Raw genomic sequence first — 144,179 nt, 5'->3', positions numbered from 1 at the left:
TCCTGCACCTGCCAAGTGGCTGTGGATGGGCAGGTCTCCTACTTGGGGCTCTGCTACTTCAGGCACTCTGGTGCTAGGTGGGAATGCAAAGCTTCCTGCAGTTCTGCCAATCCCCCCCCCCCACAACCTCTTCTCCCTTGTAGCATCAGGGCTCTACTGCCACATGGGATTGAGTAGGTTCCTGCAGTTCTGGTTCCCTTCTCTGTTCCCTTATAGCCTCAGGGTTCTGCTGCCACATGAGAGTTTTTGGTTTTCTGCCTTCTCTACCTTCTATATCTATGTAGAGTGACTCAGCCTTGACCCATTCCCATTCTGCAACTTTGTTACCTCTGATAAACTTGCAGCAGTTGAGTTTATCTTGGCAAATGGTATAAGATATTGGTCTATCAAATATCAAACTACCAAAAGATATTTTAGAGAATTAGAAAAAAATAAGAAGATTCATCTGGAAGAACACAAGATCATGAATATCAAGGGAGGAGGGCAATTTGGCACTTTGCCCAAAGAGCTTTAAAAGACTATCTGCCTTTTGATCCAGCCATAGCACTGTTGGGTTTGTACCCCAAAGAGATCATAGATAAACAGACTTGTATGAAAATATTTATAGCTGTGCTTTTCGTGGTGGCAAAAAATTGGAAAACAAGGGAATGTCCTTCGATTGAGAATGGCTGAACAAAGTGTGGTATATGCTGGTGATGGAATACTATTGTGCTCAAAGGAATAAACTGGAGGAATTCCATGTGAACTGGAAAGACCTCCAGGAATTGATGCAGAGTGAAAGGAGCAGAGCCAAAAGAACATTGTACAAAGAGACTGATATACTGTGGTAAAATCGAAGGTAATGGACTTCTGTACCAGCAGCAATGCAATGACCCAGGACAATCCAGAGGAATTTAGGAGAAAGAACGCTAACCACATCCAGAGAAAGAACCTTGGGAGCATAAACACATTAGAAAAATATATGCTCAATCATGTAGTGCTATAGGGATGTGATTAGGGTTTTAATGTTAAAGAATCGCTCTACTCCAAATATGAATAACATAGAAATATATTTTGAACAATGAAAATGTATAACCCAGTGGAACTGCTTATCAGCTTTGGGAGGGGGAGGAGAAAGTGGGGGAGGATGATTATGAATCATGTAACCATGGAAAAGTATTCTAAATAAATATATTTAATTAAAAAAAGAATATCCAGGGAACTCATGAAAAACAAGTGAAAGATGGAGACCTAGGAGTACCAGATCTTAAACTGTACTATAAAGCAGTGATCATTGAAACAATCTGGTACTGGCTAAGAGCTAGAAGGGTGGATCAATGGAATAGACTAGGGATAAATAACCTCAGCAATCTTGTCTTCAATAAGCCCAAAGATCCCAGCTTTTAGGACAAGAACCCACTATTTGACAAAAACTGCTGGGAAAATGTGAAAACAACATAGCAAAAATTAGGTTTATATCAGTATCTCACACTCTATACCAAGATCAGTTCAAAGTGGTATTATGATTTAAACATGAAGAGTGATATTACAAGTAAATTAGGTGAACATGGAATAGTATACCTGTCAACTCTACGGGGAAGGAAAGAATTTAAGACCAAGCAAGAAATAGAGAACATTACAAGATATAAAATGAATAATTTTGATTATATTAAATTAAAAAGGTTTTGTACAAACAAAACCAATGCAACCAAAATTAGAAGGGAAGCAACAAACTGGGTAAAAAAATTTTATAATAAAATTCTCTGACAAAGTTCTAATTTCTCAAATATACAAAGAACTAAGTCAAATTTATAAGAAATCAAATCATTTCCTAATTGATAAATTGTCAAGGATATGAATAGGCAGTTTTCAGATGAAGAATAAAAACTATTAATAATCATATAAAAAGGTTCTAAATATCTCCTGTTTAGAGAAATGAAAATCAAAACAACTCTGAGGTACTACCTTACACCTAGCAGAGTGGTCAATAAATAGTAAAGGAAAAATAATAAATGTTAGAGAGGATGTGGAGAAATTGGGACATTAATGTATTGCTGGAGGAGTTGTGGATTGATCCAATCATTCTGGAAAGCAATTTGGAATTAAGCCCAAAGGGCTTCAAAAGAATGCATGCCCTTTTATCCAAAATATATCACTTCTAAGTTTGTATCCCAAAGAGATTTTAAAAATGGGAAAAGTTCTTGTTGAACAAAAATATATATAGTTGTGCTTTTTGTGGTGGCAAAAAAAAATGGAAAATGAGGGGATATCCCTTAATTGGGGAACTGCTGAACAGATTAAAGTATAAGATGGTGATGGAATACTATTGTGCTATAAGGAATGACGAACTGCTTGATTTCTATAAGAACTAGAAAAATGTATATGAACTGATGCATAGTGAAATGAGCTGAACCAGAAAAACATTATACACAGTAACTGAAACATTGTGGGACAATCAAATGTGATTGACTCTGCTACTAAAAACAATGTAACAATCCAGGACAAAGCTGAGGAACTTATGATAAAGAATGCTATCCATTGCTAGAGAAAGAACTGTGGGAGTAAAAATCCATAAGAAAATATATGATTTATCACTTGTTTGTATGGATATATGATTTGGGGTTTCGATTTTAAAAGATACCCAGTAAATTGCTTGCCAACCCTGGGGTTTGGGGGTGGGTGGGAAAGGGAAGAGGGAATGGAGACAACAAGAATTATATAACCATGGAAAATTTTTAAAAATAAAAATAAAATTTTAAAAAGAAAGAAAGAATATAAAAAATATTTAGACTGTTGAAAAATTACCAAAAAAACCCCCCATATTTGTCTATACCTAGTTTTTGCCAAATACGTTCTAGTTTTCCAACAATTTTTAACAAATAGTGAATTCTTATTACAAAAACTTGGAACTTTACCTTTGTCAAACACAAGGCTACTATAATATTTTATGGTTGCTTGTGGTATGTCTATTCTGTTCCACTGATCTATTTTTCCATTTCTTAGCCAGTACCATATAGTTGTGATAATTACTGCTTCATAATATAGTCTGAAATCTGGTAATGTTAGACTGCCTTCCTAAACATTTTTTCATTATGTCCTTTGATATTCTTGACCTTTTATTTTTCCAAATGAATTTTGTTATTATTTTTTCTAGTTCAACAAATACTTTTTTGGTAATTTAATTGGAATGGCATTGAATAAATAGATTAGTTTAGGTAGTATTGTCATTTTAATTATATTAACTATACCTATCCATATCTCTATTTTTACTTTATGTGTGTCCCTCATTTTTAAATGTGTTTCTTATAAACATATTGTTGAATTTTGGATTTAATCCATTCTGCTAACCATTTCCATTTATGGGAGAATTCATCCCATTCACATTGGAATTTATAATTATTAGTTGTATATTTCCCTCCATTCTATTTTTCTTCATTATCTTTGATCCTTGAGGTGACAGGGAACCACTGGAGTTTATTAAGTTGGGGAGTAATATGGTTAGGTCTACACTTCAGGAAAGCCATTTTGGTGGCTAATTAAAGAATTGAGTAGAGTGGAGAAACTTGGGGCAAGCAAACCAACCACTGAGCTATTGAAATAGTTCAGGAATGAAGAGGTGAGGGCATGCATCAAAATGGTGACAATATGAAGGAGAGAAAAAGATATATTCAAGATATATTATGAAAGTGAAATAGATAAGCTTTAGATTTAATATGGTATGTGAGAGAGAACAAGGAGTCTAAGATAACACCTTGGATGTGAGCCTGAATTGGCCAACAGCCTTCAACAAATTCTCCAAAATTTCCAGTACTCTGAGTAATTATTCAATCATCAATAAATTAATAAAATTAATTGATGTCCTGGTGAGTGTTACATATGCCAACTAAATATTACTTAGCATACCAAGGTCTTTGAAATTTATTCATTTGTAGAAAAAAATGGCTAAACCTGAAGGAAACTCATAGTTAGTAGGCATGACCTGGAAGAAGATTTGGCAAAAGAGACTGAGAAGGAGCAATCAGTAAGAAAACCAGAAGAGTAATGTCACAAAACTAATGAAGTGAGACTATCAGGGAGAAGAGTATTAATTACAAGCTGTAGAAAGGTCAAGAAGGAGAAAGAATGAAAAAAGATCATTGATTTGGTATTTTAGAGAACATTGCTAATGTTAGACAGAGTTGGTTTGGTTCAATGATTAGACCAGAAGCCAGATTATACAATAAGAGGAGAGGAAATGGGAACATTTATTGTAAAAAGTCCTCTTGGGGAGTTTTGAGAAATATGGGATAACGACTGGAAGAATATGGAACAAGTGAGGTTTTTTTCCTGGGCAGGAGCAGCATGGGTATATTGGTAGGCAATAAAGAAGTAGTCAATGAATAGGGAGAGATTCGAGATGAGTGAGAGGAGGATCACATGGAGGCATTCTCCTGGAGGAGACAGGATGGAAGATAATCACTTGTGTTAGCAAAAAGGGTCACCTCTTTGTGTGAGATAGGGATGAAGATGTCTGTAGAAGACATCTGAATGATGTGAGATAAGGAGAAAGGAAGAAAATTCTTGTCAAACAGTTGAAATTTTTTTTCAGTAAAATATAAAGAAGGTTCTCAGCTGAGAAACTAGGGGGCTGGGAGGTCATGGAAGGTTTGAAACAGGATGAAAAGGTTTGGAAGAGCCACTGTAGTGAATGGGATAATGAGTTAATTGAGGAGGTGTAGGAGGATTGCCTAGCAGTAGTAAGGGTCCAGTTGAGCTTCTTAAGAATTTTTTTTTTGGTCCAAACTAATAATTTCATCAGTTCAGGGAATTTCCAATGTAGAAACTCCCTCTACCATAATCTTAGAGAGTTTCCTGGAGTACTGAGAGGTCAAGTGATTTCCACATGTTCATATTCATATATGTCAAAAGTGGTACCTGAAATCATGTCTTCTTAATTCCAAGACCCTCTAGTCATTACCACAAGCTACTTCTCCTTATGAAATACAATAGACCATTGATTATTCTGGAGATTAATATCATATTCTGGTTATTAGTCATAACCTAATCACATGATTGTACTTGTACAACACACTCATTAAGAAGACTTCCTCTTGGGTTATGAGTTTCCCCTTTTACTTTTCATAAGGCTAGCAGGAGTAATTCTACTTGAAAACATAGAGCTGCTTTTGTGGGGGCAAAAAATTGGAAAGTGAGGGGATACCCATGAACTGATTGTAATGGAACACTATTGTGCTATAAGAAATAATGAGCAGGAGGATCTCAGAAAAACCTGGAAAGACTTACATGAACTAAAGTAAAGTGAAATAAGTAAAACCAGGAGAACATTGTACACAGTGACAGGAATACACAGCAAAACAACTGTGAATAACTTATCTATTCTCAGTGATATAATGATCCAAAACAATCCCAAAGGACTCATGATTTTTAAAAATTCCATTTGCTTCCAGAGAAAGGATTGATGTAGTCTGAATCCAGATCAAAGCAAACTTCATTTTCTTTCTTATTTTTTTGTTCTAGTTTCCTCCTACAAATGGATTAATATTGAAAAATTTTTTACATTATTGCACATTTAAAAATATGAGATTTCTTACCCTTAGCAGGAAAGACAGGGGGAGGGAGAGAATTTGAGGCTCAAAATTCTTTTGATAATGTTGGAAACTGTATTTATATGTAATTGGGGGGGGCAGAAAAACAAAAGAAAAAATGTTTTAAAGAAAACACAGGAAAATTACAAAATGTAAAATAAATGACTTTGATTATATCAAACTAAAAAGCTTTTGTACAAACAAAAACAATGCAGCCAAAATCAGAAGGGAAACAACAAATTGGGGAAAAACCTTTATAACAAAAAACTCTGACAGGGGTCAAATTACTCAAATATACAAGGAGTTAAATCAATTGTATAAAAAATCAAGTCATTCCCCAGTCAATAAATGGGCAAGGGACATGAATAAGCAATTTTCAGATAAAGAAATCAAAACTATCAATAAGCACATGAGAAAGTGTTCTAAATCTCTAATAATTAGAGAAATGCAAATCAAAACAACTCTGAGATATCACCTCACACCTAGAAGATTGGCTAAAATGATAGAAGGGAAGAGTAATGAATGCTGGAGGGAATGTGGCAAAATTGGGACATTAATGCATTGCTGTTGGAGTTGTGAACTGATCCAACCATTCTGGAAGGCAATTTGGAACTATGCTCAAAGGGCTATAAAAGAATGCCTGCCCTTTGATCCAGCCATACCATTGTTGGGTTTGTACCCCAAAGAGATCATAGATAAATAGACTTGTATGAAAATATTTATAGCTGTGCTTTTTGTGGTGGCAAAAAAAACTGGAAAAGGAGGGTATGCCCTTCAATTTGGGAATGGCTGAACAAATTGTGGTATATGCTGGTGATGGAATACTATTGTGATCAAAGGAATAATAAACTGGAGGAATTCCATGTGAACTGGAAAGACCTCCAGGAATTGATGCAGAGTGAAAGGAGCAGAGCCAGAAGAACATTGTACACAGAGACTGATACACTGTGGTAAAATAAAAGATAATGGACGTCTGTACTAGCAGCAATGCAATGACACAGGACAGTTCTGAGGGATTTATGGTAAAGAATGCTGCCCACATTCAGAGGAAGAACTGCAGGAGTGGAAACACAGAAGAAAAGCAACTGCTTGAACACATGGGTTGAGGTGGACATGATTGGGGATGTAGGCTCAAAACCACCACACCAATGCAGCTATCAACAATTTGGAAACAGGCCTTGATTGATGACACATATTAAAACCAGTAGAACTGTGCATCGGCTATGGGAGGGGAGGTCGGGGGGTGAAGGGGAAAGTAAGAGCATGAATCATGTAACCATGTTAACTTTTCTAAAAAATAAATATTATTAAATGTTAAAAAAAGAAAAGAAAACACAGAGTTGCTTTTAGATTTTGGACCCTATGATTAGTTGCATAAAATTTACCCTAACCCTTACAAAGTAGTAGAATGGCATTTTGATTTTGTGGTTGGCTAAAATCTCTATGCAGAGTGGATAAAAAAAATACAGAAAGAAGTTTCACAAAGATGGGTCCTTGATCCAGTTTTCCATACTTTTAAAAAATGACAGTTTGCTACCCATGCTTGTTAAATTTAAGGATAGATTGTGTGGAGCCCACTAGTCAACTATCATCTTGGGAAAGAGTGGAAACTAACTTCAAGTTAGACATGAGGATAGATTAAATAGAATAAAGGGAGATGTATAGGATGAATCCACCTAGTGGGGTGGAACCCTAAAAAGTATTAGCCCAAGAGGGGTCAAGAATGGTTTTATTTAAGCATGTCACAATCTTCCAAATGACAAACTTCAGTCAGTGAAATAGGACTATAACTTTATCAAATAAATATCTTAATCACAAATTTTCTAATTGAAAGGAACCTTAAAGGTTATCTAGTCTAATGCTAATCTTTTCCTTTATTGGAGGAGGAAATTGAAATTGAGGTTTAGTGGTTAGGTACCATGTCAAAAATGAAACAGGTCATAAGAGGCAGAGCCAAGATTCAAACTCAGATCCTCTGATTCCAAACTTGTCATAAAAGTTCATAAAAACTAAAGCAGAAATTCTTTCTCTTCTCCAAACTTTACATTCTATCATGATGCCTTAATAGTTTGTTCCCCCAAATTGGTAATGGACTCCCTCCTTACCTCTCTCTGTCTCTCTAAATCCCTGGCTTCCTTTAAGGCTTAGCTCATGTGTTATTGCCTGATCCCACTAATTGTTGGTGTTCTCTCTCTTCTTCAAATGGTATTTACTCAGATTCTAATACTCTAGCAGCATATAAACTCTTTAAGGCAAGGAATGTTTTCCTACTCCTTCCTAACCCCATCACCTAGATAAGTGCCTTTTGGGGGAGGGGAGCAGAGATCAGCTCTGTGATTTGATAGGTATAGGGAATTTCAGAGGAGGAGCTCCCTCCACCAGGAGAGATCAACACCTTTACACAATGCCTAGCCTTAGAGATTTTCTGGGACATTGAGAAGTCAAATGACTTATTCCAGGATCACAAGATTAGCATGTTAGAGGTCAGACTTGAACTCATCTTCCAAATGCCAAGGTCTACTGTCATTCCAACATATAAAAATGACTCTCTTAGCAGTTTTACATTCAGCACATATTTAATCAATGATTTGGGGATGTTTGGGTATTCAAATATTCTGCCATGAGGGCTTGCTGAACTTTTTTCAGGGTTGCTCATCCACCCATCTGCAGTTCACCCAGCTCTCACCTGTGGCTCCAAGAAGCTGTAGCATGGAGACAGTTTGGTAGCAAAAAAGAAGACCACCAGTTCTGGAGCTAGGAGGACCTGGGTTCAAATCTGGCCTCGGACACTTCCTAGCTGTATGACTCTGGACAAGTCACTTAACTCCAGTTGCCTAGTCCTTACTGCCCTTTTACCTTGGAATCAATACTTAATATTGATTCTAGGATAGAAAGAAGGTAAGGACTGAAAAAAAAAATCTGTAGCATGTTCAACAGCCAATGTTCAGTTCAATTGTTTTCAGTCATATCCAACTCTTCATGACCCTATTTAGGGTTTTCTTGGCAAAGATACTGCAATGGTTTGCCATTTCCTTCTCCAGCTCATTTTACAAACGTGGAAACCAAGGCAAACAAGGTTAAGTAACTTGCCCTCAGTGATACAACTAGTGTCTGATTTGAACTCAGAACTTCCTGGCTCTAGACTAGCTGCTATTGTACTACATTACTGCCCTTAATTTTTTTAATTGTTTAAAGGAGCAGTATGAGTTAATGTGGAGCAGATGTTCCATTTCTCCTTAGACCAGGAAAAAAGGCTATGGCCTTAAAAGACAACAAAAGGAATTAAGGTAAGGCTTTATGGAGTTTCTTGATTATAAAAGATTTAAGAAATCTTTAAGAATGGTTATGAGTTCTTTGCTGCATATTTTCAAGAAAAGAGTTCTACTGTTATCTTTTTTATAGTTCTAACTAATTTTGGATGTGGTAGCATGGTATCTTAGAGTGTTGGACTTGAAGTCCAAAAGACCGGGTTTGAATCCCCCCTCTGACACTATTCAATTGACCCTGGGTTGTATACAACCAGTCTTAGTTTCCTCATCCATAAAATATAAAGATACTTGTAGTACTTAACTTTAAGCCACACTACAAAGGGGGAAAAATTGTATAAACACTGTCATCAAAGAAATATATGGGCTAGATATGTGAGCAGAAACAATGGCTAGCCTTCACTCTATTGGTATATTTTCAATGTCAAGAGAATTAAAAAACCATCCTCCCCCATTCCAGCATGTTAAGTGATGCCCTGTGATAAGTTTATGGCCATACATAAGCAAGAGTGGCAGAGGTAGTGTACTGTGATCTGAATCATCAGAAAGAATCCTCACATCAAGAAGACTTCACATCTGTTAGAAAGAGTTGATGTTGGTGCTGGAATTGGAATTGGAGCACTTTTTTTCCCAAGGTTGGTGCAAGAATCAAATGAGATAATGTATGTAAAGTACTTTGTCCACTATAAAGTTTTCCATAAATGTCAACTATTATGATATAGGGTGATTTGAAAAGAAAATAGCCAAGTAGATAATAAGTTAATTAACTTCCAACTTACACAGAAAATTATACTTGCAAAGTACTCTACCATCCATTACTTCATTTCATCCTCACAAAAACCCTACCAGAAAGGTAGTGCAAATAGTAGTGTCCCTATTTGGGGTATGAGTAAACAAGGTCAAAGAGATCAAGTGACTTCTCTAAGGTCACATAGCTAGTGGAGTGATAGAAACAAAACTCACTCCCGGGTCCATTAGGTCTCTAAGTTCAGTCTTTTTCTACTAAATCATGCTGCTTTTCTTTAAAAAATAAAATGTTACTATTAATCCTGGGGCGATTATTAGGGGTTTTTTTTAATACCACTTTCATTTCCCAAAATTTCCTTCTCCTCCCCCCAAGAGCAGATTTTCTTGTTAACAAAGAATAAAAAAAAAAAAAGAGGAAAAAAAGTCAGCTCAGCAAAAACAGTTAACATACTGGGAGCAAATATAGTGTTTCCATGTCCAATCTCCCATATCTGCAAAGAAGGGAGGATAGTATGTTTTTTCATCTCTATTCTAGCATCAAATCTGGTCATTATAATTACATAGACCATGTTGCCTTTCATGAAAAATGTATAATATAAAAATATGAAATACATTTGAAGAAAGTATTTATAGAATTCAGAATTCCAGGATAATTTATGCATCACTATTGCTATATCAAAAATAATAATTTATATTCAAATTGAAAAATAATGTTAGGGCCATATTGAATCATTATTGTTTCTCATCCTGAACAATTGCATACTAGGGGGTCTGTCATCTGGGGATATTTAAGTGTTTTACAAACACTCTCCAGTGGCAAGTCAACCAAGTTTATTTGCCAATCCAGTTGCCTTTTTAGATAACACAACATAAAGTGTAACTTGATCATTTGTCTTCCAATTATCTTTGTAAATCCTCATACACACATATCATCCAGCTGCTCCAACTATTATAATGCTAGCAGGTTCCCATTCTAGTCACTGTTCTTCCATGTTCTGTACCCTTTCTTTGGCCCCTAGCCTGTTGTAAAAAGTCTAAATTCTTCTCTCCCAATTTATGTTAGTGGGAGCCTAGCAAAACTATCATGGCTAGCGCTGCTGGGTTTCAGAATCCTAGAGATTTAATACAGTTCCTGGGTCTAGTGAGTGGGGAAATCCAAAGGGCATGTGTACGCGTGTGTGTGTGCAGAGGCACACACAGATTTTATGAGCAGTGGCATTCAGCAAAGAACAATATTTATGGTTCTGGGTAATTTATAGCTTTTAAATGTAATGTTATAATGCAGACAACTTTTTTTTTTTGCTTCTTCTTCTCCTCCCAGTGATGAGCTCATGAATAAACCTGAAAAGGATGTGAGGCTGGAGACAGAGATTGGAAGGAAGAGGAGACAGAGAATGAATCAGTGTGCCCCTGCTTTCTCGCAGCCCCTTGTTTCCCCCAGAAAATGTCACTGGCTGACCATGGGATCAGTTCACAGCTCAGCATGAGGACTCAGTGCACAGCTATGTGGGACATGGCAGGGAACAATTCCCATCCGAGGCAACAAGACAGGAACGCTGCTCAGCCTACCGTGCAACAAAAATGTATGAAATCGCATTAGCGGAAAAACAAGATTTCTGGGTCTTATCACAGAAAGGCTTTTTTCCCCTTCTAGATGAATGTTCACCTCTAATTGAACAACTGCTACCCTCTTTATTTCTACCTGAAAGTGGCTTTTACAATTCATAATTAAGTGCGAGATCTTTATAATCTCATCATGATGGAACCTCTTTTCAGTCCCTGAATACAGTTCATTAGCAAGATATTTAGGGCTGTTTATTCAGGGTTTAATTGGACTACAATTCATTTGCATGACCTGAGCATGCATCTTAAGTTTGCACCAGGAGAGCCCCACATAGTAGGCCCCTTGAACATGCTCCCTGGGTCCAGAGTCCACCACCCATGGAAAACAACTGCTTTATTCTATTTTTTAAAGGTTTAAAATGACATCAAATGGCAGGTAAAAGAATGATCTAACTAAATTCCAATTAGAAGAAGATTCCTATTCTGGTATCAAAAGATTCTAACAGCTTCACTGGTACCACCAAATTATAAACAGAAATAAGATGGATTTTTTTACACAGAAAATTGTCTAATATAGTGATATAATTAGATGCCTGTTGTACTTCATAAAGACTATAGAATATAAAGTAAAAGTTCCCCCTGAGCTGGTTGTGGGGAAACAATTTTTAAAAGCCTTGTACTCTGTGAGATTATTATTATTATTAATAGTATTAATAAAGGTTCAAATTTATAATTTCCTCTGTGCATTACCTCAGTGGATTCTTCATTTCACAGAATTTATTTCATAGAACATAGAAAACATCATTCAGCATTCACAATGCATATTTGATGATGATGAATTTACAGAGTTCATTTTTTTAAAGTATTCTCTGAAAGTTCATGTAAAGAAGGTAAATCCTAATCTCCCAGACTGTTAGATAACTTTTGAAATATGGCAGGAGTGGGGGGATATGGGAAAATTAATAATTTGGATCGAAACCCTAAATCTTAAGTATACCAAAACATCTCTTAAGAGATGTATAATGATTTTACAAAGAATTCCAAACACTTTTATGCAGTTTAAAGCTTAAAATTTAAATGAATTTATAAATTTACAGTCTTACCTTTAAATATCAATATCAATACCAATCAAATATCAATACCAATAAACATCAATAAACATTGAGAGTCCTGGTACATTTGTTTCCTTACAGAATATTTCATTCAATAAAAAGAATTAATAAAAATAAGCATGAATGTAGTCTACAAAATATAATTCAGCAAACTAATGAATATTTTAAAATGCTTAAAACTGCACTTCTGTTTGGAACACCCATATTTGAAGCACTATAAGTTGAAGAGAGAGTTGAACATTAAGTAGAAACCAAGAGGCTATCCATATATGGCAGACCACACTAAGCACGTGTTAGTCCATAGTGATATTGAGAGATCCATGATGATCTTGAATCTTAGCATGTAATTCAAAGGAAACCTAAAGAGACTATGGAAATCTAGTTTCCTCACACATAAATTCTATGTACGCCAAATCCCAAATCAACTGGAGTCTTTAGCCAATTCTAGTGATCCTAACATCCTTCAAATAGCAGATAGTCTGGGTTTGGACTGAACCTCCCGTTTCAGCTAGTAGGTCCTTCAGGTCCCAGCTTGGTGTAGATCTAAAGACTGAGAGCTGAGGACATACATTTTACTGGGAAAATTGTCCATTTGCCTCAATAACAGTACACGAATGTCATACGATGGGATTTTAAAAATTTTTATCACTTATTTGCTCTGCTCTTATAGCCTTCCTTTTAATAGCAAAAAGGAAAGTGCACACACAAAATTTAAATTCTCAAATAGACACTCCAACAAAAATATTGCCTTGAGAAAACCTTTTTAAAATTATTTACCATTTCATCAACGATAAATAAAAGTGCTTCTGAAGCATGGTAAATGTGATGAGGTGGTTGTGCTCATTATTCTATATTGGGGCAGAAAGTAAATGATAAGTAATTATAATTAAAGATATGCATCTCTCTATCTTAGAACCCCTACAAAGGAAGGAAAGGTAAACTGAGGCAACTGGGTAGCTCTGTGAATTGAGAGACTGGCCTAGAGATGAAAGGTCCTTTGTTCAAATCTGGCTTTAGATATTTCCTAGCTTTGTGACCCAAGGCAAGTGACATAACCTCTATTGTAGAGTCTTGACTACTTTTTTGCCTTGGAACCTATTAGTTCTAAGACAGAAGATAAGAGAGTTGTTTTTTTTTAAAAAGGAAGAAAGAAAGAAAGAAAGAAAGAAAGAAAGAAAGAAAGAAAGAAAGAAAGGAATCTAGTAATATGACAGTACACTTCTAATTGAACAAAAGGCACTATTCTTTAATTTATAGAAACAATAAATTTTACAGGATCTTAAATAAACTATTCCAATGCTTTCATTTTATGGGCCAACTTAGACACAGTACATTTAAATTGGCTTGCCTAAATAACTACAGCTAGAAAATTGCAGAGCCAAGACTAGAAACCATGCCTTCTGACACCTAGTCCAATTCTCTTTTCTTTAATAATAAAATAAGGTTTATTGTAAGTAAACTGTTATGTCAAATTTACTAGAAAAGAGATACTTTTCAATAATTCCTTAGCAACTTCAACTACTAAAAAACATGGATGGCATTAATTCACTGGAAAAGCAGATAATAAAGGTTACTTATCTGAGAACTATAAAATAAAATTGCTCTATTACTGTACACAAATTTAAAATGTGCACAACCCACATCAGTAGTGTTAAAACTCATAACTCCCCAGAGAAAGAACATAAGGAGACACCTTCCTTTGAGCTTCGAAAATACATAAAGTGCCTGGGTTTTTTCTCCCCTTTTTACCCTTTTCAGTATAAATAGCTACTCAGGCATTATAGCTAACTTATGAATCTCAAAACTGAAAAACTATCTTGTAGTGGCATGAATTTACATCAATGGTCTCGCCTTTAAATGCCATTAAGAGTTCTTGTGTAGTTTTGCCCCTTATGGAGTATTTTACTCAATGAAAAGAGGAATTAATAAAGAATGAGAGTGGACTTAGCCTATAAAATAAAATCGAGCAAATTAACAAATACTTAAAAATTCAAAATGTATCTAATCTAATAAAAATTGATTTAATATATTTAGATACCTGCACTATAGTTATTATCCAAAATTTTAAAAATCTTAAATTAGTAATGAATAAAAACTTTCTTTTTATTGTCAATCTAATTTACCATTAGAAGGGGTTGGCGAAGAATAAACGAACTAAAGAGCATTCCCATTTTTGCCCTTCTATATTCTTAATACCAACTTGTGTTCCTGTGAATATTCAGTTTGACCCTCCAACTTGAATTCAAATTAGAAGCCAAATCATAACTGTCTTCATGCATACAAGTATACAAATGGCCCAGTTTTGTCTACAGAGAACAAAAGTCAAATTGTTATCTGATTCCTGTTAGATCAGCAATTATACTGCTAGAATATCTATCTGAATAATATATAGTTTGATCCAAAAGTCAGGAAATACCTTCATCTACTTATGAGCAAAGTAGGAAAATATTCTCTGCATAGAACACATAAGCACAGAAACCTTTCCATTTATGACTATAATTAAATTACAATAAATTCTAGTACCACTTTAAGTTTGGGGAAAAGACTTTATAGAATTTAGTATGCAAATCAGCCTACTTCCAAAGTTTAAAAATTGGAAAAATATTATCTCCAAAATTTTTTAAGGAATTAGTTATCTATTTAGAAGGCACATAGAACCCTTAATTCTGGAATAGTGTGGCAATTCATTTATGCTCATAGGGATTGAGCATTGAATCTAAAATCATCATTGTTCATATTAGTTATCTGTCTCGTGACGGATTCCTTATAAAGTTGTGAAAACAAATTATAAACATATGCAACATACTCTAGAAAAAGTATCTTTAAGTATATAGGTGGGGATAGATCTCAGCAACCTGAGGTTTATTAGCAAATAAGTTTCAGTTTTCAGGATATATTGTGACATTTAAAGAAAAATATTTTGTGCAATAACACAAATTCCATTCCTTCTAGAAATATGATCTTTAAAAAAAGCAAATGGACCTGGGGAATAGATTAACATACACATCTACATTAAATTTTTAAATGCTAATTTATGATACTAATTCACCTGACTATACATTGATTCTAACCTCTAATTTGTCAGCAAGGAATTTTTTAAAAACTTTATATCATTAATCATAACAATTAAAAACTATTTCACAGATTAGTTAAACTACTTTCATTAAAATACTTATAGCTCATAATGCATTAATAAAGACTGCTGTAAACAAAATCAAATTTATTTTTTCACTTTTCACATTAATAGCATTCTTAGACTATTTAGTGATACTCTGCTGGGGTTTTATTTTTCCTGTTAGGATTTTGATTTGTCATAAAGAAGTTCCTCTATTTTTTAAAAAATGTGTCAGGAAAGATATTTATGATGTTTGGCCAACACAAGACTGGGCCAGTGAGGAAAAGCAACAATATGACTTATAATTTGTCACTATACTGGCATTCTTTTAATAACTTCCTGAGTTTTTGATATTGTGGTATTGGGAAACTTGGAATGAGGATTTACACTTCTGGAATTCCACGTTGCTTATGTTATACATTCTGCTAAAATGGTGTTAAAGGGAAAGAAAAGAACTAGAAAAGGAATATAGAATCACTTTAGAGGTCCTTCAACATGTATTTACATATAGTGGGCAAAAGAAGTAAATATTCTATTTCTAAATATGCACACTAACATAAACCTCATTCTGATAACAGTTCATGATTATTTCTATGGACAGAGATGAAAACATGTGCAACTCTGCACAGTAAAAACAATGAGCTAAAAAAGTACTCTTATTTTTAAATGTGGTTAACAGTGAATTCAACAGGATTCAAATAGCAATCACTGTGATATGTTTACAATAATTTTTTGTTACAAAGCAACCTGGCAACTGACTGTCAAATGAATGGTCATTATTTTCTCACTTGTATTAAATTAATTTCCATAAAGCCTATCATTAATGTAATGGTGCATTCTCTATGGACTCCTCTGTTCATTTTACTGTCCATTTTACATAGAACTTTTTACTCTTCCCCTACAAAAAAGTGGCTAATCCTGTTTCTGGATTTTGTTCTGATTTGAATTTTAAAAGAATATGAGGACAATTCATCAACATGAGCATATGTATGGACTAAGCTGTCGATCGACTGTTCTCATGGATGGCTCTTTCAATGAGAGAACAATTCACTCTTAGAGCCCACCACTATCACCCTTCAGTTCAGTCATTGGCCCAGGGTCTGTTTTATACTGTTTTTCTTCTGGCTAAGTTCTTTAACCATATTAGTAAATATGAGCATTCAAGAGGATTTAAAGCTACTTCTATGTCACTGCCAAAATAAGAAATGCTCTGAAGAAATCACCCAAGCATGGAGACTCCATCATTTCCATGACCCAAAAACTAACCGAAGGACTCGCAGAAGAGTACCTCTTGTCTAAAAAAAATGATTCAGAGACCCATTTAGAGGATATATGTTTAAAACAAAGCAAAGACTACTAAAAACTTTCAGAGAACTCCTATAGCACTCCCAAAAATTATCCTTCCCAAGAGGAGAGTATTACATACACACTAAATAAAGTATGTGTGCTCTCTGACCACATTGTCATTTTTTAAATGAGTTGAGTTTTTCACATTGATATGTAAACAACATATACAAAATATTTATATGCTTTGCATTTTTTTGGCATAATTTCTTGGCAAACTGGTTTCCTGGTAATCATGTGTAGGTCATGATTTTTAAAAAGAAAATATTTTAAATACCCTTTAGGTAGGAATGAGGTTGCTTGCTTTCACTGTCTGAAGAATAGATTGCACAACACTTTATTCTTTGCAACAAACAGCCTTGCTTAGGAATATCACATACTATTAAACGGTCTGTAAGAGTTCTTCCCAACCTAAACTTCTGCTCATAAATGGAAGTGAGCTGAATTAAGACTTTAAACTAGAAGATTCAACGTATGTTGGTGGAATTTAAAAACCACTGAGGTAATTATCTGAACAATTTAAAATCCTAAACACATTAACAGTAAGCCATCAGATAATTAATGCTTAAAATAATTATGATAACTGGAGTTCTGTATTTCTACCCAGGAATGTTGACCTACCTTATTAGCAATGCAATTTCAGGTCAATTTCTAAATTCCTGGGAATATGTGTGTGTTGGTGTTGTTTTTTAAATTTCTTTTCATTCAGCATCATCTAGTACCTACCCTAGTTAATCTATTTGCATTATTAAAAAAAGTCACAGATTAAAAGTATACATGTTTGCAGTTAAAATTCATTTTGAACACATTATAAAGGAAAAGTTTACTGAATTGATGAAAAATAAAGTAGATTTTTAACTCAATCTCTTGTTAGATATATAGATGTAGAAACAAGTTGTTCAATTCCTTACCCCACCAATACTATATGCCAACAGTTCTCTAAATTATGAAATTTAATTATTTACCACCTATTCTTCAGGAAAAGGACATGAGAACAGTCATTTTTATCTAATGATTTACTAATGATAATAATGATTTTATACTATGCTGAAAATTAATTTTCTTCTGATATTATCAAGAAGCACTAGAATTTCACATTTAAAGTACAATCAAACAAACTCAATGTCTGTAGTTTTAAAAAAATGAAAAAAAAATAAGCAAAGCAAAAATCCTCTCCAGCCCTCAATTATTTGATGATTCTGGTGGCTATGTGAGATTTTATCTAGTTGTAAAAATATATACATATCTTATATGTATCTCCTGACTAACTCAAAATTCAAAATATGAGTGGAAAAGAGAATATTTTTAGATATTTATGTAGTTTGTGCCATTTAGTACCAGATAAGAAGCAATTTGAATGATTTCAAATGTTCATTTTATAAGATAATCTCTGAAACTATAAAAGGATGCAACACAAAAAAAAATTTCTGTCCCGGTCTATTATTCTTTGAGCCTTTAACAAAACTTTATTTCTGAAAATGTTTATTTTGTAATGGATTAATGTATTTAACCAACAAAAGAGGAAATAAGCAAATTAATGTCACACTTGCAGAGAATAATCACAAAATGTTCAAGTCCAAGATCCCAGTGTATAAAGGGGTTGCTATGTTACACTGACACCTAGTGTATCCAGGTTGATATTGATCTCCAAATATTAGAAGAAATAGTAAAGAAAACAGGAACCAAGGTAGGTAACAGATAGAATAAAAAGAAATACTGAGATGTTTTTGTTGTTTTCATTACAAAGAATTATACTAAACAGTAGGTCTAGAAAGGGAAGAAAGGGCAGAAAACTGGTGTTCTTCCCTCAAGATCAGAGACCAATTTTTATTATCAGAGTATAGTGCAAACCACAATGGGAAATAATTATGTTTGGCAAAGTCCTGAGAGTACACTTCTTAACAGAGGAAATAACTTTGAATCAAGGTCAGTTTTTGGAATGTCTGACAATTAGCTTTTTTTTTAAATAGCTTCCTTCCTTTTTTTAAAACAAGACTCTGTTTTTATAATGGACAAAGTTTTCTTCCTTTTTTTTTTTTAACAATAGGTTGTAAGCCTGAAAATCTGTCACAGCGGAAGTTTTAATATGAAAATAAAAAGAAAAACACATTTACATATCATTTCATATTCATGATGAAGCTTTGCTGCCCATGCCCAGATCACCTAACCTGGAGGCATCCATGGGAGAGCTGTCAAAGACATGCCAGAAAACATTCTATGTTCCTTTAACCACCTGAACAGCAAAGGTCCTGTCCATTGGTTGTATAGCCAGAACAGGTTGTTTCTTTTAGAGTACCAGCCTGGGTCAGTCTGTCTGAGATGGGGAATGGAAAAGTCTTATTCATCCACTGCATGGGTACCATAAATTAAACTGGGTGACTATTCCTCCCCTGAACCTCCACTTAGACCTCTATGACCTGAGAAACAGGCTTGGGGTTTTAGTTTGTGCTTTTTGGTTCTAAGTTTGGGCAGTAGAGTCCCTGAAATTGAAGGCAACAAAGGAATTCATCTCATGCCATTGCTGACCAAGGTCACCTCCTGGATTTCACAGACTCCCCAAACTCATATTCTACAAGATGAAATCAAATCTGAAACTCACACACAATGCCTCCTCAGATTATTTCCCACCCTGACAGCAGAGCTTGGCACATAGTAGGTGCTAAAAAAAATATTTTGTTTCCATCCTTCTGCAGTCTCTCCCCACCTTCTCTCTGCTACAATCTCTATTTATCTTTGTGTTTCTCACAATTAGCTCCATAATTATTGATTTTGTTAGTCTTTAACACCAAGGAATCTCCCTCCCTCCCTTTCTCCATACACACTTTTCAGCCTCTTTTGTGTTATCTGCCTCCCTTACCTCCAACCCATTAGATCATAAGCTCCTTGAGGGTAAACACCATCTTTTGCATCTATTTTTATCCCTATACCTGGCATAGAATAGTCACTTAATAAGTACTGATTGACTATTGAGTATGACTAGGGCAAGGACATCCTTGAAGGCAGGATTCCAGGGTTGACATTGTAAGGAATCCCTGAGAAGCTACTTGAGACTAAGGAGGGCCTTTGGACTAGAAACTTTGTGGAACTAAGCTATATAGGAATTGAATTAAATAGTGAGTCTGATCTCTTCCACTTCTCTAGAGATTGAAGCAGCATTTGACCAGGGGGTAGAAAATGGGGGAGGAATGTTTACAATTTTATTCTTATTATTCCTTTTAAATAAATATTATTCCTTTTAAATAAAAACCATTCCTTTCTAAAAGTGAATTTGATTGTTAAGGGATTACATGGAACTGCCCTACAGGAGCTTCCTTCTATTGAGCAGGGTCTACAATTGGTGAGGGCTAGAACTGATGGCAGAAACAGGATGCACCAGAGGTCACTTAAGCTTATCAGATAACCTGGGGGAAGAAGAAAATTCAATATTTAGCTTTCCTGGCTGTGGGGCCAGGATAGGTGCTATTATATATCATATGATACCTTTTGTCACAAGGCTGACTCTGGGGTCCCTCACCCCATTCCTCATTTCCAGGAATTTTATAGTTTTACCAACACCAGCCCTCTCCGGTACTCTAGAGGGACTGGAGAGTCTCTCTTTGATGCAATTGGCTCAAGCTTCCCAGCTCTCCCTCCCCTCCATCATCTTACAGGTCTAGAGACTAGCACGTAGGTCTTTTTCACCACGTGACACTGGATGATCTTTTCTGAAGATATAACAAGAACAAACACAAAACATTTCCTTGAAAAAAATCTGGGGGCATAATCTTCAACTATACCATTTTAGCTTCTTGTTGAAGGTAGGTATGGAGGGTATCAATTAAGCTCACAATTTAGCTCAGTTCCTACCTCAAATTAAATTCTAAAGCCCAAGCGTGCTGCCTTCTGCTGATACCAATTCTTGGACAATCCACTTGAAAGCCTGTTGTGACTAAGTAACCTTGCTTTCCTGGAATCCTTGTGACCTGAATTCATTTCTGACCTCACTTAATGACTATATGGCTCTAAGCAAGTCCCTTACCTTCAAGGTGCCCTAATGTCCTCAAGTAAAATATAGGATAATAGGTATTACATCTCAGAGATATTGTGAGAATTAAATGAGATTACTTTGCTTCCATCCATCTGTAATTTATCCCCACCCTCTCTGCTGCAACCTCTATTTATCTTTGTGCTTCTCTCAATTAACTCCACAATTATTGATTTTGTTAGTTTTTAAAAGAATCAGTTTTGGGGGACAGCTGGCTAGCTCAATGGATTGAGAGCTAGGCCTAGAAATGAGAGGTCCTGGGTTCAAATCAGACCTCAGACATTTCCTAGCTGTGTGACCCTGAGCAAGTCACTTAGCCCCCAATGCCTAGCCCTTACCAGTCTTCCGCTTCAGAACCAATACATAGTATTGATTCTAAGGCAGAAAGTAAGGGTTTTATAAATAAATCAATTAATTAAAAATTAAAATTAAAAAATAAAAAACAGTTTTTTGTTTTGTTTTCCATGTCTATAATCTTTATTAAAATGTTATCTATTTTCTCACTAATTTTAAAGTTTCTTACTTTTGTGTTTATTTTGTCTCTGAATTTGTTAATTCTAGGGGGTTTTTAGTTGCTTACTCACTTCATCAATTCTTCCTTTTTCCAGTTTAATATATGCTTTTAGAGATATAGTATTTCCTCTGAGCAAGCATTTGCTCTATCCCTCAAATGTTTCCTTGTCAACAGCTAATAAATTTTTATTAATAACCTACTAAGTGCCAGGCACTATGCCTGATCAGTACTGAGACTGCAAAAAATAGTCCCTGATCTCAAGGAGTAAGACAACATGCAAACAACTGCGTATAAATAAGCTAGATACAAGATAAATTTGAAATACTCCACAGAGGAAAAGCACTAGAATTAAAGGGAATAAAGAAAGGTTTCCTGTAGAAAAGGATATTAGCTGACACTTGAAGTAAACCAGAAGGTAGAGAGAAGAAGGAGAATATTCCAGACATAGAAAGCAGCCAGTGAAAATGCCTGGAGTAGAGAGAGAGTTGTATTCAAGGAACCAAGTAATGAGGCCATGTCACTGGATCATAGAGTATGCTGTGGAGTTTTAGATATAAGAAGCCTGGAAAGGTGGGAAAAGTAGGTTATGGAATGCTTCAAAAACCAAACAGAGAATGTTATATTTGATCTTGACGGTGTTAAGGAGACACTGGAGTTTACTGGGTGAGAGGTAGGGGAAAGCAATAATAGGGTCAGAACTGCACCTTGAGAAGATAATGCTGAAAGCCGATTAGGTGATGCTCTGGAATGGAGAAAGATGTAGTAAAAAGGAGACACCCCCCCCCAAAAAAAGATGACTGAAATAGTCCAGATGTGAGATGATAAGAGCCAGCCACAGGATGGTGGCAATGTCAGAGGAGAGAATGGGGAAGTATGCAAGATGTGCTGGACTAGAAGTCAGCAGAGGAGGTAGGGCAGGATCAGAAGATTTGAGAATCATCATCATAGTTCTTTCCTTTTAAAACAAAATTCTCTTATTAAAATGAATAAAAAACATTGTTGCTTGTTCACAGCGTTCTCTAAACCTCAAAATCTCTGACAATGGAAATAAAGGAATTTTAATAAGAAGATTTAAAATAAACCACATATTCACATAGTATTTAATATTTGTGATGAGGCTTTCCTATCCACGACCAAATTACCTAATATGTAGGCACTATAGAAATAATCAGTGAATCCATGGGAGCTGATGAGGCCAAGTGAAATAGCATAAAAGAAGAGAGGAAGACTCAGAAGAAAACGCTAAGGGACACCCACAATTAGCAGATGAAATTCCAGCAAAGGAGACTGAGTAGTGATTAAACAAATAGGATTTCTCCTAGTGTAGTGTCATGTAGTGTCATGAAAACCTTGAGAGAAGAGAGTTTCAAGGAGAAGAGGGTGCTTGGCAATGTTAAAGGTTCTAGAAAGGTTAAGAATGATGAAGTTTGGGAAAAGTTCATTAATTTGGGCAAGTAAGAAAGAAACTGGAGAGAACAGTTGTGGTATAATAATGAGGTCAGAAGTCAAACTATAGAGTTGAGAAGAGAGTGAGAGAAAAGGAAATAGAGGCACCAGAAGGCCTTCTCAATTAGTTTAGCCACAAAAGGGAAGAAGGCTTAAAGGATAATAGAGAGAAGGGAAGCAATCAGTAAACAAGGAGCAATTCAAGATAATTAAGAGAGTGGGGATAAGAGGCCAATTCCCTGGAGAAGATAGAACAGAATAGGATCACTTTGCCCAGGTTTGGCTTAGCAAGGAGGAGAGAGTCACCTCTTCATGTGGTATAGGAGTCAAGAAGGAGCTTGTAGGAGAAGGCATCTGGGGGATGAGGACAGGGAAAAGTCTGAACTTTGAGGAAAGATGGTGAATGCCCTGGAAGTTGATTTGTTGGTAAATGTGGATTCAGAAAACCTCAGAGGAGAAGTTGCTAAGTAATGGTGTTATTTGGAAAACCTGAAAATGGAAATGGGGAAGCAAAGAGTATTACAACTCTCCATTCTCAACTAGTTAGTGACCTAGGAAAAATGGGGAAAAGTTGCTTTTCAGCAGCCAGGACTAGAAAGAGAGACCAAGGAAGCTACGTCCTAAGGAGGGAGCCAGGTCTTGCTGAGAGGCAGAATAGGAAAGGAATGGGAACAGAAAACATTTAAGATGAAAACAAGTTTATTACCAATGGAGCAGGTATTCCAGAGATCATAGTGTAAGGTAGGGGTAGATTTAGTGGGGCATTAGCAGGGATGAAGATTAGGTTGAAGAGAATGGGAATCAAGGATATAAATAGATATATGAAAAAATTACTATTGATTAGGGAAGTGCAAACCAAAATAATTGTGAGGCATCATCTCATACGAATAGAATTGACTAAAATGGCAAATGTTAGAGGGGATGTGGGAAACTGGGGACATTAATACGTTATGGGTGAATCTGTGAAATGATCCAGTTATTTTTGGAGAACAATGTGTGATTACTCCCAGAGAGCTATAAAACTGTGTATGCCCTTAGATCAAGCTGGGTCTATTTCCCAAGGAGATCAAGGGAAAAGGAAAAGAACCTATATGTTCTGAAATATTAGCTCTCTTTGTGGTAACAAAAAACTGGAAATTGAGGGGATGTCTATCTATTGGAGAATTACATAAATATCTGTAGCATATGATTGTAAGGAAATACTACTATGTATTAGCCTTTTGAACGTTTCTTTTTACTTGTTTGTTTTTCCTTTTGTTTATACAAGTGTCAATATTAGACTGTCTGAGAGTTAGGAGATAGCCACCTTTTATCCCTTGGACTTTTCTTCTTTCAGACTCTATTTTTCTATTCCCAATAGTTTTTATCTGAATTCCTCATTACCTTTTGGCCCCTCAACCTTCCTTTGCTATTTAGGCCCTCAAAGTTGGGTATCTTCAACCCCCTTGAGTAAGCGGGCAGGAGAGTCCAGCTGGTCCCCTGGCCAGAGTAAACTCAATGTGAAAAGGAACGACCTGAGCTAGGGGGTCTAGCCTGCTTTCAAAATTCAGGCCCAAAAGTCTTCTCACTCCTAGATATATGTAATATTATAGACTTATGCCCTCTACTCCCAATAGTGCTTCATTTCTTTTTTTTTAATAATTTTTTATTTTTAGAAAAATTTTCCATGGTTACATAACTCATGTTTTCACTTTCCCCTTCACCCCCGCACCCCTCCCCTGTAGCTAATTCGCATTTCCACTGGTTTTATTATGTGTGGTCAGTCAAGACTTATTTACAGATTATTGATAGTTACATTGGTGTGGTCTTTTCAGGTCTACATCCCCAATCATGTCCTCATCAACCCAAGTGTCCAAGCAGTTGTTTTTCTTCTGTGTTTCCACTCCTGTAGTTCTTCCTCTGAATGTGGGTAGTGTTCCTTTCCATAAATCCCTCAGAATTGTCTTGGGTCATTGCATTGCTGCTAGTACAGACGTCCATTACATTCAGTTTTACCACAGTATATCAGTCTCTGTGTACAATGTTCTTCTGGCTCTGCTCCTTTCACTCTGCATCAATTCCTGGAGTTCTTTGCAGTTCACCTGGAATTCCTCCAGTTTATTATTCCTTTGATCACAATAGTATTCCATCACCAGCATATACCACAATTTGTTCAGCCATTCCCCAATTGAAGGGCATACCCTTGCTTTCCAGTTTTTTGCCACCACAAAGAGTGCAGCTATAAATATTTTCATACAAGTCTGTTTATCTATGATCTCTTTGGGGTACAAACCCAGCAATGGTATGGCTGGATCAAAGGGCAGGCATTCTTTTATCGCCCTTTGGGCATAGTTCCAAATTGCCAGCCAGAATGGTTGGATCAGTTCACAAATCCACCAGCAATGCATCAAAGTCCCAATTTTGCCACATCCCCTCCAACATTCATTACTCTCTCCTGCTATCATTTTAGCCAATCTGCTAGGTGTGAGGTGGTACCTCACAACTCAGAGTTGTTTTGATTTGCATTTCTCTAATTATTAGAGATTTAGAACACATTCTCATGTGCTTATTGATACTTTTGATTTCTTTATCTGAAAATTGCCTATTTATGTCCCTTGCCCATTTATTAATTGGGGAATGGCTTGATTTTTTATACAATTGATTTAGCTCCTTGTATATTTGGGGAATGGCTTGATTTTTTATACAATTGATTTAGCTCCTTGTATATTTGAGTAATTAGACCTCTGTCAGAATTTTTTGTTATAAAGATTTTTTCCCAGTTTGTTGTTTCCCTTCTGATTTTGGTTGCATTGCTTTTCTTTGTACAAAAACTTTTTAATTTAATATAATCAAAATTATTTATTTTACATTTTATAATTTTCTCTAACTCTTGTTTGGTTTTAAAATCTTTCCTTTCCCAGAGATCTGACAAGTATACTATTCTGTATTTACCTAATTTACTTACAGTTTCCTTCTTTATATTTAAGTCTTTCACCCATTCTGAATTTATCTTGGTGTATGGTGTGAGATGTTGATCTAAACCTAATCTCTCCCATATTGTTTTCTAATTTTCCCAGCAGTTTTTTGTCAAATAGTGGATTTTTGTCCCAAAAGTTGGGCTCTTTGGGTTTATCATACACTGTCTTGCTGACATCACTTACTCCAAGTCTATTCCACTGATCCTCCCTTCTGTCTCTTAGCCAGTACCATATTGTTTTGATGACTGCTGCTTTATAGTATAACTTAATATCTGGTAAGGCTAAGCCACCTTCCTTCACGTTTTTTTTTTCATTATTTCCCTTGATATTCTTGATCTTTTGTTCTTCCAAATAAACTTCGTTATAGTTTTTTCTAATTCAGTAAAGAAATGTTTTAGTAGTTTGATAGGTATGGCACCAAATAAATAAATAAATTTGGGTAGAATGGTCATTTTTATTATGTTAGCTTGTCCTACCCATGAGCACTCAATGTTTTTCCAATTGTTTAGATCTAGTTTTACTTTTTTGGAAAGTGTTTTGTAGTTATGTTCGTATAATTCCTGTATTTGTTTTGGTAGATAGATTCCAAAGTATTTCATATTGTCTAGGGTAATTTTAAATGGTGTTTCTCTTTCTACCTCTTGCTGCTGTGATTTGTTGGAAATACATAGAAATGCTGATGATTTATGTGCATTTATTTTGTATCTTGCAACTTTGCTAAAGTTGTTGATTATTTCTACTAGCTTTTAGTGCTTCATTTCTTTCACATGCCTTTGCAAAATCAGTATCCTCTGCCTTTTGTGGAGTGAGGAAAGGGAGTCAGAATGGAAGGAGAAAAGGGGCAAGAGAGGGCCCATACTTTGATCCAGGAAACACAAATATTATAAGATTGGGGTTGTTAGTCTTTAGATCACCATGAAAGTTTTCCTCTTAAGGGAGGTTGTAGCTTCTAGAATCTTACATGGAAACCACTGTAATAAGATTAGGCTTGATGCTTTTGAGGCTATCATGACAATGTCTGCTTAAGGGAGACTGGAAGTAGAGAAGAATATAGTCGTGGAAAAATACTGACAAAAACATTTTTCAAAGGCTGATACAGCTGTGTCCCTCAAATAACATTTTGTCTACCATCAGCTTGTTTTTTCTCCTTGATAACAAACTCTCCAAAAAAATATTTTGCCCTGACCCCTAATAGGCAATTCAGCTAGCTCCAGGGAAAACATCCAAAATCAATGTATAAGCAAGCACTCCTCTCTCAGAAGAGAGCTTTGTAAGCATACCCTCCCCACCTGCCTTCTTGGGAGGGAAAGAGTAAGGAGTATAAATTGTTTTTACATGTAATTAAAAAAACAAAAATTTGATTTGAAAATTTTAAAAAACCATGACTACCAAAATACAAGAAATAATACAAGAAAATTGCATAGATCTTTTGATTATAAACATGGTATTGATTGATTAAATTCATAGATTACTACCAAAGAAAGACCCAGTATTTGAAACTTGAAGGCATCAAATTTCACAATTTCAATGCCATACAATGAATTTTGTAAATAGCCAGGGAAAGGGCATAAATGTGAGACAATATTTTTACATATAGCCAATACAGGAATTTGTTTTACTTGTTTATCCATATTTGTTATGAAGGTTTTCTTTTTTTTATTTGAGGGATAAGTAGGAGAGAAAAAAATAAATGATGGTTATTAAAAAAGGAAAATATAAGTAAAATAAATAAATTTTACATTAAAAATCAATAAAAAGAAATAAATGAATGAAAATACAACCTAACAATAAATCTTTAAATAGGAATAAATAAAGTAATCCAATAAAATAAGAGAATGACAGAATTGATAAGAAAAATAAAACTCAACAATTTGGTGTATTCAGGAAATATACTTTATAATAAAGACATATAAAGGATGAAAATGAGACTGAGACAAAATTTAATATATATTAAATGAATAATAAAAGAGTTTAAATCATGGTATCAGACAAAAAATAAATTTTCACAGTTTCAGGAGATTAACAGGGAAACTTCATTGTTCTTAAAGGTACCACAGGCAATGAAACAATCTAAATATTAAATATGTGAGGCATTCTATCTAAATTCATAAATTCCCACCTTCCCTCTCTTGAATATCCTCCCCTCCAGCATAAACATGCCTTCTTGCTGGAGCACCCCCTTCCTGATGAATGAACCTATGTCTCTGTGCTCCCCAATGTGGCCCACTACCCTTACTCTATGTTAGTATGTATGCCTCAGCTGTATGTTTAGTACCTTTTTCCTTTCCTTCCTTCCCCCTCTTCCTCATGCACTGAACTCATTTCCATTGTTTTATGTGGGGTTGTTTTCCCCAATGTCTCTAGCTGGCCTATAGATCTTTTCTTAGACATAAACTAGGCACTCAGACAAGGACTTAGTCTATTGAAACCACATTCACATTGGGAAAATAGGGCACTGTGAATCCAGCTGTAGAAAGCAAGGGTCAATACAAGAACTCGATGTTCTCCCTAGAGGGACTCCCTTAGGCTAGAGGATTATTTCAAAACCATTGGCCCAGAGAGCATGGGCTTAAAACAGCAAGCTTATGAGGTTTCTTATTTCTGGCTAAACTCATTACACATTATATCCTGGGGTAGGTAGGGATGAGAAGAGGAAGATTTAAGTATTTCAATTCTCCAGCATTACTTTGTGGCATTTTTATCTTGTATATATTCTCTTATAGATTGAGAGTCAATAAACATTTATTATATGCTTATTATATGCTAAGCATCATGCTAAAAGTTGAGGATAAAAAAGATAAAAATGGTTCCTGCCCTCAAGAAGATCAGATTCTTATGGGAGAGATCACATGCCAACTTTTACTTACATACAAGATCAATACAAGATAAATTAGAATTAATATTATAGAAAGCACTAGCATAACTATGGTGAAACATGGGACCCACTAGAAATCTTGGAGACCCCTAGCCCTAAAGGATACGTGATAAAAAGCCTGGTCTCTGAACTCAGGGATGCCAAGTGGCTGGTGCAGTCAAGAGGCAGGTGTGTAAACCCTAGGTCTGCAAAAATGATCTGTTCATACATTATGTCCTGCACATTTATGATCTGAGCCCCTTGCAGAAATATGTACCTTTAGCTCATAACACACACACACACACACACACACACACACACACACACACACACACACACACACACACAGACTCCTTACAGCAATGTATAATAATTTACCTCACTGCTGTGAACCTTCTGTTTGCGCCTCAAACATCAATAGTTTCTCCAAGATATGCATATTCCCCACCTTTATGTTGAGGGCTTGAGCATGGATATGTAGCTTCAAAAACATGTTGCAAACAGTGTGTAGCTTGGCTTGGACCCCAGACACCAAGGTACCTCACACAGTAATGTCATTTAATCCTCCTTGTTTGTTCCCCTCCTCATTTTTTTTTCCTCTGTTTCTCTAAGGTATAGAAATCCTGAACCCCCTGTCCCTCACAGAGGCACCTTTGCACCTCCACTCTGCCCCCTCCTCCGCCATTTAATCCTTTGTCCTAATAAATTTCTCTCTTTTATAAGATTTGTTTAGATCCTATAATTCTTTAAGTGAGCATCCTGCCCAAACAACACTGGATAGTCCCCTCACAACATAACCAGAGACAGGGAAAGGTTTCTTGAATAATGTGGGATTTGTACTGAAACATGTAGAAAGTCAAGAGGTGGAGAAAGAGGGAGAGAATTCCACTCCTGGGGGGCAGTCTGAAAATGCAACAAGTAGGGAAATGTTCCAGGCAGAGCAAGGAAGTCAAAGTCCCTGGAGGAAAGAAGGGTGGGAATGAAGTTTAAGAAAACTAGAAAAATAGGAAGGGGCAAAGTTGTGAAGGGCTTTAAAACACAAATAAAAGGTTTTCTATTTTGGTGTTGGAAATAATAAAGATCTACTGGAGTTCATTGTATAGAGAGGGTCAGAACTGAACTTAGGTAATATGAAATCAGTCTGGAATAAAAGGTTAGAGCCAGTTTGCAAAGGCCCTGAAAACACTTGCCTCAAAAGTTTGTATTTTCTCCTAGAAGCAGAAAGAAGTCACTGAAGAGTTTCAAATTAATTAACCATACTAGGGGCCCAGAAACATTGGTAAAGAAGATCATTAGAGTCACTTCCCACCAGAACCAGGCTAAGAAAGGCTTGCCTTCATTAGCAACTGAAGTATAATTGTAATGGGGCTCCAAAGTTACATCCTCTTTGTTTACTTCCTATTAAATAAGCTGCGGCTAGGTTCCAAGCTTACCAGTAATTACCCATTGTGCAATAATAACTGATAATTACATAAACTTTAAGGTTTGCAGAGTGTCCCAGAAATCTCCAGAAAAGGTTCCTGACTTCATTCTCTAGCAGATCTGGTTCAGTCCTGGAGAAGCCTGATCCCAAAGAGAGGTAGAATTAGACTTTTCTCACATTTTCTTGCTCTTTATCTCCACTCCAGATTTATGGGAGAAATTTCTGGAATGAAGCTTATGTTATTGCTCATATTTAGGGACTCCCCAAAAGTGTATCATAACAAAGTCCCTTCTAGAAAAGATGCTTAAGAGAAATCATAGCTATCATGTGTGAAAAGGGCTATATTTTTCTTCCACTACAAAAGAAATGCTTAAAATCTAAAGACACATAAGCACATATTAACAAATTCTTAGAACATAAGATAATCACTTATAACCTATATTGTACTCTCTCAGGAGGGAAGGACAACTCTGCAGAATCCTGGAACAGATAATTTCACTTTTGTCTCCCATTGGCAGTCTAAGAACAATGTCTGGATCTTAGGGCCACCTGGCCAGTGGCATTCTTTTCCAAAAAACTGTGGGAGAAATCAACTCTGATTGAGCAATGAATAGCCAAACAAGGAATTCTCAACTTTTGGAACGCACAAGGACATCTCTAAGACTAGAAACATCCATTTGTCAAGATCATGATTCAATAATTTGTGCTCAGGGGAAAGAAACAGAATGTAACAGGCATTCTAGGTCTTGAGGTCTAATCTCAGACTCACCGGAGGCTAATACATGTTCTCATGGTTTTGTGAAGGTGAGCACGAGAGAAATCTCTCTGGCCCCTTGCTGGAAGTCCAACAGAGAGCTAGCATTGGCTGTATCCCAACAGAGACCCCTTGGAAGAAGCTAAAAGCTTCTCAGCACTCCATGTGCTCCCCCCACCCACAGTGGGAGGTTTTTTCTGGCTTGTTTGCTCTAGTCACAAGGACCAAGAAATATTAATATGATCTAAAATACATATATAAGCTTTAAGGTTTATAAAGTACTTTACATGTATTTGTGTGTATGTACACACCTACACATGTATTTAATATGTGTGTACACATGTATGTGTATGCATAATCTCATTTGAGATTGTTGTTGAGTCATTCATTGTGGCTAGCTTTTCATGATCCTGTGGACCATAGCATGTCTACACTGTCCATGGGGTTTTCTTGGCAAAGATACTGGAGTGGTTTACTATTTCCTTCTCCAATGGATTAAGGCAAACAGAGGGTAAGTGACTTTACAAGGATCGTACAGCTACTCTAACACTATATTTGAACTTAAGTCTTCCTAACTTACAGGCTCTCTTTCCACTGAGCCACCTGGCTACCTCCTTGTAATTTGCAATAGCCCCAAAAAGGAAGTGTTTTTATAACCTTCATTATAGACATAAGGAAACTGAGGCTGAGAGAAATTGAATGACTTCCCCTGAATTGGTTAGTTTAGTTAATAAGTGTCTGTGGAAAATTAGAACCTGGATGCCTAGATCACCTAAGATCAGGAGTTCTTAAATTGTTTTGTGTCATAGATCCCTTTAGCAGTCTGGTGAAATTTATGGACCCCTTTTCAGAATGTTTGACTATATTCATAATGTAATGAGAAATTGTAGGATAGATATTATAATAATCAAAGGAAATGTTAAATTTCAGTTCAAGGGTGGAAAGCAGCTGGGTGGCTCAGTGGATTGAGAGCCAGGCCTAGAGATTGGAGGTCCTAGGTTCAAATCTGACCTCAGACACTTTCTAGCTATGCGACCCTGGGCAAGTCACTTAACCCCCATTGCCTGACCCTTATCACTCTTCTGCCTTGGAACCAATAGTATTGATTCTAAGACAGAAAGTAAGGGTTAAAATTTTTAAATTAATTTTAAATTTAAATTTAATTTTAAAAATTGAAAAAAAATGTTTAATTTTTAAACAAATTTTCAATTAAAGATTAGTGAAAATAAAGAGGTATTTTTTCCCCATCCAAGTTCAAGGACTCTCTGAAGTCTATCCACACATCTCTTGGAAGGTTAAGAACCTCTGATCTAGACTCACCTAGGAGCCACCAGTTAAGTATGTTGTTTAGCTAGGGGTCAGAACATGTCTCACTACAAGAGGCCAGAGCACATGCCTAACTCCATAGGAAGTCATCAGATCCAACTCTGACTTCATCTTAGCTTATCTAATCCTTCCAATAAACTGGTGAGGTGGATGCTACAGGGGCTTTGAATATGCATTTTGTAAGTTCAGAAACTGAGGCTCAAAAAAGTGATCAGACTTCCCCATAGTACAGCCAGTAAGTGTCAGAGGAAGGTTCAAAACCAGATATCTTCAGATCCTAGACCAAGTATTCCACTATAAAGAAGCTATCTCATTCAATTAGTTATCTTCCTGCTACCACCTGACAGTATTGAGTCAAATACCATATATTAAAAAAACAAGTTGTGTTTAATGTAATATACTCAGATGTAACCATTTATCCCCACTGCAAAAGACCAAATTAATGGCTTGATTAAGTTCAGGATGAGAATGAAACAAGTTACCCTGAAGAGGTACCCTGAAACAGGACTGCCATTGAGGGCTTTATGTTGTCTTCTTAGGAAAGCAATGTGGTTTGGAGGGCAGAGCATTGGCAAGTGAGTCAGAAAGACCCAGGGCTCAAAACCTACCTCTAATACCTACTGACTGTGTCTCACGGAAGAAGATATTTAACTACTCAGTGCCCCAAACAAGGATCCGCATGGAGAGAAGGAACTCTCTTACTGAGATTCTGCTACACAAGGGAAATCTTATGTACAGTTAAAAAAGAACAACAAAAACAACAACAATCAGTACTCCTAATAGTGCCTCATTCTATTATCTGGGACAGCATAAAGATACAATCAACTATTTTAGGATTAATATGAAGTCCTCTATTTGGCAATCAAAACCCTTCATAACCTGGCCTCTTCCTACCTTTCCAGTCTTCTTACACATTATTCTTTGCAGTCCAGTGAGACTAGCTTCCTTGCTGTTTCATAGACAATAAGACCTCCATTTCCCAACTTTGCCTATTTTCACTGACTATCCCCCTTACCTAGAATGCTCTCCCTCCACCACCTGCTGGTCACTTTCAAGTCCCAACCAAAATCTCATAATCTAAAAGAAGACTTTCTAGATCTCCCATAATTCTAGTGTCTTTTACTCTGTTGATTATCTCCAGTTATGCTGTATAACTTATATATTCATAGTTGTTAGTATATTGTCTCCTCCACTAGGCTGTAATCTCCTTGAGGTCAGGGACAGTCTTTTTGTTTTTCTTTGAATCCTCAGTGCTTAGTACAGTGCCTGGCACATACGAGGCCTTTAATAAATGCTTGTTGACTGATTTTAATAGCCAGAAAAGAGAGGGACTGTGCATTCTTAGTTTGGGAGACTAGTTTTATAAAGCTGCTGAATACAGATAATAGGCTAGGGAGAAAAATAAGAGAATGGGAAATATTTTATACTCTACTAAAAGTCTGATTCATTGAATCTTAACTCATGGATAAACCCAGACTCTTAAGGGGATGGAACCTTCAAGTTTGTTTAGCTCATTTCCCCCCTTTTTTTTCAGATGATGACACTGAATCTGAGAAAGAGGAAGTGACTTTTTAAGACTATGCAGCTAGTTTGTGGCTGTCAGGAGTAGAACCTGCCCAATTTCCTAACTCCAAGCCAGTCTGCTTCCGCTATACCCTATTTCCCAAGACAAAGAAATGGTTTACCTTTAATTAGAACCAGTCCATAGATTATGTTCCTCTCATTGTCCATCAGAGACTTCAGCTTCCTACTGAACCCAAAATCTTTGTAAAAATTTGTTCTCTTTCTCTACAGAGAAAACTGTGGATAGTTGATTCTCATGAAGACTTTTCTTATCTCTTAGAGCTAAATACCCAGTACTTGGATATAATTTTTTTAAGTGCAGCTAAACAAACAAAAAATAACTTGGCCATATAATTCCCTAACAGGAAAATAAAAATTTTAATTGACTAAAGATGTTGGTTATGTAACCAAATACTGGTCATTTCCAGTGGCATTTTCACAACAACCAGGAAGGTATATCTCAAATTATCTCAAAACTTATTATAAAACTCTCAAATCAATCACAACTGGGTTAACATAAATAAATTTTCTGCTACATATTTTATAAAGTTCAAGGGAGAAAACTAAGAAGTTACACAGTACTTAAGACAAATCGCTCCCCAAAAGTTAAGCAACTGCTGCCACAAATCATATCTACAGAATGCTTGCAAACAAGGAGAGAAATGTTACCCAGTAAAAATAAATGAAGGCTTGTGGATTTCCCCCCTGTATTTCTTCTTTTTTTAATTAAATGTGTTTATTTTTAACTTATTTCATGTTTAAAATTTTCAAGTTCCAAATTCTGTCCCTTCTCCCTTACCCATCAAGAAGACAAGCAATGTGATAGCCATTATACATGTGAAATCATGCCAGACATACTTTCATATTAGCTATGTTGCCAAAAAAAAAAGCAAGAAAAATGTTCTCTCCATTTCTCAAGAGAACAATAATCAGTACATTATAATGGAACATTTGGGGAACTCTTTAACCTGCAAAAACACTCATTAATCTTTCATTTATAGACATTCATTTATTTAGATTCCATCAGGGGAAGGTGATTTCTTGAGAAGAAACTCCCTCTGCCAGTGAAGATCTGCATCTGCTCTTTGACTTATCATTCTGAGAAAATTTCCTGTAGATACTGAGAGTTGAAGTCATTTGCCTAAAGTCACCCAGCCACTGGTGTCAAAGGTCTTACATTCAATCTCCTAATTTACCCCTCTATTATCTCACATTACCTCTCTTCATATATGGTATACTGAAAAATAATTTTAATAACATATGCTAACATTAATTCATTTAAACAATAAAGTACATAAAATTTATTTTTAAAGGATATGATATTTTATCCTGACTTCCTTTTTATTTATAGAAAAAAGATTTGCAAAATGCAAGCAGCTCATTCAAAATGACAGCTTAATCACTTTTTTTGGTTTAGTCTGTCCCAAGAGAAATCATCTGAAAATTTTTGGAGAAGTGAAAATGACCTTATATACATTTCCCATCATATAAAGCAAGTAGCTTTTAAAAATAATACTAGTTTACAAAGCAAATTTCAATCTCTTTTTTTATGTTGGAGAATTCATCATATAATGGAGATTTAAAAAGTCTTCATATATAAAAAATTTTACTCCCTGAAGAAATACTTGAAAGAACATTTTGAATGTTAAATCTCAACATTGCCCATACCTTGCTATTTATTTTTACTAAAACTTGTGAGTTTTCTTGTACCTCAATCCCTTCCCCTGCATGGATGTTGTAATGGTGGGACACCAGGGATGTTAAATATTATTAATAAAATGTAATCTAAATGGTTTGTGGGTTCACACTGGGTTGAAGGAGAGACAGAACCAACCAGGATAGGGAGACCAGGGTTCACTGCCAAGCTGTTAACTGTCACAGGAATGGCAGTTAGGCCCAACAGTCACTCAGCCCTCCTAGGCTAGGGTCTATGGAACCAGCAGGCAAAAGGTAAAAGTTTATAACAGTTTAATTGAGGGAAACAATAATAAAGGATGGGAATAAGGGATTCAATACTTACAACCTAAGGGCAAACCACAAGGGCAAGGGAAGGACTTGACTACACTATTCTATTGACCTAAGCCAGGCAGGGCCCAAAGGAAGCAGTACTGAAGTCACAGGGAAAGCTCCTCCAAACCTGGTTCCAGCCAGGTTTGGTCAGCTCAGCTAACGGGCCTGAGGATGGCTTTCAATTGGGGTCTCATGGTAAATCCAAGGATGGTCACAGGATGCCAAGAGCCAACTCCACCAGGACAGGTGATCCAAGGTACCCAGGTAGGGAGAGTGAGTTTGCAATGCTGTTTGCCAGATCACAAACCATTTACCCACTTGGTGCTGCTCTGCAGGCCTTGTCCACTGCTGAAAGACTCCACCTCTCAGGATCCCAGGGAATCTGGATGCAGTTTTTCCCTAACTCTGAGATCTCCCAGGGTTAGCAACAGTTATGTCCCCAACCACTATGGAGTCTCTCTTAGAGCACAAACCCCACTTCCTGCTCCTTCATTCCATCTTGGAATTCTCCAGCCCTTCCTGCTAGGTCCAACACTAATACTAAATTAATCTTCCTCACAACAATGTAGATCATTAGTTGTCCTAGAATGTTATGAAGAAAAGATAACCAGAAGTGATTTTGATGAAATTTGTAAATATACACACATATACACAATACACACACACACACACACACACACACACACACACACACACAGAGTCACACACACCCCAAAAATACCAGAAACAGCATACTCTTGGTCTTACTGTCAGCAGGGGCAAGCAAAAGAACAGAGTCTTGAATTAGGGACTTCCCATCCTCAAAGATTTTTTTGAACACATTATTATATCAGCTAACTTATATGGATACAGGATATATTGACCTTACTTTGTATATCAGCTGCATTTTTGTTCATATTTAAAACAATTTAGACGTATATCATAGCATAGTTTCCTATTGACATCACTTCAAACAAGTGAAAAAAATATCTGCCATAACCTATAGTAAAAAACAAACTGTAGAATCATAACATTTACATAAATTCTATACAGTCCATGCAAAGAGTTAGTCCAAAGGAAAATCAATTCTTAAGAGAGTTTCATAATCATTAAACCATATCTCATAGACTAAAACATGTCATAAATATTTTCTCCTCTTTAAATCTTATCTTCATTACCTTTAGAAAATTCACATGACCTGGACAATTTAAAAGATATCTCCATTTTCAATCACTCTCATTAACTCCTTGGGACTTTGATGTTTAAGGAACTTCACTGAAAATGCCAATAATTCAACTACAATGATCATTGACTTCATATATAATTTTGGTTCCCAAGACCTCAATGCCTTAGTAGAGTCTGTGAGTATTACAAAGAAAGAAACACACACACATATATTTCCTGTGATACTCCCCTATGGCCAACATTCCAGTGATGAGACCCATAAGGTCTAGGTGATCTTTGTATGATCAGAGTATAAATAGAACCATTGCTTAACATTAAGACTTTCCAGTTTGACAAGCTTTATCAGATTTTTTGCTCCAGCAACCTAGACTTTGGTCATCTCTATGCCAGGTTGAATATCAATTAGTGGAAAGATGATATTGTAGCAGGAATTTACCTAAGTCCCATAAGCATATTCTTTGAAGCAGAGCAAACTTCAAAAATGACACTGATTTACATTCTTTAAAATGTTTTAATTCAATTAATTTAATTTTAGTTTTAATTAAATTAGGGCAACTAGATGGCAAAGTAAGTCAGGGCCTAGAGTCAGGAAGATGTGGGTTCAAATCATCCTCAGATACTTAATATCTAGGTGACCTTGAACAAGTCACTTAATCTGTTTACCTCAGTTTATTCATCTACAAAATGATTATAATAATAGCAGTGTTGTTATGAAGATCAAATGAGATATTTACAAAGCACTTAGCACAATGCCTGGAACACAGTAGGCACTATATGAAAGCTACATACGACTACTACTACTATTAAACTTCAACACCAAAAAGCAAGTCAATACACATACACACACAGAGCACAACACAAAATGAGGATTCTATATGAAATTGTAAATCTCTATCTCATAACACCTGTTCTTTTATAAGCACATAAATTCTATACCTTACTTTTGAAACTGCCTTCTTTTCTTCACTTCTTTCTGAATTTCTGTTCTCTTCTGTGTGTTTTTAAAAATATTACAGTGGTCCTTTATTTCTAACCTCTAAACCTTTTCCCAGTCAACAGAGAGAAAAAAAGAAAAACACCTTTGTTTTGTAACAAATAAGCAGTCAAGCAAAATTAATTTATAAAACAGCGATGTCTAAGAATGTATGTTTGTGTACCCTGGGTCCATCAGTTCTCTGTCAGGAGGTGGATAGCATGTTTCATCAAAGGTTCTTTAGAGACATAGTTGGCCATTGCTTTGATCAATACTCTTGAGTCTTTCAAAGTTGCTTTTCTTTAAAATGCTATTGTCTATATACATATTGCTCTCCAAAGGCTATGCTTCACTGCATCAGCTCATACCACCCAGGATTCTCTGATATAATTTTTAATCATTGCTTACTGTCCAAAATATTACATTTCATCCCCGTGACTCAATTTGTTTGGTCATTTTCTAATTGTCCTGATTTGCATTCTAAAAATAAAGATACTATCCTTTCAAGTATACTAGAATTAATTGTTCAAATTAGTATTAATAAATGTTCACTGATTTAATCCTCTCCACCAGCCTAGACTAACCCTCATCACATTATTCCTAGTCTTTTAAAGATATTCTTAAATTGGACTTCCTGACTTTAAAGTCTTATGCATAAATAGATATCAATATCTATACACACATATACATATATATGTCTTTTAAAGGATTTCCAGGTTAATTTATTCTAAATGTCACTTTTATCAAGCCATTCCCCTACTTAAAAATCTTTAGAAAGCACTTAGCACTGTGCTTGGCACATAGTAGTTGCTATATATTGTTAGATATTATTAGTGATGGAAATAACTGACCATTCCATTATCTTTGTCAAGAAAACACCAAATGAGGTCATGAAGAATCAGACACAATTGAAATGACTGAACAACAACAAAAATTATGAATGATATAGTAGCCTCCTAGCTGTTTTTATGAACAAGACATTCTGTCTCTGGACTCTGTATCTTTTTTTTTGTCTGTCCCTCATGTCCCAAAATTCTCTCCCTCCTCATCTCAGCCTATCAGCTTCCCCAGCTACTATTAAGTCCCAACTAAATGATTTACAAATATCATTTCATTTGATCCTCACAACCTCTCTGGGAGCTTGTGATGCCTTGTGCATAGGCAGAAATTGAATATTAACTATTAAATAGATTTGGATAAGATGTAGAAGAGTTTATGTTAAAAATGTTAAACTGCAGCCTGAAAATATTCATATTGATGAGATTATAAATCCAAAGACAGATAGAAAATTCAAATTTTCCAAACCTATTTTCTATTATTCACTGGTATCTTGAAATACTAGACTTTCCTATCCTGCTAGTTTCTGTTTCCTCCTTTTAAAAGACATTCTTTTTAAAAAATATTTACTTGAAAGAATTTCATGAAAAAGAATTCCACATTTTCCTCCTTTTAAAAGACATTCTTTTTAAAAAATATTTACTTGAAAGAATTTCATGAAAAAGAATTCCACATTTTCCCCAAAGAAAGCAAGCATTCATACTATATAGAACCCTGAGGATTGGGAATCAATAGATGTCAAGTCCTTTAGTCAGCTAGGACTAAAACTGAGGTAAAATTTTTTCTTCAGGCAAACTCCAGTATTCCCAGGTGTCTCATCCTTCTACAAGTTCAGAGGGAGCCATAGTCATCCCTTTCTGATACCTACTTGTGAGGGAATTCTTTTGACTGGGAGGAATGGAATCTTCAGGGAGAAGCATACTCATTGGTAGAGATCTGCTAACTGTTGGTTAAAGAAAATAGGCCAAATTGAAAGTAAAGAAATGTATTAGTGTGCTAAGAAATATTGCTCACTGATAGCATCTACAGCTTCCTAGGGCACAAATTTAGTTTTTATAAATTTTCAGTCCTGTTTACAGAATACAGCAGGATTCTGTGGCAACTTAGGATAGATAATTAATACATTTCACAGGAGACAGAGGGATTGATACAGAGGAAATCATCCAACAGAGAAAGGGGAAGTATTTGGAATGGGTAGGATTTTTTCCTGGAACAAGAAAACATTCTTTATTCAAGGGCAAGAGACCAAATATTTTACAATTATTCAAGAATTTATTTAGACAAAGTTGCAGGTGTCTTTCAAGAAAAACAAACAGTTTTTGCAACAGTGGATGAGACCATCTGTTTCAGGTTGTTACATTTTATTTCTCCTTCAATAGTAGTAGTAATAATAATAATAGCTAGTATTTATTAAGCACACATCATGTGCCAGGCTCAGTGCTAAATGCTTTACAAGTATTATCTATTTTATTCTCATAACAACCCTGTGAAGTAGATACTATTATTAACCCTATTTTATGATTGTAGAAACTGAGGCAGAATCGGGTTAAATGGCTTGGCCAAGATCATAGAGATAGCAACTATCTATAGTCATATTTGAATTAAGATCTTCTTAACCCTAGACCCAACATTCTATACAGCACACCACCTAGCTAGAGGATAAATTGGTTAAGGACTTTTTATTATTAGGTGACCAGGTGGTTGGGGAACTTTCACATTAATAATCCATCAATATGTAATTAAATGACTGTGGTTCCTACTTTCCCCCCAAAAAAGCAACTGATCAAAATCCAACATAGGGGGAAATAGCACACAATGCATACTTCTAAGAATTTAGGAGGATGGAAGAAGGAACTATAGTCAAAACCACAACTAACCCCCAAAAGTCAAAACAAAAAAAAATGGTGTCACTAGATAGTAAAGTAATCACAATGTCACAGTAGAGACAATCAAAGGTTGTCTAAAGAGAAAAGCAAGCAGGAAAAGAAAACTAGCCACCAAAGCCAAAAGGATTTGAAGTACCTGAAAAACTAATATGTAAAAGCAAAAAGTAAGAATGTATAATTCCCTTGTTTCCAGAGTCTGATGCCCTAAAATATTATCTCCTTTCTCTTCTTTCTTCTAACCATACCATACTCCCCTACTCCTTTGCCTTATTATTCCTTACAGGAGATATATCTCTAGGGGAAGGAAACCATACCCTTCCAGGCCAGAGAGAAATAATTCCCCAAATATCTCATAGGATCTCAGTCCCTACCCCAGATCTTTATTTGTGGGATAAGCATTATTATTAATTAGTCAACACCTTTCCTTATATTACTCCTAAACTCTCCCTTAAGGTCAAGGTGCACTATCTCTCCAAAGTTAAGCCTTCCATGACTTTCAAGTAGATGGTTTGCCCAAAAAGACTTAGGGGGAAGTTCTGTTTTTCTCCCAGGGAAAGATACATAGTAGTTTTCCACAAAATGCCCTCAGATTCCCCCCAAAAATAAACAGGCCAGCAATCACAAAGGGTTTGGTAAGTAGTGATATATCTTCCCTATCACTATCCACCCCTTCTGCCTTATAACTAGTATTAAAAAAGAATCAAACTGGCCCATTTCTGACCTTCATCTCTGCACCTCACTTTGTAATTGCTGATGTATGAGGATAGATACTGCCTTCATGAAATCAATTCATTCAGCAAAGATAGGGCCAAAAAAATAAAGATGGTCTTTTCATATCCACCTTCTTTGAAGCTTGAGTTGGAAATCAAATGAAAATGCCAATCATACTTTAATACATTTCTGGATGATGCCAGAGATAAGTGGGTCTCAAACAAAGAAAATGATAGTGATTGATGGTCATAAGGAAGAAGTCTATTAAGAGAATTACCATTTAATCTAGAGCAGGGGTCAGCAACATATGGCTTTTGAGCCATATCTGGCTCTTTTTTTTTTTTAAACCCTTACCTCCATCTTGGAGTCAATACTGGATATTGGCTCCAAGGCAGAAGAGTGGTAAGGGTAGGCAACGGGGGTCAAGTGACTTGCCCAGAGTCACACAGCTGGGAAGTGTCTGAGGCCAGATTTGAACCTAGGACCTCCTGTCTCTAGGCCTGGCTCTCAATCCACTGAGCTAATCAGCTGCCCCCTATATATGGCTCTTTTGAGGGCCAGATATGGCTCTTTCTGCAGGAGTCATAAAGTCCATTTTTTTTCAGGCGCTGTTACAGGAGCGCACTGTGAGCACTGTATGGCTCTCACGAAATTACATTTTAAAAAATGTGGCGTTTATGGCTCTCATGGCCAAAAAGGTTGCCAACCCCTGATCTAGAGAATACTTTGTCATTGGTAATTATTAACAAGGCCCACTTGACACCAACAGGGGCCTGCATTAGCAGAATTCTAATACTGATTCTGCTACAAAGGAGTGCTGGTGATGGTCCAGCAGTTGAACTTCCAGGTTCTTAACCTCTCAGTGAGATTTATAGCACTAAGCTAATAGAAGAATAGTCCAGGTTTCCCATCCTTTGAGGACTCACCAGAAACTGGGTTGGACTCAGCAGAGGACCAGTGGCTCATACCTAGTCCACCAGCAAAGCACCAAGATGGTTCAGTCATGTCTAAATACTCACCAAGAGTCTGACAGTAACAGGGATATTAACCACAGGGAAATCAGCAAACTTTCTATGGAGTACCCAGATACCCCTGAGCCCAACCTTAGCACATTCCTGGCCCCTGACCATTTTACTGAAGTTCTTGTCTTCTTGGAGGATGAAGATTTCAGCAAAACTCTTGGGGAGAGAGCATTGTTTAATGTTAATAAATCTGGATAAGTTGGACAAATCAATGGGCTTCCAATGAACTTTCTATAATGGGCCAGGCTGACAAAGTAATTTCCAGAACTGGAATACTCTTTCCCAATTCAAGATATTATACATGCATACATACATACATACATATATATATATATATGTATATAGGCTGATTTATAACTGATAGAAGGAAAATCCTACCAGTCATCCTCCCATCTTCATTCAAACAGTTGTCTTTCTACCAAATATGATGATTTCTCAAAACCTCCCACCTTCAGAAGGTTTTCATGTCTTATTTGAATGAAGTCTCTAATAACTTGATTTCCTGACTCCAATGTCACCTAGGCATTGGATCACCAAACCCCTTTTGGTCCATGGCAACAAACAAATGAGTTTTGAGACCTGTTCTCACTTCTGATAAATTTTCTCAGTTCCTTAAAGTCAGGGTACAAGGGAGCTGGTGGAAGCAGAGGAGAGCCACAAACCAAGGCCTTCTTCCTCTTCTGATAGTACCTAACTAGGATCTTAAAGTCGATTGTCAATATCCTTCTCCTTAACATCTTGTTTTAGTAACCAAATTCATACTTCCTATCTAGACAGGTGGGGCAGTGGATACTGTGACAGACCCAGTGTCAGGAAGCCCTGAGTTCAAATCCTGACTCAGACATTTATTAGCTGTGTCACTGAACAAGATACTTAATTTCACATTGCCTTAGTTTCCTTATCTATAAAATAAAGATAATAGCACCTATCTCAGAATTGTTTTGATTCACATTTTTCTAAATAGTAGTGTCTTAAGAACATTTTTAATATACCTTTATATGCATTTGATTTCTTTATTCAAAAACTATCTAATGAAAGTAAAGTTAAATGAAGTTTAGGTACATGCCTTACACATAAAGCAGAGAATCAGTTGATGGATCATGTAGCATCGTTGAAAATGGAGGGGGACTCCATTTGACCAAGATGTGTTTTGGGATTAGAGTGAAGGTGAGAAGAGATGGAACCTATATGAACTTTGTTGTTCCAAGAAATTAGAGCTATTAGAGATGAAATTCAGAAGGAGGATGGAGATAGGAATAATGAAAACTTCCCCTGTGCTGATTCCTTCATTTATATTGTTACTGGCTCCAGCCCACTCTAAATATTAGGACTGAGAGAATATATACAAGAAATACTTCCAAGTTCTGTTCTGATATAGTGTGGTAAAGCAAAAGAAATTAAAGGAAAAAAGAAGAAATTCAGGGGCTTTAGAAGCCTGGTTAGTTTATTTTTGTCAGGGACATAAACACTGATTTGTTTCTTTAAGCTAAATTCCATAAATTGAGGGAATTACCTGAGGACCATCTGTTTCAAAGAACTGACCAATTTAGAAACACAAATGATAGAATTTATATGTACACATCTCTTTGTTGGGTGATGACTTCTGTGGTGCAGAGAAGGAAAAGTAGGGCTGAGATATCAGGGAATAAATTCAATTTTTAAAAAAAAGGTTAAATTTGGAGCATTGGTGTCAATGATAGAAGTCCATTCATTGCCAGGCTGGTATGTCTCCCCAAGGAGGAAGAGATGTGGTAGAAATGGACTTACTTTTCTTAGGGCTTAGAATCTCTGTTGGATAGGTCAGTCCACTGGATTCCCTAGGTTTGCTTTTCAATGAATTGTTGCAGTTTATGCTACCTCTAGGATCAGGTTCAGTTGGATACTATTTTTATGCTCTTCTAGCTGGGATATTACAATGCACTTTTCTACTAGAATGCTATTGAGATTCTTTTAAAAGGGCAGAGGTTCTGGGTTTAGGATAGTCTTACTCTAAAGACTATCACCTCCCAAGCAGGAGGTAGGAGAATCTGCAGGTGCCCACCCATACCACCCCACTCAAGTGTTCCTGGTAGAGGGCTCAGTTCACTCAGTAAGTATCTCACATTAACTTATGATGACCACCCTAGAATATTCCCCAGTTTCCTGTAGGATCTTATGGAAATGACAAATACTCAGCAAGGATAGACAGCTATAACTTAACTCCCCTGGCCAGGGGAGAAAAATAGTTCATCAAATCCAAAGAGCTCCTCTTCCTTCTTGATACTAATTCATATAAGTGGACCTTTACAATTCTAATCTATATCTGAATAAAGTTTATGTATTTTCCTTGAATCATCAATGCCAAGAAATCTAATCAACCACTTAAGTCCAAGGTCCATGAAAAACAAATAAGATGGGGCAGCTGGGTAGCTCAGTGGAGTGAGAGTCAGGCCTAGAGACAGGAGGTCCTAGGTTCAAACCCCGCCTCAGCCACTTCCCAGCTGTGTGACCCTGGGCAAGTCACTTGACCCCCATTGCCCACTCTTAGCAATCTCCCACCTATGAGACAATACACCGAAGTACAAGGGTTTAAAAAAAAAAAACCAAATAAGATATAATGAATATTTTGCCCAACAACTTAGAGGAAGAAATAGGAAACAAGAAGAGAAGTGTTGACTATGAAAGAGAAAATGGAATCTTTAATTGCGAAATTTCATCCCATTACTAAAAAGTTTGGCTGGTCCCTGGATTCTTATTTCGCTTATTTCACGTAAGTGTTTTTGAAGAGAGAACATCTTACCTAAAAGAACATAGTTTTTTTTTCCAGACTAAAATAGATTTTTTTAAAGTCAGTGGAATTGATAACATATAGTTTTCCTTCTTAATGGGTGAGGAGAGGGATGGAGGGGAGGAATTTGAAATTCAAATTTGGAATTCAAATGAACGTTAAAAAAAGTTTTTACTCGTAATTGGGAACTATTTACTTAAATAAAAATTTTTAAAGAAAAAAATAAAAATGGAAGGAAAAGTAGTAGAAACTGAAATATTCAAGAACTAACATAAACAAGCTTATTTTCAGGATATCATAGGATCATAGTTTTTGAGCTAAAAGAAACCTCAAAGATCACCCAATGTGACCTTTTAATTTTATAGATGAGAAAACTCTCTAAGCATTAGAGCAAGATTCCACTAGGGCCCTCTCTCTACCTTTTCTCTGAGCATACTCCCAGCTAGGCAATATAGTGGCCAGAATGCTGATCTTGGAGTCAAAAATTTACTTGCTGGTTCAAATTTACTTGCTACATTACCTAGAGTAGGGTACCTAACCTTTTGTAGCCTTAGTTTCCTCATCTACAAAATGGGCACAATAATCTAATAAACATGCCTACCTCATATATTTTTGAGAATCAAATGAGTCAATATATATCAAGTGCTTTGCAAACAATAGTGCATTTAATCTGTCCAGGCAGGACTCTTGAGTTTTACCAGCTGCATGGAGCCTGCTAGTGTAGTGGACAGAGCCAGAGTAAAAACTAGAAGAAATGGCTTCAAATCATGCCAATGGTACATACCGATTATGTGATCCTTGGCAAGTCACTTAAATGTCCCTATTCTCTAGGAATTTCTCAAGACTATAAATTGCAGAGATGATACCAAGCTGATTGGTATAAGGAGTTTCCTCACCAGAGAGGAAACTAGTATCCTGGTAAAATAACAAATTCAGTCTCTATCCCTATGAAGTTTCGTGATATCCAAATCTATTTTACAAAAGAGGAAACTGAGGCATTTTAGGTGATGTGACCTAGTCACAAAGCTAAGAAAACAGATTCATAGTCAAATCTTCCTGGTTCTAGGTCAAAAACTTCTATCTAATATGCCACAATGCCTTTTTTTTTACCTTTACTTTCTTTCTTAAGTACAACTCTAGACAAATGGAATTATGTGACTTGCCCAGGGTTACACAGCTAAGAAATGTCAGAAGTCACATTTGAATTCAGGTCCTCCTAACTCTAGGACTGGATCTTTATCCACTGCCCTTGCCTAGCCGCTCCCATTACAAAATAACATATTACCCCTAAAAAATGTATGGCAACATTCTCTTACTCATACATAGGAAAATGGATAGTACTTAGAACTTTTGGTTAAGAGATAAATCACAACTTCTTAAGTCCTTTTGCTAGAGTTGTTTTCCAGAAAATATAATACATATCAGGAATACAATATAAACCATGTAAAATACTGAGTCAATGCAAAACATTGAATAAGTTCATCCTTAGCTCCTGATCGAGAGACTGCCTTCAGCTAGTATCCTAAGGACACAACTAGGGTACTAATGAAAAGGACTAATTCCTCACAAGATCCTCTTTCAGCTGTTATGGTCCTCTAGATAAAATTTCCATGAAAAGCGGTGGTATATAAAGGGAATGGAATATAACTGCACTGAAAGAAATTATGAATCAACCAACAAACATTTGTTTAGCATCTACAATGTGTCAAGCACTATGCTATGGATACAAAGACAACAAAGGAAACAATTTGTCCTCTTAGAGTTCATATACTACTGTAGGGCACATAAAATTTAAAACATACAGAGAAGCATGGAAGACATATGAATGAAAAGGTATTTAGGCATTTATATTGCAAATAACATACTATGTGCTAGCTATACAAATACAAAAATAAGATGGTCTCTACCTTTGAAGAATTTACATTCATTCTAATAGAAGAGAAAATGTGTATTTAAAGCTAGGTTGTAACCAGAAAAAAAAGTATTTTGTTCAGGGAAATCATAGGGATGATAAGTGGAACAATAAGGCAGTTTCTAGAGGCAATTGTAATGTTGATTTGATCATGAGTTGTTAAGCTATGGATTGTTGTGAGCTAGAGGGAAGACCCACTGGGTTTGAGAGCTGGGAAATGGTCACAGAGCAAAAAATGTCCAAGATAAAAAAGCTTGGTCCCTAGGAGATCAGGTCTGAGTGAATTAGTTGCTCTCAGATATGGACCCTAAAGACCACAGCAGATGATGATGTAGCAATAGTTTCTTCTGCTATGAAGTCTCATGGATCTTAATTTATCCATATCTCATGTTCAGTTATGGAAACACATTTTAGAAAGGATGCTACCAAGATGAAGACTGTCCAGAAGAAGACCAGAATGGTGAAGTCTTAGAACAATGATATATAATAACAATGAATACAGAGCTTTTAGCTTTACAAAGCATTTTACTTCATTCAACCCTCACAACAAATCAATGAAGGTAAGTAATTTTATTAACTATCTTCTCTATTTTGCTGACAGAAAATAAGGCTAAGAGAATATTATTTTCTATGCCAGAAAAATACTAGTAACTGAGGTAATTTTAAAACCCACATCTCTGATGATTCCAAGTCTAGCACTCTTCCTACTGTACTGTGCTGTTTCCTATAGAAAGGTTAATTAAAGGAACTGAGGCTATTGCTTGTGGAAAACAAAAGATTTAATGGAGGAGAATAGCTAATAGTCAACTGACAACTCTTTAAGACTAAAGTGTAGAGAATATGCTTATTTGCAGACAGGGAGTGTCCTCACAAAGGAGTTCCCTAACATAATGAGTCAGAGAACCAGTCTCTATTCCTATCCTATGAAGGAAGAAGGATCAAATTTATTCTTTTTGGTCCTAGAGGGAAGATGTAGGTGGAATATGTAGAAGGATATGATGTAAGAGGTTTCCTAATAATCATGGCTGTGCTAGAGTGAAGTGAGTTACTTCTAAAGGTTCCCAGTCCCTAAAATTCTTCAAACTAAGGCTGGATAAATATTCACTGTAGATGTTATAATGGGGATTACTCTAGGTATGTTTGATGAGAGGACCCCTGAGGTCTCTGCCAGTTCTGAGATCCTCTAATTTTGCAATAAGAATTTTTTGTCAATTGTGCTTCGGCCATAAGATGTAAGAAGGAATGGGGGTGGAGGTAGGGTGAAGAAAAGACTGAGGAAATAGTCGATTTTTATTGAGAACTAGGTGATGTGTCAGTACCAGGCAGAGAGCAGTAAAGATGAAGAGTGAGCCCAAAAGACATTTGGAAGGAAGATTTGGGAGGAGATTATGAAGGATGCATGAGAAGAAAAGTCATCTTTGCCCTGGGGGTCTCTAGCCTGAGAGACTGGAAGATTTCCAGAAAGAAATGAAAAAAAAAAAAAAAAACAACAGCCTATTGTTAGAGGTTAAGTGACTTTGGATGATGACAAGTACATTTTTCTTAAGATAGTAAAGTAAAAAAAAGTTGATATTTTTATTAACTTTTGGAATTTCAGTTCAGTATAAGGACATACTTCCTAACAATTTCATTTTTCCAAAAATAAAATGAACTACCTCAATAAGCAGTGAGTTCTGCATCATTGGAGTTGTTTTAAGCAAATACCAATTCATGGTATTACCTTGTTGTTCAGTCATAACTAATTCTTCATGACCCCATGAATCATAGCACAACAATACTGTCCATAGTGTTTTCCTGGCAAGGATATTGGAGTGCTTTCCCATTTCTTTCTCCAGTGGATTAAAGCAAACAGAGGTTAAGTGACTTGTTCAGGGTAGTAAGTTTATGAGGCCAAATTTTAATTCAAGATTTCAAACTCCAAGTCCAGCAGTCTATCCACTGAGCCATCTAGCTGCCTCTTGGTAGTCTGTTACCATATTTTTGTTATTCTTTCCCCAGTCTACAAACAAGAATTCCTTTATTGTCTCTTAAACCTAAACTTGTACCCTTTTATGGGAATGGCTTTGGCCCTACCTTCCTTGTTCTAAGTTCTTGCTTTAAAGTTGATCTGGTTATATAATTTTTCAGCTAAATCACCAACCCCATAAATTCATAGCTCACTACACACTCTCCTTCCTCTTCACTGCTGATACAGTCACACACATAAGTCTCAAACCACATAAGTTGAAAACAAGCTTTAGAAGTGATAATTAAGCACGGATGTGAACTTAACACTTTCTAAAAAGGAAATTAATCATTAATGTTTTTTGTTTTGTTTTGGTTTTTTTCAGAATCTAGGATCCGATTCACCTTTTTTAACTCTACTTTGTGAAATGGTAATCCTTTCTAGGCTTCACTTTATCATTCCTAAAATCTTTTTTCCTTTTCTAAGAAGGAATATAAATATAAACTAAATTCATTAAACACTGTGACTGCTACATCATGAAACTATTAGGTAAATGACATTAAAAGATAAACATGTATCTTACTTTCAAGGGGACATTTGATTTTCAGTGAAATGGACTTGTTAATGATAGATATGGAAAGGAACCTGGTTATTTACTATATGAGGTCACTTTTTGTTTTTTCATCTCTAAAATGGAAACAATATTTTTTTATTTACCCCTAAAGGGTTGCTATGATGAAAATATTTTATAAACCTTAGAGCACTATATAAGTGAATTGTTATTATACTCCAGATCAAATGGAAGAATTAGATGATTATAGATCATAAACCCAGTATGCAAATAGGATGTAATTGTAAAAGGGCAATGAAATTTGTAGTTCCCTCCTAAAGCCCCTCCCACCTCTTTGGTTAAAAGCAGAAAGGTTGATTGCCTTCCTAAATATTTCAACTTTAAAAAGCAAAAGAAATATCAAAAGGAAATGTTGTTTTGTATCTGATTTGTAAAGAAGGAACTCAATCTGAAAAGGAAATAACCTTAGTGAACATTGTTAGTTATTAATAGTTATTAACTATATGAGACCAATGGCAAGAATCTTAGAAAAGTTAGATATGATATGCCTGTGGAGAAGACTGAGTGAGAACAGAAAGGAGTCTTCCTAATCCTAGACCCAGCACTCTATCCACTGAGCTACCGAGCTGCCTTCTTGAAAGGACCTAAAGGCAATGTAATTCAATGCTCTAATTTTATGGGGGAGGAAATTGAGAAGAAATGAATGGTTCTATATTGTGAAGGGTGGACTTTTAGCCCACATCTCCTTGCTAACTTAGATTATGATAGATAAAGAGAACTCATATATACTATGAACTTTAAGATAACAAAGTTTTAAAATTCTGTGACAGAACTCATAGTCTGGGATTCTAAAAGGAAAGTGTTTGAGGAGGAGGGAAGGATTTGAATTTTAAAAATCCTTAAATTTTAGTGGCCTATGACACCATGTTTCTTTTACTTCATTTTTGAAAAAAAAAAATCAAGAAAACTAATGTCTCTTAAGAGCTGAATATTTTAATAAATAATGAAAACCATAAATAAAGCTAAGAAGATGAAATTTGATAGAGAGAAATGTAAAGTACTATGCTTGTAGTTTTTTAAAAACCTACATGAAAATGAGGGGACATAGCTAGAAAATGTTATCTTTGAGCGCTCATATAGGAATTAGGAACCACTTTACTTACAACTATAAAGATCAGAAATGAGAAATTCATTTTGCAGTTACTGCTGGAAACTGAGTGGAGGTAAAATTAGCTAAAGAGTGTGATTTGAGAGGCAGCTGTCTAAGACTGTTTCTTATTGCCTGAACCATGTAAATCCAGAGAGTAAGAATCTAGGTCAAGAGGTACTTTTGAAAACTTGTCACGAGAAAGCAGGACTAGGTTTATTTTGATTAGCCCTAAAAGATAGTGTTAGGAGCAGGAGTAGAAGTTATAGGACAGTAAATTTCAGCTCAGTATAAGGTCATATTTCCTAACAAGAACATTTTTTTTCAAAATAAAATGAACTATTTCTTAAAGTAGTGAGTTCTGCATTACTGGAGTTATTTTAAGCAAGGAAGGGATGTGATCCTTTCTCAGGATATTAATGGTAAGAATCATAATTTGAGTAGGCTTATCACCTGATCCCCCTTTTAATGTTAAAATTCTATTATTCTGATCAAGAAGGAACAAGATATAATGTAAACAGTGTTGGAGATGGAAGTCAGAATAGAGTTGGGTTCAAAGCCTACACTATTCACAACAATTGATTCCTCCTCAGATTCCTCATTCATAAAATAAGAGAACTCAATTGCATTACTGCCCAGGAATCTGCTTACTAGGTGTGGCGGACCGTGAAAGCGGCCACAGGAAGACTCGGAAACAAGATTTCTCCTTCTGTGGTTCGGGTGTGATATACCGCGAGAAGACGGGAGGGGGCGAGGCCAAACAACAACCGAGGTCTTTCTAGGTTAACCGCAGAAGGATCTGAAGACCGAGTCCACCGAGGCCTACTAGGTGCAACTTGGGAGTCCGGGTGATCAGAATCACTGCAGCCACCACAGACAACCAGCCCGCGAGGGGCGTCGGGGAGGAGGAAGGAGAGACCTTTCACTAGGGGCCTACTCTACCTAAGTCCACTCTCTTGCCCACGCCCGCCTCTGGGAACACCAATCCGCAAGCGGCCGGAAGTGACGCTCTCGAGGCTTCGTGGGCTGGGGTTGGTGGTTTGTGTTGAAGGACTCAGTCGGGGAAACCCTACCGCACCAACGGCGGTCCCCTCCTTTGGGATCTTACAGCGGCGACCGGAGCTTGGGGCTGGATCCTGCAGGGAACGGGTGGGGATGAGGCCCAGGCTCCCCGGGGCCTCTGGGGTATCCCCCTACCTCCTTTTCCTTGTCTTTCTGTCTCGGAGTTGGGCTGAGCCCCCAACCTGGCTGCCCGCGACGTCCGTAGGTAGGGGTCGTGGAATCGGCCATTGGGTGCAATCGGGAGGGCGGGGCGCTGCCTGTTAAGCTACTGAGGGCCCCAGAAAACCTCCCCTGCTGCCTCGACCCAACTCTGTCCTTAGCGTCTAGACTTTCTTTCTTGGAGGCCGGGATTTCCCAGAACTTTGGCCGCTTAGTCACACTGTCTCTCTGTGGTTTGTGTAGACTTGTGGAAGAAAATTTTTGAAGGGGGAAGAGAAGAAGGGAGAGAAGGTGAAGAGAGTGGAGCCAGAGGGAGCCCATTCTCACTGAGTGAAAACCGAGCCCTCGACTTCCCTGAATTTCCCCATTTTTGTTTATGCTCCCCAAACTAATGCCAGCCCCTCCCCTCCAAAGAAAACCAATGGAATTTGTCTTGTAGCGTTGGGGGAGGGAGATAGGCGTTGTCCCCGTTATCTCCAGAATGATGTTTGCTTCATTTATAAATGATTTAAGAGTTTCACTGTTTGAAATTACCCTGGAAATTATTTTTAATTTGAGGAAGGTTTAACCAGCCTTTCCAGAAATGACAAAAAGGTAGATTTTTCTGGTTTCCTTTTGTTAATAAGGATTACTCCCAATTGTAATGGATCAAAGGTGTGCTGGGACCCAAGACTACTTTTACCTTTGGTGTTTATGGGTCCCGCGAGACTTTATTAGAACCACACTTAACGTGCAAGTGCGTACTTGTGCGAGCTTTGGATCTTTGGGATCTTTGGATATCTTCACCCTCTTGACTGTAGGTATTGCATTGGGCGATTTGAGTATTGTGACAAAAAAAAAAAAAGACTATTCTTCCGAGATGTTTATATTTTCTAAAAGTTATTTTTTTCAATTGCAGCAATTATAACTTACTGATATTTCTTGATATGCTAGGTGCTTCAAATTTTTTTTTTTAATTAAATGTTATACTGCACAGTCTTTTTTAAAAAAAAATTAAAAACCTTCACCTTCCGGCTTGGAATCAATACTCCGTATTGGTTCCTAGGCAGAAGGTGGTAAGGGCTAGGCAATGGGGGTCAAGTGACTTACTCAGGGTCACACAGCTAGAAAGTGTCAGAGGTCAGATTTGAACCTCTCATCTCTAGGCCTGACTCTCGATCCACTGAGCCACCCAGCTGCCCCTCTGTACTGTACAGTCTTGATTGCAAAAGTTAGGAAAGGAATTGATTTTCCAAAATGGTGAAAGTCCTCACATCATCTTCCTTTGGCTAGTCAGAAGCTCTTTTTTTTACTAGCTCTCCTCTTACTCTTCTTTTCTTCACTATGATTTAAGTCATCAGATTTACTTTTCCCAGATGTGAGACTTGACGCACAATTTCAGTTGATATAAACATTGAAAAGGTGATTAGCTTGTCCTTAAAGCTGAAAGTTCAGATGGGTATCAAGAACCAAAAATCCTTGTGATTCTACTTGAGCTATTTTGGAGACTCTTAGGTGAATTTTTTTTGTTGTTGATTTGTTCTCTCATTCTAACCAGTGGGAGGGGTGGTAGAACGGATAAAGATTCTGGTAGTATCTAGCTTTTAGTGACCTTCAAAATCCTGTTACATGTGAGGGAAATAAAATGCATGAATACTAGACTTGAACTTGGTGCACTCAAATTTTACCTCTGCCAGATACTTCCTGCGAGACCTTATCCAAGCCATTAATCTGTCTGGACCTAATTTAATATCTTCCTGAGTAAAATGAGGGAATTGAATTAAATTATCCCTAGGTCCCTTCCTGCTTGAAATCTGTGATCCTGAATACAAGTGGATACCAGTCTTGTGGGTAGGCGACATTGAACTGTAGGGAGGCATCCCAGGATTGTTAGAATGGGGTCTATTGGGTTAGTTTGGTGGAAAGAATTGGTTTTATATTTAGTTAAGAAGGCAGTACATCTTGTGCAGATAGGCATTATATAAGTGTTTATTGGGTAATCAAATAAGGAAAATTATTCCTTACATACTGTTTGATGTTCAAAACTAACCCATCAGTCTTGAAGAATTGGTAGTCCTATGTGCTATTCTACATTCCACTAAGTGCTGGGAAAACAAAGAAAAAGTTAAAAAACAATACCTGACCCCAAGGAGCTTACATTCTAATAGGAAAGATAGGCAGTACATAAATGTATTTTATATATATTTTATAAAATGCATCATATTTATGGTGATAAGGAAAACTGTACATATCTACATATAATATCCTTTCAATAATAAAAATATATTTCTGGTTTATATATAATGATATAAACATTAATAAACATATTGTGTTTGTAGTGTTCCTTATTAGCATATAATTGTGTATTTGTATCTATACATATATATGTGTGTATATGTACATATGCACATATATCTACACGCATATAGATTTGCAGATAAATATGTATTAATAGTTATCTCATAACCTTATGAGCTATGGTACTTGGGGAAGAAGGACCAGAAAATTACTTCTGTAAAAGATGGCACTTGGGATAAATTTTGACAGACTCCTAGGAATCTAAGGTGAGGCAGGAGGAGCATTCTAAATATGAGGCTTAGCCAGTAAGAAACAGTGAAGGAGAGGTGAGCCTGACTGAGGCAGGCTATAAAAGTATTGCCTTAAAAGCAGAGTAGGGTTTAAGAAAACTGGAAAGATAAAGGGACAGGTTTGTGAAGGGCTTTCAACGCTAGATGAGTTTTTATTTGCTGCTAGAAGTAATAGGGAATAACTGGAATTCAGGAAGAGAGTTAGTTGAGCTATGCTTTAGGGGAAAAAATCAGTTTGTTGAATGTGGAGGAAGTTGATTGCAAAAGGGAAGAGACTTGGGGAAGTGTGATCAGTTAGGTGGCCCCAAATGAGGGTGGTTGCTGTGAGTGGATAGAAGGGAGACATAATGCAAAGTGTTGTAGAGTTTAAAAATCCAATCCAAGAAAACAATTTATCAATCTCCTACTTTGTGCCAACCACTGTGCTAAGTATTGGGGATACAATTGATGAAAAGAAAGACAGTCACTGCCTTCTAGGAGTTTATAATCTAATGGGAGGAGATCACACAGAAGGAGGCAAGTTTCACACTAAAAAAGATAGAAATGGGGATGAATTGGATGAGAAGATGGAACTTGTGCAGCAGATAGCTTCAGGGTTTGTTTGTGTGTGAGGTGATTGATCCTGGCCTTCTTGAGCTGGAAGTGAGGTAGTGCTGTGGATTACTTCAAATAGTGAAGTGGTTTAGAAGAGCCACTGGGGTTAGTGAAATATCAAATCAGAGAGAAATAGGATTGCCTTGATGTACTGAGGACCCAGTAGAAATTAGATAACAAATTTATTTTGTACCCAGTCAGTATAGTTCCTTTTCAGAGGTTAGAACATCAAAGTGAAGAAATCAGAACTAGGAAAACCCTGCACCCAGTAACAGCTGCAATATTATTGTACTCTGATCAACTGTGAATAATAAACGCTAGTAGTCCCTGTAATTCAGTGCGATAATAATCTAAAAACAGTTCTGAAGAACTTATTATGAAAAATGCTATCCACCTACAGAGAAAGAACCGATGGAATCTAAATGCAGATTGAAGTATTTTTTATTTTGGGGGGGGGCAGGGTGTAAATCTATGTCTTCTTCAGAACATGACTCATATGGAATTATGTTTTGTGACTACACATGTATAGCCTATAGCAAATTATTTCCCCTATTATGAGGGAAGGGTAAGAGAAGGAGAAAATTTGGAACTCAGAATTTTTAAAGACAAATATTAAAAAATTTTACATGTAATGGGGAAAAACAATTTTTTAAATCTTTTTCATCTATTTTTTAAATTGAAGATGATTGTTCTTAGGGAAGGGTAAAGGTGGGGAAAAGGAATATAAATACAAAAACTAAAGAGTAATAATCCATTTTTAAAAATATTTTTTAAATATTAATTAAATAAAAAATATATTAAAGAAGGTGACAAAAATCAAGAGTATGACCATCCCTGTCTATATTTGAAATAAAATAAAGGAATGGTCCTGTTTTGTGTAATAGTGGCTCCTAGTGGCTGTATTTCTAGTTTCTAACTTTACTATAAGTAATGTCTGAGGAAAGTACTATTTCCTCTATTCTGTGATTCATTCATTAGACCCGTCTTTATTATACTAGTCTTTTCCCCCAACCCTGGCTCTTTAAGCTTATCTCCTTTTGACTACAGTACATTCTTCTGCCCTGGAAGATATGTTAAATTTCATTTCAAAACTTTTCCCTTTAAATTTTGTTCATATTCAGGATGTTACCATTTTAACGTAGCTGTTTGATGGTGTATTATGATGGATTTCATTTGGGTTTCAATTTTTTCCCCTACAAAAATCTTTCATATTAACTTTAGATGTCATATATTTTCTCCCTCTCCCCCCCCCCCCTTTTTTAGAGGTAAAACTAAATAGACCACAGTAATAGAGGGTTAGACAATATAGGTACTGGCAACACATTGGAATAGTGCAGTTGTTAAATGACAAGAGAAATATAATGTGCCCAATTTGAGACACTAAATAATAATGAAATTTGGCTGCAAATAAAAATAAATTCCTGTTAATGATTTTTCTGCACAATGAATTTTTTAGTATATTCTTTTACACCTTTGAAATGAAGGTTTCAGCCACATTCTGCATTTTAAATAATTTATTTTTCATATAATTTCATACTAATTTTGTAGAAACATCAGAAAGTTCAGTGACTTTATTAACCAAAAAATTCTTTGAAGCCCATCATGAAATAATACTATGATTAAAATTCTCTGGAAACAGTATCTTAATTTATAATTATTTATTAAATAATAAAAAGCAGGTCCTGAGAAAGAAAAGGCACCAGCCATGCTTGGCTGGCCATTCCTTTCTCAGTCTTCTCCCTATCCAGCTGGGCAGCTAGACCTTGAGCAAGCAAGTGTTCTCCTAGCCACCTCCTCTGTCCAAGGTTTCAAGGCAAAAAGCACTACTTCCTTCACCTACTCCAATTTATATACTTTTTGTCTCCATTCTTGTTCAACAAGTGGGTTGGAGAAGAAACAAGCTACAGTTTCAGTCTTAAGATTAAACTTTCTTCCTTTTAAAATCAAAAGGTTATCCTGGGGTACCAAAGAACAAAGTACATGATAGTATTACATTTTCACAATAAATAGAGAACAAGCTCCAGTTTAACAAGTTGTTATGAGGATTTACTACATTATATAAGATTACAACCATTGCTTAAAACGATAGCAATTTAGATTTTTCACCTACCAAAAACACTTGATATAGTCTGGACATTTTTCAACCAGCAGGCATTATTATCTAAACAAAGTAAGCATATGTACAGTTAATAATAACAGCTAACTTTTATTTAGTCTTTTAAGATTTACAAAGATAACTAGCATATATCAGTATTAACAATAAACATAAGGAATAAATATGATAACAAAATTGTTAAATGCAACAGATCTATTATATGCTTTTTGTGGGTATAGATCTGTGAAGAATCTGTATTAAAAAATTGTTTAACTCATGGAAACCTATGAGAGTAGGTAAGAGGGCCTAGGACAGAGCATTAGGGAACACCTGTCAAGGGCATAAAAAGGATGATGAGCCAGTAAGGGAGAATTGAGAGGGAGAAACCAGCAATTAGGAAGAGATTAGAAACAGAAAAGAGATGCTGTCTATGAGAAAGCTCTTCTTTGGGCCTTCATACAGGGTAAATGATCAGAAATTACTTTTGTTACTTCAACATTTTCCGTTGTATATATCATCCAGGTCACAGGATGGCATTTAAGATGAGAAGGAAACTTAAAAATCATCACCATTTTACAAATGGGAAAACCAAGGCAAACAGAGCTTAAGTGATTTGCTCAGGATCATACAAGTAGCAAGGGTCTGATACCGGATTGAAAGTCGGTCTTTTTCACTCAATTCGGTTACCCTATTCATTGTAACTTGCTACCCCCCTCTGATTTGGTATTTCTGAATGCATTTTTTGCTTCTGGGTAATCAATTCTTTGCCAGTAGAAGACGATTTTTTATTCTGTTTCCCTCTCTTCATTCCCTTATTCCTTTTGGGTCCAGAATGCTGATCTCCAGGTAATTTGAGATTTTACTCTGTGTAGGCTATATTGACAGTTCTTGCTTTTTATGTAAATTTGCATTACTTAAATTCAACCTTTCTGAAAGAATTCTGAATGAAATCTGCATCCCAACAAAACAGCTTTGCTAACTTTATATGTGCCCTAATGCTTTCTCCTTCTCTCCTGCTCCTTGTGGAGCCTTGTGGCCTCCTACCTCCTCAATCCCCAAAAAAAACCCTTCAAGTGAAAGCAGACCCAGAGGCTGAGAGGCCACCAGAACTTGGCTTGAGACCTCTGGGGCCCAAAGAGGAGACTTTTGCCCTGTGTCCTCTGTCCATCCACTTCTATATCTCCCCACATGTTCCTGCTCTCACTTCTCTGTCCAAGGGCCCCCTATATATCTTTGAATTGTGTGTGTTCTAAACCCCTTCCCTTCTTTCCTTTCTCCAGGTCTTTGAATAAATAGAGGGTACAGAATAGCCCCCTTAGGGAAAGCAAGTTATCTGTAAGACATTCACCAAAGGTTTTCTACAAGTTAGCATGATTGGATACTTCCAAAAAATTTAATTTTTTTTTGAGAAGATAGTAATTTTTTTTCTTTTAAAAATTATTTTTTTCCTGTAGTTTCCAAGCACATTGTAGGTATAGGGAATGGGAGTTTGTTTTAACTTCAGTTTTGTTATAACTTGAAATTTTTAATATTCATATACTAGCATGAGACACTTTCCCCAAAATTTGATCTAAAAATAGCTATTTTTTTCTTCTATTATGACTTCAAGAAAAACATGTTTAATAACCATATCATTTTTCATGTGTTAAAAGCACAGTTTGCAACTTAAAAAGCTTCTCTTTAAACCTACTCTTCATTTCTGTCTTAACTTTGGAACCTCCAAATCTAACTGGCTTTTAGGATAGGAAATTTATATCCTTCCTATAGGCATACATTATTCAGCTGTCATTGTATGTAAGTCTTTTCTTTCTTCTCAGCCCCTCTCCTTTTGGCATTTCTTGACTATCTCAGCTTAGTCTTCATTTCCAAACTCCCCTTATATAATCATCCTACAAATACTTTCATTACAGTGATAATAAAGAAAATGAGATGAAAAGAGTAAGAGTAGCTTGCATTTATATAGCACTTTAAGATTGCAAAGTGCTTTACAAGTATCTCATTTGTTCCTCATCAAAGCTCTGAGAGATAGGTGCTATTAGTATCCTTATTTTGCAGGTGAAGAAGTTGAGACAGAATAAGGTTGACTTGGCCAAGGATCATACAACTTCTAAGTGTCTGAAGCAGGATTTAAATTCAGGTCACTGATTTCAGGCTATCATACCAGCAAGCTCTAATTCAACCAAGGTATACTTAAATAATATTTAAAATTCAAAATTATACATAATTTGACCCATACTCAAAATGACTGTGTATGTTACAATAGGTTCTTCCCAAAAAGACAGCCCAACCTGTTCTATCTTTGTTCAGCTCTGAGCAAAACTGATTCTTCAATTGTAGTGTCTCTCTAAGGTGCTTTTTCCAGTGGACCAGCCCTTTGGTTTGCTGTTCCACCTGCATATCAAAGCTGGGACAATAAACAGTTTTCTTACCCTTAGTTTTCCTTATGTTGATATTTAGGCCAAACCCTTTTGTAGAGTTCTAAAACTTGATGCAATCAGCACATTTTTATCCACAAAAAGGAACATCTGGAAGGTCTCAACTTCTGTAGGAACTGTCCTTTTCCTTGGAAAGACAAAATAAAATCAACTGTTTTCAAACAAGCAATATTCAAGAATGAAGCTAATCAATAGGGCACTAGCATTAAAGGGGATTAGGAAAGATGTCAAATAGAAGATAGAATTTTGAAAGAAGCCAGGAATCAGAGATGAGGTAGAATATTCCAGACAAAATAAATAGTAAGTAAAAATCCTCAGAGTCTAAAAATAGAGTGTCTTAATCTAGGCAGGCAAAGCAGCAGATGTCACTGAATCATAGAGTATATAGTTAACAGGACTTTTATGTACTTTTTTTGAGCTTTTGCTTTTCTGGTTACTTTTGATTCATTATTCTTTTTTTAAAGGAATCAATATTACAATTCCTTACCCCCAACTCTCAATGCCCCTAGTAATGTAAAACCAACCCATACAACGGGCATTTCTGAAAATTTATGTCTATCTTTCATCTGCCTCCTTTCTGCAATGAGGTAGTAAGTATATACTTCATCAATCTTCTGGAATAGTAATCAGTCATTTCATTGATCCAAGTGCTTGAGTCTTTCAAAGTTGTTTTCTTTAACTAAATTGTAATCAATTGTACTTTTTTCTATTTTTTTTTTAAACCCTTAACTTTCCAACTTAGAATCAGTTCTGAGTATCAGTTTCAAGGCAGAAGAGCAGTAAGGGTTAAGCAGGTGGAGTAAATTGACTTGCCCAGGGTCACACAGCTAGAAAGTATCTGGGGTAAGATTTGAATCTAATACCTCTCTTATCTTCAGGCCTGGCTTTCTATCCACTGAGCCACCTAGCTGTCCCCTGGGTAAGCTTTCCCACTATCTGTTCCAAGTTCTTTATGCTATCCATTTTTTTCTTTCCAAATTCATTTCACTTCTAATTTCAATCTTTTAGCTTATGCTTCATTTCTCTTGCCTCTCTTGAAGTCTTTTAAGCCAAGCCATTTTCTCCCCTTAGGTTTTGCTGGTAGTTGTTAATGGGGGTATATACTCTTTTGGGTTTTCTCTTAAATCATTGTATTTCAATTTGCTTTCATTGTGTTTGGTTACTGACAATTTCATCCTCAGTTCTTGGGTTGGGATCTCATGTTCAAATCAGTCTCTTGTACCATTACTGGGTTGAGTTAACCTTGTTAAATTAAAGTCTTGCTCCTCCCTTGTCTAAATACTGCCACAGATCTGGATGGAGTAGCTGATGTGTGTGTCCAAATTCTGCCTCAATCCCTGGCTTCTGTTTCTTTTCTATGTTGGTCTATTGTGTGTATTCAGACCTCACTTGGTCTCTCTTTTTTTTTTTTCCTTCTCTTTCCACAATCCTCAATCAGGAGTCCAAGTAGGATGTTGGAGATTACTGGTGTCAGACAATATGCAGGGTTTCCCTCTCCCCCCCAAATTAGGGTACATGTCCCGAGTTGTTACTGTTTCTTATTATGGATCACATGCTTGCTCATAGGATGACTACATGGCTTTGTACCCTTCACTCTTTTAAAAAATTATTTTTTTAATCCGGATCTCCCTATTCATTTCAGGTTTTAAGTGAAGAAGGCACTTGCAGGCACAATTTAACTACAGATTGGCACAGAAGATTTGATCTCCATTTTCTCCAACCTGGGCATTTTTTTCCTCCTGAAGGAATCTGGTGGTTTTATCCAGATTGATTCCATGGTGCCAGATTTAGTGAGGACACTTTGTTGGCTTTTAGCTCTTCTGTGGCTCATATCCTGAGCTCAGATGATCTACCAGCCTCATCCTTCCTGGTATCAATGAATCAACCAATCAATAAATATTTATTAAAAGGCTACTATGTGCCAGTCTCAGTGCTAAGCACTGGGGAGAAGAGACAAAAAACAGTTCCTACCCTAAAGGACCTTAGAGTCTAATGAATTATTAATAAAATTATTATTAATAACAAATCCCCTATTAGCAGAGATTGTAGGTTCTACCATACATACACCAGACCTTTTTTCCCCTGTGCAGTAACCAGTGGAGGCTGATTCTATGCCCATTTCTATCTTGAAAGGCCCAGGTTGAAATCTTGCTTTAGGCACCTAATTATAAAAGTAGAGCTAGCTTGAAATGACCCAGGTTAAGCCTCATCTACAACCACAAATTTGCATTTTTTTTAAAGGGTAGGGACACATTTCAATGATCTGAATAACTCCAGTAACCAGGTAAAGAATTAGTTTGGTAGAAGGGAATTAGCATTGGGAAGGGGAGAAGACAAGTCAGCTTGGAGTCCAACAAACATGTTATCCTTGAATAGTGTATAAAGAGAAAACTGTAAAATAAGTCAGGAAATGTATGATAGATTATGATTGACTTGAATCAGAATTGTTAGTTACATGTAACTTACTCTTCTGATCATTGAAATATGTTCTTTCCCTTTAAAAAAAAATTTACAGATAAACCACAGCAGCCACTTTTTCCTTCATACCCTGAATGTTGTTAGTCATAAACCTTTGTGGTTGATAGATAAAGCTTAATGTGCTCTTCTGAGAAAATTGTTCTCTTTTCCATTTCATTGTTTTAATTTTTTACTATCTCATTTAATTGTTGTAATGTATTTAGAATTTATATACTTATATTCAGTGGCTCTAAATATGCTTTTGAATGGTGTTTATATCTAACCAACTCTTAGCACCTTCCTCTTTACACAATCCCCCAGTTTTCACTGCCATCTCCATTATATGCTGAACTGTGGGATTAAAGCTGTACCCTCCCATCCCCTACTTTGGAGTAATGCATCAGAGTACACTAGAGCTAGCCAACTCTAGCCAACTGACTGTGCTTCTCTTCTTTCCTGACATGCTCTGTCCCTTTCATCTCTTGCTCTGAGAACAATGGACCAATGCTTACCATTTCTTCTGGAAAGGAATTGTCAATCAGTTACCCTTTTGCCACCACTTGCCAACCTCCCAGGCCACCATTCTTCTCTTATTAGAATTAAGTTTTTGAGGGCAGAGAGTCTTTTTTTTTTATCCCCAGCACTTATCAGAGTATCTGGCATAAATTCATTATTTAATAACATTTTAAAAAATTTGTTCATTAAACTTCTTTCACTCATCCCTAGACCAGCATAGACATAAATTAAACCAAGAAAAAGAAATGGTTCGTATCTCTGTCTCAACCTGCATAACACATGTAGATTATGAACAAAAATGACAGAAATTTGAGGAACAAAGATGATATATAGAATGGGATCAGTAGATGCTATTAGAAAGATAGCCAGACGAGCTGGATAGGACAAAGCTAAAACTAGTGAGATTATTTGCTTTTTAATTGAATGTATGGGAACTTTAAGAACCAAAGATCATAAAATCATAGTAAGTGACTTTTATAAGGTCACAAAGCTAAGTAATAGATGAACATGATTAGAACTAAGTGTCAAGGTTCATGACCCCAGTCCATTTTCCCCCCATCCCAAAACCTAGGTGGAAGGTGTGGATTTACAGATAGAAGTGTACAAAAAAGGTCAGAGTTTATCCATCTTCAGACCTTGTGAAATTCTTTGGTTGACTGAAGTAGTGCACTTCAAAAAGTGAGTCCAGACACCCAAAAGTTCAAATTAATGGAACCAATATTTATTACTGGCCAGGGCAAATCTTCATAATGAAAGTTGCACCAGACTGAAATTATAGTGCAGATTTTATAGGGTGCAAGATACAAAGCAAACAATGTTCGTTAATGAAACATAATCTTGATGGAGCAAGCAAACCTTATCATCCAGAAGCTATATTCATCAGTAGTGTGGAGTACAGGACATTCCATTGTATATCTTATTCTGGACTGGCTGCTTGTTAATAAGGGAGTTACTTTCTCATGGATCCAGGCTGTGTTGTTTTGATTCCGAGCTGACTTACCTTTGCAGGAAAGCTCAATTCTGATTTTTACTTTCCCCAGGGAAAAACAGGTTTTCTGGTCAATGATTTAGTTTACCTCACTTCATGACAATGTAGGGAGATGAGACCCAAGAAAACTATTCCAAGTACAAGTGAAATCTCATACTCCCATACTAATTCATATTTGTGACGATATCAAGATAAAAACTAGAATCAAAATCATCAAAAATGGAAAGAATCTTAGGAATCATTTAGAGCAGCCTCAAAATATTACAGCCAAAGAATGTCAATCCTCCCAAATAATAATCTTTCAAATATTTGAAAGCCAAAACCATATTCTCCTTAAATTATCTAGGGATATTTACCTTGTAATTTCTTGAACTAAATCTCCTATGATATACTTTTGATTTCCTTCATTATCCTGATAAATTTAATAGATCATCCTGGTCACTTATCTAGGTGGATGAATTCTATTTTATCAGTGTCCCTTCTAAAATGCAGTTCCCCAGAACTAATCACATTGTTCCATATATGATCTAGCCAAAGCAGGTGACAGTGAGACCATCGGCCTTCTCATTTCTAGACTTTATGCTTCTATTCATTACTTATAGTTGCCATGGCACAGTGTTGACACTTTTTGAGCTTATGGTCTGTGTTATTTTCATATGAACTACTTTCTAGCAACATACTGTAAATATTTAGGGGTAGTATCTGATCGACTCTCTGGGTCTCCATTTCCTCATCTGTAAAAGTAAAGCTAGACGACCTCTTAACATTTCTTCCAATTATCTCATGCTTCTCTCGGTTTAATGAATGCATTGTTTAATTTACTAAAAACATTTTATTGATGTGTGACTTCTGAATTTAACTAGTTCATATTGTCACTAGGCTCTTAATTATAAATCATCATATTGAATTAATTATTCCATAATAATTTAAGATTTAATATAATTGAGAATTATTTTATACAAGTTAAAGCTCAAAATATAAAATTTTCTATAATTATTCCTTTCTACTATGTTTATTTTGTTAATTATTGTTAGCATTCATTCCTTAACATCTTCATTTAAAATATCTGAATCTCTTACAGTGCCTGCACCAACTAATGTTGAAATAAAATCTTATAATTTGAATCCTCAAGTATTTTGGAATTACTCATTAATGTCTCCGCCTCCTAATTTCACAGTAGAGTTAAAGGACTATGAGTAAGTGTTATTGTTTTATTCAGTTTTTTTTGTTTTTATTTAATTCCTTAGTCTCAAAAACAAAAGAATCCCTGACTAGCTTCATATTGACATAGAAAATCACAAATTAGCCTTACTTATGTTGTATTTTTATTTTGTTAAACATTTTTCTATTTTATATTTTAATCTGGCACCAGAGTCCTGCTTGGGCCAGAAATTTCATCCCTCTCTTAAACAATTCTAAGATACCAGTGAGTAGATTCCAGTGAGCATTACTTAGAGTTAATTTCTTAGAAGAAGCTCCTATGTTGTTTCTTCCCTGTGTTCTTCCCATATTGTCTAGGCCCATGTTGGCAAACCTATGACACATGTGCCAGAGGGGGCTGCTCCCCTCCCCCTCTCCACACATCTTAGGGCTCACATGTGGCATGAGGGTGCAGTTTGGGCACTTAGTCTCTAAAAGGTTTACCATTACTGACCTAGATGGGCAAACTTTTTAAAGAGGGGACTAAAGGAAAGGAAATGCTGATCTGTCAGTCTTTTTCTAAGGGAACTCTTTCAAAATTTCATTGTATTGTATCCTACTCATTGTATTAGTCAGATTGAGAATAATGTCATAATGTCAGGAGGCCAGATAGAACATTTCAGGGGGCCGCATCTGGCCCTTGGGCTATAGTTTGCCCATCACTGGCCTAGGCAATCAATAGCCTCTCAATCATTGTACAGTCCTAGGCCCTCCTCTAACCCTTTCCCAATTCCTCAGAAGCCATCCTTAAGAACCTGTTAACTATTTATAGCATTGTTACTATAGTATTCACTGTTTTCAATCTGATTTATTTTGCATAAAGTTGTTTTCATGGAACTAGTTAATGGTGTTATGGAAGATATTCCTATACTCTATATGGGTATTAGAAGTGCTTATAGCTATGTCTTTGGATAGATGCTATCTTAAGGCTTTCATTATTTTTAATGAAATTAAATTTTTAGTACTTCCACATTCTTCCCTATTTGGGTTATCTCTTTTAATGCTGCTTATTATTTGGGTATGTTTATGTGATGACTATAACAAGTTGCCTTTCTTTTCTTTATTAGGGAAGGGAAATGGATTGAAGTCTGCACCAATATTTCTGAACACTTTTGTAACATATTTGAACATGTTAAAAGCCCAGACCTTTCTTACTGGGCCAGAGTTAAAGCTACCATTGGACAAAAAGAATCTTCCTTTGCTGATTCTCCAGTATTTAGAATGTGTAAACAGGGTGAGTAATATGTGTGAACATAAAATTTCCTAGCAGAAAAAAATTTTTAACCCTTACCTTATGTCTTAGAATTGATACTGAATATCAGTTCCAAGGTAGAAGAGCAGTAAGGGCTAGGCAGATGGGTTAAGTGATTACATAGGGTTACATAGCTAAAATGTATCTGAGGCCAGATTTGAAGCCAGGTCCTCCTGTCTCCGGGTCTTATGTTGTGTCCACTGAGCCACCTTGCTGCCTGATGTTAGAGATTTTTAAATTTCTTTTTATGTTTATGAATGAGTAAAAAAGTATTAGGGACTTGGTGTGCCAAGTGATGAGTATACAAATATAGAAAGAGGCCTCTGCTATTCCAAAAGAGTTTACCCCTTCATAAGAGACATTAACACAAAGAGAAGTAGTGTTCAGGGGAGGGGTACTTTGAAAAGGGGTAATGAGTAGAGCCATGGGACTTGTCCTTTAAAGCAGTGGGGAAAAGGATTGCACACATGATGGTGTGGAATAGCAATAGTGGAAAGCAGCAGCATTGTTGTTCTGCGGCACTAATTATGAAGAACTCTCACCAGTCAGAAATACAGGTTCCTATAGTGGGAGCTAGAGAACTGGGTCCCAAGTGAGGAGATTCACAATTTTTTTACTTTTGCAACATTTTCTAGAAATGTTACCTCCATGAAAATTATGAGTTAGCTATATTCATATTTAAATAAAACTCCTGATGACTTTCCACAAAAATATATATGTCTCATTCTGCATCCTAAGTCTTATCCCCATTCTGTAGTGGATAGCATGTTTCATTATTGGTTCCCTAGAATCTGCTAGGGTCATTTTTCAGAGGCCTTATAGCCTTCAGAGATGTTCATTTTTACAGTGTTATATAAATTCTCCTGGTTCTATTAATTTCTTTCTTTATATGTTTATAAAAGTCCTCAAAATTATTCATTTTTCTATTGATAGGATAATATAAATTTTTCTAATTCTGCTTACTTCACTATGCTTCAGTTCATTTAAATCTTCCCATGTCTTTTGAAATTATCTATTTCCTCATTTCTTACAGCAAAATAGTACTCCAGCACATTCATATATTACAATATGATTTGTTCTTTGATCTGACATTTCTTTCTTTTTCTAAAGCTTTTAAAATATATCTATGTATATACATATATATTGCATTATGATCAGTAAAGTAGATATATATTATTTTCTGCCATTTTTTATTGATTCAAAGACAAAAGAGTAATAAGGGTAGGCAATTGGAATTAAGCGACTTGTTCAGGGTCATACAGAAAGTGTCTGAGGACAGATTTGAACCCAGGTCCTCTCAACTCCAGGCCTGGTATTCTATCCACTGTATTCTATCTAACTGCCTCCATGTTCTGATTCTGAACTATTTGACAGTGCTAAGTGAAAACTTTATTTTCTTGTTCTTCAGTAGCTATGACTATTTGAAAAAGGTAGAAGCTACAGAACTTGCAGAGACAATTGATAAATTGCATCCTTAAATTGTTTCCCTGGATTCTTTGCTGTCATGAAAGAAGATAAGACTTAAAAATAAGCCTTCAGAAACATGGCAAAATAGCAAGAATGCTGGACCTAGGAATCAGAAGAGCCTTAGCGGTTGATGTTACATGATTGTTCCTGGGGCTTTGAGACTTACCTATCAGTGATAGTTGGTTGTTGGATGATGGTGGTGGTGGGAATGATGAGCTTCTTATCTACAAGGTATTGTTCCTTTCAGTGATGGCTGTAAGCTCCTGACTGGAAGTAGTACTGGTCTTAGGTTCATGGACTCTGGGTCCTGTCAATTTTCTAGGTTGTGAGGAGAGAAAGTAGTGGAGATCCTGATCTGTCTGGTTCATGTCGCCTCCTATCTTTTGTGATACCATATTGCTTCAGCTAGAATGTCTAGCCTGCCCATTGGTGGCAGTTGGTCAGCACTTGATGGGGAAAGTAGTCCCTTTCTCTATGGAGTTTGCTCTTCTGTCCAATGACTGTGAAGATCAGGCTGGGAACAAGGTTGGTTGTTGGCAGGTTGTTGGGGCTGCTATTCCTGGAGTTAATTGGGTTTATCCAAAAGAGAAAAAAAATGTTAAATGAGTTCTATGCTAAGTTCAAAAAGATTTTCCTCTTAGAAACATCACTTAATATAAATCCTGGCCTATTGTGCATTGTACTCATTTAGTTTTTATTTGTAATTAAATATGTGAAGTGTTTAGAAGTTATAAAGTTATACTCCTGTAATTCAGATACCTGTAAAATAATACTCCTATAATTCAGATTTGTCATTCTATCCAACTTAATATTCCAATTTGGTGTCCTTTTTTTGAATTTAGGAAAGAGACCTTCAGAAGTACCTTTGAGAATATTTTATACTCAAAAAACAATAGTTGTTAGAATATACCTATATCAGAAAGGAACTACAGCAATTTCTAGGTAGATAAATTGACAATAAACCAGAAATTCTTTGACTAGAAAGGATGTTACTGGCAGAGAAAGTTAGTTAGTATGTGATTCCTTACATGCAAAATAAAGAATTTAAATATGTGGTTCCTTCTAACTAAATTATTGTGACATTGGACAGCTAGGAAAGAATATGGATAAGACAACCTTCCTTTTGATATTAGCAAAAATGAAAAATGGAATCATGGATCAATCCTGTTTTTAATTCTGATAAAACCTGGAGTCAGGAAATTCACCTTCCTGAGTTTAAAACCTGTTGGCCTCAGTTTCCTCATATGTAAAATGAGCTGGAGAAGGAAATAACAAGCCACTCCAGTATATTTACCAAGAAAACCTCAAATGGAACCATGAAGATCAGGCCTGACTGAACAACAAGAGGTTCTGTATTAGTAGACAGGTAGGTGAAACAGTTGATAAGTGCTCAGCCAGGAATTCAAATACAGCCTCAGCCACTTATTAGCAGTGTGACCCTTGGCAAGTTACTTAAACTCAATTTCGCTCAGTTTCCTTGGCTGTAAAATAGCAATAACAATAGCATTTGTCTCTCAGGCTTGTTTTGAAGATCAGTGAAATAACATTTATAAATCATTTAGCCTAGTGCCTGGTACATAGTTGATACTATGTGATTGCTAGCTGCTATTAAATATAATATTGTAGTAATAATATTAATATGATTAATGATAGTAGCTAGTATTTACATATGTCTCTGGCATTAGGCTAAGTGCTTTACAAAGATCTCATTATTGTTCTTAGATTAACATAATCAAAATGTTTTGTATAGACTTGGAGCATTCCAATGAGGCCAGTCTATAAATGAGCATTTATTAAGGGTTTATTATATGCCAAGCACTGTGAATATAAACAAAAGCAAAACCAGTTCCTGACTTCAAAGAGCTTGCATTCTCATATGGACTAGAAGTTATACTTATTCTGCTTCTCTTCAGAGAAGAGAGATAGGAGCAATAGATAAAATTTGCAGTGAGTCACGTTTAGCTCACTGGAAAAGAACAATCAGAATTATCCAAAATAGAACGAACTACTGTAGGAGAATAAAGGGTTCTTTATCTTCCCTTGAAGGTCTTCAAACAGAAGCTTTGTAACTACTACCTGTCAGTGATATTATAGAGGGCATTCCTGTTCAGGTATGAGTTCTGGATGATATCTGAGTTTCTTCCAGTGCTAGGATTATGCATTTGTTTCTAAATTGGTCAAGGATTCTTAAATTTTCTAGTGTAGCACTCTCAGGAGATTAGGTTTGTAAATCCATATACAAAGGTAAGAAGGGTCAGCTTGCCAAGAGATGTTAAGACTCACTGTCAAATTTGCTTCACCGAGAATAAGATGGAATTAAATTGCATAAGGAATTTCCTGAGTGAATTTTACTGAATATTAGATTACAAAGGAAAATTAATAAAGTCTTGTCTGAATAGCTTATAGAATGTTTTTTTTTAATCTTTCCATCATAAACTAAATATTGCCCTACTTAGACAAAGGAGGGACTATATTTCTCCCAAAGTTTTCCTATATAGAGGGCTAGAACCTGGACTTTACACCTAACTCCACTTACCTTTTGCTGGGCTATTTGGTTTCAACCCCAGGGAACCTGTTCATGCAACTTTAGGCCCCCTTCCCCTCCCTTCCAGTTTCCTTTTCTTTCCTATTGTCTTCTCCAAAGTGTTCAAGTTCCTTGAGGGCAGGGACTCTCTTTTTTATTTGTATTGTATTTGTATCCAGTTCTTGATACAGAGTAGGCATTTAACAAATATTTATAGTATTTTATTAAACTCATGTGCCTAAAATAATATTGCTGCTTATTTCAGGAAAAATTGGGCCACCCAAACTGAAGGTTCAAATGAAAGATCACCAACTTATCGTTGATATAAGCCATCCTCTAATAATTGTTGAAAATAAAAAGAAAGGAATTGTGTATGACCATTATGAGGATGAATGCAGCATGTTCTCATACAAGGTGTATTGGAAGATAAATGGAAGTATGGTATGTTCAGCATTTTTCAAATTAGAAATATTCTGACTATAATATAAGTTGGTTATCAGTAGAATAACAAAAGTTCTGAATATCTGCACATAAAGGCAGAGAAATAAGTAAAGAAAGTATTTATATTGTGGAAATGAGGTTAAGTTTTAATTAATCAAAATCAGCTTAGCTGTGTACCCACAAATAACATTTTCTTATAAACATTTCTTATAAAAGTTTAACTAATGTGAAACAGTTGTCACAAGAAGGAAGACCAGAATCTGTCTTCATCAGCAAGTGTTGATATACTGTGCTAGGGAGAAATGGCAGGCAAGGACAATCCTGCCTTAAAACATAAAATCATTTGTGAAATCATTGAAGAGGATGTGTAACCTTGGACACATCACCTGACTTCTCTAAGCTTTATTTTCTTTATCAGCAAAAATAAGAGTTAAATTAGATAACTCTAAAACCCTTCCAGCTTTTAAATCTGTGTTCCTTTGACCCTTAATGATAGAATATTTAGTGGCATAGCTTTATAAAACATAGAATACACTACACAAAAAAAACAAGTCTTAAAATTTGGCATAAGACCCAAATCACAGAATTTGAAATCTAGAAAGAATATCAGGCCATCTAGTGCAACCCATATCTTACTACAACATAGCTGATGAGCACCAATGAGCCATCATCCCAAGAGTACTTATAGAGATACCTGACAGGAGGATAATAGATAAATGTAAAGAACAAATTTGTTAAAAATAGAATACATTTTTCAGAATTTCTCTAATAGTTTATTTTCATCATCATTGTGTACTATTGGGAGAAAGCAGAAGTTATTTATTTCATTGCCAAAGACAACAGCTTTTGCATTGGAAATGCCTGAAAATAATGGCTGACAGGCAGTTGATATCTAAAATATTGTAAGAGAGCACCTTGTTGCCTTTGACACATTCAAGGAACTTGGTCCAGATTAATTATACCTTTGAGTACTAAGAGAACTGGCAGCTTAATAATAACTGAAACACTGTTAGTAATAACTGAAAAATCATGGAAAATGAGTGGTCTTCCACAATGAAAGAAAAGTAAATATACTTTTTTTTTTTTTTTAGGAAGCCTCTACAGAATATATACAGGTCAGTAAGCATGACCTCAATTCCTTGGGAAATTATTAAATAAATGGTAATCCAGAAAAGGAAGTGATGATTACAAAGGACCAGAGTGACTTCATCAACAAGAGTTTAAACCTTTTCTACTATCCTCGAGTTTCCCATACTTCCCTCATTTCTGCTCTCTGAGCTAAGGACCTTGCTGTTCACTGAGAAATTGAATGAAGTCATTTGTTTTGGACTCCTTTTATACTCTTCATCTCAAAACCACATAAAGTTATTGCCCACTCTCTTCCTTGCTTCCAAAAAAGAAATGGCCCTTTTTTCTTCACTAAGGCTCATCATTCTACATGTATATGTAATCCACTTTCCCTCCTGGCTTCTCCAGAAGATTGCATCCTCTGTCATCCCCCATTCACTTTTGAATCTTCAATTTCTCTATCAATTTCTTTTCTACTGGCTTCAAACTTTGTCCATGTCTTCCTCCATCCTTAAAAGACCTTTATTGGACCCCACCATCCTCTCAAATTTTCACCCTATTAATTTCTTCTCTGTCTCAGCCAAACTGTCCATAGCCAAGCTATCTACAGTTACTGTCTCCATTTATTCTCCTCTCATTTCTTAATCCTATGAAATCTGGCTTCCAAACTCATTATTTCACCTGAAACTGTTCTCTCCAAAGTTCGAAACTAATTGCCAAATTTGATGATCTTTCCTCAGTCCTATTTGCTGCATTAGGTACTGTTGACCTCCTGAATACTCTCCTTTCTGCCTATTTGTTCCTCAGTCTCCTTTGCTGACTCATCATCCATACATATCAGATACCCCTAACTTTTAGTACCCTCCTATTCCATCCTAAGCTTTTCTCTTCTCCCTTTACGTTCTTTCTTGGAAATGTCCTGTGCAGATGGCCAATAGAACTCTATTGCCCCGATTTCTTGGCTGAGCTTCAGTACCATGTCACCATTTGGATAGTTCAGACCCTACCTTTAAAGTGTAAAAATAAAAATAGGCAAACACAAAAATAAGGACAAAGACCTAGGAAATAAAAGTTGAAAATTGATTCCCAGATACTTTTGATAGATGTTACCAAAAGTATCTTCAGTGGTAAAGTGAAGTGAAGCTCAAAGATGAACTTCCTTCAGGGCCAGGTACAAGGAACGCTAAGGAGACTCATATTATAGAATATAAGCTTTTTATTTAAAATATATGAGGGTAAATGGATTTCTTATTCTAAGGCAGTGATGGGCAAACTACAGCCCACGGGCCAGATGCTGCCCCCTGAAATGTTCTATCTGGCTGGGCGACATTATTCCTAATCTGATGAATACAATGAATAGGATATGATACAATGAAACTTCGAAAGAGTTGCCTTAAAAACAGACTGAGAGCTCTGCATTTCCTTTCCTTTGGCCCCCTCTTTAAAAAGTTTTCCCATCACTGTTCTAAGTAATTCTAACTCCACCCAAATAAACTCCCAGGTCCCGCAAGGAACTGCTTCTCCTGTGGTTCATAGGGTACACTAATCCTCCCTGATCTAACTAACAAAATTTTATACTATTCTAACTAAAACTACCACTATAATTCTTAACTTTATGTTTAAGTTATAAAAATAACCAAGGCTAGCTGGTTGAGTCTCAACCAAAGACCAGGTTTTGTTTGGTCTTTTCAGAGTTTAACGAATCTATACACAGTAACAGATAAATGAATAGCGTTTTCCAAGTTGGAAAAGAAAACACTCCCCTCCTTCAAGTCTTTCACTCAGACAGAGATAGAGAGAGGCAAAGATGTTACCTTCTCTAGCCCTGAGAGAGAAAGAACCTGCGGATGGCTCTGTCAACTGCCAGAAGCCAACTGTCAGAATGCCACACCCAGAGTGTGTAATTGTCATAGAATAATGGTTACAACTGCCAATATATGAAATTAATACTCTCAGCTCTATTTGAAACTCCAATTCTTCCTCAAGTCAGCTTCTCTACTTATCTCTAAACTAATAAAACAATACTTATTTTCTAATATCATCCTTATAGAAGCCTAGGTTATTGCACCAGCCTCCTCATTGTCCTCCCTGCCTTCATCTCTCACCTCACCAGTATACTCTGCTAGCAGCCAAAGTACTTTCCTTAAGTAAATTTGACTGTGCCTTTCCCCTACTCAATACTTTTTAATATAAAAATATTAATTTCTGCATAGTTTTATAGCTCTATTCAGTCAAGCCCCAGTCTGTTTTTCTAGCTTCATTGTACATTTTTCTCCTCCCCAAACTCTGTCATTCAAACTAGTCGGTTTCTCATCATCATATACAACACTTTCCCCTCTCTTTGCTTTTTTACTGACTATTTCATATGTCTGGAATGTATTTCTATGTTATCTTTAGTTCATAGAGTCCTACTTTTCCTTTAAGATGAAGCTCTAGTACCATATTCCACTTAAAACATTTAGTCATCTAACCCCACCACCACCTATAATGTCCTATCTCCAAAACTACCATGTATTTAATTATTTTGTATATTTTGTTTTTGCGTTAGGTAATAAATGTATGTATACACAGATCTCACGTAATTTGCATAACACAAATTTGACTTTACATGAATTCTGAAAGACATCTATATTTCAAAAACTAATTTGACTTTACTATATAGTATCATACTCTTTTTCTGCTCCTGCCTTTGGACTTGGTATTGTACGGCCTTGCACTACCACCAACATTAAAAAACAAACAAAAAAAACCCTTAAATTGCTCCCAACTGAAAGCAGAAGAATTTTGCTCAATCATATTTGGAGCTTGTCTTGATTACTCCGAGAGGAAACTTTTATGCCACTTGTGTATCTTCTGTTGGTTAAACTCAATTACTATATGTCTGTCCCTGGCCCCTGCATACTTCTCAAATGCCCCTCTCTGTATCCAGGCCTGGTCCCCACTTGTCTGCCCCCAATATTCTTCTGGTTCTGGCCCTGCCACCAGCCTCTATATGTTATTCCCCCTAACATTACTTCTCTGTCTTCTACCCCCACATGTCCTTGAACCATGTGCTCTCCCCTTCCCTCCATGAGATTAGGGCCCCTTCTTGCTTCCCTCCCTCTTCCCACATGTCTGTGCACATTAGGTAAAAATCACCATACATAAAGGTCTGTGAAACAATCTACTTTTAGGTAAAGTGAGAACTGTCTGTATATGTTTTGTCTCCCATTAAAATATGAGTCCTACTGAGATGAAACTAATTCATTCTTTGTACTTCTATGCCCATCACTTGGCACAAGAGGATTGATTGATTAATATCAAACCAAACTTTTTTTAAGTTATCAGATAAATAGATAAAAGATATTCTGTAGATAATGTACAAAGATTTTAGTTAAGCCTTAGATCTTGTGACTCAAAACACTGGTGAAATAAGAAAACAAATGAAATAGATTTAGGACTGATTGTATGACTAGACTCATGATAGTTATTAATGATAAAATGTCCACTAGATGTTTCCAAGATTTCTGAAGTTTTGTGGTATTGAAAAATGTAAAAATCATTCTTAGCTCTAAGAGCCATACAAAAACAGCTTTTGTGCCTTCACAAACTCCTAAATTAGCACATCATTCTCTTTTCTATATTGAATCCTCCTTATCCAGTTTGTTGTTAGTCCCTTCCAATTTGGTCATCTACAGATGTAATAATTATTTAAATGATTATGCTATTTTATGAATGTCTCTAGATTGAAGTGAAAATTATTTTTAAACTGTTAATGTTTTATTCATTTTAATAACTTATACAGATCATTGAGGAAGAAGATGACAATCAACCTTGCAATGAGACACAATGTCAATTAATTATACCAGGAGCTTCATTTAATTCTGAGTATTGTGTTTCTGCTGAAGGATTTTCACAGAACTCAGCTATTTGGTCATTTAAATTTGAGAAATCAGAAGAACTGTGTATTAAAACTCCAACTGAGAAAGAAAAAGGTAATATTTTGTTATTCTCCTTTAATCCTACCAATAAGCCTAAGTATTGTGACTAACAGCTATAGAAAGGTTTCAAAAATGTGATCTAATTTGAAATTTAGGCAGCCTCCACTTTGAGATGCTTAACAGTTGAGTAATTTTATCATATGCAAAAATTGAGAATACCCCCCCAAAAAAATGTCCCTCTGACCATAAAATATAGTAAAACCTGGTTTGACTGGAATATTCAAAAAAGAAGTGCTATTATAGGAGATTAATTCAGGTCAAAGGGCTGAACTGAAGGCTTGAAGTTCTCTACTAAAAACTTTTCTTCCTGAAATTTTTATTTGTATCAAATTTATGATCATTTTTTATTACTAATGAGATTGTTTTCTTTTTAAAGTCCCTATAAAATATAGGGTTTACTTTTGGCCTCATTTTTTCATTTTTTAAAAATGTATTATTTAATTAATTACTTTGAGGTGTTTTTTCATAGTTACGTGATTAATGTTCTTCCCCCTCCCCCCCTTCCCCCTCCTGGAGCTGATTAGCAATTCCACTTTGACCTCATTTTAAAATACACACAGAGGATTGGGGAATGGCTGAATAAATTGTGGTGTATGTTGGTGATGGAATATTATTGTGCTGAAAGGAATAAAGAAATGGAGAAGTTCCATGTGAACTGGAATGATTTCCAGGAATGATACAAAACGAAAGGAACAGAACCAGGAGCACATTGTACAGAGACACTGATACTTTATGACACAATCAAATGTAATAGATTTTTCTGCTAGCAACAATGCAGTGACACAGAACAATCCAGAGGAATTTAGGAGAAAGAATGCTGTCCACATCTAGAGAAAGAACTGTGGAATCAGAAATGCATGTATAGGGGATGTGATTAGGGTTTTGATATTAAAAGATCACTTTACTGCAAATATGAATAACATAGAAATGTGTTTTGAATAGTGATACATGTATAACTCAGTAGAACTGCTTGTCAGCTTTGGGAAGAGGAGAACAAAGTTGGGGAGGAAGAGATTACGAATCATATAACCATGGAAAAATATTTTAAATAAAAATGAAAAAAAAAACACACAGATCTTGGGTTCAAATCAGGCCTCAGACACTTCCTAGTTTTGTGATCCTTGGGCAAGTCACTTAACCCCTTTTGACTAGCCTTTACCATTCTTTCTCAGAATTGATTCAGAATGTAAGGATTTAAAACACACGCACTATAAAACACAGTGATTAAATAAAAACCTCTATAAAAATGAAATAATTTATTGCATAATCTCTGGAATACATTCTAATTCTTCTTTAATTTGGAAAATATATAAACACTACCATATTTCACATTCTGTGCTTAGACAGTATTCATTGAATACCTTAATATATATCTTTAATTTTATTAGTATTTCTGGAGAATGCAGCTCTTCTGCCTTCCGATGCTCTGTGAAATTCTCTTAGAGTTTTGACATCTGGCATTTTAAATCCTTTTCCTCCTTATCATCTGATGAGATCCAGAGTGGGGAACTGTTCTGCCCATGGACACATAGTTAGAGACAGGAACTATAATCCTGGACTCTCAATTTGCAGCTCTATTTTTCTTCAGTATTCAAGGATAGCTTCATCCAACTATTCCTATTAGGTTCTGAATGTTTCTGTAGTAAGAAGTAATTTTAAACAATTTATAGGTTACTTAAATTGTTTTACTAGTGTTCTATGTTCATGTTAATCTTGTTTCTTTTCTCTTTTTTTAGATACTTCTGTGCTCATCCTAATTATTTCCCTAAGTCTTATCTCTATTGTATGCTTATTAGTACCTGTCCTAATTTGCCGGGTCAGAAAAAGAAAGACGTGTCAGAGAGAGAACTTCACATTGCCCAAGTCATTGGTAATTTATTAAATTTAAATATTTTTCCATTAACTCTAATGTATGTTAAACTTGAAGTTTATGATAATTTTATTCATCTCTTCCCTCATAGTTTTGTTACCCCTCTTGAAATGGATCTCGGCCCCTCCCAAAAGATGGGAAGAGATCTGTAAGGAGTAAAGCACAGTGACAGTAGACAAATGGTAAAGGACAAAGAAAGCTAGAAAGTAGGCACAGTTGATATCATTTAACATGCTTGTAAACCTCAGTATTCTCTAAGGTCATTACTGTAATGTAGCATATTAATGTCATTTTTGTTCTGGACCTGTAACTTGATTGGTGTGGTTAATTACAGATAATTGAAAATTCCTTCTACAGTGCAGATTGGCAATGATTTTGCAATTTTTAGTCTAGGAGTTACCTCTATTCATTATATTTATTTATGCATGTATGACAGTGTGATGTCAACAGTAAAGAACTGACCTTAAAATCAGGACTACCTATATTCAAATTCTGCTTCTAACATACTAGTTGTGTGATTTATGAGTAAGTCACTTAACTTCTCACTGCTCTTGGCAGTTCTTTTTAAGATTTCAAAATGAAGTTGAATTGCTGATCTTGTTTAGTGGAAGAAGTTTCATTTCATACAGTGATTTATACATATCAGTGATTAAAAATTTTTTTAACCAATTTAATCATATACTGTTATTTTAATAAGCAAATTAATAGCTACTCTAGATGGAAATATAATAATTTATAGTCACTGTGTGTTAGAACCTTCATGCCTAAATATTATGAAACAGGTGTTTGACATTCCAAGTACCTAACTGATGTCATAGAAAATAAAATTGATACATATTTAATGAATAAGAGATGACATAATTGATGAGTCATCCTTGATATAGTTGTCTGAATACAGTCAGATCCATAACTTACTAAAACAGTTATAGAAATCAGCAAAACTAGAAGAGATAATAACAAAAGACCACATAGTATGCAAATAAAACTCCAAACCTGACCTAATAAGTTGGCAGGTAATTTGTTATTGCTTATTATTTATGCAAAAAGAGATGATTGAAAGAAAAGAATACACCCCAGTTATAACAATTTCTGGCAGAAGTTTAACCAATGTAAATCAATTACCATAATAAGGAGTAAAGAGGCAAAAAAAAAAAAAAAAACATTTTAACATTCTAATCATCTGCGTTCCCCAGGCATATTATTCAAACCATTAGTACATTGCTTCTAGGAAAAGCATGTAAATTTATAGTTGTGTACATCAACAGACTGTCTCTGTAATTCTCCTGGCCACAACTCATCTTTACATGTTGTGTTTCCTTTATAGAACATGACTACCTTTGCTCTTTTTAAATGTGTATCACTAGGCCAATGCCTGTTGGTATAGTAAGTGCTTAATAAATACCTTTCTATTCATAAAACAATAAATAGAGGGAAAAATCAGTTTAGCCAAAGCTTGACAAGAGACCCAATTAAGCAAGGTCATCTTGAAAGATTTGTTAATAAACATGGAAAGAAAATGACAAAAAGGAGAAAGATGCAAAAGTTCTAAAGATTTTTACAACAGATTCTTTTTACCATCAAGGAAAATAGAGCTGCCACAGTTGGATTTTAATATCAGTCTCGAATGTGTTATAGAAGAAGTATAAGCAGCACTAATGAAGAGTGGAAAAAGCACCTCGATTAGGTCTGTGCTAGAAGTGACACAATTGTGAGGGCATTGAGAGGAATCATCAGGGTATGTGGGGGAAAAAAATATAGGTCCTTACAGCAGCCTCATTCCCCTGTTTTTCCCCCTGGAAAAAGCATCTGAGACAATATTAGTTATTACTCCGTGTGCCTGCTTCTTTCTCTTTTCTATAAAAGTGTTAAAAGAGTAAACTGCATCTACAATGAAGGTATCCTAGGTTAAGGTACCATTTGTAGGAATAGGTAGGGTCTTTTCATGCCATGTGGTCTGTACCTCTACTATTGTACAGTTAGTTGAAATCTGTAGTGAATTCAAAATTTAACTCTTTTTTTTTTGTAATTGTAAAAAGCATTTGCTACATTAGAGTAGAATAGCTCATTAGACTCTTGTCCAATGAGATTTAGCCCATGCATACATCAGTTTTGTCAGATTTCCTTGAAAGCTATTAAAAACAGAATTTTATTGAATCCTCTGATCATTTCTATCAGGCAAGGCATAAAACATGGAGATAGATGCTGAGAATACATTTTTGCCACTATAATGGAGGAGATTAATATAGTCTACATCTTACAGTTTTCCCCATTTGTGCAAAAGGAAAGGTGAAGGCTTTCAGGTAACTCCTGTTGTGAGTGGCATTTTGCTGATATAATCTTGAATAACCTCCTGGATGAAATCTATAAACACTGAGTTTAGTCAAACCATACACACCAGAAGAAACAAGAAGCTGAAGGATGATTATTATTCAGACTGTGATTTACAATTATGTCACATAAAAAATATTTTAGACGTTTGAAAATGGATGTTGATTACAAAATTGGAAAGGAAGAACATTTGCAATCTTTTTTGTTGTTGTTTTAAATAATGACCTTCAAATTTCTCCTTGAAGGAAAGGTTTGTCTTTAATTCTACTCTTCTACACTGGTGATATATGAGTGTAAGTCATGGAACACTACAGTTTCCAAGTAACTGAAAATGTGTCATAACTCATAGCAGGGAAGGAGTATGATGGGTATGAACCCAAAGGAGAAATAGTTTAAAAGATGTCATCAAAGAAATATGTGCGAAAAAAAGAAGATAGGTTGGTCATATGGGAAGAGTATAAGATTACCTACAAAAAAGTTTCACATAAAAGGTTCTCTTGAAGGAAGAAAACAAAAGATTCTAAGAAACAGATGGGAAGTAGAGTACTGTATTTAAGCACAACTTGAAAGCCTTTTTGATTGAACTGTAGAATTAATATAGCATGTTGTATTATAACACTAGAAAAGTAGGTTGGAGAAAGAGTATAGAGAATTTTAAATATCAAACAGGAATTCATATTGTATCCTAGAGATGTCAGGGAAGAAAACTAGTTGCTGGAGGGGTAGAAATGCCCTCATAGAGGAGGAAGAGAGAATGATGGATGAGGTCAAAGGATTTTGTGGCACAGACAGATGATAGAATGCCTAATAAATGAGATTTTTCTCAGCAGAATATGAGAGACCTTAAGCTAAGAGCATTGAGAGAAAGGAATGGAGATCATGAGAACTGAGTAGATTGAGAAATTGGGAGTTTATAAGAGTGTTTGAGGGGGAATCAGAATGTCTATTGAAGTCTTTTGGTGCTAGGACAGATTTTGGAAGTAGAACTACAGATCATGTCGGGTATTGAACTTGTAAAAGGAGCAAGAATGACTTGAGGCCACTATAAAACTGCTATGAAGATCTGTATATGTGAACCTCAGAGGATAAAAGCTTGACAAGAGTAGCAAAGGTACAGTCTGGAAGTTGCAGTGTGGAGCAAATAGTATCTCTACTTATTTCCACAACCTGTCCTTTTGGGATGAAAAGGTTGACTAGAGATGGCAGGTAATCTGGAAAAAAGGCCAGGTCTCAAGAGAGATTGAGAAGATGAAAAAGCCCCAGAGGAAGAGGTTTAAATGAAGGGAAGAATATGCAATTGGTTGAATTGTAAATCACTCCAACAATTATAGGAATCAGTTTAGAACCATATTTTAAAAGTCACTCAACTGTGCAAACTCCAGCCCAGTAATACCCACCACAAGGCATGTTCCACAATGAAGTCAGAAAGGATATAGGTAGGAACAACATCTGTTTTAGGTAGACTGAGATGGTCTAAAGGGGTGGGGAAGCAATTTGACTTTGTTACTGTCCACCCAGCCAACAGGCATTTGTAGGTTTTAGCAGACTCCCACTACCTTCTGTGAGGGCTTTTCTCAGTCTGTCATAGCCTATTGGCATAGTGAATGCAAAGGAAGGAAGAAGTAGTGTTTTTTGTTTGTTTGTTTTTTTTAAACCCTTGTACTTCGGTGTATTGTCTCATAGGTGGAAGATTGGTAAGGGTGGGCAATGGGGGTCAAGTGACTTGCCCAGGGTCACACAGCTGGGAAGTGGCTGAGGCCAGGTTTGAACCTAGGACCTCCTGTCTCTAGGCCTGGCTCTCACTCCACTGAGCTACCCAGCTGCCCCCAAGAAGTAGTGTTTTAATTGAGTGAGTATACTTTTAAATTTGAGGGGAAATGTCTCTTTTAATCATTGTGGTGCAATAAAATTTGAAGTTGGCCCTAATGAGTGATTGCTTAACAATCTCAGTGAATTCTTGAGGATGGAGTCGATAAATAAACAGGAGTCCAAAGATAAAGCAAAAAGGTCCTTCTTCAAATGGCCAGGTAGGTGTAGAAACATCTACCCTGTCCATAAAGTAAGTGCGTTCTTTTATATACTGCTTTTAAGGAAGCATTCTGCAGTATTAAGAGAAATAGTTTAAACTAATCATAGTAGAGTCAGCTTTCATATCAGCTAGTTATCAGGATGGGTGGACATAATTTTTCTTAGAGACATGTTTCTGGAATAAGATAATTTATCACTTTAAGGGAATACAATGAATGCATTTTTTGACTTATTGGAATGTGAAATAACAAGTTATTTCCACAGCTATAATCCACAATTTTGTATCTTATCACATCATTCTAAGTTGTTTTTTATTGCACTTATGTTCTAGAAACATGTTGTTGCATTCTAACTCTTAAGATTGAATCTGTAGATTGCCCTGAGTGGGTCCTGGTCTAGAATAGGAGGGAAAGGATTCATGTAAAGAAATATTCCTATTATTTCAATACTTTTTGTTGTGGCAAAGATTTGTAAATAAAGTTGGCATTTATCAATTGGCAAGTTGCTGTATAAATTATAGAACACATATTTAATGGAATATTACTTTGCTATAAGAAATGATGGAAAGAACAGATTCAGAGAAACTTGTGGAGATTTAAGAATCAATGCAAAGTGAAATGATCAGTATGATCAGTATTAGGAGAACAATATATAATGACTTAAGTACTCTGTAATTGAAATCTCTGAAACACTTGAGAACTCTGATCAGTTTTTTGAGCTGACCTCAAAAGGCTGATTATGAAGCATAGCAACTAAAGATAAATTTTCAGGAATGAATATGTGGATTTGTTAGAAGAGAAGACTTTTGTTCCCAGGGAGAATATTTATAGATAACAATTATACTAATTCCTAAAAAAAAAAAAAAAAATGGAAAAAGCATCAATAAAACATTAAAAAATACTCAGTAGAAGAGATAGATAAGCCAGACAGTCTTGTAACTTTTGTAAGGGCAGCTACATGGCACAGTGGATAGAACACAAGACCTAGAGTCAAGAGGACCTGGGTTTAAAATCCAGCCTCAGGACTTTCTAACTGTGTAAACCTGGACAAGTCATTTATCCCTTCCCCTTCTGCCTTAAGAATTGTTATTGGCACAAAAAATAAGGGTTTAAAAATATGTTCATATGTACCTTTTTTTTAAGGGTACATAATACATTTTCTTATTTGCTTAAGTTAATATATATTACAAATCAGTTAAAAAATAAATAAAGGGAAGTTTAACTGCAGAACTGTAAGAGGACACTGTAAAAAGGGGCTGGCTGGCAGGGTTTGGGTGGAACATGAAAAGTTCTAGGCTGAGAAGAATAGAGATGAGAAGAGGAAGGGGGAGTAGCTTTCTCTGAGGTAGTCTGTGATTGGTCATCACAAAAACTGGGAAAAAAGAAATGGAGTGAGTGGTGGACAGAGAGACTGAGTCTAGGCATATCCACATTAAAGGGATATTGTTATAGGTTATTTTTAAGATAGGTATACATATTACCTATAACAATATTGTGCCCAATTATAGTGGTTTGAAACTGCCCCAGGGTCACCTTAGGAGTAAGTGACTAAACAAGAACAGATCTAGGTCTACTTTATTAAGACCTAATCCTAGACTGTCTAGGTTTTAAGGTTCCCTTCCAGATCTCTGCTCTGTGAAACGAATGTGTGGCTAGATTGTAGGACACATGATCTTTTGAGTAGTTGATGGTAGGGAATATGATTCTGAATACCAAAAGTAAACTGTTCACCTTTATTCCACTCATAGTTCATTTTAAAGTAGCAAATTGCCTAGTATTTGGCTTGATTTTATTTTATTACCCTTAGATCACTTTGTATAATTTGTGAACAGGACGCTTGAATTTGTTTCCCTCTAACATCTGTTTCTTCCCCCTTTAGGTGGTCACTGTGGTAAGAAATTTTAATTCACTAAACCTTTTAGAGGTGAAACCTGAAGGAAAGTATATTTCTATTGTTGAAACATCAGACTTGAAAGCCCCAGAAAGTGAGGAAAAAGCCATTGCTCATTTGACCCCAGTGAGTAGCATTAATTCTGAAGACAATAGAGAAAAAGACCACTTTCAAGAAATATCAAGCAAAACAGAAGAAATGACTATTGAAGAAAATGTTACTGAAATGATATCTGATAGTCATCAGAGTACAATGATGAAAGAAAACTATTTTCATCCTATCAGTAGTCAAACTGAATCTGGCAGTCTCATTTCAAACTCTTGCCTTCCTGGAGATGATTCTGAGAATAGACATGAAGAATCATGCAATTCCATGTCTCACCCAGAGTCTCCACAAAGTGACCCTGAAACATGGGCGGACATACAAGACAACATCGCAATAAGGAAAGTTAACACAACGTTTGGCTATGATAAACCTCATGTTCTAGTAGATATGCTTACAGACACCAATGATAAAGAGACTTTGATTGGTTATCGACCAGGTCCTGAACCGTCTGTGGAAATTTCATAGCATTCAGCTAAAACAAAGCATACTTGAAATTTTGCAGCTCCTAAAAGTCGACTTTTTGGGTTTTGCTTAAAGCAGGTAGCATGTTCAAGTTCAGTGATGGTGACTTTAGATTTTGAGTCAGGAGTTCAAAACTCAATTTTCCTCCTCTAAAAATTGGGTTTGGAATTGCTTTGTATGACCTTTTTATGCAATACTTCAACTATGATCTTACATGCAGAACACATGTTGAATGAAAAGAAAGGGTAGTTAACAATGTTTAATACAATTCACATCCATTTACCATATGATTCTTGTATCTGCCTTGGGTAACTAAAAGCAAACACTTGCTGATTCCCATATATGTGTGCTCTTTTTCTCTGATCCTGCCCCTGGGCTAGGTGTGCCTAAACTTCCCACTCTACCTCAAAAAAAGAACAGACTTTGACTGTGGGTAACTGAAACCATGGATGGGGGGTGGGGAAGGGGGGCGGAAGGGGGGGAGAGAGAACAACTGTAAATAAATAGATCCTTGCTGGAGCTCCAGTTTTGAATACTATTAAAAGTATGAAATAGATAATTATTAAAACTAATAAGCCAAATGTTTTTAAGCGAAGTAACTCATTTAAATTATTCATGATTTGAGGTTTCTTAGTTTTTTCCTTTCTTTTCTTAGTTTTTTCTCCCATATATTTCTTGGATAAAGGATTTAAATTAGTTAGCAGGATTATGTGAGACTAAAGAAAATCAAAAGTAACCAAGATAATACAAATCTAAACAAGACATTTTGGATCCTGTTTTTAAAAAAACAATAGCATGTTATTATGTGCATATTCGGGTATATTTAATTATTAATAATGTTGTTTAGATCAGTGTAAGGATTTGTAAGTTATACTACATGCTTAGAGCCAAAATTTCAACCACAATTCATAATTTTGGGGGATGGGGAGAAACTTTGAGTCTTTCTATCTCAAACAGGCTAGAACTACAGTGGCTATTCTTAGGCATGATCCCATTGCTAAAGAACAATAATCTTTGACCTGTTGCTTTTTTTCTAAGTTGAGCCTATTGACTCCTCTTAGGCAGCCTAGGGATTTACCACATGAGTGTGGACACCCCTTTGATTTCAGGGCCACTTCAGCTCAGAACCCCTGAACTCAAGTGATCTACAAAGCCTTGGCCTCCTCCAGTAGAGAGATCATAGGCACTCTCCCCACAACTCATATGGCAAATCACATTTGGCCCTGAAAAAGTTTTGTTCTACAATGATTGCTCTTTATAAAAAGTAGATGCAGTTATTAGGAGTTTGTTTAGACTACTGATTTATTTTCAGTGTTTACTCAACAAAATTATGCACATGAGAAGCAACATAGAATATTACAAAGAACTCGCAATTTTTTGAGCTGTTGCCACAAAATTGTCTAGTTTACATGCAACCTTCCTCCCCCCTCCCACTGTAAGTCAAAATTCCAGATAAGCCCAAGTACTAGCAAATTGCTTTTGACTCTAGTCTGCATTCAGCTCTCCAAGACTAATGCAGCAGCTTGAGGCACCCAACTCACTTGTTCCCTTTCTTCATATGACTGCATTTCACCCACCAATATCATTTTGCTTATTTCCTCTTACCAGCCATTCCAGGGCATCAGGGTTCTCACATCAAATAACTAAAAATTAACCTTTTGGTCTTTTGATCCTAATTCTAAGAGCCTTCCAGAGATAAACCAAACCAGAAGAATTATTAGTCCAAGATCTTGGTTTTTATGGGTGAGAAAAATGAGGTCCAGGTAAGTCAAGTGACTTGTGTAGTTTGTGATGGAGTCAGGACCACTACCTCAGGCTCCTGCTTTTTTGATTGTGCCATGTTACCTCACTTGGAGTTCTTGAATTGAAAATGCCACATGGAAGTATTTTTAGACATCAGCATTGTCAGTCCCAACTAAAATCCAATCTTTTGTAGGAAACCTTTCCCAAACCCTGTTAATTCTAGCACTTTCCCTCTTAATTATTTCCTATTCCTCATGTATATAGCTTGCTTTATATTTATTGGTTGTCTTGCCATTTTAGACTGTGACTTCCTTGAGGGCAGGGACTATTTTTGGCCCCTTTTTGTATCCCCCTCACTTAACACAGTACCTGGCACATTGTAGGTGCTTAATAAATGTTTATTGATTCATTTATTACTCTCCTCTGGGGAGTGGAGCCATGAACTCCAAAATCTTCCATTTAAGAAGAGAGCTCAGCTCACATCTCATTTCTTACTTGGCTGCACTACTCTGGTACTTCTCTTTCTTCATCATGCCCCAGAGTGTGGCGTCCTCATTCTCCTATCCCCACTTACCTGTTGCCTTTATAAGGTTATTTTTGTTATTTGGTCTATTCATTTAGAATTTCATTGTATAGTCTGTTTGGATCTGTATTGTTTGAGGTCCATGAACTAATTACTTTTATTGCATTTTGTTTTTTATTGCATATTTTTGTGGTCTGTAAAGGATGTATTAACTATTTTTGCCTTTTTATATTTGTTTGCATATCTGTATTCTAGTACATGGTAAACTTTTGTAAAAGTTCAATGTGGTGCTGAAACATGTATGTTCTTTAGCTTTCCCATGTAGAAGACACCATAAATCTTTTAATTTCTCCACTAATTTGTTCAGTTCCATTTTCTCCCTTTTGTTTATCTTTCTGTCAAACTTAGAACTGAGAAAAGGATATTGAACACTCCTGTCACTATTGTATTACTTTGGTCTATGTCTTCTTGTAATTCAGATAATGTTACCTTTATAAATTACAATGCTAAGATAAGTTTATTGCTGGTATTATTTGCCATCTATGGTTCCTTTCAGCATAATATAATTTCCTTATTTATCCTTTTTTTAATGTTTGTTTTTGTTTTGTCAAATAGCACAATTACAACTCATGCTCTTATAGATTCACTTGATGCATAGTAATTTTTTTCCTATCCTCTCAGTTTTATTTTGTCTTTGTTTTCCTAATATGTTTCCCAAATGCAAAATATTATATTCTATGCAACATCTTTTCATTTAATTAAATGATTTAATCTCTGCCCATTTGCACTTATGAAAATTAGGTTTATGTCTTCCTCTACTGTAGTCTCTGATATAGGGACTTTTTTTTACGTTATGATTTTTTCCCTCTTGTGCTGTAAACATGGTACTACCTTCAGTTACTTTGCCCTAATCTTTTAATGTGGCCCTATTCCCACTCTCTTCTCCCACTCTCTTTTCTCTTCATCTCTGACCCTCTCTTCTTTGGGGTTTTGCTTATATGTTCCTGTTTCTCTCCTGCTTCTATTTTGTGGCATAATTCTTCCCCTTTTTTGTCTCAGTCAAGTAGATTCCTACAACTAGACCTATTCACTATGATTTTTCTTTTTTTTTTTTTTCTTTTTTTGTTTTGGCATTCTTTTCCAAAAAGGATTTCTTTCACTTCATTATTAATCCTCTCTGTCAACTCTACCCCTTCATTCTCAGATTCATGACCCTTATAATTATCTGATCTTTTCTCTTTCTTTCCTCATACAATCAAAACTTCCAAGATATCAATTCCAAGCTCTCCCAAGGAGGCCATTTCTGCCACTGCCTTATGAAGTTTTCCCTATAGATTATTGTGCCTCGCTCCCAAAACTGGTATTTATTGCAGATATCAGAAAATACTCTGCCCCATGGTAGAGCAGACCTCCACTGATCTATACCCTCTTGGCTCCCTCTTTTTGCTCATTTTGCCTCCAGAAATCCTCCCTGAGTTCTGTCCTTCCCTTTCTCTTATGCACTTCCCTGAGTACAAGTTTTCCCCTGGAGTTTCAACTTCCCTATTGCCAAGATAGAATGAGTAGAATTTTCAAGGGCTAAATCTCCCAGGCCATCCCCAGAGCAATGTTCTCATCTCTTCACAAAACTATTTTTTCACCCAAAGGACCATTCATTAGTGGAACCCCCTCTCACCACCAAAGTAAAGCTTTGTTCCCTCTACTTTGCTTTTCAATTTTTCCTCCCTCTTTATTCACTCTCCTAGAGGATCTTCTCACTCAGAGACTATAGAGATCACTTTTCAATCATTGCTAGCCTCTGGTTTGACTTGAGAATAGTATACATTCCTCTCTCTCCTCTTGCTCTCCATTTCATGTGCCCTTCCATCTTGTAATATCTCACCAAAAAAAGTGATTCACCTATGGTTGGAGTATCATTGGGTTCTGTCCAGAATGTCTCATGCTGGCCTCTTCACTGTTATTTGTACCAGCCTTCTGCCTTCTCTATATCCTTGTGTACATTTAGAAATAAATTTTATACTGTTCTCTTTGCTATCACTCTGTTGTTGACTGCTGCTTTCATTTATTCCTATATTTTTCTTGTTTGGGATGTTCAAGAAGCAAATAATCTCTTAATTTATGGTTTTATCCCTAAAAATCTTTCAGATGCTCTATTATTGGATGTCTACCCTTTTACATGTATAATTAAGCTCAAGGTAAGTCCTCCCAGACTGCATCCTGAGCTCAATTGTCCTTTGGGATATATTTCATTCATTATCTCTTATGTTTTCTGATAGGTACAGAATAGTCTTGCATTACCTTTACAATTTAAATCTTTTTTTTCTGATCTCTTAAAGCATTTACTTTTTCTAAATTGAATTGTTAAATTTAACCATGGTATTTGAAATTTGTAGCCTTGATTTTTTTTTTTTTTAGTGGAGGTAATCTGTGAATTCTTTAATTGATACTTTGTTTTCTATGTTCAGAAGGCCATGCTCTTCCATTATTTTCTGTATTATGGCATTAAGGTTTTTGTCCTATTATTCCTTTCGGTAATAATTATACTTTAGCCATCTCATTCTTTCTTGGAAATCAGTATATTTTGCTTATATAGTGAGCATATTTTCTTTTATTTCCCCCCCCCTTTTCTTCTAGATTATCTTTCACATCTATATATTTTCATTCCCAATCTTGTCTGAAATTTTGTTTATTTGGTGAGATGTGCCATCATAGATGCCAGTTTTTCTATTCTGCCCTTTATTTTTGTTCTGCAGGCCATAAATTCTGATTTCAAGAATCTCATTTTCTTTTGAATCACTCAAGAACAGTATGTTATGGTTCCATCTTCTTACATTCCACATGGTCCTCTGCCTCCCCAAGTGTTATTTTCCTTTGTTAAAGCAGTATTTATTCATTGAAGCCTGAATTCAGTTATTAAATCTAGAGACCATATTTTCTTCTGTTGTTAATATTTTCCCTGTTGATTTATCTACTTATGTTCATAATCTTTGAGTTTTTCTTTTCTTTTTGAGTTTTCTTCTTGAGATCTTTGGCAATTTCAGTCTTTTTCCCTGCCTGATTTTCCCCTATTCATTTTATAACTTTTCCCCTGCTAATGGTGATTTTCTTGGGGGCTGGATCTCAAAGAGTCTCAGCCTCTCCAGCTGCACAGTTCACAGTTGACCAGCTTAAGTCTAAACCCGAAATGACTCTTGGGTGCTCTGAAATAACCTCAGCTAAATATTGTACTCTTTCCCTTAGGTGTATTGGAGTACTACATAGCTCTGCCAAACACACAGTGTCTTGTCTTACTGTTCTCTTGGTTTCTCTGGCCTTGCCATTCCAAAATGTGCCATGCCAGTACCATGGGGTTGACTACCCTGGCATCTCTGGTGTTATGGTGGTGTTCCCCTTGGCATGAGCACTGGGAGTTTTGAACTTTGCAGAAGCTAGGGGATTGTGGACCCCCTGCAAGCTCTTGTACCTGAAGGAAGGGCTGTAGCAGCCCTAACTGTCTGTCCCAGCAGGCAAGCTTGCATAGCCTGGAGCTGGAGAGGTTACAGTTTTGGGGGAAGAGGGAGGAGGTTGTAAAAAGTATTTATTAGGTCCTCAGGCTGATGGTGGAGGAATCAGGCTGAGTGACCTCAGAGATGGGCTTGGAATTTGTTTTTTATCTTTTGAATTCTGGGTATCATTAACCATAGAGACAATTGAAGTTGTTTTGTCTTTGAGGCATAATTTCTGTTCTGGAGAGGTCTGAGACATGGGGATCAGAGCCCTCTGTCTTGCTCACATGACCTATCAGTTCTTTAAGTACCCCAGGATACAGTTCTTCTAGGCTGCCGAAGATGTCACTGAGAATGAGCGTGCTTTCTTAGGACTCACACTCATTTTAGGTTTCAGCTCCTAGTAACGATTCTTGTACTGTCTTTTCCAATCAAAGAATAATTTTCCTCAGAGGAGAAAATAGAAGCAAGAGCTGGGGAGTTCTCTCTACTCTATTATCTATTATCTTCCCATCTACTCAGAGAATATTTGTCTCTGATCCTCCATTGGCCTCCAACAAGACTCCTCCCTACCCCCCCAAAATAGCAACACTTTTTCAAAACTATACTGTTTCTGTATTCATCCTCTCATGGCTTTGCTTCATTCCATAATACAAATGTGTGTGTATATATAAAATGTGTGTGCTTGTCATACACATACACATACACCGCTGTTTGCGGTATGTTAAAAGTCTAAGCTAATTGATGATTAACCTGTGTGACCACCCAGTTCTCTTAAGACCCTTTTCTTTCTGATTAGAATCCTGGAATATTTTCTCTCCTTATTTGGAGTTCCTAGTTTCTTTCAAGACTCACCTCAAGGTACCTTCTTCCCAGTCCCTTCTAGCTGCTAAATGCCTTTCCCTAGACTATATCTGTTTTATTTGTGTTTTATATATACCAATGAATGTAAATGTTGTTTCCCTGGTGTGTTTGTCCTTGTATATTATTTTTGCATAGACAAAATACACTGGTATTCTCTTGCCTAACACAATGTTGAAAAAATGGCAAGTTTGCTTAATAAAGTGACTGAAATAACCATTCTCCCTGACCCAGAGATTCCAATACTAGGCTTCTACCTCAAGGAGAGCATTGATTAAAAGAAAGATCTGATATATCAAAATAGTTCTAGCAGCCCTCTTTGTTGTATGAAGCCATCCAGCAGCTCCACGAAGATTAGCAGTCAAGGGTGTAGGAAGTTATCAAGCCTTAAAAGTGAGAGAAGGGTCTAGTTTCAGCCGAAAGGGAAGTTTTATTTCCCTGTCTGATTTTATGTCAGATTTTCAGGGTGGTGGAGCCAAGATGCCAGCCACATTGAGATATTAGTTGGAAAGTTGGTAGAAGGCTGACATGCGTTTGAGGGTGTCAAAACACTGCGTCCTTTTACCTCCAACCAGGACCTTAGCAGCCGACATCCATCTATCTCATGTGGATTTTAGGTCTCTTTCCATCTTGGGCTTTCTGGCAAATTGTAAAGGCTCTATGGCGGTTCCTTCTGAAATCAGACACAATAATTCATACTAGGCCCATGATATTTACCAAATACTTGCAGGTTCCTACATCCTTAAGCTTTTGGATAAGCAAATAGGGCCAATATATATAAAATGATCTTAATCTACAAAATCAAAATCTTGATACCAATTCCCATATACATCAGTATTAAAAGTATAGTGAAAAAATAAAAGGAAAGAAAAGAAAAATATAAAATCATATGCCTTATTACAGATGAAAAATAAAATAAACAATTAAAAATTTTAGACTGATGGCTCACATTTCATGTGGAGATATTTTTTAGCCAACCAAAAGTTTCTCACTCAAAATGAGATCAGTCCCTTCTAGCTGCTAAATGCCTTTCCGTAGACTATATCTGTTTTATTTGTTTTTTATATATACCAATGAATGTAAATGTTGTTTGCCTGGTGTGTTTGTCCTTGTATTTTATTTTTGCATAGACAAAATACACTGGTATTCTCGTGCCTAACACAATGTTGAAAAAATGGCAAGTTTGCTTAATAAAGTAACTGAAATAACCATTCTCCCTGATCCAGAGATTCCAATACTAGGCTTCTACCTCAAGTAGAGCATTGATTAAAAGAAAGATCTGATATATCAAAATAGTTCTAGCAGCCCTCTTTGTTGTGACAAAGAACTGGAAGCAAAGTAAATAACCATCAATTAAAGAAAGGTGAAACAAATTGTGGTACATGAAGGTGCAGGAATATTACTGTGCTATAAGAAATGATGATTACAGAGAAGCACCGAAAGACACAGAGGAACAGATAGAATTCTGAAGAAAGCATACACAATGACTACAATAATGCAAAGAGGAAGAACAATCACAAAACAAAAGTAAATATTGCAAAATAACCCAAGTATGATCCCAAAGAAGAGATGAGAAGATACTCCTCCCCTCTCACCATCCTTTGTAAAGCTGGGGGATCCATGAGTGTAAGACATTGCATGTATTGTCATCATAGAGAGGGGAAATTTCAGCATTAAAAGATATTAACAAAATTATTTTAAATTTGTTTCCTTGATTAAATCATTTGTTCCTCTTCAGAATTAGATTCTTGAGCTTCCTATCTGTCAAGCTTATTTTTCCTGTGGAGTTTTAGAACACTGGATCCTATCTGTTTTCCCTAAGCTTTCTGAAACCCATTCTCCCCAAAGCTAAGGTACACTCATCAGATTCTGTCTAGCTTCCCTCATTAATTCTCTGCCATGAATTCTAAGCTGAAGTGATTATTTTGAGGATTCTATCACTGGAATTTCAGCAACCAACATTTCCTTCCTGGACAGAATCAGGTCCAAAATACCCATTCCCCATGTCACTTCATCTTCCTTTTTATGAATAAAATCCAGCATTAAGATAAGTCAAGGATTTATTAACTGTTGGTTTTTTTTTATTTTGCACAGGAGATGTCTAGCAGATATCTGGATAGCCAAAGTCCTTTAATGCTTCTGTATCATAACTCCATGCCAGATTTGATTTCTTGAAGTTTCATCTTCCTACTTCTCTATAGTCATATATATATATATATATATATATATACATATATATGTATATATTTTAAACATTTATATATATACACACACATTTCTCTGTGTGTGTATTGTTTGGGCCATTGAGATGCTTAATGACTTGCCCACAATCATATAGCAAGTAGATATCAGAGATAAGACTTGAACCTAGATCTTGGCTCAAAGTCCAAAAAGGTTTTAAGGCCATATTTGTCAGTTTGCCTCTGTGTGTGCGCTCCCATGATAATATCACTTCTGTTGATCCTCATCCAGATACTCTATTATGCTTTCCCATTTGAGCTCCTTTTTTTGCCTCAATATACAGTGCTATTCTACAATCCTTCATACTTGTTCAATAATAATGACATAATGCTTTAAGGTTTGCAAAGCCCTTTACAAATGTTACTTCATTTTGTCCTCTGCTCTATAAGATAGATGCTATTATTATCCCCATTTCACATATGAGAAAACTGAAGCTGAAAAGTTAACTGACTTGCCTAGAGCTTAAGAACTTCCTAACTGCAAATCCAGCCCTCTGAATTTTGCTACCTAGCTATTTCTGTATTTTTTCTGAATTAGTTTACCCTTTCTGAGTAATATCCCAGGCTAAATCTATTCTCTCCAAAATTCAGTGATACCTTTGATTTTTAATTTAACCTATTCAGTAGGATCTATTGTGCTTACTGTTTATTACCTATGAGTTATGTATTTGGCTTTAGGTTATCTGGGGTGATGGTGTTCATTGGAAAATAAATAGAAAATAACTATGCAGATAGACAATATGACTTTTTTTTTCTAAGACCTATCTTGGGAACAAGATAAGAAAATTAAACTTTTATTAAACCTCTACCTCCAACCTCACTACTATAATATTTTTTTGTTATTGTTCAGTTACCTCTAACTTCATGACCCCATTTGGGGTCTTCTTGGCAAAGAATGAGTGGTTTGCCATTTCCTTCTCCAGCTTATTTTACAAATGAAAAAATCAAGGCAATCAGGGTTAAATTACTTGGCCCAGAGCCACACAGCAAGTGTCTAAAGCCAAATTGTATAACTCAAGTTCTACTTTTTGAAATCCATTCTCCCCAAAGTTACTCATCAGATTCTAACTTCCCTCATTAATTCTCTGCCATGAATTCTAAGCTGAAGTGATTATTTTCTCTTGAGGGTTCCAATTTCAGCAACAATATCTCTTTCTTGGACAGAATCAGGTCCAGAGTATATACCCATTCCCCATGTCACTTCCTGCATTTTATCCTGTGTTAATGCCCCGAAGAGGGGGCTGAACAGGCCCAAGAGTAGCCTAGGTAAGGGCTGGTGAAAAAAAGAGTAAAGTCAAAGTTAGGGGTCAGAAGGGATTGATTGCTGGTGACAATCAATGCCAGGCCTCAATTGCTGATAGCAAATTAAGTACAGTTTATTGAGAGAATACCTAAGCCTTTTTTAAAGACAAAAACCACAGGAATTTATCTCAAGAAAATTCAAGCAGTTTTCTCATAACAAAGGTAGCTTTGAGAGAAAAAGCTTTGAATGAGGAACTGAGAAAAGGGGGAATCCCGCAGGACTGTTTTACTGTCTGGGAAAGGGAGAAAAGATTATTACCTCCATCAACAATTTTGTTGTTGGGGAAACATGGAAGCTGAGGGATCTCAGACCTTTGTCTTACACAGATCCTGAGACCTCAGTCCCTAACAATCCTGCCAACTAGCTACCCCCTAATATTTTTATTTCATTATTTTAACTAGATGTGAAAAATATAACAAGGATCTATTATCTTAGTATTATGATACTTCAACATGTCCATCACTATAAGTTAAGGCTAGAAGAAAATTTAACTGGTCTAGCTCCTTTAAGAAGTACAGTGACTTGCCCAAAATTACAAAGATCTTAAGTAGCAGAGTGGCTAGGGATTCAATCCCATACCTTCTGATGCTATATAGACAGCAATTGTTCCCACTACATGAGAAAGTTGGCTATGAATTGGTGAGTTTGGGGACCATATCAACTCGAGAACAATCTGGTAAACCAGACATTGTGACATGGGTCAAAAGAGGTAGAAGTCCCAGATCCTTCTAGCATTGAAATAAATCATTACTAACATCTCAGATATGTCCTTCTCTAAGATGTGACAAAAAAATACATACATTTTTCTTTAATGTGTCCTATATGTATATAATATATATCTGTAGATATTGATAGAGACCACCCGTGTCTAAGGTGTGTACATCAGACTGTCCAGCTTTTCTCTCCTCTGATATGAATTTTGAGATTAAGTGAGTCTCTGCCCCTAAAGTTCCCGCCATTTCTACTTCAACAACTAATATCATAACTTTCTTTGAATATAGTGAGAGGCAGTATTAGAGTATGTTAGAGTGGGGAGTAAGCCTGTTTGGAAGTAAGGGAGACCTTGGTTAAGTCCTACCTCCCTCTGATAGATAACGATGTGACCTTAGATCCTTACTAGCTCTTTAAGATGGCAGGTTGCAGAACAATTACTTATCTTTATTAAGTAACAATTACTCATCTATAAGGAAGAAGCTTCCTTACCAGGGAGATTCCCAACACAATTGAAATTACAAGTCTAGACCAAATTATACATGTATGCCTATGACTTTACTAGCTCATTAAGGTATTTTTTTTCCAATGAAAGCTGTGACTTTTAAGATGTTTGAAAACCCTTCATATAAGTCTTCCCAGGTTTTGTGTGTGTGTGTGTGTGTGTGTGTGTGTGTGTGTGTGTGTGTGTGATCATTTTCTCATTACTTATGGTCATTCATTCAACAAACATTTACTAAGTGCTTGCTACTGTCAAACACTGTATTGGGAGGGAATACAAAGACAAAGGCCATTAAACTAGAACCAGAAGTTAGACCTGGTGCAAAATAGTCTCCATGGTTCTTCCTTCAAAGGACTTACCACATTACAATCTAATGCTTTGCTTCAAAAGACCTATTTTGATCTTGGAAATCTACCAAAATTCCTTAGATGATATCTTTCCCTGGCCATTTTAGCTAATATCATGTAGGACTAGAGATGTGCTCCAGAAAAATAAAGCTTTTTATTTCTGCCCTCTGAAGCTGCGGAGAGCTTAGAGCTTGGTTAGACATCAAAGAAACCCAGGTCATCCACTGCCCTCCAAGGCTGTCACCAGTCATCCTGACTTCTGTCTTGCCTTTGGAGTTGGATGACTGAAAGGGAGAGTGAGGCCGACAACTTTATGCAACTCTGCTTCACTGAAATCCAATTCACAAGTCAAGTCCTCTGAAACAAAGGACTAACAATAAACGTATTAATCCCTCTCTCTATAAAAGACATTGTGCTAGCCACTGGGAATAAAAAACTGGTGGGAAGCATTACAACATGCATAGAGCTTAGTATCTATAGGATTATTTAAGGAAAGACCATTATTGTCAACAGGAAAGACCCACCAGTCAGGAAGCACCAAAAACAATATGGTGAGTTTTCCATGGAGAGAAATGGGCAGAACCCTCCAATGGATTCAAAGAGAGATGATGTAGTCACAATTAAAAAACCTTCTTTTAAGGGACTAGACTGACTCGTTGATTTTTTTTCATTTTTTGTTGTCAATTGCCCTTGAATGTACATCATCTATTAATCATTAAGCATTTGCAGTGGCACCTATACCACTCATATCCAGTAATGGTATTGAGTAAAACTGGAAAATACCTTTATGTATACATATAAAATGAGGAACTTGTGGGATACCTCATAAAATCATGATAAAATAGGTCAAGAAAGCCTTGAGTAGTCCATAGAAGGCCAAAAAAAGGTGCTTTCCTTAGTTTAAGATTATTTTTCTTCCTGAAGATTTCAGTATTTTTTTTTAGCCTTGCTTTAGTGAGGGGTTTTTTATTATTATATACTTAGTAACCATCACTACCAAATAATACTTAAACAAATGCATAAAAAATTATGGTGCAAAACTTCAAACTCCACATTGTTTAAAAATATAAAAATTATATATATATATATGTATGTATTGTATGCTAGTAAAAACATACTCTACTTTTGAGTTCCCTTTGGATTTGTTTTACTTTGATACCTTTTTCTCTTGATTTTGTGTCTGTTATTTTTTAATATAATCAGACTATATATTATTCTTATTCTCATCTCTTTTCATCTCTTCATATATTTCCTTTATTTTCTTTATATTTCCAATATTTGTCATTTCAAATATCACAATCTATTTAGTCATTTCATTTGTTATTTTATTATTGTGTCATTACAAACAAAGCTTCCATGAATATTTCTAAAGAAACACAGCTTTTTACCCTCTTAATAATGCCCATTTGGACCTAATCCTACTACTGGGATTCCTGGGCCAATAGGCATAAATGGCTTTACAATGTCTTGTTTTTTAAAAAAAATTCACAGCTGCTCTACCAATGTAATACTAAAATTGTTTCTCCATGTTCTTATTAGCATTTAATTTGATCAACTTAACCCACTTGGTTCTCAGTTAACATACATTACCAGGGCCATATTTAGCTAGATCAGCCCTTAGGCAGCAGACACAATCTGTTGCCAGGACTATGCTCTTTCCAAAACCAAGTCTTTCCAGCTTGGTCATACCTAGTGGAACTTTTGTTCTAATGCCACAACCCCTCAGGAATGCAGGATTATCTTCATAGTATGATGAGGATTAAAGTAAGACTTTCACAGAATATTTATTTATACTCTCCAAACCATTATTGTCTCACCAAAAACTGGATTAAGTGCATGCTCAGCCTTTGATATACTACTAGCCTCATGGAGTTGGTGGAGGGTGGCTCTCCAGATATGCATCATATTTAAAATACTGATTCATTTCCTTAACTTCTTTCTTATTTATTTTTGGTTAATTTAGTTCCCAGAGGCGAAAATTAAAGTCCTCCATTATTATTTTGTTATCTATTTCCATGCATATCTCATTTAATTTTTCCTTCAAAAATCTGCTGTAACTCTTGGTGCACACAGGTCCAATAATGATAATCCTTCATTATCTATAGTAACTCCCCCACTCCCCAATATAATATAGTTAACCTGTTCACTCCTTCCAATAATATCCATTTTAGCCCCAACTCTGTCAGAGATCATGACTACTTCACCTCCCTTTTCTGGGTCAGCTGAGACATAGTATATTCTGGTCCAGCCCCCTCACCTTCACTCTTTGTGTATCTCTCATTTTCAGTGTGTTTCTTGCAAACAACACATTACTAGGTTCTGAATTTTTATCCTTTCTGTTATCTAATTTTTTCATCCTTTTTACTCTCAGTGTCATAGTTACTAGTTGTGCATTTCTAGCAACTCCATTCATCCTCATTGTTTGTCCCCCTCTTCCTTTTTTTTCTGCTGAATCTTTAGATGTCCATTTTCCTTTGACAAATACTTCTCCAGTTCACATCCCTTCCCCCAAATCCTCCTTACCCTCTCCCCTTGCCCTCCTGCCTTCAAACTGACCCACTTTTCCAAAGGTCTTTCCCTTGTCCCTTCCCCCTTACTTTTTAATTCTTATTCTATCCACTTTTTCTAAAATCCCTTCCTTGTCCCCCCCAACCATGCCTTCCTACTTTTTGATATGAGTTCAATTCTAAAAATCCCTGTCCTTTCTTGTCCTAAGAGTTTCTCCTTTATTCTCTCATCTTAGCCCCCTACCTCTTGATATGTACTCGCCTCTAGATATTCCTTCCTTCCCTCCTTTTCTTTTCCCCTTGTCCACCTTTCTCTTAACTTACCTTTCCTTCTCATTTTCCATCAGGCACTCAAGGGGGCTCTCAGTCCCTCCCTTATCTCATCCCCCTTGCCTCCTATTTCTCTGTATGTTAAGAAAAAATTTGCCCTTCTAATTGTGTATGCTGTTCTCTCTTTATCCCAGGTCTGATGAGGGTTGGATTCTAGCAATACCAGCCCTCTCTTCTCCATGGCAATTCCTCCACTCATTCCTCCTTCATATGAAATAGCCATTCCACCCTACCTCTTCCTGATCTATTCCACTATAATTTTGGTTCATTCCATTCCGTTCATCTCAACTTTGAGTCTTCCATCCATACCTGCCCCTTTAGAATATTCAGGCAATGATACTATTCCCAGGGGCTATAGATGACATTGACCCATACAAAATAAAACAATTTGATATTTTAGGTGGCTAATGATTAGTCTTTCATACCTTTGTGTGTTTCTTATAGATCAAGTTTTCTGCTGAGTTCTGGATTTTCCCCCAATAATAGTTGAAACTCCTTTAGTTCACTCTGTATTCATTTTTTACCTTTTATAATTATGCTCATCTTTGCTGGATATGTTATTTTTCATTGTAAGCCCAATTATTTTGCCCTATAAAATGTTGTGTTCCATGTCATGCATTCTTTTAATGTTGTAGTTTCTAAGTCTTGTGTTATTCAGACTGTAGGCCCACAACATATAAATTGATTTTTTTCTTGTTGCTTAAATTATTTTCTACTTAACCTGGGGGCTATGGAACTTAGTAATGATGTTCCTGTGCATTTTAATCTTTAGGTCTCTTTGAGGTGGTAAATGATTCTTTCAATTCCTATTTTACCCTTTGTTTCTCGAATTTCTGGGCAATTTTCTTTGATGATTTTTTGGAGCTTGGTGTCCAAACTTGTTTTTTTTTTTTATCATAAATTTCTGGGAGTCCAACTATTCTTTTTTTTTTAAACCCTTAACTTCTGTGTATTGGCATATAGGTGGAAGAGTGGTAAGGTTGGGCAATGGGGGGTCAAGTGACTTGCCCAGGGTCACACAGCTGGGAAGTGTCTGAGGCCAGATTTGAACCCAGGACCTCCCATCTCTAGACCTGACTCTCAATCCACTGACCTACCCAGCTGCCCCCAGTCCAACTATTCTTATACTGCTTCTCCTTGATCTCTTTTCCAGGTCATATGCTTTTGTGATAAGATGTTTCATATGCTTTTCTATTATTTAATTCATTTGATTTTGCTTTATCATTTCTTGTCTTGGGAAATCATTAGCTTCCCCTTGTCCAATTCTAGATCTTAATACATTATTTTCTTTCCTAAGATTCCAAGTCTCTTTTTCCATTTGGGTCTTTCATAGTTTTCTTGATTTTCTTGCATTGCTCTTTTTTTCTTCTTCCTATTTCTCCTTAACCTCTCTCATTTGTTTTTTGAGGTTTTTTTAAAGCTCTTTTAAGCTTTTAAGCTCTTCCAAAAAGCTCTTTTTGAGCTTGTTGTCATTCTTTTTTTTTCTTTCAATTCCAGCAGCTTATTTTTAACATGATTCAGGTCCCTCAGGGCAAGAATAAGCCCAAGTCACATTCCCTCCACTCTGAGGGAAGAAGGGATCCAGCCCCAGATATTGGAGTCGGGGATAAGGGAGGAAAAGGAACCTGCTTAGCTCTTCCCAGGGAAGATTTCTTCTGCTATGCAATCAAGCCAAGTATCAACCCAGGACAAGGGATAGGGGGACTTGTAGATATGTTTCTTTGCTATTTTTGAAGGAGGTGTTTTTGCTTCACTTCCCTCTGAATTTGAGCTAAAGTCTTCTCTATCCCTATAATAGCTCACGATCGTCATGTTCTTTCTTCTTTGCTTGCTCATTTTAATTTTTTTTTTTAATTTTAGAGGCTAGGCCAATAGATTCAATTACTGGCTTTTTACTAGAGTCTCTGGGTTCCTAGGGTGTTGAGGTATGTTACTTTAGGTTTCAGAGTTTTTTAATGTGTTTGTTGTTTCCTGTGTCCTATTTCATTATTTCAGTTTTTATAGTCCAGGCTTGGATGTACACCTGGTCCTCCACCCAAGCCCTAGTCTGTGATTGATTGATCTCAGGTGCTCCAACCAGAGCCTGCAGACAATTCTACTACTACAATTAAAAGCAGTCAGTAAGGCATCCCCCTGTGACAACAACAAGAGATTCCACTCTCCTGGGAGTGACCACAGCTGATGAGCCCATCCCTCAACAACCAGACTCACCAGTGTATATTCCTTCCTCACTCCTCCTCTCCTAAACCCAGGCTAGAGCAGATGTCTAAATCACATTTCTCAGGCCTCTAAAGCCCTTGTTTGTTAGCAGTGAGGCTGGAGTTCCTGTCCTGAGGGCATAGCAACCATAGACTGTAGCACCCACTCCTTTAGTCCCTAGCTGTGGATTAGCCAGGGCTCTGGAGCTGAGGCCACAGCAGACCCAGCTGTTCCCAAGATCTCTACCTGCAGATTCCATTGGTATCCTTAAGGATGCAAGCCCAGGAACTCAGAAAACAGGGGAAGGTTGCTGGTGGTTCAAATATGAATGCCTTCCCTTCAAAAATAGCTAGCAATTAACTATTTATTTTTATTTAACTTCCAAAATAAATGTACTTTCATTTGCACATAGAATGCACATGGCTATATAGGTTGTCTCCCTCCCTCCATTAGTATGTAAACTCTGAGAAGCATCAACTGGTTTCACTTCTTTCTTCTGTCCCTAGAGCCTAGTCCAGGGCTTGGCATACACACACAAGCTTTTAAACAAATACTTGCTTCTCAGCCAATTGGAATGATTATTCTTGTACATATCTGATTCTGTCATTCCTCTATTCAGAACACTTGGGTTTAAGAACCCTGTCCTCGCCCACTGGCTTTCAAACAATGCTGCCTGCTTTTCCATGGCAACATTCACCTGGCTTTTCCACTTTGACTCTAGGGATGCCCACACTGATGCTGGCTCTGCCATGTTGCCACTCATGCTGATGCTGATGCCAGGAGATGCCAGCATATGACATGTTACTCTGTGACACCTATGTCTCATCATTGGGGTGCCAAGAGACGGAGGTATTTAGCTTCACACATTTGAACCCAGGTCTCCTTTAATCCATGGCTGGTACCCTATATATACTGTGCCACCTAGCTACCCATCAATTAATGAGTACATTGAAAAATTCTCAAAAAATGCAATATATAACACCTATGAATCTCCACAAAGGGCAGAGTTGCAAATGTCTTTTTATATTTCTTCATTTGAGTCATGCTTTGTAATTTTGCTACTTTGACTTTTGATTTTGTGTGTTTGTGGCTCTTTCCATCTACATTGTTGTCATTATTTTGTTGCAGTCCTGTGCATACTGTTTTTCTAGCTCTGCTCACTTCACTCCATATCAGTTCATGTAGATCTTTCCATGATGCTCTGTATTCGTCACACACATCAATTCTTACTGCACAGTAATTTTCCATTAGATGAATGCCCCACAATTTGTTTAGTTGATCGAAGGACATGCACTTTGTTTTTCAGTTCTTAGCTATCACAAATAAAGTGCTGCAATAGATATTTGGCATACAAAGACTTTCTTCTCATCAATGGTTTCTGGCGGGGATAATGTTATTATACTTTATGTATTGAAAGAATCTAACTTAAATGGAAGCATTTATTAAGTGAATATAGTTTGAATTGATATTTGAAGTCACATTTCTAATAAAACATTCAACTAAAAATGATCAGTAAAGTAATAGCAATCGTGGTCTAAATCAAGACCAAAGCCCTAAAATTTGTGAATTGGCATGATATCTACCACATGGGAAAAATGAAGGACATAAATAATGGGCTGTTTGCATGCACTATGTAAGAACTTGTGGTGAGGCTTGTCATTACAAAAATTATTTGTGTCTAGAGTCTAAAGAAGTTCCTTATTCTTGAACTCAGTCCTATACACTCTTGTGAAATGATTGCCAATTATTTTCAGGAAGAGAAACTGCTTAAAGGTCATCATTCTTTAGTGGAGTTGTCCAAAGTCTAAAGGAAAAAAAAGAGCCCTGTTCATGTATTCTTTGTGAGTCTGGGAATTCTGGAACATTTCCCTACTCAGGAACTATCCTTTTTCTACATGGATCTGCTCTATGAGCCAAATGGATAAACCTTTGGGGCTATAATTTCTCTGGTCTATATGGTGAGTTCTCTGTGGATGGATGGAGCAGCTAGGTGATGAAGTGGATAGAGCACCAGGCAAGAAGTCAGGAAGACCTGAGTTCAAATCCAGTCTCAGCATTACTAGCTGTGTAATCCTATGCAAGTCACTTAACCATATTTGTCTCAGTTCCCTCATCTGTAAAATGAGCTGGAGAAGGAAATAGCAAACCTTTTCAGTATCTTGACAAGAAAACCCCAAATGGGGGTCATAAAGAAGTGGGCACTACTGAACAACAATGGCATAGATGGGTACAGTGAATATGATGAGTCTGAATTTGTCCATAGTACAAATATGCCCATAATATAAATAGGATAAAGACATAAGATTAGTGAATCCAGAGCTTTAGGTCAAAACCACCAGAGATCAACCAGTGTCCTTAGGAGCAAAAGAATCATATCCATTTGACTGAAGTCACCGAGTAAGATAGCAACTACTTTCTAGAAAAGTTTAGGCTAAACTCAGGTCTAGGACCAAGTGGGTATTCTTGGGTCAACAAGTAGGGTTGTATTTCCCATTCATTTAACAGATTTCATAAGATTTCAACAGAAATCATAAGATTTCAAACTAGGAGGGACTAGGCTATAGGACTAGAAAGAATTTCCAAGACTATCTATCTAATCCATCTGCCTCATTTTATATTTTATTTTATATTATTAAGAAAATGAAGCACAGGTAGGATAGCTGACTAGCAGAGTTCTTTGAACACAGACCCTTTGATGCCAAATCCAGTAGTATTCCCATTCTATTGTTTTACAGATGAAGAAACAAGACCTGGGAATATAAATGACTTTTTACCTAAGGTGACAAAGATTATAGAATCTGTGTTCTTATTTTAAATCTAGTGTGTTTCCAGGACAGGTTGGCTGGAGCTCAAGGTATGTATAGATGGAAAGATTGGGATAATATCTATATAACCTTGTATTGTGCTACGTACATCATAAACATTCCATTTCCATGAATGAATGAGTGAATAAATGAATGAATATCACATCCTTCGGGGTAAATTACATGAAGACTTTTCTATCTAAGTTTTGACTGGTAAAGAATAAGCATTGGTGGGTGGGTTAGAGGGGGTGGAAGAGGTTATGGTGAGAATAGAACATAAGGGATTCACTGAGGAAAGGAACAACATGCCCTTATTGAGGGGGAAATATATGAGATCCGGTGGAGGTGATATAATGGAAGCATGATGGACAAAATGGTGGAAAGTCATAGTGCAAATGTTCATGCTCTCTGGAGACCCTCTCACCTCTCATATTGCTAATGTGGACACCTCCTCACTGTCCTGGCAGGTTAATTCACTGCAATAACCTCTCACATTGGCTCTATGGACCAAATCAGCCAGCTAGTCATTCATCATGATGCCCCGTTACCCAGTCCAAACAGCTTTGAGGTGGCAAAACAGCTCGTGTTGACTTCTGGACAAGACAACCAGCCTAACCAGTTCTTGACTCACCAGAATTCTGCACCATCCAATTAGATCTTAGCATCTCCTCCTCTACAGCAAAGTAACTACAAAACCTGGCTTTTTCCTTGCAGCTTATACTTCTCAAATGAAAGGGACCCCAAGAACAAAAGGCATCTTTGAGAGAGAGTCTTCACCTCTCAAGCTCTGCGGCTGCTAAAGGGAATTGCTGGAACTCCAGGCTTTATTTAGTCAATCGGGAATTATCAGTAGAAGCCTTCTTATCATGTCTGCTCTTGCTGTTTGTTGCTTCAAATATCTTGAAAAGAGCTACTTTTCAACCCTCTTCTGTCATTCTTCAGGACCTTTGCCATGCCAGCACAGCCTAAACCTCCAACCTATTTCAGTGGCTTAAATCAGAATTTCCTGGTACTCAGTAGCACCTTTCACTTATGAAGTCACCACTCACCAAAATTCCCCTAAGAAAACAAAAGTATTTATTTCATAATCCCTTCATTTCCAGTTATCTGGTGTTTATAATTTTTTTTCTTTGACCCTCTTAAGTCTTATAATGGTAACAAAAAAAATAATCATTAGCATGACTTCCTCTTTTCAATCTATTTATAAGACATAAGGAACTGCATTTGGTGGGTTCGAGGTATCTTTTGAGGAAGGGAATAAATATTGCTTCTCTTATAATCTTGACCATGATGCTTAAACATTACTTTCTAATCTTCCTTATCAAATTCCTCTGGATTTATGGAGGAGGTAAGTGTTCTAATTTTTTTTTAAATTTATTGTAAAGAGTCCTTTTTCCTTTTCATAAACCTTGATCAAGACACTCTGGAAACAGCTTTTTTCTTTGTGTCTAAATACGGTCTTTTACTTTCTTAATGTGTTTCAGAGCAGACACCAAATTGAAATGCATCAAAATTTTATAAAAATCACATCTCGGTTTTTATTATGTAAATTAAGAAATTAGTAAATTATATCTAAATGTCTTATCATTTTGTATTTTAAAATGAACTTTTGCTTCTCTCAAAACAATGTCACTTATTACCTCTAGATCCCTGATATCTTCTACAATTTAAACCTTTCAGGCTAATGAACCCATTTTACATATGGTAAAGCTAACTGTGTTGTCTTTGCTGGCACACTAGAACTTTGGGGTTTCCTATTTGTGTGTGTGTGTGTGTGTGTGTGTGTGTGTGTGTGTGTGTGTGTGTGGTGAGGAGAGCTTCAAGTCATGAAAGAGAAGAATTGAATGACCTTAGGGCAGTGATGGGCAAACTTTTTAAAGAGGGGGCCAAAGTAAAGAAAGTGCTCATCTGTTAGTCTGTTTCTAAGGCAACTCTTTCGAAGTTTTATTGTATCCTACTCATTGTATTCATCAGATTAGGAATAATGTCACGGGGCCAGATAGAACATTTCAGGGGGCCACATCTGACCAGAAGGTAGTTTGCCCATCACTGCCTTAGGGGATACTAAAGGATTAATGCACCTTTTACCTTTACATTAACCAGATCTCAGTGGGTCCATGATAATTGACTCTTGTTATTCCCTAAGAATCTTTTGGTTTATTAAATATTTTTCATCCTTTGATGAGCAAAGGTGAAAAAATAATCTTGATTTTGGTCACAGATTCTTTCCCAAGAGCAGTGTTACCTTTTACTAAGCAGGAAGGAGTAATGAAAAAACAGATTATTTTTATCAAACACCTATGTTAGGCATTGTAGAAAAATGAAGAATAATGTTGCTTAGAAACTTGTAATCCTGGGGGCAGCTGGGTAGCTCAGAGGATTGAGAGGCAGGCCTAGAGACAGGTTCAGATCTGATCTCAGACACTTCCCAGCTGTGTGACCCTGGGCAAGTCACTTGACCCCCATTGCCTACCCTTACCACTCTTCTGTATTGGAGCCAATACACAGTATTGACTCCAAGATGGAAGGTAAGGGTTAAAAAAAAAAAAAAAAGAAAGAAACTTGTAATCCTCAAGGAGCTTCTATCAAAGAGGATTTGCCTTCAAAAATGTTTTTTGTAGCTGTTCCCAGAAGAGTTAAAGCTACTGAAATGTTTATTTTAAACCTTTGCTTTGTGTCTTAGTATCAGTCCTAAGTCACAAGAGGGCAATGGCTAGGCAATCAGGGTTAAGTGACTTGCCCAGGGTCACACAGCCAGGAAGCATCTGAAGTAATATTTGAACCTAGGTCCTATGAACTGCAGACCTGGTGCTCTATCCATTGTGCTACTTAGCAGCCACTGGGGATAAGTTTTGTTGATAGTTATCGGGATTTAATTAATTAGTTTTTTTAAAAAAAAGCATATCAAGCACCAATTATGACCAGGGTATGCTGTTATGCGAAGATAAATTGTGACAGCTAACTCATTTCCTCAAGGAGCTTATAGTCCTAAAGGAGAAAAGAGAGAGAAGAGTAGAAATGCAGGAGAAGGGGATACTAAGTCTGCTCTTTCATCAGTTCAAGTTTCCATCATGAAAGACATTGCTTTGAGAAGTTTTAGAGGAAAAAGCAAGGACAGTGAGCAATTAAGGGGCTACTTTCTGCTTCTTCCCAATCATGTTTACTCACCTTTAGAAACAGTTCATTGTCTTCCCTCCACTCTCCCACTCTCCCTTCTTCTTGACTCCCCTATTGACTATCTAGGGCACCCCGCTATCCTCCCATTCACCCAGATTCACAACCTAGGCATCATCATGGACTCCTTACTCCCCCATTTTGCTGGGAATAGGAAGAGGAACTGGACTTAGAATGGTAAGCAATTTACCAATACTAGGAAAGATTTGAAGCAGAATTTGAACCCAGATCTTTCCAATGCTACATCTAACACTCTATTTATTATACCTTCAAGCCTGTTACTGGATTTGCTATTTCACTTGCCAGAGCTAATTCACAAACAGTCACACTGTGCTAGTTAGCATTTTTATAGCTCTTTAAGGTTTACAAAGTGCTTTCCCCTTTTCAACTCATTGGATCCTCACAACAACCCCAATTTTTAGATGAGGAAACCAAGGCACAGAAAAGTTAAATGACTTGTCAGGGTCACACTTCTTCAGAGTGTCTGACACAGGACTAGAATTCTAGTCTTCTTGACTTCAAGTCCTAAATGCCTAGCCCTGAGTGGAAGGATTGTTCGGGTCCCTGTCAAGAAGTAGGGCTGGTCCACAAAACCATCTGTCAAATATAACAAACATTTGTTATATTTGTCAAAAATAACAAAAATAACAAATAAATAAATAAATGAATGAATGAATGAATAACAAATAAATAAATAAAAATAACAAGTCAGCATTACTACTGCTTAATGCTAATCACTTCCTTATGTTTATTATCTCGTGTACCAAGGTGGAATAGTGGATAGAGCACCAGACCTGGGATCAGGAACACTCATCTTTGTGGGTTCAAATCCAGCCTCAGACACTTATTAGCTGTGTGATCCTGGGCAAGTCACTTAACCCAGTTTGCTTCAATTACCTCATCTGAAAAGTGAGCAGGAAAAGGAAATGGCAAACCATTCTGGTATCTTTGCCCCACCACCACCACCACTAAAAAAATGGCATCGCAAAGAGTTGAACACAACCAAAATGCCTGAACAAAACAATGTAAATCTTATTTATACAGAATTGTTTGCATGTTGTCTCCTCCATTAGACTGTGAGCTACTTGAGGGCTGAGACTGTCTTTTGCCTTTCTTTATATGCTCAGCACATAGCACAGTACCTGGTACCTCAATTATTGTTGTTCAGTTGCTTCAATATTGTTCTGTCCAACTCTTCATGCCCCCATTTGAGGCTTTCTTTGTAAAGGCACTGAAGTGGTTTGCCATCTCCTTCTTTAACTCAGTTTACACATAGGGAAACTGAGGCAAACAAGTTCAAGTGACTTGTCCAGGGTCACATAGCTGGTAAGGATCTGAGGTCACTGGTACGTTATAGGTCCTTATAATAAATGCTTATTGACACTGATTGATTATTAGTCTTGCCAAAAATGTCAGAAATACTTATCTTGCCAGGAGTTGCCACAACCCGCCCAGTTAACCTAGGCTTTGATGATCAGCTATAATAATAATTTTGATGAATCATCACCACCTCACCTCTCATTCTGCCCCTATTTCCTGCTGGGAAATGCTCGTGTTTATAGAATTTTTAGATCTTTTTCAGTAATCCAGTGAGAATGAACTAAACGAGGAAAAGAGGTATCTGCATATTTTTGAGGTATGAATGTGTAAACAAAAATAATCAGAGTGGTTTCAAGGAAGGGACACTCCAGATGAATGAGGAAGTAAGTCGGGGAAAAGGTCCTGAATAGGAAGTTTGACGAGACAGAGAGCAAGGACAGGCCCAGAAGTCAAATTTGGCTTACTAGAGCATACCTCAGTTAGTAATATTATACATTGTGTTATCTAGAAAGGAACTAAAGACAATGTTCTTTGAGAAGGGAATTTGTCTTGGACCATATTTATGTGATATACAACCTGCACTGGTCCTTAAGCAAGTACTGGCAAACCACTTCTGGCTCATCTCTTAGTAATGTGATATGTTGTTTTTTGTGGGTTTCCTTCCCTTCCCTTCTTATTCCAGGAAGCCAACCAGTACAGGAATCTCTGAGGATCCAGAGGGTTGAATTTCAGTCATTTAATCTCCAAAGTATTTTACGCTGGCTGCCTGGAAGTGCTTTTACCCCCAACAACACAGTCTATTTCGTGCAATACAAAATGTAAGTCAATGGGACTCCTAGCTTGTCCCTGCCTATGAAACTCCTTTTCCTGTGATGCCAAGGAAATAATGATGGATTAGAGTAAGAGGGTCTGGATACAAATCTCAGCTTTACTCTTTATTACCTACATGACTGTGGGCAAATCATTTAACCTCTCAAGACCTTAATTTACTCAGTTACAAAATGAGAGGGGTTTGGGAGGGAACTTCCTTTTTTTTTTTTTTTTTCAATTTGCAAAAAGGCTCCATTTCCAAAGGAAGGAGAGAGAAGATAGATGTACAAAAGACCAGAAATCAGGGTTTAAGTCCCAAGTCATGGGGATGAGGTGGGTGAGGGGGCCTGAGCAAGACCTTCATCCAGAATGAATCTATCATCCCAAGGTTCCTAAGAGAAATCTTCTTCAGTCCAAGAAGAATGACACTAAAGACAGAAAGAGAAAGAGGGTGCAGTTCTTGCTATCAATCAGTCAATAAGTTATATTAATCACATCTTACCATGGTCTTGTTGAAGACCACTGAAAGATCTGGGTTCAAATTCCACCCATGTGATATTCTAGTCATAATAACTTGAATAAGACACTCTCTGAGACTCAGTTTCCTCCTCTGTAAAACAGAAGTAATAATATTTGTATTGTCTGTCTCACAGGGTTATTGTTAGGACTATATAAGAAAGGCATGAAAAGCACTTTACAAAACGTAAAGGTCTTAAACAAATGTCCACTCTTATCACTAGTATTGCCTAACATCCCAGGGTTGTTGTAAGAAGCAAAGGAGCCGAGCAATATAGAAATCTTACACAAATGTGAGCAGTTATTATTACCTCACAGGTAATGGGCTGGATTTGGTGACCTTTTCCAGGGGCAGGTGAGAGTCCTCAAGAGCTAATGTTAAATTTTCATTGTGAACCTCAGAAATCACCAACCATAAAAATCAAGGCTTGATTTAGCATTTTGTTAATTGCCTACGCTTAAGTAAGTGGTGGAGAAAATATTAATGGTGCGGATTAAATTTAAACGTGTGTTCAGTGTGGTGTTTTATTGTTGTTGTTTTTTCTTTGAGAACTAGTTAAATATTTACCAACATGCTCCTGGCTAACTTTCGCTTTTTGCACTAGAGAAGGGATGGAAGAATTATGTAGGAGGAATAGCAGTGACTTGGCAATTACTCTAGAGATTATGGAATCATGGACATTTTCCAGCCTGCCTTGTGGTGGTAGTTTAAACTTAGAAAGTCCCTTAACCACTGTTTCTCACCCTCAGACCTACGAATAGAAAGAAATCTGGCTTCAGAGAAGACAAAAACCTATGTAAAAAACCTCATTGCTTATCATCGCTTCCTATAGCCCGTAACCGTTTTTGTGTCATAAAGACCTTTGGCTATTTGGTGACAGAATCTCTTCCCAGAATAATATTTTTAAATGCATAAAATAAAATATATAGGATTGCAGTGGAATTGCTTGTCAGCTCTGGAAGGGGAGAGGAAAGAAGGGAGGGAGAAAACATGAATCACATAACCATGGGAAAATATTTTTAAAATAAAACTTTATTTTATTTTAAAATATATTTTAAAATATTTAATATTAAAATTTAAAAATATTAATATTAAAATATTTTATTTAAAAATAAAATTTTAATTTAATTAAAAATGTAGGATTATAAGGAAAGCCAATTTGTGATATGGTGATTGAAATATTAATAAAATAGGGTATTAAACCCCCGGTTAAGAAGACTTGAGTAGCCCCAAAAGATTCTGTCAGACAACGTCTCTGTATATTCTCAGCTACATCCAAGTTTTCATTTCTTGGGGTATAAAAGTCTTTTATACTCTCCCAAATTCTGTTTTCTAAATGCACCATCTAAGTTAGTGTTTGAGGGCCCTTGGGAGCCAAACTCGTGGCAGTTAAAATAAAGAATTTGTGTGTAAGTAGCCATGTTTTTATTCACTTAGAGGTAGTTGGGTATGAATTAAAGGCATCTACAGGCAGCAGTGCAAACTAGTATATGACTCTCTCTAGCTTTGGTTTTGTTTTTTCGCTTCCGTGTATTTAACTGGAGCATTTGTCTTTGTGAACTCGAGACTGCCAAAAACTATGAGTTTTTTTTTTTCCCACACTTTGATTTCCTGATACACACCAATACAAGCCAAAAGTAGAAAATAATGGACTTGGAATCTTCTGGTGGCTCCAGATACTTTCCTAGCGTTTCTCTGTGTGGTCTTATGCTTTTGACATAATTCATGACTTGTCAGAGGTACAGCTGTACAGCTTTCTTGATCTCTTCTATTTTTCTTTAAACCTCTTGTACCTATCTTGTTATGCTCCTTGTCTGAAGCTAAGTGGATATTAATCTCTTTGAGGGGATAAAGAATAAGGGGGAGAATGATACAAAAATGCGTTTAAAATTAAGTAAACCAAAGTGAGGAGGAACTGCGAATGGCCAATGGGTTCTCTTGTGTACCTTGTAATGAAACAAAAACCCACGTGACTTTTTAAAAAATTATTGACCGTTTTTTATTTTTCATATCATTTCCATTTCCAAATATATCCTTCTCTCCTCTTCTTTTCCCCTCTCCAGAAAGCCATTCTTTGGAACAAAAAATGAAACAGAGAAAGTTAAAAAGTAGTTTAGGCAAACTAAACAACACCCAAATCTAAGAATATATGTAATATTTTACAGCTGCAATCCCCACCTCTTCAAAGGAGGGAGAGGGGCCCATTTTCTCATCAATTCTTCCAGCTTCATTATTATAATTACATAGAACTCTATTTCATTTTGTTGGTATTCTTCTTCTCATTCATATTTTTGTAGTCATTCTGCATATAGTTTTCTTAGTTTTGCATGCTTCACTCTGCATCAGTCCATACAAGTTTCCCCAGGCTTTTCCATATTCTTCTTCTCCATCATTCCTTATGACATATTAATGTTTCTTTACATTCATGCGCCACAATTTGTTCAGTTCATCCCCCAGTAGGTGAGTATCTGTTTGTTCTCAGTTCCTTGCTACTACAAAAAGTGCTGCTGTGAATATCTTGGTGACCTTTCTATGTCTTTGAACTCCTTTGGGTATCTGACTAGCAGTGGGATCCCTAGTTCAAAAGATATGGACTGTTTGGTCATTTCCTTTAACAAGTTCAAGATTGCACACGCTAATTCAAGACTTCAAGACTCTTTTAGACTCCAGCTTATTGTTTGTTTATTTCTTAAACCCGTATCTTCTGCCTTAGAACCACTAATATGGTTCTAAGGCAGAGGAGTGGTAAGGGCTAGGCAGGGAGGGTTAAGTGACTTACTCAGAGTCACACAGCTAGGTAAAAAAAATTTTTGAGGCCAAATTCGAACCCAGGAGCATCCATCTCTAGGTCTGGCTTTCAAACCACTGAGCCACTTAACTGTCCCCAGCTTATTATTAATAGAAAAATGGTGCTAAATTAATTTTTGTACATGTGGGTCATTTTCCTCCTTTTTTGATCTTTTTGGAATATGGACCTAAACGTGGCATCAGTAGGTAAAATGGCATGCACAGTTTAGATATTCAGTGGGGCAAATAATTTTCCAGAATGTACCAATTTAGAACTCCACCAACAATATACCAATATGTCTGTTTTCTATATCCTTCCCAATATTCACTTTTTTTTTATCAACTTTGCTAATCTGATGAATTTGCACTTAATTTGTATACCTAATTATGAGCTATTTGAACCTTTTTAAAAAATTAGCTATCAATAGCTTAAATTTCTTCCTTGAAAACTGCCTGGTCATTTACATCCTTTGGTCATTTGTCAATTGGAGAATAAGTCTTATTCTTATAAATTTGAATTAGTTCCTTTTATACCACGGAAATGAGATCCTATCAGAGATATTTCCTGCAAAGATTTTTTTTTCTTCCCTGGTAACTATCTCTCTTTTACTTTCATTTCATTAAGACTTGTCTTTTTGGGGCAGCTAGGTAGCTCAGTGAATTGAGAGCCAGGCCTAGAGAGGGGAGGTCCTAGGTTCAAATCTGACCTCAGACACTTTCCAGTTGTGTGACCCTGGGCAAGTCACTTGACCCCCATTGCCTACCCTTACCACTCTTCTGCCTTGGAGCCAATACACAGTATTGACTCCAAGACGGAAGGTAAGAGTTTAAAAAAAAAAAAAGACGTCTTTTTTTTAAGAACAGTATTTTTTCCCTAGTGATATTGAATGGCTCTTTTTGTGGTAGCAAAACCCTGGAAACTGAAAAGATGCCCATCAAATGGGGAATGGCTAAATAAATCATGGAATATGGATGTGATGAAATAATATTGTGTTATAACAAATGAAGAAATCAATTATGTCAAAGAAGCATAGAAAGAACTATATATGAACTAATTATGTGAAAAGAACCAGAAGAATAATTTATATGAAAAAGCAAACATCTAGAAGAAAAAAAGAAAGAAAACATCTGCATCTGCAAGATTTCTGTTATTATTTTTCTTTCCCCTCTTTCTTCTATAGGTATGGAAAGAAAGAGTGGACAAACAAAGAAGAATGCTGGGGCATTTATGAAGTCTTTTGTGACCTGACAAATGAAACCTCTGATATAGAAGAACCTTACTATGGAAGGGTGAAAGCTAGCTCTGCTCATGTCCATACCCCTTGGAGTATGACAAAGAGATTTTCCCCCTGGTTGGAAAGTAAGTATTCTGGATACTATTGCTATTTTTCTGTAGCTTTGCAGAAAAGAAACAAGTATCTGTTAAACACTTATGTACAGTCACTGTGCCTGGAGCTGTATAAGAATTATCTCTTCTTATACATATTATCACAATAACCCAGGGATGTGGATACTATTAATATCTCCATTTTACAGTTGAGGAAACTGAGTCAGGTAGAAGTTAAATGACAAACATGCCCAAATAGCAAGTGTCTGAGGCTTGTTTTGAATTCAGATCTTTTTGATTCCAGGTTCTACTCAATTGCCCACCTAGTTGCAAAAATACCAGAAGAAAAACAGACTCAAAAAACATCAAGAGTGTAATAGGAAAATAGCATTTTAAGAGTAGAAAGCAAAAGCAGCCAAAGACTGACAGGGCTGGATGTTCCAAACCTGGAATGCAGCAAGAGACTTCTCTCAGTAGACTCTCTTTAAGGCAGTTGGTTTGGAGGAGCTGGAGATACAGCCACTGACCTAAGAGCTTGGGGATGTAGGGTTATCTCTGTACCTTGGGAAGTATCTACATCAGTGATTCCCAAAGTGGGTGCCACTGCCCCCTGGTGGGTGCTGCAGCAATCCAGGAAAGTGGTGATGGCCACAGGTGCATTTATCTTTCCTATTAATTGCTATTAAAATCTAAAAAAAATTAATTTCCAGGGGGCTAAGTAATATTTTTTCTGGAAAGGGGGCGGTAGGCCAGAAAAGTTTGGGAACCACTGATCTACATGAACATCAAGACCATCATCTAGCAAGTTCCAAAAGTGCAGGTTGAGATTAGAAGGCTGTCTAAGATGGTAGACATATAAGATATATATTTCTCCCTGATTTTCCCCTTTGGATTTACTTGGCTGTGTACCTGTGGTCCTGGGACAAGCTGGCTCATCTAATCAACAGACCAAGGACATTTGTGTGAGAAACTCTTTCCCCTTGTGTCTAGCCAGACTTGCCTTGTGGCTGTAGTGTAGTGATCCCAGACCTCCTGCCCTTTGGGTTATCCTATAGTTGTTAAGAGTAGCTTGACCTTCTCCCTCATCTCCTTCCCTTAATTTATCTTTATTAAACAGTGTTTTTTACCTTCCTATGCTTTCTTCAAAAACCCCAAAAGAACTCGCAGAAGGACTGTATTCAAGCCTTGTTACCACAGCTTGAGTTGACCTGTCATTCCCAACTGTCATTTCTTCAGTTTAGTGTTATCAGGTTTTACCCACTTCCTAAGTTATTACCCTTCCTTAAGGCCCGGTTTAGTGACTGACAGTTGGCTACAACACACCTACTGGTCCCCCCTATAGACTTTATTCCCTTACGGTAGACGCACCAAGAAAAAAACCTGAAAATTTAAAAACACTAAAACGGACTATAAACACACTGAAGGAATTAAAACAAGTCCATCATTGAATGAAATTAGAAACCGAATAAGGCTAAAATATCTTATATAAAATTACAAAACTCAGCAGTTTAGAAATACAAAAGGAAAATAAAGACAAAATGATAGGTCACTAGAAAAAAAAAAAGAATCGTTTCATTGGAAGATAGAAATAGAACATTTGCCAATATGTAGTACATCTTCCTCTTTGGGGTACAAGAATCTTATCAAAATGGATGGGGAGTATTATTTTTTACTGTGGGTATACAGCACATACACTGAGAACTTTATGTGAAGAATTTATTTTCTTAAGGATGTGAAATTTTGCATGTGTGAGAACTTTCTTCAGTAATACAGAATGCAGCCTCTCTAGAACTTAACAAAGAAGGTTCAGAGAATAGCCAGAGGTTCCAAAAATGACTTGCTGATAATTATAAAGCAAGTATGCAAGCCATGTTTTGACCCTGACTTCTTCCTGATTCAAAATCCGATGATCTAGCCATGGTTCCTTGCTGCCCCTCTATATGGATGAATCCAATGCAAGGTAATTTGATAAAGTAAAATACTCTAGCAAGGTGAGGAGATGGGGAAGAGTCAAGGAAAGTTCCGTAGAGTTGACACTTTTGATTAACCTTAAAAAAAGCATGCAAAATACATTCCAGACATAGAGGACAAAAGTAAGAAAGGCAGAGATATAAGACGTAGAATTATGAGTTTTAGGGGGAAAAAAGAAAAAGAAAGAGATTGAAGAATATTTTTATTATAAATATTTCTAATGAAAATACAAAATACAAAATCTATAAGAAACAGACCCAAATTTATGATACTATGATCTATTCTCCAATGAATGGTACAACTGTGTGAAGGAAGAAAGGAATGATTGATGACCTCTCAGAAATTATTCAAGTTCTCTAATAATCAGAAAGCAGAAATTAAAATAACTCTGAGATACTACTTTATACTTTACTTAATTGGCAAAGATAGTAGAAAAAAATGATCACATTTAAGAGTGGCTGGGTTGTGGTGGAAAAAATAAACCACTGAACTCATTATATTTCCCATATTACTATTGAGGACACTGCCATTCTACCAGTCATGCAGGCTCACAAACTAGTTGTCATCCTAGACTCACTTTCCCTCAGCTTCCCCATCCATTTTCAATATGTTACCAAGTCCTATTGGTTTTTACCCCTATAACATCTCTTGTTGCTCTTCTGTCACTGCCAGGACCCTGGTATAAGCTTACATATTGACTATGGCAACAGGCTGATGGTTGGTTTTCCTTCTTAAATCTCTTCCCAGGGGGCAACAGAGTAGCTCAGTGGACTGAGAGCCAGGTCTAGAGCCAGGAGGTCCTAAGTTCAAATCTAGCCTCAGACGTTTCCTAGTTGTGTGATCTTAGGCAAGTCAGTTAACCCCCATTGCCTAGCCCTTACCACTCTTCTGCTTTAGAACAAATACACATTATTGATTCTAAGATGGAAGGTTAGGGTTTAAAAAATAGTCTTCTCCCATTTTGGTCCATACATTGCTCAACTGTCAAAATGATCTTCTTAAAGCACAGGTCTCATCATATCACCCCACTATTTAATAAAATTTCAATGGTTTCCAATAGCCCCCAGAATCAAAACCAAAATCTTCTATTTGGCATTCAGAACCCTACACAACTGGCCTCCTTCTTTCTAGTCTTCTTATTTTTTACTCATTCCCATTTATTCTGAAATGCATTAATACTAGTGTTCTTTCTATTACTCCAACAAGAGGAAATCTCCTACTCTGGGCATTTTCACTGGTTGTTCCTCGTGTCTGGAAGTCTCTCCTCCCTTATCTATACCTTCTAGGTTCCCTTTCTTTGTTGAGTTATTTCATTTGTGTCTGACCCTTTATGACCCCACTTGGGGTTTTCTTGGCAAAGATATTGAAATGGTTTGCCATTTCCTTCTCCAGCTCATTTTATAGAAAAGGAACTGAAGCAAGTAGGGTTAAGTGACCTGCCCAGGGTCACCAGCTGGTTTGCTATTTTCTTCACTCATATTACAGATGAGGAAACTGAGACAAAAAGAGTTAAGTGACTTGCCCAGAGTCACATAGCTGGTAAATGTCTGAGGCCAGAGTCAAACAAATGAGGATAAGACTTTTTCATTCCAAGCCACTGTTCTCTCTACTGCATTACCTAGATGCCACAGTTTCTCTGGCTTCCTTCAAATCTCAGCCCAAATCCCACTTTCTGCAAGAACTAATTCTCCCTCCCTGCTCCTTAATGTTAGTAACTTCCTTCTGCTGAGTATTTCCAATTTACCTGTCTACAGCTTATTTGTACAAGTTGTTTGCATGTTCTCTCCCCGATTAAACTGTCAGCTCCTCAAGGGCAAGAACTCTTTTGCCTTTTGTATCTCTGGTGCTTGGCACACAGTAAGTGTTTAATAAATGCCCATTGACTAATAATTAAACTGCTGGTGGAACTGTGCATTGATGCAGTCTTTTGGAAAAGAACAATTAATCAATAATGCTATAAAGATGTTCATATTTTTGAGCCAGCAATAGGATCATTCCCTAAGGATATTATTGATAGAGAAAAAAAGACAATCTATAAAAAATATTCTTAGCAACATGAGAAACAATCCATATGTCCAGTGATTGAGGAATAGTCAAACATATTGTAGTAAATAGCTGGAATATTATTAGGCCAGATTTCAATATTAAAAAGGATCTCTGACCTCATCTCCATGGATACTCTCTAATGATGCAGATTGCAGCCCATCCAAATCAGGGCATCTTGTGCATGTATTGCCATAAGGAATGACAACTGGGAAAACTACAAAGGACATGGCAAGTGATGAGGCAATAATTGCTGCTTTTCAAAGAAAAAACGAAATGTTCATAACTTAGTTCTGTCCATTATTACCTGTACTTGTTACTTTAGGAAGCTCAGTTAACTAATGAGAGCCTTATGTATGAAATAAGGAGATTGCCCTAATTCTAATTCTGTGATTCAATATTCCTATGAAGTGATGCAATGTAAAGAAAGTAGAACTCAATCAGCACTATAGATGTATGTTTACTGCAACTACAATAACAATAATGATAAATGTTGTTTTTCAGTTATCTCAAGTGTGTCCGACTCTTTCTGACCCCCTTGGGAACTTTCTTGGCAAAGATACTGGGGTGGTTTGCAATTTCCTTTTCAAGTTCATTTTACAGATGAAGAAATTGAAATAAACAGAGTTAAGTGACTTGCCCAGTGTCTGAGGCTGGATTTTAGCTCTAGATTTATAATCCCACATAGGTAAAAAGGTTTATTCTGGGATCAAGAGCCCACTCTTGTGGATGGCCAAGATGTTAATCATATAGTTGTTATAAGGAGCAGCTAGATGGCACAAGGATAGAGTGCCAGACCTGGCATTAGGAAGACTCATTTTCCTGAGTTCAAATTTCGTTTCAGACACTGACTAGCTGTGTGACCCTGGGCAAGTCAGTTATTCCAGTTTGCCTCAGTTTCCTCATCTATAAAATGATCTGGAAAAGCAATGACAAACCACTCCAGTATCTTTGCCAAGAAAACCCTAAGTGGGGTCATGAAGAATCAAACACAACTGAAATGACTGAATAACAAGAAGGGATCAAAAGCCTACTTTTGTGGATGGATGAGATGTCAATCATACTGAATCCCTTCTAGCTTTATGATTATTATGAACTTTTTTGGCCTCTGTGGTATCGAAAGTCAAGTATAAAACCATAGAATCACCATCAACTCCCTCATTTATTCTCCCCTCAAATCTATCATCTGTTGCCACGTCATATTAGTTTCTGTCTCTACAACTCTGGTATCTATACCTCTCTCTCAGCCACCAGCCAAGTACAGATTCTGACCTTGCTTCCCACCCAGAATTCTGCAATAACCTCCAAATTGGTTTCCCTTTCCCTGCCCTCTCCAATTCATCCTCCATATAACTATTGAAGAGATATTCCTAAAATTTAGTTCTAACTATGTCACTGTTGAGTTTAGCAAGCTCCTGTCTCTCTGTTGTTTCTAGGATCAAATATCAACTATTTGGGGTGGCTCAGTGGAGAGAAAGCCAGTCTAGAGACAGGAAGTCTTGGGTACAAATCTAAACTCAGACACTTCTTAGCTGTGTGACCCAGGGCAAATCACTTGATCCCATTTGTCTAGCCCTTACCACTCTTCTACCATGGAACCAATACTTACTAGACATTCTAAGACAGAAAGTAAGGTATTTAAAGCCTTTCACGCATTGATCCAAACCCTGTTAGAGGCTTATTAGACATGATTTCTCCCCATGAACTCTATGGTCCAGCCAAATTGTTTCTTTTTTATTTCCTTATACATAACACTCCATCTCTCATCTCCATTATTTTGTACAAGGATTTCCCCATGATAGGAATACACTCAGTACTTCACTTCTATCTTTTAGAATCTCTTTAAAGCTCAGTACTCAAGTACTGTCTACTACATACATACACAAAGCCTTCCTTGTTCTCCCAATGTTTGGTGCCAAATCTCATTAGGTTGTATATACTTCAAATATTTTTTGTTTTCATTTATATGTACATATATTCTTTCCTTCACAAGATTATAGCCTCTTTGAGGACAAAAAATATTTTCATCATTGTCTCTTTTCACTAGTGTCTAGTACAGTGCCTGGAACTCATTAACCAGTCCTTAATTAAAAAAACAAAACAAAACATTGATTTTAAATGCTAAAGCCAAAGGTCTTAATTTTCTCTTTTTCCCAATGGTGTTATGAAGAACTTGGAATTATCTCTTTGAAATACAATTTGAAGGATATTCCAGAGTCTTTAGAGAAGAGAGTGAGGAAGAAAGGGCATGCTAGACTTGTCCAGATTTCTCTCATCTTGACTTTTAAACAAAGTTGTTTAGGCAGAGGTTTCATTTATTTTGTTTTGAAAGTCACGTTTTCTAAAAACAAGTTCATGATGAGCTAAGACTAGGAGGCAATTTTGAAACAAGAACTATCAGAGCCTTCTCCCGAGAAGGCTCATTAGCCATTCCTATGACTATTAATTATGCCAATGGCTGCAAACTATGAATTCCATTTTCAAAAGTTGGATAATAATTAACCACTATTTATAATTTGGCCAAGTGAAGTAATTAGGTGTAGTGAATATCCTGTCAAATTTTTCTTTTCTTTCTCCAGCAAAAATAGGACCTCCATCCATCAGTGTGATACAAAGCGACAGATCTATACAACTGATACTCCATGCTCCAAATTCACCCTATAAAGACAGAAAAGGAAGAAACAAATCATTGAAAGATTACTATGACCTAATATACCAAGTATTTCTAATTAATAATTCTCAAGACATGGTAAGTTGAATTTATGCATAAGCTTTGGTCTTTCCCCTCAAATAAAGAAACTTAAAGCATTCAAATAATTTCCTTCTCCTCTTACTCCAACTCATCCTCATCAGAATTATCAGGAAAAAGAACTACTATAGTTTATGACACACTATTAAGTACTTCTTTGTGAACTTTTTCATTTTCTTCATATGTACAATATGCAGGAGAGGAATAAATTCTGGTTGGAATCATATAATCTCTAATTTCCTTCTAGCTCTAAATTCTATTATCCTAAATTTACCAAATTTCAAAGATTGCTAGATTTCAGAGTAAATTTCCTGCATGTTTTCTCTCAGTTTGTTAGATATGTAATTATATTTCATTTACTTTTGCAAATTTTTCTCCCTGGACCATTTAAATATCAAATTGCAGGCAACTTCTTTGTTTCAACAATGAGAGTTTGGCAGGGAAAGGCATTTTCCATGGATTTTCCAAATCTTCCATCAGTGACTTCATTTAATTATTTCCTTTTCCTGTTTTGTCCAAAATTCTGATTTGAAGAGGCAATCGGCGATTTATTGGTGAGGGAGTCAGACCTAGGTATAGGAGGTCCTGATTTTAAATTTGATATCAGACCCCTTCCCAGATATGTGACCTTGGGCAAGTCACAACCTCAATTGCCTACCCCTTACCACTCTTCTGCCTTGGAACCAATATTTAGTAATTATTCTGCGGGAATCTATTTTTCATAGTAATATTAATTCCTGTATATTAGAGAGAATTACTATGTATTCCTCTGTTTGGAATCTGGATCAGAGATACTATCCAGACTGCTACTTTTTGCATTTTCTTTGTCTTTAGAAATCCCCAGGAAGGTCTTCCATTTTAATAGAATTTGGTTAAAAAAATGAAGGGGACAAGGTTCTTTTGTGTTATCCCCTGATGTAGGTATGGGTAGATAAATTGATAGACTACCTCTTAATTACCTATTCACCAATTAAAGACGTCTTTGGTGTTCAAGGGAGGAACTGAATAATGAGTTTAAAATTTTATTTATTAAGCTACTTGACCCAACTCAAAATGTCTCTGGTTATAAGAAGCAATCATGGAGACCTATATTGCTTCATCAGTTATGATGCTAGCCAGCCAATAAACCTGATATAATAAATCAATTTGTATTTTTACTTAAAAATAATTTTCTCAAGATAACTTTAATCATGAAAAAGTATGGCAACATACAAAGAGATCACTAAATCCTTCTTTTGCTTACCAGAAAAAGTTTCACTCCAACAGTGGGCCCACATGTGATTTTCTCCCACATGTGATTAGTTTTCTGATGAGTAAAAGTAGTGAGAAGTTCCTCCCTCTTCTTAATGATCAGATCAACTTTGGGTAAGAATTATGTCTTTGCCTTAAATTTAGCCTCAGGGTTGACTGTCCTAGAGTGAGAGAGATGAATGAAGTTTACTGAAGTAAGGAGTCCTATATAGAGGCTGGTAAAATGGAGTTTCATTTGAAATCTGTCTGAGATTTAGCTTCTCAAGAAAAGAATGTTTTTGAGGCAGAGGGGAGGCCCTTTTATTTAATCAGGTTAGAAACAATTTTGCCCTCAGTGTACAACTTGTGGCTGGTTTAATTGCAAAAAAGGCAATGAGAAGAGTTGGTTTTAAAACGGACAAAAGTCTACCTTCTACGTGCTTGAATTAGCTCCTGTGAATGGGAAGAATTAAACGTTTCCATTGGAATTTTTTTTTTTTTAAATCTGGCTCTGAGTTTAGGCAAACATTTGTCCATTATTCAGGGGAAGTGGAATTTGAAAAAAAACTTGAATTATTGCCTGGATCCAGGAAACCCTTTAAGCTTATAATACACTACAGCTCAGTACTGTAAGCTTTGATATGTGAATTGCCGAGACTTAAGTCTAGGCTTATTCATTTTTTAAAAACCCTTATCCTGTAGTACGTGTGAACTATTTTTTAATTTTCTCCAAGGGTTGGTTTTTCAACTTCTGACATAAAATCTGTAGTAATTTCAGCTGAAAATTTGTTTTTTGTTATTTATTTTTGAAAGATATTTAAGCTAGATATGTTTAATATTGTTAATTTGGCATTTACCATCATTGCAAAATTATAAAGTTAATTTTGTTGTACCATCTGTGTCTAATTTTAAGTGTCTTTTTGGAGAGGGGTTCTTTGCAAAATGTAGAAATATCTTTGTTTTGTATTTTTGTTTGTTCTGTAATAGGCATATTACTTTTCTTTTGGGAGGGTATTTCCAGATAGTGACCAATATTTTGGATTTACCGATAATAAGGGAAAAAAAGGGAAAAAAATTCCCTATATAATGTGAGACTTTGGGGTCAAGAGATTCCAGCTTAAATAGAAGTGAAACATGTTAGCAGTTGTAAAAGCTAGATTTTATTTGGTTAATACCTATTTTAGATTAAAGTGAATCTAATGATATGCTTAGGATAAGTCAAACTTCTGTTATTTTTATTTAAATGTAAGTTGTTGGATCAAATTGCCTTGGTTTGCAACCTTGTTAGCATAACATGAAGGTTGGGATCTAGATTTAATTTCTAGTAATCCCCAGGTACCTAGAACCCTAGGTCCTTCAGGTGGGCCACACTCAGTCAGTCTGCCAGTTTGGGGAAGGAGAAGAAGACAGTTGCAAGTCAAAGAGCTTTTGAGGGTTGATTAAAAGGATAAAAGAATTGATTGGCTTTCATGCAGCGAACAAGAAATTGATCCTAACTTTCAGAAAGGAAAAGGAGCTGAAATTTTCAAATTGAGGATTAAAAGTAAGTTCTCTTGGGGGCAGATGGGTAGCTCAGTGGAGTGAGAGTCAGGCCTAGAGACCAGAGGTCCTAGGTTCAAACCCGGCCTCAGCCACTTCCCAGCTGTGTGACCCTGGGCAAGTCACTTGACCCCCATTGCCTACCCTTACCACTCTTCCACCTATGAGACAATACACCGAAGTACAAGGGTTAAAAAAAAAAAAATTAAAAAAAAAAAAGTAAGTTCTCTTATTGGGCTATAATTTTCTTGAATCAGGATTCAATATAAATAATAAATGATAAAATACTGTTTGTTGTTATTTCTTTAATGAAATCTAATGAATATTTCTCTAATAGAATGTAGTTATTTGATGTTAGTTAATTTTATACAGGGTTTTAAATGTGTTAAGGAAATTCTGTGTAAGAGCATTTGAAAATTTTGTAATAATTTTTGTTTCATATTTTAAATTCTTAAATACTGCTTATGATAAGATGCAATGTGGTAAACTATCAAAAGGATATAATGTTAAAATTATTTTTATTTAATTTGGACATTGTTAAATTATGAACTAAATTCTTTTTTTTTTAACCCTTAACTTCTGTGTATTGCTTCCTTTGTGGAAGAGTGGTAAGGGTGGGGGCAATGGGGTCAAGTGACTTGTCCAGGGTCACACAGCTGGGAAGTATCTGAGGCCGTACTTGAACCTAGGACCTCCCATTTCTAGGCCTGACTCTCAATCCACTGAGCTACCCCCACTGCCCCTGAACTAAATTCTTAAAAGAAATGTTATATATATAATTTGGAAAAATTGTGATATAGTCTACTGTATTGTTCTGAATTTTAATTCTAATTCTGGTTCTAAATTCTAATTTTGAAGTATTAAGTTTTATTCTGAAGTTATTTATCTATTCATGGCTATTTATGGAAATGTTCTGATTTTTTTGGAACCACAGAAAGCGATGTCTTTGTAAAGTCTACATTACTGTCTGCTTTCTCTCCCCTTTGCATGAAGAAACAAAAGGTATATGAAGGCACCAATGACACTGTGGAAATAGATATTATTCCTGGCTCCAACTACTGTATAGCTGCAGTAATGTATTTGTTTGAACTAGACCGAAGCAGTGAGGGTGCCAAAATCTGTACCTTCAAGACTCAGGGAAATGGTATGTATATCTGATAAGAACTGGTGGATTTGAGTTCCAAGTACAATGTCTCATATTTTTTTTAAATTCAGCATTCGAACCTTCGCCTTTATTTTATATATCTTTCATGTGCAAAGCTTAATTTGAGGTCCTCGTGCCAAGGAAAAGTAGTTTTGGAATTGAAAAGGGAACAGAGAAGCAGGACTCCTTGCAAATCATTCTTTATAAAATTTGTAAACCTTGTCACCACTAAGAGTACTCTTCTAAGAAGGTAGCATTAGTTTTGATGGACCAAGAAATAGTGGAGATTTAATAAAAGATGAGTGAATGAAAGAATTGATGGATAAATGGATGAGCAAATGAATGAATGAATGCACACAGCACTGGAGAGTAACCAGCCATCCACCTAGACTTTTCATTAAGCCCGTGGCACTGAAAAAGATAGATATGGGAATAAAGCTACATCTACGCTAGTGACTACATTAAAAAAATTCTCTTCCCTAACACAAGATGTTTCTTTTAAATAAATAGAAATTTGGCCTTCTAACCCAGCATCTCAAAGAGCAGAAAATAAGAAAATGGAAGTGATTTTCTTGTATCTTTGGGGAGTAATACAAAGAACCCAGACATTCAGAATTGATAAAAACTTCTTCTTTCTTTCCAAAGTTTAGAGAGATAGAGAAGACAGCCATCTCAGGAATGCCAACAGCATACAAATTGATGGAATCTGGTATTCCTGAAGGTTGCTCAGATTTGAAGATGATGATTACAGAAGCCTGGTAGAAATGATCAAGCAAAATTCAAGAATGCTATCTGTCCTTATAAACGCTTTCTCTAATTGCTGAAAACATGAAAGAAAATAGTTAAGCACATCATTTCCCTAAGAAATCATTTTTTAAATAAAAGATCTCCTTTTAAAAATAAATCTCTTTATAACTCTTATCTTTAAAATGTTGTCATGTGGTCTAAAATCCACTTAGAACCTTATAGTTTGTATAACCCAGTAGAATTGCTTGGCAGCTTTGGGAGTGGGGAGGGAGAGAACATGAATCGTGTAACCATGGGAAAATATTTTTAAATAAATAAAAAAAAATTTAAAGAATCTTATAGTTTCATTTTTGTTTTGTGACTGGACCTAAGCATCTCAAACTCTAATTTTCAAGTAATGGATTTGGACTCAAGAAGAACTGAGCTCAGATCCTGCCTTAGACACTTACCTGCCATATGACTTTAGGGAAGTCTCTGTACCTCACTTGTCTCTATTTCCTCAAGTATAAAATTAGAATAATTGCACCTACTTCCCAGGGTTGTTGTGAAGATCAAATTGATAAACTTTTTGTAAAATGTTTTGCAAATTCCCAATTCACCCCTTGTGGAAGGAGGAGGTCCATAGCCCTTGCACATCACATAATTATTTTTGGTTGTGTTATTTTTCCCCTCTTTTTTTGTCTTTAAAAATAGTATTTACTAGATGGGATTCTCTGGGAAGGAGAAGGAAGATATACTGGGGAAAATTATGATGATATAAAAAATAATACTAACAAAAGCATTTTAAAACTGTTTTGTAAGCCTTACAGTACAGTATAAATGCTAGTGATGATTGTGATAATGATGATGATGAAAAAGAAAGAGATGTCCCAGTATTCCAACTGGGGTGCTTTGAGGAACATTGGTCCCCATCACCAATCCTGGATAACTCTCTGGTGACTTTGTCTAGCAATTGTCTCTTAGTCATCATTCTTAATTCTTCCCCAGTCACATGTACTGAATCTCAAGAATATCCTTGAAGTTTTTGGATACTTCCAAATTTAACAGTCTTTCTGAGAGTCCAAATGCTTCCACTCACCCCCAAATACATAACATAAATATATATATATAATTCTATATAAATTCAACATGCAAACAAAATGCTACAAGTTCCTCTCTCACCAGCTTTGGTGCTAACAAAAGACTGCCTAAACCCAAAGAAAAATAGAAAAGAAAGAAAAAGAAAGTAAAAATTAAAAATAAAATGGAGTAACCACAAATTTTCCCAAAGATACCTATAAATACATAGGATTGGCCAAATATAGGTCTGGACTCATCCTATCCTAAGACAAGTAGACTAGCTCAAAAAATATATCAAACTCAAATGATCCCCATAGTTTTATGAGGCTCCAAAAGAAGAATTGAGCAAGTGAGTTTGATTAGAAGACAATCCCTGATACTTCCAAGGAACTCCCAAGATAAATTCATAAGGCCGAGGATCTCAAAAGGGATCAAAATCACACAAAATTGCTCTATGCTTAATCCTGGAGTAGATGGAGTATCTGACCCCAAATATGTTATTATATCTATCTACCACTGTCCCAGTTTTACTACAGGGAAACGAAGCTTTAGTATCAATCATATCTTGGATATGCCCCAAATATGGATAATAGAGTCACCTCTAGGAAAAAAAATGTTTAATATATAATTCAGGTATCAGTTATAAAACAGTTCTTTATTTCCTCCACCATAGAAACCATATAAAAGGCAAAGGACTCTTAGGTACACACAAATACAGAACATCCAAACATCCAAAATACCTCAATACACTCCTCATAGGAGGTAAGGATCCTTTGGGGGACTTCTGAATAGTTATTTTACATTTACCTCAGACTTGCATTATCCAAACAAACAACAAACAAGGTTCAGATATTCTAGTCACTCTGTCTTCTAGGCGAAGAGTGGTCCTGTTAGTGGCCACCTTTTCCTTCAATAAATGTGTTATTACCAAAAAATCTCCCTCTTCAAGCTGGTTGAAAACCAAATCCCAAACTCAGTAATTCAACTCACAAGGTAAATATACCAAGGTTCAAAATATCTATTTTTCAGGATTGCTAAGCTCTGACTTTTCCTCAGGGAAGGAAACAGAAGCAAGGTACCAGTGTCAGTCCTTTCTAGTGAACTCTATAGTTCTAATGCTATATGCTTGTGCTATGAGCCATAATTGTTCCTGAGAGCCTGGAGGAAAAAAGGATTTGGAAGATATGTAATCTCCTCAAGAGGATAAAAACATTTAGCCACACTCCTCTTATATTCCACTGAAGGCACAACTGCTCCAATCATTGACTTTTAGTAGCTAATTATCTTTGATACAATCCTAGGCAGCAAGGTGGCATAGTTGATAGAGTATCAAAGCTAGAATCAGGAAGACTTATCTAGAGGCCCTACCTTTAGATTACTCTTTTCCCTTCTCCCAGAATAAGACAATATAGTCACATTCAAATCTGGCCTCAGATATTTACTAGCTATGTAATCCTGGGCAAGTCATTTAATCCTATTAGCTTTGCTTCAGCTTCCTTATCTGTAAAATGAGCTGGAGAAGGAAATGGCAAATCACTCCAGGATCTTTGCCAAAAAACAAAAAAAAAAAATCCCCATATGGGATCACAAAGAATAAAACATGACTGAACAATGAGAAATTACCGAGGAGTGACTAAAAGTCACTTTAATCGATAGTTCCTTGTGTCACCCCAGAAAGATACTTGTTCACCAATTTTCATGGTCATTGCATTTACCTTCAATAATAATTAGCAGTTGTGATGTGAGATGGCTAACAATTAATGTTTCTACTGAGTGTTTTGGGGTGGAGTGATCCTTGGAGAGGGAAGTAATTTTATCTAATGATGTACCTTAACTACAAGTACCTAAAACGTAATGCTTTTATACTCATCTCAATACAAACCTTTCCTAATCTCTCTTTATTCTAGTGTGAATGAATCTCTATGGATTATTTCCTACTTATCCTTTATGTAGCTGGCTTGCACATATTTGCCAGCATATTGTCTCCCCCCATTAGACTGTGAACTCTTGGAGACAAAGACTGTCTTTTACTTTTCTTTGCATCCCCATAATTTAGTGCCCAACACTTCTTCATGGGCACTTAGTAAATAAACAAAAGACTGCAGTATCATCTTCTTTAATTAACATAAAAGAGCATTATCAGCAGTAACAAAAATGGAAAATAAGAAGATCAGAGAAGAATTGAATCAGAGGTGATTTCTAAGGGCAGTGAAAAACTTCATTTCACTAATATGACCCTACACTTGACAGTGAATCCAACTATCCAGAGAAACTAGAGAAAAATAAAGGAGTCTAACATTGCTGACAAAAACAGGACATCCATAATGAATGATTATTTTTGCCCATGGAGGGAAGAAGTTACCAGTTCAAAGAGGATAGTTTTTTAGCAAATTCCCATTTATCATCTCTGTTATCAATTGCTGTCTTTGTTTAGAAAGATCAGAGCTGATGCCATGTAAGGTAAAACTGGGGCTGGGCAGGGTCAGAGTTGAGGGAGAATTTGGATTCTTCTCAACAGTTCTGAGAAGGTATTCGCAATTGGTGACTCTATGTAGAGTGAGGAAATCTGTCCCTACAAAGCTTAAGTCATTCGTGGGAATCATGATTTAGAGTGAGAGGAAACCTTAAAAGATACTTAGCCCAACCCATTCCTTTTATAGATGAGGAAATTAAAAGGTTGAGAGATTTGCCTGAGCTTGCATAAAAAATTAGAAGCATGATTTGAAACCAGAAACAGATACCCAAGACAATACTCCATCTACTATATCACAATGCCTCATTGATTCAATAAACTTTTATTAAACATCTTCTATGTACCATATATTCTGATAAGTAGTGGGTGGTGGAGGCATTATAAAATTAAGAATAAAATAGTCCTTGCCATTGAGGACCTTACATTGTACAGAAGGGAAAGAACATGTAAATACAGAAGAAAACATAAAATATATGTGAAGTCAATGCAAAGTCATTTCTGGTGGTAGAGGAGAGGGGATAGCAGAATGGAAGGTACCCTATAGATAAGCTGACCCTATAGATAAGCTAAGCAGAGGTAAGAAGTACATTGTGGCATTAGGAGAGAGTCTATGGAAATAAACAGAAATATGAGAGACAAAACACTATGACCTGCCCATCTTGGGTAACCCAGCAAGGAATAGCTCAAAGTTTCATTGAGCTACCTACACAAGTCCCACCACCATGACAAGGCAGTGATTCAGGAGGAGAGTGGATAGAGTGATGGACCTCAAATATATCCTAGCAACGCAGCCCTAATACGTATCCTACCGATGTAACTAAGACCTATATGAGGTTGATGAAACTGAGGCTCAAGGTATAGTTTTTTATATATAATGTGGGTCAATGTTTCAGGCATAAAATAAAACATTTTTTAAATATTTCTGGGTGTTGATAGATGGGTTATAGTATCTTGGACAATTTTTATGTCACTATCTGGAAAAAAATTAGCTGAAAATGTATCTTTCTTTTTTTAAATGCTTTTATTGATATCTTCTGTTTTTTATATCACCATATTTATACTAAGCATCACCCCTTTTTCCACTTCCAGAATACTATCCTATATGGCCCCAAGTGATTAAAGCATAGATCCAAAACCTTCTTTTCCTCCACAAAGTCTATATTCCATATATAAACCACTCCATATTGGACCTGTAATTTTTAGAGAATGACCAAAAAAATCAGCAAAATTGCTGAATATATTGAAAAAGTCTGAAAACATATATAACATGTAATACCTGTGAACCTCCCACCTCCAAAAAGGGGTAGATTAGGGATGTCCTTTCATTTCTTTTCAATTGACCTGCTTGATCTTTACAATTTGGCTTTATTTACTTTTGTTTTTTGGAGTGGAGTTGTTCTTTCCATTTACCTTGTCACAGTCACTATATATATATTGCTTTCTTAACTTTGCTTACTATATTCTGCATCACTTTATAAAGATCTTTGCTTTCTGTAATCAAGTTAGCTAAAGGTTAATCCATTTTATTGATCTTTTCAAAGAAACAGCTTTTAGTTTTATTACCAGTTCTATGAGTTTTTTTTTGTTTCCAATTTATTTCTCCTCTAAAATGTAATATTTTGTCACTTGTAATTATTTTAGATTCATTTGTTGGATTCCCAATTTTAAAATGCATATTCTGTTCACTAATTCTTTTTATTTTGTTAATTTATTTTTGTTAGTATATATTTTTCCTCAAAGATTTGTTTTAAGGTGTATCAGAAATTTTGGAAAGTGGTTTCATTACTATCACTTTCTTTTTTCATAGTTATTGTTTCTATGATCTGTTCTTTGGCTTGTTCATTATTTAAATCTCCATTTGGATTTGTATCTTTTGTTTCTTTGTGGGCTCTGAATTAACTACTAATTTCTTGTAAACAACAGTCCATAACTTTGTTTTGTTTTCTCATCTAATCTGTCACTGTTTTTCATTTTATTGGATAATTTAATCCATTCATATTTAAAGTATGAGAGTTAGGTTTGTACTTTCTTCTATCTGTCTCCAATATTGGGAGATTTTTTTTCCTAAATTACGATTCCCCTCCCCCTTCTATTATCAATACAGTACTATGTTCCTCTAATTTACTTTACTTTACTCTTTTTAAAGGTATTCCTGTTCCCACTGGCTCTCTTCCTATCACTTCCAAATCTCTCCTCTTATATTTTCCCTTTTTCCCTTTCCCTTCCTTTTTCTCTCCTGCTTTTATCCCATTACCTATTTTTACCTTTCTTTTTTTCCTCTCAGTCAAATGAATTCTCCTTCTACTCCCCTTTAATTAGTCTTATTAATTACCTATTTAAATTTCTTTTCTTTGGCATTTTTTTCCAAAAAAAGAGATTTTTCTCATTCTCTTCACTAGTCATCCTTTTTGTGTATCCTAGACGTCTCATTTTCTAATTCATCTGATCTCTCACTTTTCTCTATGTTCCTTATGAAATCAAAGGTTCCAAGATATCCATTTTAGGTTCTGCCCTTTAGGTGGTTTTACATATGTCTTTTAGAGCTTGCCTGGTACATTCTTCTTTTGTATTGTGCCTCAGAACAATGACAATTAATGCTGGCGTCAGGGAGAACATTGCCTCATAGGAGGGCCCTACCCCTACCAATTCTCTGATTATGCATTCTATTACTGATATATATATATACTCCCCTAGTTACCTTTACTTCCCAATTTGCTTCTAAATTTTCTCCCAGGGTCCAGGCTCTCCTATACCTCCAGGTGCCAGTTGCCTCCACAAGTCCCAGTCCCTCTCCTCCCCCCAGGTAGGATAAATAGACTTTTATCAAATGTCCAAGACCACATCTAGCATAAGGTCCCTATCTTCCTTCACAAGCACTCTCTCCTCATTCATAAGAACACTCATCAGTAGAAGCTCCTCCCTACACCAAAGTATGGCCTCCTAATTTTCCCTACCTTTTCAATACTTCCTCCATACTCTCATTTAGGATCTCCTCTTTCTGCACCAACAGATGTCATCTTCCCCTCATTATTAACCCTAAATTTGACCCTGGTACATCAAATGCTCCTCTCTGTTCTCCCACTCTCCTCCATTATTTACCCTCCCAGGATATAAAATAGTGCCACAAAAATCCATTGACTCACCTGTATGGAGGGAGTTGCCGGGTTCTTTCCATAATGTCCTATGCTAGCCTCTTCACTGTTACTTCCACCAGATTTCCACTTTCACCTCTGTCTGCTTGTTTACATTTAGAAAAGTTTCTCATTGATTTCTCTAACATCACTTTGTGGCTTTTGCTGTCCTTGGCTGCTGTATTTATTCTTCCTGATTTTCTGATATCTAGGGTGTTTGAGAAGCAAATAATCTCTTCAGGTCTTATTTTTTTCTAAAAATATTTCAAATATCTCAATTATTATAATATTTATCCTTTTTATGTACAGTTAAGTTCATTTTCAGGGCAGATCACTCTGGACTGAATCTTGAGCTCTACTGCTCTTGGGGAAATATTATTCCATTCCTTCCTGTATTTTCTAGTTGGTGCAGAATAGTCTTGCATTATTCAAATATACTTTCATCTGAACTTAAATTTTTTTCCTGATTGTTTACAATTTCCTGATTGCTTACAATTGCTTACAATTTACAATAAAATAAAATTGCTTTAGATTGAACTGTTAAACTTAACCACTATGTGCTTTGGGGTTTGCAACCTTGATTTTTTTTTTCTTTCTGGAGGTATTCTGTGAAATCTTTCAATTGATATTTCATTCTATGTTCAGAAATTCTAGGTCACATTATTCTATTATTTCCTGCATTATAGTGTTAAGGTCTTTTGTACCATTGTATTCTTCTGGGAGACCTATAATCCTTAAGCTGTCTCTACAAATTCTGTCTTTAGAGACCAGTATGTTTTGCTTGCATAGCATGAATGTTTTCTTTTACAGTTATTTTTTTCTTCTATTCTTCTAGATTGGCTTTCACTTCTGTTATTTTTCTTCCCAATCTTTTGTTCTTTCTTTGGTTTCTTTGATGAGACTTGCCACCACAGAATCCAATTTTTCAATTCTGCCCATTATTTTTGCTGTGCAAGATAGAAGTTCTTTTAAATTTTTTTTTAATTATAAAGATACTTTATTTTACTAAATATGTGTAATGACAAAATCAAAGCATAATTTCTGCTCTCATCATATTCATTTCTCTTTTGAACCATTCAAGAAGAGTGTGCTATGATTCTATTCTCTTCTTAGATTCCAGGGGGTCCTCAGTATCATCAAATATTGGCTCATTTTCCTTTGTTTTAACATTTTTATTCATAGATGACTCAACTTGTTTGCTAGATGTAAAGGTCATAGGTCCTTCTGTTGTAAATGTTTTTCCTGTTGACTTAGCTGCTTATATTTAAGGTCTTTAAATTTTCTTCTTCCTGAGATTTTTGGCAATTTGATTTTTTCCCTGATTTTCCCTTATTCACTTTATGACTCTATCCCCACTAATAATGGTTTCCTTGTAGGCTAAACCTTAAAGCATTTCAGTCTACTCCCCAGCTGAGCGATTTGTGGTTCACCAGCTTAGATCTCTGCCTCAACTGACTTTTGGGTAGTTAGACCCATCTGGTTGTTGCATTCTTTACTTGGACTTTGTGGAACGTGGTACCCAATCAATCACCTTACACACACACACACACACACACACACACACACACACACACACACACACACACACACAAATATCCTGGTGTCCTGTCCTGCTCCCTCTTAGCTCATGCCATGGGGATGTCTACTCTGAAACTTGAAGTTTATAGCTGTAGCACTGGGGCTAAGGGATGGTATCAGCAACATGGTACCAGCAGAACTTCTAGGCTAATGCCATGGGGCTGTGGCCCCCATCAGGCTTTTTTTGCTCCTGAAGGGCTACTGCCTGCTGCCCTGGATGTTTGTCACTGCCTAAGCAAGATTCTACAGCAAGTAGCTGAGCTCTCTACAACACAGGAAAGAGGGAGGGGGTCCTAGATTATGAGATCGGGTTTTGTTGCAAGTCCAACTTGTGTGCCAGGACCTTGGATCTGCTAGGGCAGCCTTGCTGGCTGTCAGTAATGTGGGAAGTGGATAAAGGGTTCTGGGTAAGCCCAAGGTCAATGAGAGTTAGTTCATGGGCTTTTTTTTTAAACCCTTGTACTTCGGTGTATTTTCTCATAGGTGGAAGAGTGGTAAGGGTGGGCAATGGGGGTCAAGTGACTTGCCCAGGGTCACACAGCTGGAAGTGGCTGAGGCCGGGTTTGAACCTAGGACCTCCTGTCTCTAGGCCTGACTCTCACTCCACTGAGCTACCCAGCTGCCCCGACTTTTTGTTTTTTAACCATATTTTAGATGCTGGATATTATAGACTATGGAGACACCTAATGACTTATCTTTACTACATTATTTCTATTTGGGAGAGATTTGGGAGGTCAGGAGCATAAGAGAATGTGCCTAATCATTCATCTTGTTCAAGTGACCTGGAATTTCAGCTAACAATGCATTGGTCTTTAAAACATCCTTATGAGTTTGATGATTTTTGTTCATGTGTCAGGTTTTGTTCATTTGTGTATATATCTGTTACAACCTGTGATTTTAACCATATCCAGGAGAGTAATTGGGTGTGTTACTATCTTATGGTCATATAATTAAAACCCAATTCTCTCTGACTCAAAGTCTCATCCTATGTCCAATATATGACGCTGCTGCTTTCAGTTTTTAGTTACTCCAAAAGAACTATCTTCCAAGAATTAGACTGCTTATGGTAACTTTAGAATGAATATTTAATTTCCATATGGAATTGTGATACGGTATATGCATAATATACCTGAATCAAAAAACACACCAGCCTTTTCTAAACTTTTAGCCCTTTCCTTAAAATGTTTCATATGACATAATGGTTTCTTTGTATTTGCAAAGAAACCACAAGTCTAACATCCTTTTGCGGTTTACTTTCTTCAAAATAAAGCAACCCCTAGCTACTGACACCACAATTGCACACATATACACCTACACACATAATTACTGTAAAAATGAACTTCCTTTTCTGTTGGAAATATTTTAAAATATTTAGACCTGTTAATATAGACAGTCTGCCTTGCAAATGAATGTGCAGTCAGGTAACGTACATGTGTTTAATAAAAAGATAAAATATTAATAATTTGGGGCTTGAAGGGATCTATGTATTTGGCAAAACCAAAAGAATTAAAATAAAAGCATCAGGTCAATCCCAGTGTCCAAAACCACTTTCTAAACTTTTAAAGCTAGCTTAAAATAACTTTTTTATAAAAAAAACCAAAAAGTTCTGTCTAACGTGTAGTACAAGGAAAAGTGTATTAGAAGCCAAGACAAATGGGTTCTAGGCTCAGTTCTTCCGTGGTTTTACTTTTTAGCATTGAAAAAGTAATTTATCAAGTCTGCGCCTCAATGTCCTTATATGCAGATCTCTTTATATTCTCCCACTATAATATTCTAACCATACTTATGTACTGGATTCATCTAGCCATTGTTCTGGAACCTCATTGCCCCCAATCATGAAGCTTTGCTCTGGCACTGATAACTTCTCTATGTAAACAATATGGAAATCCTTATTTGCTAATGAGGATTTCACACTGGCATTGATGATGTCTCCCTGATACACAAGGAGTGAATTCTCGTCTAAATCTGATTTATCCTATTGAACTATATTGAGAATGACTGATTGACTCATAGCCACTTTATATACTCATGTTACATACTTGGACTTAATCTTTTAAAAGCAGAACAGAGAAATAGGGAGGCAGGAAATCTAAATACTGGAGTTTCAGGAGAAAAGGCAATAGATAAAAGGTAGTACAATAGAGCACTAACCCTGGAGACAGGTGACTTGGGTTTATCTCTTTGTGTGTGATTTTGAGCAAACCCATTAACTTCCTTGAGTCCTACCAAATTCCTTCTATGACACAAATATGGTACTGATTCCAAAGTCAGGCAGACTAAAAACAGAGAAAGAAAACTATAGACCAATCTCCTTAATGAACATAGATCCAAAAATCTTAAATAGAATACTAGCAAAAAGACTCCAGCAAGTTTTCATGAGGGTTATTCCCTATGATCAGGTAGGATTTATACCAGGAATGCAAGGATGGTTCAACATTAGGAAAACCATCCACATAATTGACCACATCAACAACCAAACTAACAGAAATCACATAATTATTTCGATAGATGCAGAAAAAGCCTTTAACAAAATACAATACTCATTCCCATTGAAAACACCACAAAGTGTAGAAATAGATGGGCTTTTCTTAAAAGTAATAAACAGTATATATTTAAAACCATCAGCAAGCATCATCTGCAATGGGGATAAATTAGAAGCCTTCCCAATAAGATCAGAAGTGAAGCAAGGATGCCCATTATCACCTCTATTATTTAACATTGTACTAGAAACACTAGTAGTAGCAATTAGAGAAGAAAAAGGAATTGAAGGGTTAAAGTAGGCAGTGAGGAGACTAAACTCTCACTCTTTGAAGTTGATATGATAGTCTACTAAAAGAATCCTAGAGAATCAACTAAAAAGTTAGTGGAAATAAGCAACAACTTTAGCAAAGTTGCAGGTTACAAAATAAACCCTCATAAATCATCAGTATTTCTATATATTTCCAACATAACTCAGGAGCAAGAGTTGGAAAGAGAAATTCCATTTAAAAATCACCCTATACAATATAAAATATTTAGGACTATTTACCAAGACAAACACAGGAACTATATGAACACTTTTCACAAATTTAAAACTAGACATAAGTAATTGGAAAAACATTAATTGCTCATGGGTAGGATGAGCTAATATAATAAAAATGACAATCCTACCCAAATTAATTTACTGGTTTAGTGCCATATCTATCAAACTACCAAAAAACTTTTTTACTGAATTAGAAAAAATTATAACAAAAGTTCATTTGGAAGAACAAAAGATCAAAGAAAGTAATGAAATATAAATGTGAAGGATGGGGGTCTACTAGTACCGGATCTTAAACTGTACTATGTGTGAGTGAAAGTGAAGGGATGGAGGTAGGATGGTAGGAGAAAGGAGAGAGGAAGGTAGAGGAAGGGAAAGGAAGAGGTAGCGGTCCCCAGCCCCAGAGGGGAAATTGATCAGAGCCCCTAATGAAATGATCAGAGAGCAACTTTAGGGTTTGAATAGTAGGTTTTATTTTAAATAGAAAGGGAAAGGTGTAGGGAAAACTAGGAGGTAGGAAGAAAGGGTAAAAGGCACCCAGAGAGAGATCAGGGTATCAGGGTAGAGAGAGTCCAGCCAGCCTCCAAGGTCAAGAGAGAGTAAAGACTCCAAACTTTCCCTTTTATACTTTACATGACACCTCCCCAAAAAGAAGTGGGAAGTGTCAAGGGAAGTTGTAGCAGAGAGAGTCCTGGGAGAAGTAGTCTTCCAGGGCTGACAATAATTTCAAATGACACATTCTCCCCTGCGATCCTTTGGGAGACCAATCTCCCCAATGGATCATAACAAACATAAATAAATTACAATTACAATAAATAAAGGGTAAATGCATCAATACAAGGGGAGAAAGGTAACAATTTTTACAATATAAAGAAATCAAATTGTGCTTCTTTTACAAAAATATTCAGGGGGCAGTTCCCTTTTTTCACAACAAAATAGATACATACATAAAACAAATTCATATAAATAAAACAGGTAACTTTAACAAAACAAATGAGTTTTAAAACACACAAATGAATTTTAAAACAAGACAAATGAATTTAAAATCCCCCAAAGTTCAAAATTTTTCACATCTGGTTGCTCTCTTAGGCTCCTGGATCATTCTTTCTCCATGTGGTCTCTACAGGCATCTCCATTTCAATTCCAGAAGGCAGTAAACTTCTTTTCTAAAACAACCTAAATTCTCCATATGAAATAAAAACACATTTCTCCCTGAGGAGGATAGAAAGAAACAATGAAATCACACAGGGAAAACATGGCTGAGGCATGAGGCATATGAATCACTGCCAATCAAATTCATTAGAAAATTTAGCACAAAAAACAAATAAGTAGTGGATGAAAATTTTTAAACATCCAATCCTAAAATTTCATATGGAAAAAAATTCTAGATAAGAAAAAAATAGAAAATCACACTAGGTCTTTGAATAATGTCCAATTAAGGTAATCCATGTCCGATATCATGCAATTACCCACTTAGCAACCAGTACCACAGTCAACCACCATATTAAGAAAGTTAGGAAAAGGGACTAGATTTATATTTATTGGTCTGACATCGTTTCTTCTTTTCTTCATTCGTCATTCCTTCTCAGGGATATAATATGGAGCCAGAGCAGCCAATTGTTAGGTACTTGACATATACATTTTTACAAGGAGTGTGGTTTGAAGAGTCCTACGTCTTAACGTATGTTAAGAGTCGTAACCTTCATACTTACACTAGGTTCAAGTCCTTTTTATTGGCATAGAAATCTTAGCAATCCTAGTAGCATTGGTTTCTCTTTTTGACCTGTGTGCTCATTTGGCATCATGCAGGTATGTGCTTCTTTGGCACTATCTTGACGAAATCTGTACTCCTTTATTGATCCCGTTTCGTTGAATCAGACAGTTAGTTGAATCAGACATATGTACTAAGTCCCATAATAGCAAAATACCAATGGCAGTTTCAGTAGCCTAAGGCTTTTGGGTAGGCAGTTACAGTCAGAACAAATGGATATACTAAACCTACACTAATCTAATAATCAAAAACTCTTTCAATTTAGATAAATGACATGTACTTTGGACAAATACAAAAATTGCACATGTAATTATAAAAAATGTGCTAAAATTTCAAGACATATATATCTCCTATAATCTGCAACAATGAGAAAAAATATATGTGTGTATATGTTGCAATTCATGTCACTTAAGGAGGGGTAGAATATAAAGGTTCTTACCCAAGAATTTAGATGCATTTCCTCTTAGCTTAGCCATGATCCACAGTATGAGTGCAAATGAGGTAAAACAATGGGTATACAAAAACAATAATATATTTAAGAAAATACACACATTTCACAAAAAGCATGAAATGCAAATCAATTCAAATTCAAATCAAGTCAATTAAATAGAGGTAATATATGTCAAATACAGTGAAACAACAACAATGACAAAATGAAAAAAAAAATACAAAGTACAGATGCAGCAAGTCACAAATACAATCAAGTCAATTTCCATACAGGTCAATTATTCAGTATCAATAGAAGGCACTCATTTTACATGGCTACAATGAATCCGTGAGTCCTTCTCCCCAATTTTAATAGCTGTTGGAGTAGTCAATAGGACCAATCCATCATAAGCAGGTTCAGTTGACTGGTGCGTTTGAAGTTCTTTACATATACGCTATCATCTGGGTTTAGATTGTGAAGAGAGAAGTCTATGGGGCCTGCTTGAACAGCAGCTCCAGAATTGTGGAGCTCTCACAATTTGGTTTGTAATTCTCTGATGTATGTGGCAATGGTTGTATCCCCTCCTAACAATGAAGTATAGGCAGGGGTAAATGGTTGAGCTTGAATAGGAGAATGTCCAAATAGCATCTCAAATGGTGAGATGTGCAAATCAACTCTGGGTTGGCTTCTGAGATAAAATAGATCCAGAGGGAGAATTTTGGGCCATTTTAGATGAGTCTCCATGCACAATTTGCCAATCATAGTTTTAAGTTCTTTATTCATCTGTTCAACTTGGCTGGAGCTCTGGGGATGATAAGGTGTATAAAATTTAGGAGTTATCCCCCAAAATGATAAATTTGTGATAAGACCGAATGTGTAAAATGGGTTCCTCTATCCTAATCAATCCGTGCTGGAAGTCCAAAATGAGGAATAATTTCTTTTAAGAGGATTTTGGCAACAAAAGCCGCTGTGGTCTGAGCAGTAGGAAAGGCTTTAAGCCACCTAGTCAGCTGATCAACTATGACCAGGCAAAATTTATACTGTCCAGTTTTTGGCATAGAGATAAAATCAATTTGTAAGTTCTCAAATGGTGTGTAAGCAAGAGGAAATCAACCAAAGGCTTTGTCATGAAAAGCATGTTGATTGAAGGCCTGACATGTAGGGCAAGCTGTACATATTTTGGAGGCCATTGTAGTTATTCCAGGTGCTACCCATACTCTTTTAACAGAGTCTACAATGCCTTGGGTGTCGAAATGACCATGTTTATGAATAGATTGACAAATTTGGGTGTAGAAATTTCTAGGGAGCAGGGGTTTGCCATCTGATGATACCCATACTCCATTAACTTGCTAGGCTTTCAATTTCTTTTTCCATTGTCCCACTTCCTTGTCTCTATAGGAAAGGGATAGATCCAAATCATCAGTGATTGTCAGTGCCAAAATGAGTTCAGGTCCTTCCAAGGACACTAACTTTGCTGTGGCATCTGCTCGGTCATTTCCTCTGGAGAGAGGATCAGTACCATGTGTATGTGCACAGCAATGAACAACAGCTATGGCTTTGGGGAGCTAGAGGGCAGAAAGTAGTTCCGTAATAAGGTTTCCATGTGATAATTAGATTAAGTCTACACTGCCCATCTTTAGATTTAATCACCAAAGGTGAGAACACCTCCAATTCTGGGAGGTAATCAAATGACCCGCCCCCGAGGCAGTACTATGAGAATTGTCTATTGTGATTGGACATGCAAATTAGGAGGGAGGAACAGGAAGTAATGCATAAGTGACCCATTTAAAAGGAGAAGGTCCTCAGTCAGCTGAAATCTTGGGTGGAAGACAGCATCTGGTGAGGACCTCTTCTGGTTCATGGAGGAGTGTTGGAATGCTGAGACTCTGGTGGGACCTCTGACTACTTCCCTTTGAATTGTCATGTGGGTAAGTCAGGCTGATTCTCTCTCTCTTCCCTTGGCATTTCTGGAGGTTCTACCCTCAGAGAGGCCTCTCTTGCCTCTTTAATTGTAAAAGACCTTGTGGCTAGAAGCCTTGTTTAATTAACCTCTGTGCCCCTCTGCTGGGCCTCTAACTTTTCACCTGGTCTAGGCCAGAGTTTCTCTTTCTCAATTTCCCTACCTTCAACCTTCCTAATTGTAAATAAATCACCATAAAAGTAAATTTTGACTTGAGATTATTCCTTAATTGGGGAAATTACATCCATTAGCAATACATTTTCCAGCTGATGTCAGGAATCCCTTTTGATGCCACAGCATGCCAATGGCATGACATATGCTGAATGCATAACTGGAGTTGGTGTAAATTGTGGCCCTCTTATCCTTTGCTATAATACAGGCATTTTTTAAAGCTGTGAGTTCTGCTCCTTGTGCGCTTACATTTAAAGGTAAGGAAGCTGACCACAGATTGGCAAATTCAGTTACTACTGTTGCTCCTGTATAGCTCATGCCATCCCTCATAAAGGATGAACCATCTGTAAATAATATTAATTCGGGGTTGTCCAAAGGGGTGTCCAGTAAATCACTGCGAGGTTTATCAGCAATGGACACCAAAGAGGTGCAATCATGTAAAGGTTCTCCAGAAGTTGGCAAATCAGGGAGCAAGGTTGCAGGATTAAGAACTCCACAGTGCTTTATTGTGATATTTTCATTGTTCAAGAAGGTTATGCCATATTTTGTAATTCTCTGGTCTATAAATGCCTATGTTCTATGTCTTAATAACAATGCCTCGACCTCATGTGGGCACATTATGATCAGAGGGCATCCTAATATTAGGTTGGCAGATTTAGTCACTAATAGAGCTGTTGCAGCTACTCCTCTAAGACATTGTAGTATTCCTGAAGCTACTGGGTCCAACTGGGCTGAATAATAGGCTACTGGGCATTGAGCAGGTTCCAAAAGTTGCGACAGAACACATGAAGCAATCCCTCTCTGTTTATGGACACATAAAGTAAGTGGTTTATCGTAATTTGGGATGCCTAGAGCAGGGGCAGACAGGATAGCTTGTCTTAAATTAGAAAGAGCTGTCAGGTATTCTTTTTCCAATTTAAGTGGTTCAGAGACCAAATTTGTTTTGCGATTTCCCTATAGCAAAGGATCCACTGCTGATTGAATCCCATTGCTCCAAGAATTGCTCTTAATTGCTTTTTTTTGTGTCAGGAGCACTTAATTTTTGGATATTTTCAATATGTTTTGGTGAAAGACAGGACCCAGCAGTTAAAATGAAACCTAAATATTGGACCTTGGGGAGACACCTCTGAACTTTGTCTTTTGAGACCTTATGGCCTCTCATATAATTCCAAAAGGAAGTGCTTGCTATCCTCCTGACACACTTTAGCACTTGGTGAAGCCAAGAGCAAATCATCCATGTATTGGATTAAACAGCTGTGTTTGAATTTGATGGCATATATATCCGCATTTAAGAATTGTGTAAATAAAGTAGGTCTGTCCATGAACCCTTGAGGCAATCAAGTCCAGGTCCACTATGAACCTTTCCAGGTAAAAGCAAAGATATGCCTGGAATCCTCATGTACAGGTATAGAAAAGAAAGCAGAGCACAAGTCTACAATAGTAAAGTGTGTAGCTGTGCTGGGAATAGAAGAAATTATTGTGTTTGGGTTTGAAACCACAGGATGGTTTACAGCTCTTAGGTCTTGGACAAATTGATATTGGGCTTTTCCATCTGGGCCTATTTTTGGCTTTTTAACAGGTAAAATAGGTGTATTATATTCCGATTTATATGGAATTATTATCCTTTGTTCAATTAGTGAATTTATCACTCGGGTAATTCACTCAATTGCTTCCTTTGATAGAGGGTATTGAGCAATGGAGGGAGCTGGACCTCCTTTTGTCATAATTTGAATGGGAACTGCTGATTTAAGTAGGCCTACATTGGAAGAAGATATGGCCCAAAGAGACTCAGGGATGTCAGTAGGTATTCCCAAGGTGGGAGGCTTTTTTACCTCCTGGCTTTCTGAGAGAAGTACAAGGAGCAAATTTAAAGATTCCTCGGGCATCAAAACAATTCGGTACTGGCTAAGAGATAGACTGGAGGATCAATGTAATACACTTGGGGTAAATGACCTCAGCAAGATAGTGTACAATAAACCCAAAGATACCAAATTTTGGGACAAAAATCCACTATTTGACAAAAAACTGCTGGGAAAATTGGAAAACAGTATGGGAGAGATTAGGTTTTGATCTCACACCCTACACCAAGTTAAATTCAGAATGGGTGAATGACTTAAGTATATATTTTTTTAAACCCTTAACTTCTGTGTATTTGGCTCCTAGGTGGAAGAGTGGTAAGGGTGGGCAATGGGGGTCAAGTGACTTGCCCAGGGTAACACAGCTGGGAAGTGTCTGAGGCCAGAGTTGAACCTAGGACCTCCCGTCTCTAGGCCTGACTCTCAATCCACTGAGCTACCCAGCTGCCCCTGAATGACTTAAATATAAAGAAGGAAATTATAAGTAAATTAGGTGAACATAGAATAGTATACCTGTCAGATCTATGGGAAAGGAAATATTTTATGACCAAGCAAGAGATAGAGAATATTACAAAATGTAAAATGAAATAATTTTGATTACATTAAATTAAAAATGTTTTGTACATGCAAAACCAGTGCAACCAAAATTATAAGGGAAGCAACAAATGGGGGGGGGCGGGGAATATTTATAAGAAAAACCTCTGACAAAAGTCTAATTACTCAAATTTACAAGGAGCTAAATCAATTATATAAAAAAATCAAGCCATCCTCCAATTGATAAATGGGCAAAAAACATGAATAGGCAGTTTTCAGATAAAGAAATCAAAAGTATCAATAAGCACATGAAAAAGTATTCTAAATCTCTTATAATTAGAGAAATGCTGGATGGTAATTTGAAACTATGCCCAAAGGGCTTTAAAAGACTGCCTGCCCTTTGATCCAACCATACCACTACTGGGTTTATACCTCAAGGAGATTGATGCATCAATGTGCCAGGACTAGAGCAAGTGGGGTTTAAAAGGCAGTGGAGGAAAGGAGGAAGGTTTGTTTACTTCTGTTCTTGAACTAAATGGCTCACTGGGCTGGTGCTTTGCTCTCTTCTCTCATCTCTTGATCTCTGGAAAGCTGCAGCACAACGTGGAGAGGATGGAGCTGGGCTGGAATGATTTGATCTTACCTTAAATTAGAAAGACCGAGATTCTCTATTCTCTCTCTCTCTCTCTCTCTCTCTTTCTCTCTTCCTCTCTCTCTTCTCTTTCTCTTCTAATAAATGAATATAAATCTGATAATAACTAAATCATTTTTACTTATAACAGTATTTCCTTAAATCTGGGCAATTTATTTTTTTGTAAATATTCATCTGTTTCACTTAATCAGATTTATTGGACCACAATTAGGCAAAATACTTTCTAATAATTGCTTTAATTTCATTTTCATTAGTGGGACATATGCCTTTTTTATTTTTATACTAGTAATTTGATTTTCCTCTCTTTCTTTAATCAAATTAACCAATGGTTTATCTAATTTACTGTGTTTTTTTATTTTCAAAAACCTTGCTCCTTGTTTTGTTAGTACAATAGGTTTTTTCAGTGATAGATTTAGTGAAGCAGCAGTAACCTACTCAAAGAGGAGATCTTTCTCTCAATACCAGGGTAACTTAAATATATATATATATATATATATATATATATACATATATATATATCTCCCCAGAGCCTATAGGTAGTATGCTTGTGAATTGCTGGTCTATTTGAATTGAATTGCACACTCATAAACCCTGTGAGTAAATTTAGGCAGTGCAAGTATTACTCCTTTT

The 144,179-nt window shown here is 36.3% G+C and overlaps 2 protein-coding genes across 2 annotated transcripts; both read left to right on the top strand.

Annotated features, from left to right (window-relative positions):
- Positions 1–51,614: 51,614 nt before the first annotated feature.
- Positions 51,615–84,292, top strand: IFNGR1 (interferon gamma receptor 1). Its single transcript, XM_044677101.1, has 8 exons — positions 51,615–51,784; positions 64,472–64,586; positions 65,658–65,824; positions 70,099–70,274; positions 71,366–71,389; positions 75,127–75,316; positions 77,059–77,192; positions 83,427–84,292. Exons 1-8 carry the CDS (start codon positions 51,673–51,675, stop codon positions 84,006–84,008), a joined length of 1,500 nt encoding a protein of 499 aa, XP_044533036.1. The 5' UTR covers positions 51,615–51,672; the 3' UTR covers positions 84,009–84,292.
- Positions 84,293–104,819: 20,527 nt separating this feature from the next.
- On the top strand, positions 104,820–125,199 carry IL22RA2 (interleukin 22 receptor subunit alpha 2). The gene is made up of 6 exons (XM_044675816.1): positions 104,820–104,908; positions 108,737–108,872; positions 113,350–113,528; positions 120,089–120,258; positions 124,021–124,171; positions 124,817–125,199. The coding sequence occupies exons 1-6, from the start codon at positions 104,848–104,850 to the stop codon at positions 124,819–124,821; spliced, it is 702 nt and encodes a 233-aa protein (XP_044531751.1). The 5' UTR covers positions 104,820–104,847; the 3' UTR covers positions 124,822–125,199.
- Positions 125,200–144,179: the final 18,980 nt, after the last annotated feature.

Source organism: Gracilinanus agilis, chromosome 4 (assembly GCF_016433145.1).
Source record: "Gracilinanus agilis isolate LMUSP501 chromosome 4, AgileGrace, whole genome shotgun sequence".
Lineage (NCBI taxonomy): Eukaryota > Metazoa > Chordata > Mammalia > Didelphimorphia > Didelphidae > Gracilinanus > Gracilinanus agilis.
Note: the sequence above shows the minus strand (reverse complement) of the source record. Positions and strands in the feature narration are given on the sequence as shown.

What these genes read in the sequence shown, in the direction of transcription:
- IFNGR1 (XM_044677101.1), top strand. Translation starts at nt 51,673, where the DNA reads ATGAGGCCCAGGCTCCCCGGGGCCTCTGGGGTATCCCCCTACCTCCTT. An exon ending in GGAAGATAAATGGAAGTATG is followed by an intron (nt 70,275 to 71,365) that starts GTATGTTCAGCA and finishes TTTTTTTTTTAG; the next exon opens with GAAGCCTCTACAGAATATAT. An exon ending in TCACATTGCCCAAGTCATTG is followed by an intron (nt 77,193 to 83,426) that starts GTAATTTATTAA and finishes TTCCCCCTTTAG; the next exon opens with GTGGTCACTGTGGTAAGAAA.
- IL22RA2 (XM_044675816.1), top strand. Translation starts at nt 104,848, where the DNA reads ATGATGCTTAAACATTACTTTCTAATCTTCCTTATCAAATTCCTCTGG. An exon ending in TATTTCGTGCAATACAAAAT is followed by an intron (nt 108,873 to 113,349) that starts GTAAGTCAATGG and finishes TTTCTTCTATAG; the next exon opens with GTATGGAAAGAAAGAGTGGA. An exon ending in TTAATAATTCTCAAGACATG is followed by an intron (nt 120,259 to 124,020) that starts GTAAGTTGAATT and finishes CTTTGCATGAAG; the next exon opens with AAACAAAAGGTATATGAAGG.